The sequence below is a fragment of the Corvus hawaiiensis genome, chromosome 13 (assembly GCF_020740725.1).
Source record: "Corvus hawaiiensis isolate bCorHaw1 chromosome 13, bCorHaw1.pri.cur, whole genome shotgun sequence".
NCBI lineage: Eukaryota > Metazoa > Chordata > Aves > Passeriformes > Corvidae > Corvus > Corvus hawaiiensis.
The window spans coordinates 9,623,596-9,751,106 of record NC_063225.1 but is presented as its reverse complement, the minus strand read 5'-3'; the positions used below and the strand labels follow the sequence as shown (position 1 = coordinate 9,751,106).

At 41.7% G+C, this 127,511-nt stretch overlaps 2 protein-coding genes and 2 long non-coding RNA genes across 18 annotated transcripts; 3 read left to right on the top strand and 1 right to left on the bottom strand.

The window, feature by feature from the left end:
• The first annotated feature begins 6,113 nt into the window (after window positions 1-6,113).
• LOC125332807 lies at window positions 6,114-6,944 on the top strand. Its single transcript, XR_007206623.1, has 2 exons — window positions 6,114-6,369; window positions 6,882-6,944. It is a non-coding gene; the product is annotated as an uncharacterized LOC125332807 (long non-coding RNA).
• An 8,334-nt stretch (window positions 6,945-15,278) lies between these two features.
• On the top strand, window positions 15,279-24,607 carry LYSMD4 (LysM domain containing 4). 5 transcript variants are annotated; one of them, XM_048317169.1, is made up of 3 exons: window positions 15,279-15,320; window positions 16,654-16,944; window positions 20,404-24,607. In XM_048317169.1, the coding sequence occupies exons 2-3, from the start codon at window positions 16,672-16,674 to the stop codon at window positions 20,959-20,961; spliced, it is 831 nt and encodes a 276-aa protein (XP_048173126.1). In that variant the 5' UTR covers window positions 15,279-15,320; window positions 16,654-16,671; the 3' UTR covers window positions 20,962-24,607. The 5 variants fall into 5 exon arrangements, with proteins under 5 accessions (XP_048173126.1, XP_048173125.1, XP_048173127.1 ...); XM_048317168.1 differs by having other exon boundaries at window positions 15,313-15,345; XM_048317170.1 differs by lacking the exon at window positions 15,279-15,320 and adding an exon at window positions 15,477-15,924.
• MEF2A (myocyte enhancer factor 2A) lies at window positions 23,105-105,751 on the bottom strand. Of its 9 annotated transcripts, none has more exons than XM_048317166.1 (12): window positions 105,447-105,751; window positions 71,236-71,433; window positions 66,550-66,753; window positions 49,930-50,061; window positions 49,715-49,864; window positions 46,623-46,842; window positions 46,370-46,429; window positions 36,454-36,644; window positions 34,839-34,862; window positions 31,153-31,279; window positions 27,262-27,388; window positions 23,105-26,829 (listed from the first exon to the last, which is right to left on the bottom strand). In XM_048317166.1, the coding sequence occupies exons 2-12, from the start codon at window positions 71,287-71,289 to the stop codon at window positions 26,493-26,495; spliced, it is 1,626 nt and encodes a 541-aa protein (XP_048173123.1). In that variant the 5' UTR covers window positions 71,290-71,433; window positions 105,447-105,751; the 3' UTR covers window positions 23,105-26,492. The 9 variants fall into 9 exon arrangements, with proteins under 9 accessions (XP_048173123.1, XP_048173115.1, XP_048173114.1 ...); XM_048317158.1 differs by lacking the exon at window positions 49,930-50,061 and adding an exon at window positions 98,168-98,209 and having other exon boundaries at window positions 105,447-105,745; XM_048317157.1 differs by lacking the exon at window positions 49,930-50,061 and having other exon boundaries at window positions 105,447-105,744.
• A 295-nt stretch (window positions 105,752-106,046) lies between these two features.
• Window positions 106,047-112,031, top strand: LOC125332779. 3 transcript variants are annotated; one of them, XR_007206616.1, is made up of 4 exons: window positions 106,047-106,155; window positions 106,790-106,828; window positions 107,010-107,377; window positions 108,090-112,031. It is a non-coding gene; the product is annotated as an uncharacterized LOC125332779 (long non-coding RNA). The 3 variants fall into 3 exon arrangements; XR_007206614.1 differs by having other exon boundaries at window positions 106,790-107,377; XR_007206615.1 differs by lacking the exon at window positions 106,790-106,828 and having other exon boundaries at window positions 106,058-106,155.
• Window positions 112,032-127,511: the final 15,480 nt, after the last annotated feature.

Sequence of the window (127,511 nt, the reverse complement as noted above, 5' to 3'; positions counted from 1 at the left end):
TGGGTTGGACTTGATGATCTTAAAGGTCTTTTCCAACCCAAACGATTCTATGATTTTATAACAAACCAAAGTAGAGCTGGGAGTGAGAGCCCTCCTCCCAAAATGATCTCCAGAAATGGAGTTTATACTTTAATAACAGAGCTCATTTACTGATCTTACACCGGATTCGTGGCACAACACTGATGGGCTTCCTGGTTTTCAGAGGCAGCCTTGGGAGATACCAGCGCGGCTGCCACCCTTCACAGGACCATTCACAGCAGCAAAACTGCAGAAACTCCATCCAAGTGGTGCTGTACATTAACACATCATTGTGTTTGTGCCTTGCCTGGAGTCAACATCTGATTGCAATTGTTGACCTGTTTGAACAATAAAATGTAGCTCTAAGCCTGGGGAAGCCAAAGGGCTTTGCACTAAGCTGGGATATGGCAATGGGTGGGAGGGGTGTAAGGAATGCTGTCATACATTTGGCTTGAAATGTTCCTGGTATGTGCCAATATCTCTCCTATAAATCCAGTGGGATTATATACTTAGTTTGCCTATTTTGCATGTAACCGTTTGCTGGTTTCCTCTTATTCCTAATCCCCAGTTCTACCCAAGCCATTGCCCTTCCCTGTGAGCTCAGTTGGGTTTTTTTATTTAAGACACTTCAGCCAAGGTCACTAAAGGCAGGTGGCCATATGGCTCTGGTGCTCTGGCACAAAAGGATCAGGAGGAAAGTAGAATCTCTCCTCCCTTCCTTGGATGTCACTTCTGCCTCCACCAACTCCACCTGCTCCCTTCACTCTCCTGTGTCCATGGCAGCCTCAGCTGTCTCTTGCAGCAAGCTGGCAGCACCCTGCTTGCTCTGGAAGGAAATTTCGTTCCAAAATATGGAACACTTTATCCCCACATCAGCCCCATGCTCACCAAGTACCACTGCTGGAGGACTCTTTGGTAGAGTAAAAACCAAATGTTCCTTTGGGCTTTGCCCAACACCATGTGGAGCATTTCCATGGGGAAAGGAGTATTTTCTTCTTGCTGAAGAGTGTCAGTGCAGACACTAGTGTGCTGTGGAGTTCAGGCAGAGAAGATCTGTGCCAGATGTGCTCCTTTTCCATGCACTCACACTTCTGATGGTGTCAGGAAGAATGGAATGGGATGCTGCTCTCCATGTGCCCTGGAATGGAAGGAAATGCTCATTTTTCACCAGGAGAGCACTGGTAGCTCCCCAGTCTGCAGGGCTGGGTCCACCACCCCACAAACCATCACCTGCTGAAGGATCACTGACAGCTTTCTGTGAGGTCACTGCACACTACACCATCACTGGAGCCTTCCGGAGTGAAAGTACTCAGACTGCTGAGGGATTGATAAAAAAGGGGAATCCTCTAGAAGTCTTCCATGTTGCACCAAGATCAGTGCAGCCTGTCCGGCAAAATCAGATGAGCCATTCTTGGGTTGGACTTTTTAAATTTTCTTGGAAAAGACATTATTGGAACATTTTTCAGCTTCCATTTATTTCCCCAGCTCTGTACTTTTCCCCTTGATTTTGTCTCTGATGACAAAACGACCCAACCAGACTGCAGCTTTGTTTGGCACCAAACTTCCCTCCTGAGATGATCACACAAGAAGTCTTTTATCATTTTGGGAGCTCTGAGCCAGAGCTGCTTGTGGTGGAAGTGGCTGGGGCTGTAACCCCAGGCTGTGGTGGGATGAGAGTCAAGTTTGGGCTGTCAGCAAGGGGACCTGCAGCAATTCCCTGCCAGGACACAGCAGAACTCCTGAGCCTTCTTCCTCCAGTGCTACTCTCATTAAGAAAAAGGTATGAAATCCACATCTAGATTGAATTTAAAAATTAGGTGGTGTTTAAAATATAAATCCTGTCCAGAATTGTGGTCTGATTCCTTAGAAAAACACTATAAATTGAACCTCCCCTGCTCCCCATTAATCAATAACAACATTCGGTTTTCTCACAGAGCTGGTGCCACCTGTGCTGCTGCATTGGCTTCAGCACTGTCAGCTCTGTTTCATGCCCAGGTTTTGTCAAGGAAGGAGGGCCTTGCTGGAATACTGGAATTCTGCTCTCCTCAGGCATCATCACCCTGAAGCTGCCGGCTGCTCTCGCTCGTGGCTTCTTCCCCCTGTCATTTCACATCACTGGCCAGCAGTGCTTTGAGGAGGGGACAGTGACACTGAGCCCAAGAAATGCTGTCAGTCACATTTCCCAGAGGGTAAGGAAGATTCCATCTCTTTTTTTTTTTTTTTTTCCTAACCATGTTTTGCTGAAGAAACAATTTTAAAGGGGAAAAAGAAAAACCACATTATTGTGTAAGCAAAATGGAAAACAACTTTCTGTGGGTTCCCAGGTATTCATGTGCCATTCTCCCTGCAACAACAACTCTGCTTGTGGCTGCCTGAGTGTTCAGCATGGGTGGTTTTGCAGCAGCTGTGTGCACAGTACCTTCCATCACAACCCCTGTTCCCTGGCTGTCCCCATGGCTCCGTTTATTTGTGTGCAAGGCAACTGAAAGGTTATCGAGGCTTCCCATCAGCTGTACAAACTCACAGCAGCATCAGCTCTGTGTGTGTCCCTTTCTGAGAGTTACAGTTTGGGGGTAATGGGCTCTTGGGCAGCTCCTAGGAAAGATCTGGTCTTTCTGATGTGTCTCTCCAGAGGACTTGCTGCCTGTGCTTATGCCACAAACTATGGGGGATCTATAGCCATATGTGTAAGAAAGAAAAAGCTTATTTACTTGTTTTCAGCCTCCTTGTAGAAGGGTTCTAAAAGCAGAAGTATCCTTCACTATGGAAAAAAAAGATAAAATTGACAAAAACACCCTCATATTTGTCAAAATTTTTGTAGATGTTTTTCAGGGTATCACTAAGTCTTGCCAGGCACCTCCCTTTCCTCCCCTGCCTTCCCCAAATGCTTCCATTTTTGGCTAAAAAATCCCAAGTTTGGGATTTTTGGACCAACAATGTCAGCCAAAACCGATGCTCTCTTCTCTAATTTTTCCACTTAATTTTTCAACTATCTTCTGGCAAAGCAGAAACACTGTTTTGATGGAAAGTTTTTCAACCAGCTCTGCTCATTAATTTCTGCCAGCAGTCACAGAACAGTGCATCTTGCAGGAGAGGAGAGTGTCCGAAGGGCCCAGCGTGAGGCAGGAATAAGTACACTCCTCTCCCAGCTCTGTGCCCCAACCAGCTCCCTGCTCCTAATGAGAGACATCTTTCTAGAGAGGTTTCCAGCCTAAATCTCTCTTGGCAAGTCAGCTCAGTAATTCAGGTACTTTGCCAGGTTAGAGGAAGATGTGGGTGGGCATAGAAGGATCCCCTCTGAGCAAAGGACTGCAGGACTCAGAGGAGCCACGTTGTCCATCTCTTATCTGCTTGGACTAATTTTGTACTCCTCCAGGCAAGCACCAGTTGGCAGGGAAGGATGGGGAGGTGGGGTTGGTCCAGCTCCCTTTCAAGGCAGGTTTCAGTGTGCTTTAATGGTGATGTTCAGATACACCAGCAGCTGAGCCAGGCACAGCCATGAGGTGCCTCTGTGTAACCCCGAGATCTCCAGGGACAAGATCCTAAAGTGGCTGCTGGGCTGAAATGACACCAGTACATCCCTGCTGTGTGTCTGTTATCCATCTGTCCATGAAGGAAGGTTTTTTTTACACTGAGCTCAAGGGAAGCCCAGCTCCTCTCATTTTTGTGTTCCTGTGATGACAGAAACCTGGGAGGCAAGGAAGAAAGATGTTCTTACAGAGCAGCCAAATTTCAGTGTTTGGTCTCTGCACCCAAAGGCACATCTGCCCATTGGCTACATGGACAGTCCTCCTCAGGGAAAAGCTATCCCTCAGAAGTCCCTGACATTTGCAAAGCTCTCTGAGATCTTTCGGTGAAAGACCTTTTAGATGTGCAAAAGTTTATGGCCCTTCTTCGACTGTTGCTGATTTTAGAGGGTTAAGTTAGGAACAGGAAGTACAGTGACTAACGGAAAGCCATTAATATTAAATTCTACCCTTTGCCAGATTGTCTTGTGTTATCTTTGCTCTTTCGTGAAATATTTTCCAGTTTTCTTCGCAGGGCATTCTTTACAGGGGCAGCAGCTAAGGAGCTGTAACTTGGCACATCTCCACCTGCTTTTCTGTAGCAGTGTGCATTTGTGCTTTGGGATTTGAAGAATTTCCTTTGCCTCTAGAATTGATATGCAAACAGTCAGCTGTACAGACATCAATCTGTCCAGTAGACTTGCCATGTGACCTAAGGAATAATACAGGTGGTCAGCACCATGCTGGTGACTCCTGAATTTCTGGAGCAAGCAGAATCATTTTCCTGCGTCAAGAAGACGGGAGGTCCTGTATACACCCTCGAGTAATCTGCTGTGCTTGACTGATCACAAAACACCCACCAAGATTTCCCTAACAAAATCCTTCCTTTCTGCCAAGGAAAGCAAAGGTTTGCAGGAAATGAGAGACATGACCTTGCCACCTCACAAACAGCTTGGGGGTCTCTAGATGCTCATCTCAGCAGAGGGATGCTCGTGCCAGAGCAAACGTAGAGCCCTGTGTGGTCAGTGCACAGCTCTTCCAGCATCCCTTTCTTCACCTTCCTTTATCAACTCTGTTGTGATAAAAACAGAAATGGGCAAACTTTAGTTTTCTCCTGCCTGTTTGCTGTGTTGCTGTAAGTCCCACTGTGTCCAGGTGCTGCTGGGTGAGCAGGTGTGGAATGAGAGATGTTAAAACTGGGAGAAATGAGTGTTGATAGGTGCATAACCCAGCTCAAACCACTTCCCCCACTTGTGATTTCATCACAGCCAAAAGCTGTGCTTGAGCTGCTGGGCACCCTGTGGGAACCTAAAGCCTAAGGGAATTTTTAAAGGAGAAAGAAATGGCTCCAGAGAGCCCCATAACTCTAAGCAAGTTTTTCTCTAGGACAGTCACCATTTCTGTTAAAAATAAGTCTTTCATTTCCCATTGATACTTCTCAAGCTGCAAGGAGAGCCATTCTCCTGCTCCTGGAGGCTCTAGCTGCAGACACAGTCTTGGAAGGGAAGCTTGCTCTCATGGCTACAGCAAAGGAATGGGAAGCATGAGATCTGGCATGAAGTCCTGCTCCCATTGAAGCCAGTGGGATGTTTGCCATTGGCTTCAGGGGAAGCCAAGATTTCAGTCTGCAGCCAGATTTGCTGGTGTGCTGTGTGATCCTGAGAGCAGGACCAGAGAGGGTTCTTGGTTTCCTGGTAAAGCTCTTGCTGCCTCGGCTCCTCTGCTGGGTTCTCACTTCACACTGGCCACTGTTTGCTTTGGTGCTTTCAAATCTTAGACCTCTTTCAAATCCTTGATTAAGAGACTGGTGCATGGTTTGTGCCTGTTGTCCCATGGCTGGAGCTCTTGGATATCCTCACCAGCAAAACCATCCTCTCCATTGGGAATTATGGACAGTGCTAGAGAGGGGCATAAGGCAATTAAAGCAACAGGACAGGCTGGGATAAGAGACTTAGATGAAGTAACGCATATGGGATTTGCTGCAGGTAAATAACTGTGCCTTTTTCTCCAGGCAGCGACTTGAATCAGCTGTAGAATTAACTCTGAGTGGTTCAAGAGAGCCTGGAGAGGTTGTAAAGATAGTCCAAGATGGGCTTCCCTACTTCACACCTTCACACCAATATGGACTGTTGGGAAGCTTGATAGCCTCAGCAGCCTTTTTCCTCATCTCCCTCCTTCAATGTTAGGTGGGAGCCAAACTGTGTTAGTGATGAGCTGCAGTGCAGGTACTCATGAGCCTGTTAGTAAACCTTTCCCAAATTGCACTGTTCTCCAGTTCCCCAGCCAACCCAAAGGTGCTGTGCTGCTGTAGTGGCATAGGTGTTAACCAGTGCATTATATAGAGCTTCACAATGTTTGCACACCCAACCACATCTGGGCAGGGTTGGTGCTCTCCTCTCAAAAGCAGCTGAAGGAAGTGATCACACAGTTGATCAAGATTGTACCAAGCAGCCCCAGTTTGGCCTGTATAGGTCCAAGCTGTTTTTATTTGAGTGGACACATGGTGGAGCCTCTGTATGCCAAGGAAAAGAAACATTGCAAATAATTCTTGCTCTTTATTTCTATTTCTCCCTGATCAGGACGGCTCTTTCTGTTCATTGTGTGGGATTGGTCTCTGCTGCCCCTTTCAGGGAACATCTGTAAACGCATCACATCTGTAAAAAAAGGCAGGAAGGTTTATCTGCTGGACCAAGAAGTTGTCCTGAATTTCCTCACCTCTCCAGATGCCTCGTGTTTGACAGCTTCTGCTCCTGGCCAGCCACAGCTTGTGTTCTCTGGCCACCTGGGACCTGATCTCCTTCCTCTGACACTTCCACAGAGAGCAGCTGGTGGGAGAGACTTTCTGGTAAGTTGAAACCATGGTGATATATTTTATCACCACAAACAAGGAGCTGTAAATGTAGGTGTTTGAAGCTGAGGTAATGATCATACAGAGATCCATAGCTAAGAGTTTTACTATGATTTTATCCAGCAAGTTGAAGCAAAGCTACCCAGAAGTTCAGCTCTGGTGCAGGAGCACACCCCAGTGTTACCTCTTTAGGCACAAAGATTTTTACAGGAAAAAATATTCTTTGTTCTAATAATAAATGGGGAGGAATGGGGAGGAAAACAAAGAAAAACCCAAACAATGCCATATTCTCTGCTGACTGCTTGGCTTAGCTCTGCAGCACAATTTACCATCTCTCTTCCACATTGTTCTGAGTTTCTTCCCCAAGAGGATCTTACCAGTAGATAAATGTCTGCCTCTGAGCCAGCTCTTCTGGTTCAGTGACTGGCATGATGTTTGCATGAAGTCTAAACCATCAACTTGTTGCTCTCCTGTTTTCTTGCTGATATATCCCCTCTCTCGTTTCCTAGGACAAGCACAATCAAACAAAATGAATCAGAATAAACAGAACTAGTGTTCATTCTTAATCTTAACAACATGCCTATGGTGTTTTTTCTCCCTTAGCAAATTCAATCCAGCTCCTTTCTCTCATGTTAATTCACTGTAGCTGCTTCCACAGGCTCTGGGTTACACGTAACAATGAGAGGAGAGGATGCTACTTTGCTTTGAGCAAGAGCTCAGCATGTGTGTGTGTTTTGCATTTTAAGGAATGGGGCGAGGTGTTACTTGATCCACCTGCCACTGATTCTCTGTGGTATTCCTTCTGGTGCTGGTGGAGTCCCACCTGGGAACACAAAAGAAAGATGACACTTCAGACTTTTTGTCTCATATACAGGCTCTGATTTTAGCACTCCAAGCACAGGGTCCTGGAATGGCTTTCCCAGGATCCTGGCAGATTTAAAGGCCAAGCATCATGGCAAACCTGCTCCCATGCACCCACCTACCACATTGAGGGTGTCCTTGTGGGTGTGACTCTGGAGCAGCTTCTTACGGAGGAGACCATGGTGAAACTCCCTTCTGGCATCCAGGCCTTGCACCTGCAAAGTCTCCCCTGTGTGGTTGGTGTCTTTGACCATGTCCTGGGACTGTTTCCTGAAGAGAAAAAGCAGCATTTGGCCCTTGGCTTTTAGGAGGGTTTCCTAACACCAGCCTCAAAACAGATGGAAACACTTTCCTCCCCCTTCAGACCAGAACCCTGTGCCAGGACAAAGACTGAGGGTGAGGTTTTAATGCTAATGAAGCTTTTGGTGCGTCTTTTTTCCCTCCTGTCATCTGGGGAGGCGCCCCTGGCACTATGATAAAAGCACCCACTGCCCACTGGGGCTCCTCTCCTTGTGGTGAATGTGGTTCAGAGGGACACAAAGGTTTCCCCAGTAGCACATACCCATTCTGTGGCTCTAATTAGATTTTCTGTGTTTGTTGCTAACAGTGTTCTTCCTTGACTTTGGTTCAGCAGGAGCCCGATTAGTGACTTCCCAGGGTCCTTGAAACCCAAGGGAATTAATTTGTCTTTAATTTTGTCTAAGCTGATACTCAGGGGAACAGCTGGGAATATTGTAAAGCAGCTTCTGGCAGTGAGGAGTCCCAGCAAAGGATTTCATAGACCCCTGGTAGTGATGCTCAGCCTGTCCATCTGAAGCCAGTCCATGCAGGGAGGTGCAGCATTAACCAGTGAAAGACATGGCCCTGCTCCTCTTCCTTTTCCTTACAACAGCTGGATTTGGCCAGTTGTGCTTTGGCGATACCTGGTGATCACACTTTGCTGCTATTCACAGCTTTTTTCAGTGTTTATTGACAGCCAGGCACATCCTTCATTTCTTGATGGATGCTCATCCCAGCTTCCCAGGATCTGGGCTGTGCTGACATTCCAACGTGTTGTGCAGCCTTGGGTGAAGCAGCTCACTGTCCTGTAACTCAGGGAACCACTGTGCAATGGCACAGGAACCACGACAGCACTGCTTGGTGGGGGATTTTTAAAGCACTTTGAGCTCCCTGGAAGGACAAGGGTAAGTGCAAACCTGTTCTGTTACTCTGTGGTTAAAGGTTGTCTGAGATAATGTTTTGAAGTGAAAACAACAGCCAACAGAGAAGCTCATACATCCTTAGAAGTGGTCACTTTGTGGTTTGGGACATTTTCAGGGGCTACTTCACATCCCAGGTACTGGAGCGGCCGAGCCAGCTTGGGGCTGGGACCCCTCTGCCAGGCTTTGTGCAGGACACAGGAATTCCATCAGGGCCATGCTTAGCCTTAGCTTTTGCTGTAACAATTACAAGTGATAAAATATCCGTCTTCTCAGTTTGCCTCCCCACAAGTTGGTTTAAAGGGAATGAAAGCAGATCCTGCTATAGCTTAGTGCATTACAAGCCAACTCAAATGACTCCCCACTGTCTTTTCATCTCCATGAGACTTTTAATGCCCTAAGTCTTTGCATGTCCTGGCTCATAGCCCAATTGAAGCATGAGCTCCAACAGAAGTTTTACATTTAAAGCTGTTCTTTTGGCTTCAGAATTTTGCAGATTGAGGCTGAGAGAAGCAATTCAGCTGTTTACTTGCAGATCTGCACCAGCCCTGCTGTGCTCTTGCCCTCACCTCGGTCAGAGTTGTGTTAACAGCATTTTCCAATTAAAGTAGCAGCCTCAGTTACAGAAAATGCTTTTCCTATCTGGGAATTTATCTGATTTTACTCTTTTTAAATTACTCATGGAGCACAGGGCTGTTTTGTTTCCCACCCCTTATTATAATTAATCCATCATCATTTCTGGTGACAAGGCTGGCTTTTGCTGGATTTTCATTTCTTGCTATTTCTATCAGCTTGTGCCATGTTACTGATGATGGGGAGACTGATGTGAGCAATCAGGCAAATATCAAGTGGACAAGCAATTCCTGAAGTTCTGCTCACTCAGCAGGAAAAATGACACCTATTCTGGAGATAGCCCTGCCAGAAAATCTTAGAGCCATACTGTGTAAATTGCAGCCCTGTCTGAAATATTCCTACTCTGAAAACTTGGCTTTTAAGACCTTCACAGCCCAGATCAAGGCTTTTTCCTGTTACCTGAAAATTCCAAGTCTGCAAGAGAATAAATGGTAGCAGTTGAAGCCTTCGTCTTTCTTCACAGTGATGAGGTAAGGGCTTCTTTTTTTCACTTCACCTCACTGAAAGGGACGTGCTGGGCTCCATCCTGCCTGTGGTGCAACAAGCTCAGCAAGGCTTGTCCTGTGGGATGCAGTGGGATCTGACTCTGGGATTTTCACTCCAGCCAGTTTTCCATTGTGGACAACACTCTCACTGTCTTCTCATTGAAAGTGCTTTGAACATGAGCATGGAAGTGCTTGGGCTGGGCCTGCAGGAACTGGGGCAGGACCAGATGCAGTGACAAAATCCCAGGATTCAGTGTTGACATCCTGTCCCAGGAGGCCACAAAGGCCCTCTGTCCTACAACATCCTTATCCTAGAGTCTGAGCAGCAGCAGCAGCTTGTGCCCACCACAGTGGTCCTCAAAACTGGGAGCACCTCAGTTCTTCAGGACCCTTGCAAGGATGCTCCAACCACAGACTCCCAGACAGGGAAGCAAAGCCTTCTACTGCCCCCACGTGTTACTTGCTCATTATTGTTGCCACAGACTAGTAAAGACCTGGGAGCCCTGTCGGGAAGCATGAAGAGGAGCCAGCACAGCTACGCAGCTACGGAGGTCAAGGATCTTGCTTTGGAAGACTCTTCTGTTCCTTCTGTTCCTCCCTCAAGCTCAGGGTGTTCCTTATACTCAAAAAATTGCAAAATCCAATTGGACCTGTTTGGAAGTGAGACGAGCTGGAGGCAGCAAAGCACAGAGGTGTCCTGGTCCCACCCAGGACATGTGTGAGCCCTGGGAGCCTGCCAGTGATGCCGAGTGATATCAAATACGGCACAGAGCATTCAGGAGTCTTGGCTCAGGCCACGAGGAGCACAGAGCGAGAGACAGCTCTTGGCAGGCTCAGCTCACACAATAAGGTCATTGGAAAGACAAGTGATGCTTTTCCCCAGTATCAGCACCAGCTTGAGCAAGGGCTCACTCTATGCTCCTGTAATATCCCGTGCTCCATGTAGTGCCAAGGACAAAAGCTTCCTCACAAATACAATGAAGCTGCTTTTTCCAACCAGTGTCCCAGCCCCCAATTCGCATCCTTCCTGGCCCTGTCAGGCTCCAGTTTTGAACCACTGAACAGCACTCCTTGGAAGAGTAATTTTCTCTCTGGATCAGTGGCACCTCTCAAGCTGAAGGGAGAACAGGCTGTAGTTGCTGGCTCTCTACTGCTTCCCAGCAGTTACAATTAGGGATCTTGTGGTTTTGTCCTTTACTGGGGTAGCACATGCTAAGTATTCTGGAGGGCATCAATACCAAAAGCTGCCTGAAGCCTGGGCTGACAGGTTGGTAGTAGCAGCCAAGCTCTCTCATGGAACCAGTTTGTGGCTCGGGGAGGTCCCAGACCACCGTTTCTGACCATCCCTAGCACAGCTCCTTGGAATGATAGGGATGACTCTTTGCCATCCTTTCACTGAGAACCTTTTTGGCCTGGCACCATGAACAGATGGGCCATGGAGCAATTCCTCAGCTCAGATTGTCCCCAGGCTGCCCTGGACACTGCCTAGAGCTCTCTGAGCACATCTGAAGGGAACAGCACTCGCTGGCAGGGCTTATGTGCTCCGGCAATTGGGGATTGCAAACACATGCTTCAGCTATGCAAGAAATCTTTGACTTGTTCTGAACGCAATTCTGCCTGGGTTTCTTCCCAGGAACATTCCTGTTCTTCACAGTTTACCAGTTGCAGGAAGGGAGAAGTGGGGGGAGGGATTTTAAGAGTAAGGGAGAGGAAGGGGAACAAATCTCTCACAGTGCTTTGCCTCGCCAAATTCCTCCAGAAGGACAGGGTGTGGAGCATGGACTCCAGAGTCTGGGACAATCCCAAGAAAATATGAACTACAAAATTAAAACCACTTTTAATTAGTCATTTGTTTTTATAGAAAGAATAAGTCTCTGTTTTTCTGAAGTAATTTAGGGCCTGCTATCACACACGCCAGGCAGCCCCTGCCAAATGGAGCTGTGTGATAGAAGGCAAGCCCAGAACGAGGGCTCTGAGCAGAGACACGTTATCTCCTCCAGGAGACAGCAGTGTTGTTGAGATCTGCATTCTGCTTCTCAAGATAAAAGTCCCACTCCTGAGTCACAGCATACGTGAGGGAGTTGCAAATGTAGTCCCCGTAGGTGGGAGTAATTTGATGTCTGAGATGAATGATGAAGCTGGGCTTTTATTGTCACACGTGCTCTGTTGCAGGCAGGAGAGGAAGCGTACAAGGGTGGAGGCAGGAGCTGTGCTCCTGCCCTGGGAGACCCCAGAGGTACAGGGTACCCAGCTCCTCACACCCTGACTTCCGGGTGACAAATTCCTCTTCTCTTGGAGGGACACAGGCCACAGTGTCTATCACCTGGCAGGGTGGGCTGGGGTCACACTGCAGTGGGTGAAGGCTGTATTCAGCCTATGTCCCTGCAGGGAAGGTGTGCAGCTGGCTCTCAGCCTGCTCTCAGTGCTGCTATCACATGGGCTCTGTGCTCCTTTCCAGATGTGACCACCTGAACCATCAGCTCCCTCCTGAGAGTGCTGACCTGCAGCCCGAGTCCCTCCCAGGGCAGGTAACAATGGGACTTGTGCTCCATGGCAAAGTCTAGAACCTGCTGAGCTACACAAGCTCCAAGAGGAGAAACCCTTGAAAGAGACAAGGTGTAACCTGACGCTACCAAACATGCACTCTGAGTAACCTCCATAGCTCAATTAACTGTATTAAGTATATACACCTATAATTAATTTAATTTAGCTGAGGTTTTCTCCCCTGTGTTGGGTGCTTACTGTATCAACCTCTTAAAATTATGGCTGTATGTATAATTCAATCAAATGTATGTGCAGTACCCGCATAAGCTGAGTCACTCCAGGTACCAGGGAGAGGTTTATTTTGTTGTATTTGGCTCATGCTTCTGACTTAACACAGGGGTAACTCCACTGAAATTGGTTGGGCTGCATTAATCTAAAGCCAAAGCAAAGCCCAGCTTTTATTCATTATTTGCAATAGAGGCATCATAATTTCTATAATGCCATGTCCAGAGTATGGGTGGGGTTTGCTCCAGCTACCTTCCCAGTCTCCCACTAGGAAAGAATGATATGAAGGTAGAAAGGAATACTCATCTTTTTCTCTTTTTAGACGTTTAATTCAGAAATACCAGCAGATTCGTATTGCCTCCCAGTGCTGTGTAGGAGCCTTTCCCATATATCTGTTAAACTAAACAGGAACGATTGGTCGATATTAAGGAGATGCTCAAGAAGTTTTTCTTGAATCTGTGCTGTACATGGTGTCAGGATGGGAGTTCACAGCCTGTGAGAATCCCCTCCCTCATCTTTTATTGACTGCACATTCTACATTTGTATTGTTAATGTCCCATGTGGTGTAGGAAACAGGTGGCTGATTTCACTCCGCCTTGCTTTTATTAATCCCAAATTCTGGATCAGGTCACCAGTAATGATGGCCCTGGTGATCTATGAATGGTAATTGTTATTCCTGCTCCTCCTGAGCAGTTGGGGACTTTCAGATGGCAGCCTGAGCAGCTGCAGCCTGAGCAGCAGATGGCACTAGCGACAAAGTGTGCAGGGATGTGTGAAATGCCCCATCTCCGCTCAGGTGAGGTCGTTGAACACCCAGGCACGAGGGGTAGGAGCTGCTTTCTGCCACTCACATGTGAAGTTATTCGTTTCCCAAGGGTGGAGAGTAGCCTGTCACTGGGTGATCAGGAATCCAAACAAGAGATTTTATTGCACAGCTTAGAATGCAGCTGAAAGAGAAGCAAAGAATGACACAGGGAATATGTGTCTGACGCTTCTCACACTTCTGAAGTGAGCCTGAAAAAAGAGGGACAAATCCCAAGTGATGAGGAAAACTGCAATTCTGGGTCTGAACAAGAGCTCCCAGGAATCGCAGGGACACAAGAGAGGAGCCCTGTTCTAGATTATTTGGAAAGCCCCAGCCAAGACCTTCATGAAAGTTTTGATTGTTTATCACAGGGATTAACTCTGGGAAGCAGCTGGCATGGATGTGAATTCCAGCTGGTACCCAGCACCATGGACACACTGCTCTTTGAATTGAGTGAAAATGAGCAGACTCTCAACTCTGTTGCCCTCTGCATTGATCTGTCAGGGCAGGAAGATGTCTTCCTGAAATTCAGGGCACGAATGACCCTTGTGTTGGCTGAATGTAGGTAATGACTGAACCATTGAGCTCTCAAACAAGCTCTGATTGTTTGGGGCTTTGCAGCTCTCACAGTCTATCTGCTAACTACAAAAATATTCCAATTATTTGGAATGATGACATCATCCATGCAATTGACCCAGATCCAACATCAGCACTCCTACAAAACAGTTACTTCTTGTTAAACACTATCAAGTACAAGTAATCCAGCCCAGAGTGAGCCCTGTCAGCAAAGCCTGGTTGATTCCCCCACGTTTCCAGCATTTCCTCAGTAGTTTATTTTCCAGGTTTGAGCAGATTAACCTGGATCTGTTTTACAAAACGTGATTATTGCTTGTAACCTTTGAACCTCAGTAGTCACAGAGAGGCTGTAAGTGGCTCAGGAAAGGTATTTTGGCACCTTTTATTTACTGCCCATGCTTGTAGAGCCCTCTCCAGCTCACTAAATCTGTTGTCTGTTGGGTCAGAAAACTACCTAAGGTGCCTGAGCCCCAAAGTCATCTGCTCCTGGGATAACCTGGCCCAGGGATGGAGGGAAGGAAATCCTGTGACCTGCTGGGAAATGGGGTCCTGGCTCAGCCGCAGTCCTGCCTGGCCACTCTCCTACCACCCTTCCATCCCTGCTGAAATCCCTCAGTCCCACAAAGGTGTATGGGCAGGTAAGAGCTGTGAAGAACAGCTGTTGCTTAAAGAAATTGTTGATGCATGTGGAGCCTTCCTTCCTCTTAGTGGGTCACGTTTATCAGCTGATGTTGTATCTAATCCAGTGGTAGCCTGAGCTGGAGAGGAAATACCCTCCCCTCTTGCCTCCAGCACTGGGGTTGCACAGGGTGAGGCAAAGGGATGGCAGTGACTACACTCAGCTTTAATTTAACTTAACAGCAGGTTTGTCCATCACCTTTAGGGCGAAGAGCAGCCAGCAGCCGAACTCCAGGCTGTCCATCCAGAGTGTCTTCACCCCGTGGGCACCCAAAGGAGTGCCTGGCTGATTCTGACAGCTGGCAAGGAGGGCATTATTTCTCCTGTCCCTGCACCCCAGAAAAGCTTCGAATGTGGAACTTGCTAACAGTGTATCCTGAGCTTGTTTTTTAAACATAAGCCATGAGTCAGGATGGGCCAAGGCAAACATGGCAGTGTGGAGCACAGCTGGTCAGCTCTGCTGGCTGCTCCGCAGGCACCACTGAGTGGAGGCAATATTGACATAATGTAAAATTGACATATTGTAATATTGATATATATTACATATTGACAGTGTAGTACCTGAAATGTTACTGTAACACAGGGCTGTGCAGGTGTGTGACATGACCCCTTGTACCGGTGTGTGACGTGTCCCAGGGCAGTGACACCTCACCCGGGGCTATGCAAGTGCGTGGCGTGTCCCACTGTACAGGTGTGTGACATGACCTCTGTTCGGAGTGTGACATCACCCGCTGTTCAGGTGCGTCACCTGGTCCCCGCCCGGCCGGGACGGGGGCGCGGGCCCTTTAATCGAGGCCCCTCCCCCGCCGCCCGTCCCGCCCCCGCCGCTCAGCCCCTTCCGCCCTGCCGCCCTTCCCCGGCTCCCATTGGCCGGCTGGCGCTGAAGTCCCGCCCCCGGCGCCGCCAGCCAATGGGAGGGGCGCTGGGCGAGACCGTGGCCAGGTCGGTGCGGGGCCGATGGCGGCGGGTCCGTGAGGGGGGCGCGGGGAGAGGGGCGGGAACCGGGACCGGGACCGGAACCGGGACCGGGACCGGGACCGGGACGTCCTGGGGGGAGCGGGGTCTCATGAAGCGCTGAGGGGAGCGGAGCCCTAGCGGGGAGCGGGACACTCTGAGGGGATCGGGACCCTTCTCAAGTGCTGAGGGATTTGGGGTCACCTGAAGCGCTGAGGGCAGCGAGACCGTCTGAGGGGAGCGGGAACTGAGGGGATCGAGACCCCGAGGTGCCACGGGGAGCGGGGCGCCCTGAGGGGAGCGGGACCCTCCTGAAATGCTGAGGAGATTGGGGTCCCTTGAGGGTGTCGGGATCCTCCTGAAGTGCTGACGGGGTCGGGGTCCCCAGAGGAGCTTGGGGAAGAGTTCGGCACTCCCTAAGGAGGGAGCTGTGTCGGGGGCGGCCGGCGTGTCCCACAGCAGCGTCCACCCTGGTCCTGGATGTTGAACTCCCCCGGCACAGCTGAGCCCAGCCCGCAGCTGTGGGTGCCGTGCCCGGAGCCAAGGAAATGCCATTAAATCGTAGTGGTTTCACCTGAAGAATCCCTTAGAGGTAGATGGAGAACGTTAAGGTCAAGGTTCCATAACAGTGTGGGGTTTTCTTACCTATGCCTGACCGTGACAACAAATTGTTTGTGGAGCTGAGGATTGAAGAAAAAAAACCAACAACAACAACAACAAAAAAAACCCTTACAGCTGTAGGCTGAGCAATAATTAAAGTGCTCAGGCAAGTTGTAGTCTTCATGCAGCAAAATGAAGCCTTGTTATTCAGGTTGAACTTAAGTGAAGCTTGAGCTGTGCTTATTGAAAAAAAAGTTCACTTCCAAGAACTTAAAATGTGGATTCTTAAACTGTAGAGAACTAAGGACTTATGAAAAGGGTAACTTTGCTCAGTTTTTAATGTCTCTTGGTAGACCTGCTGTATGTTTTGACCATAATTAAAGACAGTTCGCTTAAGTGACTGTGTTGCTTTTTAATGAAATTATAGAATGTAGCATTTAAAATGTGTAGCAACATAGTCTTATAAGGTGGTTTGTCCACGGGTAGACAAAACAAAAAAAAAACCAACTTGGAAAAAGATTACTGATTGCTGAAGTTTGAGTACATAACTTTTCTAATACTGCTGTTAAGAGTGGCACTTCTGGATTTGCCCTGGGTACAAGAAACCTTTGTGTGTGTGAGTGTTCACACCTGCCAACTTTTTGTGCATTCTCTGAATCTTTCATGCTAAGAACTGAACCCTCGTATTGAGGAAACTAAAAATGTCTGGGTTTTGTTACAGGTGCTACTGGTGTAAAAGATGAGGCTGAATGAGAGCCGAACAAGATCCTTCCAGGCTCCTGTCACTGTCCACAACTTCCCGGACAGGCAGGTGTATGTGTTTCCCAATGGCCGATCTGACTCAGATGAGTCCTCAGAGGAGGAGCTCAACGTGATGGAATTGCGGCCCAGGGGCAAGGAGCAGCAGCGGGGCAGCGCTGCCCGGGACAGGCTGGGGGACGTGGTGCTTCTGGAGCGGGAGATCACCGAGGGGGATAACCTCAACAAGCTGGCCCTGCAGTACGGCTGTAAGGTAAGGGCTGCCTCTGCTTGGGGCTAATCACATCAGAGGGGTTTCATGTGCCGCGGTTTCCAGTCCTGTGGTCTGGTAGTTTTGACACTGGAAAGTGTTGGCCTTCTCTGTTTTATGAATGATCAGTGTCTGGGTAAAACTGGATAAAGGCAAAAAAATCCCCAAACAAACACAAAAAAGAGTTGTTCAGCCAACAGCCTAGGAAGATGTTGTCAGCCTCATACCCTGCCTGACCTACTTTCCTGTTTAATTTCAGTGACTAAGTGCAGGTTGTACTAAGTTATTTCAGTGAGGGCAAACATTAGGAAGCTGAGTGTAGAAATTAGGGTCAGGGCTCTGCTCTCAAGGAACATTGGAGTTTTTAAAGCAAATTTAGCAGTACAAAGAAACACCGCCGTTATGGGTGAGGTTTTTTGTTTATTTTTTGAAACGTATCAGCTTACATTTTGCAAGGAAGGTCTGAGTCTGACAGGGTTGGCTGTGGAAAGGTGCCAAAGTTCAGTCCCAGAATCCAGGTGGGGTGTGTGTGTGGGTTTTGGTTGTCTGCTGTCATCCCAAAGCGTGCACAGTTCAGGTGCCTGTGGGCAGGAGGAAGGGTGTGTGCACAGTGAGATTTCTCTGAGTTGGAACCCACTACACAACACATTTTCTTTGTTCTAAAGCAGAGCAAAACTGATGAAAAGTTTAATTACCTGGTCTGAACATTAGAAGCCGTCTGTTGTTTAGCAGTTTGAGCTGTATTTTTAGAGCCTCCTTTTTCTGCAAGCTGGACTGTGATTTCAGAGTTCCATGATGCAAACAATTGGCCAGTGACTGTAGTGGGGATAATGATATGGCTCTGGCTTCACTGCTGCAATGCAATTGCAGTCTGTCTTGCTTAACCACACAGCAGCTGTGCGGTGCAGCTGAGGCAAGAGGCCTTAGAGGGATTGCAGCAATTCCTCCCCTCCCATGCCCTTAGAAACAAAAACAAAACAAAAAAGGCACCCTTGCAGGTTCTGCTGATGAGCCTGATGCGTACGGAGAAGCGAGTCTGGTAGGACTTGAATAGGCCTTGATTGGCCCCAGGAGAGCCTGAGAAGGCAGAGCTGAGCTTTGGTTGGGTTTGGAGCTGTGGCTGTGTGGTGCTCTCAGCAGCAGTTGGGTGAATTCAGAGGATGGAGATTCTGGACAGTTCTTTGGACTGTGGTTTGAAAAGTCCTGCTGTGCCTCTGCACTGTCACTCAGAGGGCCCAGTCCTGTCCCTGCCATGGCTGCTTCTCTGCTGTCCCGCTCCTGGAACCTTTCAGCCCTTCTGAAGGCTGCTGGCCCTGCCCAAGGGAAGAGCAAGCTGATGGAAGGGACCACGTAGTGTTCTCCTCCCACAGGAAAAGAACTGTCCTGCTGCCTCCCTCTCTTCCAGAAAGGGCACTTCTGACTTGTTCCAGTTAAATTGAACAAGTACAGAAATCCTTATTGTAGGAGATTTGTGTATTTGTCTTTTTAAGGACTGGCATGACAGTTTTCATGTGTTTTGTTTTATTTGCACAATTAAACAGCTCCTGAAAGGTCACCAGGACAGCAGTAAGAGGAACTGTAACCACAGATATATAGGCAAATGTGTGTAAAAATCCAGGATGAACTTCTTGAAATCCATGAGAACTTGACATTGGTTTCAGAATCTGCTTGAGGAGGGGGTATTAAGACAGTGCAACAAATAGCTCTGTGCATGTGCCACAGATAACTTGGCAGGGATGCAAAGCACTTCAAAATTTTTATTTTTACTCTTGACCATTTATAGTCCTGGCTTGCTTTTGGCATTGTTCTTAGCTGGGACAAGAGGAGCTCACTGCAGCCAAAAAAAATGATTAGAGAAAATAAGCCTAAATGCTTGTGCAGCCCAATCTCTCGCATGCTTCGTTGTTCGTTGTTTCTGTCTGAGTGCTGCTCCACTTTCTGTTTGTAGAGCCTTAGCACCACACTGCAGTATTTGATTGCAGACACCACAGGGGATATTTACTGTCCCAGTAATTTGTTTTCATTGGAACAAATCCAGAAATTGAAGCAGCACCTCAGTTAGGAGGCTCTGGGTGAGATTGTTATTTCATAACTAAGAGATTTTGCAGGGTTTAAGTCCGGAGGTTACGCTGGGGCTGGCTGTGAGGAGCCTGAACTAGTGGCTGAGGATTCCTTTTGCCTCAGGGTCCTCAGATCAGGTCCTGGACTAAATGTGCCATTTTCAGAGTTCTCAAGCTTTGCAGAGTAAACATGAGATTCAGGCATCCATCTCATCTCTACCTTTGAGCAGAGTGCTTAGGAAGTAAAGTGGGTTTTTTGTTTTAGCTCTCCAGTTTCCTTGGCAGCCTCAAGTGTGTGAGTGTGTAGTGAATGCAGGTCCTGCTGTAATTTCTGAAAGAGCAAAGCACAGTCCCTTGTAGTGTGTCTCTTTGGTGTGATGTATGGGAGGTGGTTTACCTGTTTGTGTTGCCTTTCTCTTTGGTTTGGCTCTTGCTGTTTTGTGTCCTCCAGCCTTTTCCTCAAGGTTCTTTTCGTATCTCCTTGGCTGCTGTGGAGAGCTCCTGGCACGCACTGACATCCTGTTCCTTTTCTTTGACAGAGGGTTTAGTGCAACTGAGGAGTTGCTGTACTTACTGGGTGGCTGTGAGTGGCCACTGTATTAAGCATCTTCTCTTATTTAATGTTAAATAAAGGACACTGCCTTGCCTTTGTCTTTGCAGTGGTACTGCCTGTCTCTGTGTGTGATGCTGCACATGTGGCTTGTTCTTCTTTGCTCTTCCTGCTCTGGGTGGGGATACAGCTCACAGACAGGAACCCTACACAAGAACCAACAAAGGTGGTGACAGGAGCACAGAGGTGATTGTTGTTCAGCAGGAGCACTGAGCAGCTCAGGAGGAATGAGCTGCTGGTCCTGCAGAAGAGAGGTGCTGCTTGAGCAGAGGATGCTCTTGCCTGTGTGGCAGATGCTCCCCTGCTCTCCAGGCCCTTGTTTTCAGAACTGGTTTGCTCCCGAAGTGGAGCTCTGATCACTCCGAAATCATTTCCTGAGCAGGAGGGGAGTTTTGCCTGCTCACACTGGTGTTGTGCTCTCACCTTAAGCACTCATGTGTAAGGTATGAAAACTGTTTTAAAAAGGATCTGTTACAAAGATTCTTCTTGCCTTAACTAAGTGAGAGAAGGGAAAAGAAAGCAAAAGGAAGGAAAAGCAGTATGGAGCAAAACACAGCAGGTACAAGTGCACTAGAGGAGGTGGTAGACTGGTTTAGCAGGGGACTGACTCTATCCAGCAGGACCTAAAGCACCCTGGCACAGCTGGGGAATCTCTGCAGAACACCTAACCACTTGAATCCCGGGCCTGCTTTTATTCCATGACAGCTCCGTGCACACTGGTTTATAGCTGCTTCCTGCCTCACTCCGGGGTTGTGCTGCAGTCACTGTCTGTGTCCTTTCTGGATGCCGTAGGTTGCGGATATCAAACGTGTCAACAACTTCATCCGGGAGCAGGACCTGTACGCACTGAAGTCCATCAAGATCCCGGTGCGGCCATACGGGCTGCTCACGGAGAGCACCGGGGCGCTGCGGCTGCCCCCAGCGGAGCCCGCCCAGCCTGGCCTGACACGCGTGGAGCTGCCAGAGCCCGACCCAGGCGCGGGCGGCTCCGCTGGCGGCCGGCGCCTCAGCGAGTACTTCAGGGGCATTGACCAGAGCATCCAGGACGCCGTGCAGGTGGAGGTGCAGCTGAACGCGCAGCTGAACGCGGAGTACGGCGTGGAGGCGCTGGAAAGGCCCCTGCTCGAGGCAGGGAAGCGGGAGACTGGTAATGGTGCAGACTGTGGAATCCAGTGGTGGAACGCCGTTTTTATTATGCTCCTGATAGGAATTGTCCTGCCAGTATTTTATATCATCTATTTTAAAACGCAAGGCCTGGTGGCCCGCACCTTTAACATAACCTCAAATGTTTCAACAACTGGATTGGAAGGGAAATTACCACAAGGCTCAGTTGTAGGAAAAAAATCCTAAGGGGAAGGGGCAGCCCACTCCAGCCTCTCCAGCAGTGATGCCCATGTGCTTATGACTGACTCAAGTGCTTCCAAGGGGATACAACAATACAGATTATTTTTATAAGTAGCTGATGATGTAATCCTGAATTTGACTGAAAATGAGGTGATGTGATTTTTGATGGAAAAATAAGGATGTTTTGTTGCTTACAGAGATCATCATCGAGGTGGCTTAAGAGTTGGGAACTCTGTTTAGGGGAAAGTGGTTTGTAGCAATTTACTCATTGTGGTTGCTTCAGCTATTTCTTAATGATGTGTCTAGAAGCAACTCCTTTGCTGCTGAGCTAGAGTGCGCAGTATTAATGTGGTTGGAAAGTTGGGGGTTGTTCACATTTTAAGGAAACACTTTTTGCTGGAATGGAAGAGGGGGGGGGACACTTTTTCTCAGAAGTGTCATTTTTGTCTCTTGCAGACCATGGTGGTTTTGGCCTGCTTGAACTTAATGATGCCTTTTGGGGCTCTAAGCTGGGTGTGCCAGGGCACAAGGACACTGCCAGCACCCCACCTTGTCATCCCCCTGAGCAAACCTTTGAGCTGTGTTCCATTAGGATGTGTCAGGCCCACCCCTGGGAAGGGTGAGCCCAGACTTCTTCCCCACAGTGAAACCCTTCAGAGATGGCTCTTGCGATCTGGAGGTCCCAGTGCAGGATCTGCACTGTTCAGGGTTTTGCTCAGCCCTGCATGGCCCCGGGTGGGCAGAGGGTGTTGGAAGAGGACAGGAGAGCAGGAGAGAGGAGTCACATGCACTTCTCAAGGGTTCATTTGCTGGCAGAAGGTCTAGTCAGTATTATTTGCTAAAAAAACTAATAATAGTCTACAGTGGTGCTTCTCAGACACCCGGGCTTGGTCATGGAATTACTTCCTTGTGTGCAGTCTGGGCAGGAGTGAAGTGCTGAGCTGGGTGCAGGTTGCAAGGTCCAGGACTGAAGTCCAAGAAGAAGGAAGGATGAAGCCTTTATAGGAGAGGACTGTGCAGCTGCTGATTGTGACAGGTTTCTGTGAACTGACAGTGTGCATTAAAAAGCTTCGCAGGGCAGTGGAGACGTCGGTCAGTCCGAGGGCTGTGCTCTTCAGGGCCAGTCAGCAAACACTACCTGCTGCAAGGGAGCAGCAAGGCAGCCCTTGGGAGCTTCGCTAAAGTGAAGAATTTGCCTCAGAAGTTTGATTCAGCAAATTCCAGACCTGTGGGCAGAGGTGAAGGCTTTCCTATACCAGACACTAAGGGATTTTGCATGGGCAGCTGCCATTGTTGCTGAGGGTGAGGGCAGAGCTGGTGGGCAGGTGCAGGAAGCACTGTCCTCCCCACCTCAGCCCTGTCCCATTTGGAGCTTCCCAGCTGCCAGCAGGCCCCCAGGGCTTCTCCGGCAGCCCGAAGCCTGCTGGGGCAGAGCAGGGGCTGGAGAGGGGCTGTGGTACAAGCACCTGTTGTACAGGTGTAACCTCAGCCTGGCCTGAGGAAGAGCAGCCTGGCAGTGTCTGCCTGGATGGGGAGGACTGAAGCTTCTCCAGCAAGGTGAGGAGCCCCACACCACACAAGCAGAACCATGTGCTGTTACAATGAGAACCTATGTTTCCGGCAGTTCTCAAAAGTGGGAACCTAATTTTGTAAATGAGCACTCTAAAGTATCTTACAGTGAACAAAAACTTGTATTTTTCTTCTATGAAGAGCTGTATCTCTTGGTTCTGGGGAGGGGGGGATTCTTACATTTTTAAATAAAGCCACATGAAATAAAAGCGCAAGGGGCACAGCTTGTGCGTTTTTTGCTATCACCTGCCTTAGAAAGTGGGGTCCCTTGCAGCCTTACCTCAGCCCCTGCAGTGAGAAGCAGGAGTGGAAGCGGGGCTGGAGGGGTGGGACTGGCCTTGGGCTCTCCACTCTGAATGGACCCTGGTTTATCTGCCAGTTCCCTTAAGTGTTTTGTAAAAAAGGTTCTTAGCAAGCATCAGTCCTTGAGTGTAGTAACAAGCGTGTGTGAATTCCTGTTGATGAAAATGCTCATGGCTGCAGTTTCAAACCAACACCTCGCACCTGAATTGGACACCTGGAGGGGGCAAGGACGCGCCAGACAGGACCACGTGCTCTGCAAACACGAGAGAGGCTGGAGTACACAGTAAAAGCCAGTATCTTTACTTTAGTGAATGCAGGATACAAATATTTTACAACAACCTCTAGCATTTTCTTAACCATTTGATAAAAAGTTCACTAGAATATTTATTGTATATTGAAGAAAAAACAACACATTCAGGGAAAAAAATTGAGATTAACTTATTTTTTTTCTTAAAAGATTCGTCTCAAGGATGGCAACAAAGTCCAGCTTGTGCCGCCAAACGGCTTATCAGCATTAAACCGTGAACAGCTTCTTGTGAACTGTTGACTACAAACATTTACCAAATACATAAATCTCTTTTAAAAAAGCCATTTTAAATATAGCAAAGCAGTGTTCTCTTGCACAGCAAAGTGAAGAAAGGTTCTACTAAGATTTAAATGTTTACATTGGTTAAGTCTTTCGTTCACATTCGGATTTAACTTCTGCCCAGGATCAATTGTTAGGAGTTGTTTTGTTCCTTATTTACTATGTATTTCTTGTGCGCACAGTAACTCGCAAGTTTCTGATGCATTAGTGTCCTTGGAGGGAAGGCAAGGCTAAAGCAGTTCTCTCTGATGAGTCCCTGACACCGTGGCATTCTCAAAACTATTGTGAGAGCTCGAGGATGGAGGTGATTTGTCACAACAGAGATAAAAATCTTAAATCATTCAGACCTGACTGGGTTCAGCCCAGGATTGGATCCACTTGCACTTCAGTCAGCAGAGATAATTTTAAAAAGTTTTTTTTTTTTTAAACCTGTTGAAATATCTGTGCTATGTCATTTTTTTTTTATAAAACATTTTTACAATTTCTAAAAAAGTATGTTTCAAAGTGAGTTACTAGTTATTAAAAACCAGGATTCCCATGTCCTCGGTGGCAGGAGGTGCTCCCAAGAGCAGAGAGCTGTGGAAGGACGTTTCTGCTGGGGCTAGGGCAGCACAGGGCCGCTCCCTGGCCCAGCTCTTTAGAACTGATTCTATTATTTTTTTTTTAATTCATTGGTGCAATTTCAATACAAACTCTAACCCTTGTGTAGCTTTGTCTTTAAGAAAACAGTAGTTTAAGTACTGTTTAAAAACCTGCATAGAAATAAAGACTATTGAGATACAGTCAGCAAAGCCATCTGATAAGGCACACAAGAAAATAGACAGTAAATGTGAATGCAGAACTCCCACTCGGATGTACAGCAAAGTTCATACAGGTGCATAAATCATGGAACTCACATCACTAGTCAGAGCAGCAAAAGGTTCCAGGGAGCAGCAAGTGAATTCGGTCACTGGGGAACACAGCAGCCACTGGAACGTGTCCCGTCTGCCTCCATGCTCCTGCCAGCCAGGATGAACCCACGGCAATAGGAAGCAGTTCCACGGGAAGGGCTGGGACTGGAGCCCCTGTGGGTTTTGACGTTGTCAGGACAACAGGGGACAGGGCTGGAGGCCGCAGGTACCACACAGGGCAGCCGGCCACGCTGCACCGCCCTTCTCACCCCTCCCTTACAGCATCAAGGGATTTTCTTAACTGGGGGGGGAAAAAAAAAAAAAGAAAAAAAAAGGCCCAAGCAAAAACGTAATAAATATCAGGGCTAACTCTGAAGAGTTTGGGCAATCCCACAGGACTGCAGCTTCCACTCAGAACTAGCACTGCCAGCCTGGAGGTGACCGGGAGCACCTGCGGGATCACAGCCCCGCATCCAACACCAAACCTGCGCCCGGCCCTGTCTCACGGCACAAGGGGGCTCTGCATTCCTCCCTCTTTCTTGGAAGCAGCAAATTTTTCCCAAACCACTTGCCAACTCACAAAACCTTTTGCGCTCCTCTGATATGTGTCATTTCCCTATCATGAGAAATTAGGTCAAGTTTTTCCACTGGTTTTTTTTTCCTCCTTGGAAGAGGCAGCTTTAAAATGATGCCTTAAAATGTGTTGTAACAGATTTTTTATATTTATGCAGGATGAACTTAACACCGGATTTTTTTTTTTGCCACTTTGCTATTTATATACATATATATAAAATGTATAATGAAGCTTAACCATACAGCACAGAGATTACAATTGAACGGCACACATTCACCACCAGTGAGGGGGCCAACCCCTTTATACACCCTCTGAAAAATCTGGATAATAATATTAATAATAATTAAAATCCAAAGAAAGTACAGTATATTTAACAAAATAGTAAATATTAAACAGTGAATACTCTACTTAATAAGGACCTCGCCTTGTTTCAAGTTGGCGTCAATCCACAAAAATATACTTTTTAATCTGGTGACCGTACAATACATAGGTACTTACACCAAAGGTGATAATATATTTAGGATGCTATATACACAAAGAGTTTGGCTCAAATTTAAATTTACATATAAGTGTTCATGGCTTATTTTTCCCCCAAGGTTCCGCCTGCAAGTTTTTCCTTTTCATCTTTGAAAGCAAAAACTAGAAAGTCAAAATAAGATAAAACTATACTCTACAAAAAAGCTACAACATACAGCTTTGGCTTATATAAATAATTCATAGCAGAATGTGTTCAAAAGTACTGTATATAACTTTATATATAGTCTTCAATTCATTAGGGTATTGTTTTCTTTAATATAAAATATACATGAGCTAAAATCCGTTTCTATATTTTTCAAAGGTATGAACGTAAAAACAAATTTGTCAAACATATTCCAATTATAACTTAATATATTAATTTTATTTTGTTAATGTTCTATTTTCTAGGCTAATATTTTCTGAATATTTCATGCGAGTTCTCTATGTCTCTCTTTCACTCATTAAAAAAATCACTTCTTTGACCCAATACACTTTTTTTTTTTTTTTTGCACGTGCAAAACAGGGTTTTTGTTTTTTTTTTTTTATTTCTTATAGCATCAGCCCTTCTCCATGCACCCTCTGCAATAGAGACCCATGCCAGGTTGGGTAATAGAAAGGTCAGTTTATGTACAGTATTGCTTTCTTCTTCCTGCTTTTCTACTGCTCTGCTGCTACAAAGCAATTATTTCTTAACTACGAGTAACCATAGAGCTGACTACACACAGGGACGGTACTACAGGCGAGCCCTCGCTCGGGTGGGTGTGGAGGAGGAGGAGACACTGCGGGGACACCGCTCTGCCATGGGGCTGGGCTGGGGTTGCACACGAGTCCAGGTAAGTGCCAGACTAGAGATCAAACCTACTGGATTGTTCTGTTACGTTTTACCAAGGGACATCTGCAGCTATACAAGAGTTTGTCATAAGTGCCTGATGATTGGTGTATGCTACACACACTAGCACATATATATGCATGTGAAGATATATATATGCATGTATGTATATACATATAAATATACTTATTCATGTCCTTATTTATAAATTTAGATATGTCAGGACAGTTCATTTTGAGAACACAAAACTGAAAGGGCGACACTGTGGGTTTATGTCACCCACGTGTCCATCCTCATTCGTTTTACCGAGGGACTCTCCCGATCTTCTGTGTTGGGCGGCCGCCCCAGCACGACGGGGGAGTGGAAATCGCTGCGGGGATCCTCGCGGTCGCTGCCATCGTAGGAGCTGCTGGAGCTGCTCAGGCTGTCGACCGGGGAGCGCCCCAGCTCCTGGCGCGACGGCGGCGGTGGCGGCTGCGGCTGCTGCGGCGGGAACCCGGAGGGGGTGACGCGGTCCCGGGGAGGGGAGATCGGTTCGGATTTGATGTTGATGTTTTGGTTGGTGTTAATGGAGAGATTGGAACCCTGAGATAGCTGGCTGCCAGTGCTGGGGAAAGAAAACAGAAAGGCGCAAATAAGGAAACAAAAAGTGAAAACCAAGTGACAATTCATGTGTTTGTGACGGTGAGGCCTTGGGGCTCAGCACATTAATCAATGCACCTTACTGGGAAGAGCAAAGGAGAAAAAAGCATTAATTAAAGGTCCGAGCTGCATTTACAGAAGTTCAGAACAAACAAGGATTTCCTACTGCCAAACATTTCAGTCATCACACAGGTGCCTCCTTGGTGAGAAGCTGAGCCTGCAGGGACACGGCTCATTAGCTGGAGGTGACTGCAGGGACAAACACCCTGACACACAAATGCTTTGCAGCACAGACAAGAGGTTAAAATGTGCTCAGTATTCTCCTGGTGCAGCTGATCCAGCAGAAGAGGCAGAAGCTCCCCCAGTGCTGCCCTGCACCGGCACCCCGGGTACTTACACAAGAGAGCTGAGGGCCGCGGGACCGAGGTGGTGCTGCTGCCAGGCAGACACCTGCCCCAAGGACAGCATTCCTGGGGAGTTAAACCCCTGCAGGGCAGACAGGTCTGCGCTAGTCAAGGAGTAATCTAAGAGGGGAAAAACAAACAAACAACGAAGTAATGAATAGGGGGGGGTTTATATATATAACATACATATATAAATAAATGCAAATACAAAGGCTTTCTGCCCAGAACAAAGGCAGCTGATCCAAAGGAATCCAAACGTGAAAACTCTGGGAGCAATCCTGCCAGCCTCACAGGGAGCTTAACAGTACAGATGCCTCCAAATGAAATTCTTTTTTGCATTCTGCTTTCAGTTCCTCCACATTGCTGTCTTGGAGCTTCTTCCAAACCCACAGGTACAACACATTAATGCATTGTGTATATACAGAGGTGTGCACCTTGCAGCAAGACTTGGAATTTTTGAAGAGGTTTGCCTACATGGACATTTCAAAATGAAACAAAAAGGGAAGAATCCATATGAGTCAGGGTGGATCTTGGCCTGAATTCACTGCAGACACCTGGGCTGTGGTTCAGTCCCAGGTGGGAGGTGGCAGCTCCTCAGACAAGACAGAGGTACCATTTGGGTTGCTCACGATGCCACAGAGCTCCTGGTCCTACAACCTCCATCCAGACCCAAGCCATGAACAGCACTGGCTGCCCAGGCAGTCACAGGGACTCTGAAAAGGCAGGGCAGGGGCCGGGTACCCAAACCCCTCAGTGACCCGTCAGTGCAGTCCCACTGTACCACATCCCATCCCCCCCTTCCCCACAATATCGCTCCTCAATGTCTGATTAAACTGTCATCTCTGTATCACATAAACCAAAGAAACCCCTTTATGTGGAGCAAGAGAACACCATACTTTAGAAATACAACTTAAATGGAGCCCGGAGAACTCAATCTATTCTGACCCCAGAGCAGCAGCCGGCCGGTGGCTCTGGCTGCTGCAGGGCTCCCTCACTTCTCACTTCATTCACAGAACTGAAGGTGTTTTCACTCGATCATTATCACTCTTGTTTTCTTTCAGGTTTGAAGACAAACTCTTCTCTGCTTTTAATTATTTTGTAATAAAGCTCCCTTAAAATAATTTTTGTCTCTTGAGAATGGGACAAAATGTGAGCAGCCAAACTCACTCTGTACTGCCAGGAGAGGAACCAAACATTCCACTTAAGCTGGGTTTGGCTTTGATTTGTGTTTGGGGACATAGGAGTTTTTTTAATAGTATTGTCCTAAAATGCCACCACCATTACAATCTCTCTCTCTCTCTCCTGCGATGAGCCTTTCTTGAACGATCTCCCCCTCCCATCCCCTGACCTGTCTGCTGTGTATAAATTCTGGATCTCCCTAAAATAGCTCATCTTGGGAGGAGAATCCAGGGCCAGCAGGACCCTGTGCTGTCAGAGACTCACACACATCCCTGCCAGAACCTTCCTGAAGGCCTCAGGAGTCCCAGCCGCTTCCAGCAGATGAAGCTTCTTAGGCTGCCTTTTTGTTTCATTTCTTCTCAGTTGACACTTCTGCTGAAACTCTGAAACCCCTCACGCATATTTCTGCACAGCTTCAGAAAGGCTTGTCCCAAGATGACTGACCCAAAAAGCCCCTTTCGCAAGACTAAAACTGAATCTAAAAAATGAAGAAAAACTAAAAACTCTGCAGCCCCTCCAGTGACCCAGACATGCACTGAGCCTTCAAAGCAGCCAGGCCTCCAACAACTGCCAAGTGTGGCCCGTGCGAGCACTGGGGATGGAAGTGCTGGGCGGATGGGATTTGTCAGAGCAGACCTGAAGGAAACACTCATAGGAATTCAGTTCCCACATAATTTTTTTCCATTGCAATTACAGCTTTTATGACCATGGACAGTTAACTTCTGACACTTCAGACACATTCTGTGTGGTCACAGGGCTTTGAGGAGGTATTTCTCTGAGGAGTACGTATGTCACTACACAATTAGCTGCACTATTAATTCCCTAAATAATCACATACCTGCTGGCAGTGACAGGAGGCTACCCCTGCTGCACGAGTGACCTGATAGGAGATGAAGTCGTACACACAAGAGCATCTTCTGCACCACAGAAACCCTCACTGCAGTGACCCCCACAAGCAGCACTGGGAAGTTTGTGCCTCTGCAAAACAACTGACCTGAAGCCAGGAATTTTTTTATGGCTTGGTGTGCTCTGCTCAGGTGTCAATTACTGATTAACTGATTGCTGGGAGTTTTAGTATTTTTTTAAATGCCTGGACTGTTTTAGAACCAGTAACTCAGTTGATTCTGGCCCTTCCTCCAGCAATCTGCAGAATACCAAAACAGATTATATAAAATAGGATATTTGCGGAAAACTGATATCCAACATTTTAATTAAGGACCCAAGAGCTGCAGCTATCCCTTCCAGCTCTGAAGAAAACAACCCCTATCAATCCAGAAAAACAATTCAGGTATTTAAATTTTATCTTAGTCCTTGAACTGCAAAACTGAAATTGTGCTGTAAGTAGTGACTACCCTGAGAATCCCCAGGTGACAATTCAGTTTCAACATCAAATTTCTTTCTGCAAATCTCCTGAAAGGTTCAATCTAATAGAAACACTTCTTAAGTGTGCGAAAACCACTAAAGGCTAAAAGCTTTGCACAAATTATTTGCATTATCAAAGGAAATGGGCTGGAGTTTAAAATCACACCCCAGTGATACCAGCATTTGTCCATTGCGTAGGACACCAGTCCCCATTGCCTTTGCTGCTTCCTGAGATTCCCACTGCAGCCCCTCTCAGCTTTTGGATGTTTCAGCCACCAGCTTACAGGTTATTCTGGGTGAGGGATGCACCCAGCACTGCTTCTGAAACAGCATCCAACTGGACAGAAGGGATGTATCAGGTGAAACTCAGCATGGCTCTTCTGAGCAGGGACCAGAACAGTTTGCTTTGAACAGCCATTGAACACAAGAGCTGAACCATCTCTGGGGCAAGAGTCAAACCAAGGTCTGCATGTCCACCTAACACACTTCAGCTGATCACCCACAGCAAGTTACTGCTCTGCCCATGACACTGCTCCTGCAGCCCAACTTCTGCACTCCCTGCTTCAGAATTGAGCCCCTCAGGGCAGCTGTGTGCTGGTGCTGCTGCAGGGCAAATACAGCCCCTGGCTGATGGGTGTGAGGAGTGCAGGGTCCCAGTACAGCCCCCACAGCTCATGGGTGCACAGTTCCTCTCCCTGCACCTTCCTGGCTGTGGCACTGCCCGGGGCACAGAAAGGGGCTCAGGGCACTGCCAGCTAATGAGCTCATTAACATAAAAAGATACAAGAGAATGTGAGGTGCTTGGCTGGCTAAACTAAAAACTGCAGTGAAAACTTTCAAAGCTAAGAGTAGAGAAAATGTATAAAATACCATCTTTGGGGGGCTGGAATCCCACCACTGCCCTGGTGGATGTCAGACAACCCTTTGGGTGAAGAAATTTTCCTCAATATCCAACCTATACCTCCCCTTGTGCAATGTGAGGCTGCCATTGCCTCATGTTCCATCACTTATTACTCGACCTTCACGAACTACTTTCCCATCCAGCAAACCACTCATCACTCTTACATTACCAAATGCCTTCCATCACACCCAGCTTGGATAAAAAGTAGTTTTAAGGTCCTGCAGACAATCAAAGTATCTGAAGAACAGAACTACCAAAGGATCAGCTACTGCCTAAACGTGAGGCACTCACAAGAGCAAGTAGCTACAGGCTCAGTTTTGATGAGTAGGAACTCATTTGAACTGAAGAGGAAAATAAAGCCAGGTGTCACAGAAATGCAGATTTCCTGGACTTCTGACTCACGTGGGTCCAAGTCCCAGCCCCTGACCCCAGCAGGGCTTACCAGTGTTGTAGGCAGTGGGCATGGCCGAGTACACGAGTCCCTGCGGGGGCAGGCTCGGAGTCGTCACCGACACCACAGGGGTGGCCAGGGGCTGCGTGGACTGAGAACTGCTTATCCTTTGGGTATTCTGCAAGGGATGGAAATAACAAACCTTGTGAGACCACAGAGAACAATGAAAAATGCAGTGCTAGGATAACAGGGCATTGCATTCAAATGTGCTGCTTTGCTGTGTCTTTGAGTTAGGAACACATCCTTTTTGTCAGGATTGGTTTTCTAAACAAGCTAAAATATTTTAAGACAACCAAAACGATCTTGGCAAACTGAAATGAAAAATTAATTGAGGGCTCACTGGGCCACTTCCCAAGCATGCAGATTTCAACTGTGTTAGAGTTGTAGGACACACAAAAATAAATGCAGTTTCTTAGGGATACACACAACAATTCTCAGAAGTTCTTAAGTGATTTTAAGAGTTTTAGTCTTATTTTTAAAGAGGTTTTAATGCAGATGGTGAGGTGCAGTTCCACTAGAAGAGATTCTCCCACTTCACAGTTGTTTATCCAATTTTCCAAATTTCAGCTGCCAGTTTTGACACTGTGCTGACTACACCTGTCCTGAAAGGAACACAGAGATCTTCTAAATTTGTGTTGATAAGACTTCAGTGATAAAATAATCTTGCTGTTCCCATGGTTCTTGAGAAACTGAGAGAGTACTTGTTATAATGCAGATATGTTTCCAAGCAAATGACACTGGAGTTCACAAAGAGCACAACTGTGTTTTTCTGACAGGGAAAATAGCTAAACTAGATTGTCTCAGATAATCTGTGGGCACAAGTTGGCTTTTTAGTAACAGTCTTTCTTTCCCATATACTGGAATGAACATCTGCAGCAAACATATCACTCAAAATAAGCTCTAACCAAATTTGCTGGATAGAAAATTAATTAAACACTGTGGTGAACAGCACCAGACAGCAAAGCTCCTGCCACAGAACGTTCTGCTCTCCATGGTGGCAACTGCAAATCATCTTGAAAATATGAGGTTCGACACCATTTGGCCAGATACTGTCAAGAACAGAAAATTCTACGTGTTTTTATTTTTCAACAACAGATACTTACTTTTATCTGCAGGATTCTTAGAAATGGCAGCAGTCTCTACATCCTGTATTTCTACAAGGAGCTGGGTTTCAATCTGCTGGTTTTAAAGAGAACCTCTATCTCTGAAAAAGTATTTGCTACAAAAGGAGCAGTTTCTCATCTCTTTGGTAGGGATCCATTTCATAGCTTTACAACGCTGAAGTTTACTCAGTCTTGCAAGTTTCCCTTATTTCAGACACAGGTATTTCAGGATCTGCACCAGTTAACTTTTTTCTCCACTCTAATCTTGAGAGAATGAGCAGCATTAAAAATGCATCATTCCCTTAAAAATATCAGAATGAGCAGGTACAGAAATGGGGCTGTATTCAATTTTAAGCTTAAATTTATGAAGATGAATTGAGGGTTATCAATCTTGTATCTTTCCCATTTAAAGAAAGTAATACATATCACAGCATCCATATTAAAATTAGCCACAGCTTTCACTGGCTGCCAGCTTCTGATCTTTCTTGTGTCTGGCTGCTCTTGCAATTCCCACCTTCGAGCTTCCCAAGGATTATGGGGCTCTTTGGCATTTTTTGCCAAACACACACACTGGCAGATGTGCCCTCTCTGCTTCAGAGCTCCCAGGCTTCAAAGCTCCAAGTCCCAGAGAAAGTCCCTCTGATTTGCTGTAATTGATCCCTTTAAATCACTTACGTACTTCTGAAAATCTCCCCTAGACCAAGTTTATCTGGCATAAAGAGATGTTATTAGAGCAGATTTTTGTGTCTGTCAGGAATTGACCTTTCTCCAAAGCCTTCTTGGATGGCTGCCTATGAAGTCGGGATTACTGCATAATGGAAAAGTAAAGAGGAATATACTGGGAAACAATCCAGACCAAAGAATTTCCTCATGGGATTGCTTTTTGGGTTTTAAGTGGCTAATAAAGGTATAAAGGTGGTTTTCTGATGTAAATTCTTTCTGAATATAATTCCTGGAACACTCAGCCACACAAAGACACTAAGCAATATTTAGATGTGCCCAATATTTGTTGTCCTTGGAGATTAATGACAAATTTCAGGATTTCTTTTTTTAATCTTTTGAACTGGTGCAAATGTAGCAGGAAGAATTCAGTATCTTTATTTCATGCTACGCTACTGTTGGTAGCTGCTTTTCATATTCAGTGCTCAGCTCCAACCACACAGAGTGTTCACAGATGGGATTTGGAACTGCTTCCCCGCACTGGAATCAGCATCAGACAGAATCCTGCAGGTGTAGCTCGTATTTCTTTACCATGTTTGAGGCAGACACTGCACCTTTCCTTTGTGTGAGTGCTGCTCCTGTCAGGGCTGGTCCCAGTTTTTGGAGCCACTAGATGGCCCACGCCACACATGGGATCCACGTGCGGCTCCATCCGCTGATCCCACACAGCACAGGGCAGGGGGGAATCCCTCAGTCCAAAGGCTTTGGCTTTAATTTCAATTGCAATGATATTTGATTAAGTGCTTTTACACTGAGCTTTTCTTCTTGCACTGAAAACCAGACACTCCCCTGAAGGTGAGAAGAAAGTGGGAGAGCTCTAACTGCTCGACGAGCAAGACATCCCAGTAACACTTAAAAACTTCAATACTGACTTTTAAAAACCATTTTCCCTTACTTTTAAAATATATTTCTCATGTTTAAGGTAAAAATCAACCAGCAGCATGCATTCATCAAGAAATTTATCTAAATCACTACATTTTCCATGCTTTCATGCAATTAGAGCCTCATATTAGCAACAGGTCCATGTTCAACAACAAATCAAGGTCTGCAATAGGTTGATTTATTTCTCTGTGAATCTGACACAGCATCTTCTGCCTGGTTTGTGCCACAGCAGCCAAACAATTTGCAAATCGCTCTAAAAATAAGTTATGAATTATTTTAGCCTTACGTTAATTTTCCAGACAGAATGCCAAATGTTAAAAACTTTGGGGAAAGAAAAATTGAAAACACACAAATCCCAAGAGTTTCCTTTTAAAAGCAGAATATCCTTCCACTGGAAAAAAGGTAGAATTATTCACTTGCAATTCTCTCCTCCTTTTGGTAAACAGGGAACACCCCTGTGGTTTGATAATCTCACGCAGGATGAAATAATTCTAACCTCCAAAAAGGTGACCTCACCAGCAATGATGTCATCTCGTTGAAAGGAAGAGAAGTAACACAGGGCTGGTGTTACAATCTGAAGAACTTCACAAGTGAAGCCACTTTCTAAAAACATTCCAATAATTTAGGGGATGGAAAGTGATTATTTGTATTTCATACAGAAGGCAGTACAAATCCTATATACATGGACAGTTACTTTGTAAGGCTCTTTTCCAATGTTCCCTCCAAGAAAAACAGAAACATTTTCAGGAAAAAAAAAAAATAGAAGTTTACAAATGGCAAGTGCTGACTTTGGATGTGTTTTCAACTTGAATTGGTCTAGTTTTGAGTTTGATAAAACAAATGTATTTTTGTCTGCTACCAAGGGAACACTGGAATTATTTAAAATATGTAATGAAACTACAGTTAAAAAGCTGTAGTGAAAGACATTTCCAGCATCTTGCTGTCTCTCAGCAAACAGCAGCCCAAACTCACCAACTCCAATTCATCCTCCTCCGACTGTACTCAGCAAACAAGAGGGATAACATAGTTACTAAAAATAGCATTGCTTTCAAATGAAAGAAAAAGTCACGTTTGTGCTTCAGGATTTTGATTCATTTTAATTAATAATGTGTGTTTGCCACCTGATTCTGTAGATAATACTGCTAGAAATGTAATACTTCATGAAATTCGTGTCACATAAAACCTGCTGTACAGAACACTGGCTTTGGGGAAATTGGTGCAGCAAGAGCTTGGTGACCCCAAGGACACGGCTGCACATGTGGATGTGCAGCACAGCAGTCTCTGGCTGCACTGATCCAATAAGCCAGCTCACCAACAAAATACTTTTCACATACAACCATCATTCCATGCCAGCATCTACTCTGAAATCTCCTAACTCCCCCAAAAACATAGACAAGCCCAAAGCTGAATATGATGTTGTTCTTCAGAGCACAACAGTAAATAGGTGCTGTGCACCACTAACATCAGAACTGCATTACTGTTCCTATTTCTAATTAACAGTGCAATTTCCACTGTAATAATCAGCCAGTATACCTCCTATCTGTCCTACACTTCAGTATTCCTAGAAAAACCTTTTTTTTTTCAAGAATCATTACTCTGAGGCTAATTATAGCTTTTGTTACTTGGATTAATTTGCTATTATTCATAATGAGTACCAGTAACAAATGTAAGCACTTGTGGTAGCTTAAAAACAAATAGGAATTATTTACAGAGAGTACTTGTGTTGTTTATATCCTGCTCCTCCTGGTTATGGCCCATTCTTCCATACACAGAAAACATCCACAGAGACGCTGACAATTTCTACATGGCAGCAAAAGACTAAGACCAAAGGATTTGGCCAAGTAAATTAAAGGAAAAACAGAGTAATGCTTCCTGCAAGACCTGTTCTGGGCTTGAGGCCGTGGTTGCCTCATGGCTGACACGAAACTCATGTGCTATTCCCAGCCTGGGTGGACAAACATTGCTGCCCAGATGCCAAAGTGCAGAGCAGCACTGCAGAGCATCTCAGTGCTCTTTGATGGCCTCGCTGAAGACATGACAGCTCCGCAGGACAGCCAAGGTCACGTTCCCTGGTGCCACATCAGACCAGTGCTGCTCTCAGCCCTTCCTCACCACGGAAGCTGCACTTCACATCCCACAGCCGTTACGACCCGGGAAATGCAGGTACAAAATGTGCTTTAGGGCACGTTAATAGAGTTCACATCATCAATGAAGATCAGCTGTTCCTCCACAGAATAATGGATAACCCTTTTTAAAACCCACATCCTCCAAACCACTGGAGTTCTCAGTACCAAGTCAGAGGGATGTCAGATCAAGACACCAAAGACCCCGGCCCTGTCTCTAGGATTGTGCCACGTTTAGGTCAGGCTGCTATTTTACACCTGTGAAAATTCCTTACAAATTTAACTTCTCCCCAGGTCATAATTCGTACTTTTGAATTTCATCTTTTGAGTTGAGTGGCATTTCAGAATACAAACACCCCTCTATTCCTACACCCTATGATAAGCAGGTGAGACAGTTTCTCCCTATGCATGTGGGCAGAACACCCATTTTCACAGCCAGACTCAGAACAAATGTTTTAACTCACCAGTGGTGGCATCATGCCCTTGCTGGAGGGTGGGATGACGACACGGAGGTCGGGTTTGCGGTTGTTCATGCCAAGATTTCCTCCTCCTGGTGGAGGTGGGGACTTTGTAGGCATGACTTTGCCTAGGCCATTCCCACCACCACTGGTACCAAGTAGACTTGGTGAAGCTCGGGAATTCACAAACCCATTTCCTGAAAGAGGAAAAACAAATGGACCATAAGACGGAGGAGAAGGACAATACAAAATTTTGGTGCTCATGTACCAGTTATGAAATATTTATTTCATAAAACTTCCGATAACAAACTTCCCACAAGGGGCTGTGTATTGAACAATCGAATGAACACAAACCACTCTCACCAGAGGATCAATATGTAAAGGGAATATCACTCCAAGGGCACACTGTGGCTGCTTAAATGCTGAGAAGAGCAAATTGCCAAAGAACTATTTCTAATAACATCCGTTGTGTTTATTTTGCCCTTTGAAGCTCCTTCAGGCTGAGCCTGCAGAAGAGTTAGGGTTTTGCACAACCCCACTTGGTCCCCACCCCGACAGAGCATGGACTACACTGAATTGTTGCCTGTGAGAATAAAAGATCAGCTCCCAAAGTCTCTGTTTCTAAAATTTACATATTTTTCATATACATCCAAGATCTGTAGGACTCATTTCAGCATCAATATTTACTGTCTGATTATTGTATTTAGCAACAATGAGGGGAACAAATCCTTTCCCTTCAAATTAATTCCAGATATACACATTGCTTATGCCCATAGGTTTATTTACAAAGTCTTTCTCCTTACTCCTGGTACTCATTTTAAGTGGAATTAGACAAGCCAAAGCCTACAGGTCCAGGATTCAGCCCTGAAATCTCCAAAAGCTGAATATGCTCAAGGTAGAGGCCTCAGCTTACAATCAGAACTGATCAGAAAACAGTACCAAGGCAGCAAATCAGTGAAGTGCCCAGTATTCTATTTTCCCATCCTGACAGAAGCACCAATCATGTTAACCAAAATATATTTCTCAGAAAAAATGTTAAAGCCACATTCCAATCACAGAATCATATTTATAGCAACAATTCCCAAAATACACAAACCTTATTCAGCTGCAAACAGAAGAAAAGTTGTTAAGGAGAATTTTGCAACAGGCAACCCCATAGTTTACCCTACAGAACCTGTGTGTGTGTATAAATAAACATAAAAAATTCATAGTAAGATTCTGTTTGCATTAACACTGCAAGTCTGAAAGCAGCTTTTATAGGCACAATCAGGGAAAAGTCTATGAGACAAAGTTCACTGTGTGGGAAATTCTCTCCTAATCGCCCGTAGCGCCACGCTGGCATGAATTTTGCATTATTATTCTAATTTGAATAGGCCCCTATGCCCAATCCAATTTTATTGCATTAAATACATATTAATCTAAAAGCAATTAAAATAAGAAAGTTGTCAGTGTCACATTCTACCTTCTTTAGCAACATTTTTAATGCCTTTAATAGCACAGCAAGAAGGAAGAATAGCAACATGTATGAGCAAGGGCACAAAGCTTCATGAAGGTGCCTGGTCCTACCAAGATACTCAGCCAAGGCACACTAAGAACCTCGATGGGAATTCACCAGGATCCTAGTGAGGAAGCCTCCTCAGGATTTACTCACTATGTGGATTTCCCACTGTGCCAAAAGCCTGACCATACATGGATGATCTGATATATCCCTTGAGTTTTCCAGGGTTAACAGAGCAAGGAGGAGTTATTCTAATTTAGTACTTTCCTGAAGCATTTGTATAGGAGGTATGGGAATATGACTTTTAACTCTGAAGTTATGGGGAAAAGAAGGAACACAGCAGAAAATAAAGTTTTTAATGTCAGCATTCTTCTTTCTGTATTAAAAACCACAGCAAAAACTCATTTACTCATTTTGTGATTAAAGGATCTACATTCCTCAGCAGGTAACAGCAGAATTTATTCAGATGCTTCTAGGTTAGTGATAAAATTTAGGTGGAGTGGTTGAAAAGTTGGGCTGGAGATGAGAATACACACTAGGGCTAAATATACTCTTGACTCGTAGGAGAAAACTCTCCACAGCTGGGTCACATGGAAAAACCAACAAGCCAAAAGGAGAAATTAAGTTCTGTGCTACCCTTAAGGTTCCTGAAATGGAGACAGTTTTTGCAGAATCATGATTTTGTTAACACAGTAATGCATCAATTCCTATCCATTATAAATGAGTGCAGTGTGAGGTACAGCCAGCCTGCAGAGCATCAGATTGCCAGAGACATCCTACACAATGGACAGGGAAAAAGCTAAACGGATTTGGAAAGAGATGCTAGGGAGGAAAAATATTAGAAAATGGCATAATTTTCACCAAATTATATCTGAAACTTTGTTATGGTACCTCCCATTTTCAGCAAAAATGCCAGAACATTTAAAGAACTTACTGTTATACCAGAAGTAAAATCTGGGCTTTAACGTGATAATAAATAGCATTTTATTACCCACTGGGGCTGTCAGTGTTACCTTTCCATGGCAGGGCTGTGGAGTTCTGAGCAGAGTTTAAGCTGCACAACAATCCCACTCTGTACGAACAATGGGGTTCTGTGCTGCACTTTGGGCCATCCTATGATACCATTTCCTGTCCTCTGGTTCAAGTATTTCGGTAGCCCGTGTGTTAAATCTGGACAGTGTCTTTCTTCCACACCCAATCCAGTCATTTCCTGAGCCCTTATTCCAGGGCTCTGCCAAACCTTCAGAAACATTTCATGCTTTTAGTGGTGCTGTCAAAAACAACGAACTCCCTGCCACTGCCTGCTCTGCGCAGCATCAGGCGGCAGGAGGGCAGAGTCAAAGCATTTCTTCTGACAAAAGGCTGAGCACTTCTTAAAAGGAGTGTTTAAAATATATTAAAAATGGGAGAAACAACAACGAAAAATATCTTAAGTGTGCAATACTCTGGGTATTAATCCAATAGCAGCCCTTTGTGATAAAGAGCTGGCACTGAACATTGAGCAAACACTGGAGTGTCTGTATCGATCATCTGACGGATCATATGCTGGGACTGCAATAAGAGTGCAGAATATTCATTTTTAGTATGAAACTTCAAGCCTTTTTCCTTTTAATAATCTAATAAGAAAATCAAATTACCAGTTAAGAGTGAAAGGATAACTAAATGTGTGGTATTTCTTAGAGCAAGGTCAGGAGCCAGAAAAAGATAATGAGTACAGGATGATGCAACTACACGGCCCTTTGCCAAACCGAGGCCTTAATAACCCCATAAATTCTACTTACTATTTCATATAATACAGAAATTGTTTCTACCCTACCCACTATAGATCTTCCCCAAAGACAATACTTTATGTTTAAAAACGTTTTCAAACTGAAAATGGAAACAGACTATAAAATCCTACATATGTGTAAAAATACAACCGTTTTTACTCCCAAAGGAAGAGTTTTATTTAACTCTAATTCCTTAAAACAGACGTGAAACCATGTTCAAAACAGTCCTTCGGAAAACAGACACCAATGCAAATATAAGCTCTCAATTATATGAATCATAATTTAATTAGATTTGATGATAACAAACCCTGCCAACGTACATTAGACTACTTCTTGTTTAGTCAGAAAGTGTTTACTTTTGAGGCAACTTCTTTTCTGAAGTGAAATGTTACAACCCACCCATGATACCAACTGGATATTCTGCCTTCAGAGACATAATACAGCTTAATCTCATTTACTGTCCTGCAGCCCAAGACACAGCATTCAATTACATGAGCCAGACTCATATTTCACTATATAAATCACATCAGCTGAAACAATGAACACACGTGGCTGGAAAGTACTCCATGTACTTATTACTACTCAAGGAATAAATTATAGGCATTGATGCCATTAATCTTTTTTTTTTTTTTTTTTGGTGGTTCACTTTGGAAAACCGAACCACCAAAAGATAAATATCATTGAAATAACTGAACCGTTATACACAGTTTTGGAATAACTGTGGGCAAGCAGCTAAGCCATGTAAGATTAAGCAAAAATCAGGATTGTAGTAACTAAATATTTATGCCTCAAGTGACCTCATAAAACCCAACAGACATCACACAATTAGAAGTAAACTGAAAATTGTGTTTGCAACAAGCCATTGATTCACAGGGCATCAGAAGGCCAGATAAAATCTACTCAAGGAAAACATTTACATGATGAACCTTGGGCAAAGGGACATATTGCAAGTAAACCCAACAATAGCATTTCTGAGCATTAGTTGCTCAATTTGTTTACTTTGGGGTTTAGTATAACAGATTCAAGCAAACATAAATTAAAAATAAAATGCAAATGAAATTAAAAACAGCATATGCCATTCCTACCATTTTCAGCTTTGCACAGCAATCACTGCTGATTCTACCACCATTTCAAAAAGCTCAAGTTCTATATTAGCTTTGGAAAGAATTTACTGTAATATCTCAAGGAATCTGAAATACATGTATTTTTACTGATCTTTACAAATAAATATGTCAGATAATACTATAATTAGAATTAAAATATACCTTTGATAGTAATATATGGTCTTGAAACATGTCTAACATGTAAGATTTATGCTTCTAAGGCAGTACTTTAGATATTAAAGGCAGCAAAAAAGAAACACACATGACTAAATGTCAAGAGAATGCTTAGTCATGTTACAGAACTTAAAAAAAAGGTTATTTCCCAGGTTGTTGGAAATTTTCTTTTGCCTACAGCTACATAAAAGGAGAAAGAATTTTCAAGGATATTTAGAATTTAAAGGGGTGGTTATTATTCAGAATGCAACAGCAAACCTAAATAAAGGCATATTGCTCTTGTATCTGAGTGAAACATCAGCAACAGCAACTGGAAGTCTTTTAGGTCTTTTGTTGATTAACAGATTACAGTTTATTACATCGGTTTACTTCCTAAACTTGCCAATTTCTATGTCTCTATACAAAGCCAATGTAAAGAATGGCAAAGAAAGGAGGAGAGAAATGGTGTTTAGAACAACTGGAGATGTGGCAGTGTATCCTGGGCAAGGGGACATTATATAAATGTTGAGACTTACTTCAACCCAGCTGGGAGACTAATAATTTGTTCTCTGTATGGCAAATTCCAACCAGAATTGTCATGTACCTCTCAGTAAATCAGAAATTATGGTAAGATAACAAACACACATAGCAAGATACGAAATTTCAACTAAAACCTAATGGTAGTTCAGGGGCTGAACTGACCTCGTATCATGCAGACGGGTGGTTTCCAAGGAGAAAGAGCTACAGTTAAAAAAAAAAAAAAAAAACAAATACTTTCTTTCTTCAACCAGCATGTTTTCATGCTGATTTCAGCCAGTCATTTCTTGTGAGCTGATTTAATCAGAGAGTGATGGATGGATCAGCCTTTGTTATGTGCTGACAACGTCCAGCAAAGGAAAAGGGTTCAGCTCACACCCTGTGAAACAGCTGCTCTGCAGCCCACTCCCTGAACTCCTTTACCTTCAAGAGAGCCTGGAAGCTGTAGGAATGAATAGACTGGTCTTGTGTTCCTCAGGGATCCTTCAGACCCTTCCTTGGAGAAGGGTGAAACCCTGACTGTTGTATTGACCTGTGTCCTCTCAAAGATCAGAGCAAGGCAAGCCATGATGCCTGGACACTACTGACAGCACAGAGCAGGAACCTTCGTGTGCTACATTTAGCAGCAGGTGAGCAAACATTCTGAAGTCACACCCCTTTCCATACAGCTGGGAAGTGAGGGGCTCTGACTACTTAAAGACTACCTGGAACAGATCCTACCTGTCTCACTGAAGAGGAAGCACAGACCAGAAATACCATCAGGAAAGCACAGCCTTAAGCAGAAACATGTTCAGTGTTCATTTACAGCTGCTTTCCTAAGGTGGTCCTCTCCCACAGGGCCAAGCCTTGTAGCTGATGCAGGTGAAACAGGCTGGCAAGGGGACATTATATAAATGTCAGAGTGGGGTAGAGGCAGAAGAAATTTGCATTCTTAAGGAAGAGGCTGATAGCATCAATGCAGAACATTTGCCTGAAACTGCAAGAGGTGTTTTTCAGGAGTTATTTGAATACTCCTCACTGGAGTGTCTCTCATTTCACAAACCAAACACAACCAGAAAGGTGTGCACAGAGAGCGTTCCTGTTATTGAAGCCTCTGGTGCACTCTGGAATTGCAGCGTATTCAGACTTGTGCAAGACCAAGCTCAAAGATTCTTTTATCTTCAGACACACACAAAAAGCTTCCCCCACCAGCCAAGCCCTCAAGACACAGGGAACCATTTACAGGTGTGGCTTTTCACAGTCCTGTCTTGATCCCTTTCCGGCACCTCCAAGCAGTTTACAGCTGTGCGCAAGCTGTCAGTGGCACCTCTGCAAAATCCCTCCTCAGGCCAGGATAAAAGACCACACATGATCTAGACTGACTCTCAGTAGAAATCCTGCAGCTCACAAGACACAGCTTTTCAAGCAGGTATATCGTTCAGTTCTACTCCAAAGAAAGTACGTATTCCTGAGGTTACTTCACATTCTCAGAACCTGAAGATTAGTGAGGACATTAGGGAAGATACAGCTCTGGAACAAAGAGGAGAAGTTCAGTACCCAAGCAGACCAGGGTATCCATTTATCCATTGTCTTGATGGTAGAAATGTAAGAGGAAAGACAATTTCTTTTTCTTTTTTCTTCTTTTCCAAAAGATTAACTGTGTCCATAATCTGCATTACTGACCAGAAGGGCTACTTCAGTGACACAGGAATGTACAGATGGAAAATACTGTGACTTTGGGAAGCCATAAACAGCCTCCACTTCCAAAAGTTCCTTAAGAATCACCTGGAACTAGGAAGAACTTAGGGTTTATGGTTTTCATGCAGCCCTGGCAATGAAAACCAGCTAAGATTCTTGGCATGGTTCTGGCTCAATGCCACATGTGAAAGGTGTGGAAGAAAAAGTAAAGACTGAATAACTGTGGTGGTACTTCTGAGCTTTTCTGATTCTCAGAGTCCTCAAGGATGGGACAAGGTCACTGGAAGTGCATTTCACTGGCAACCTGTGGATGATTCATGGGATGATACCAATCTACTGGAACACAGCAAAGCGGAACTCATGGCAAACTGGAACATCATCCATGGATCCATCCGCCAAAGAAACCCTCCCTTGTATCTGGGCACCTGAGGCTGTACTCTGCCTAAAGTGTTCCCCACATCCTGGTGACACGAGACTCTGGGGCACATTTGATGGCCATCACAAACTGAACAGGGTTTAACAGTGACCGGGAGCAACAGGATCATCACAGTGTTCTAGCTCAGAAACATTTGATCTCACTAACAGAAAAAATAAATTAGCTCTAGAGCAAACTCTGTTATAATGCTGGACATTTTTCCCCTCTCAAAACTGGTATATTTGCCAAGTAAAAATTTTCAGCAAATGTTTTTTATGTGGTGGGTAGAATTTTAAAAATATTACAAAATGAAAATGCTTTTTCAGAGTTATGACAGCTGCATGTGAAGTAAGCTCTCAGTATTATAAAGTGATCACAAAATTTTCTGTTCTGGATATAAAAAACCACCTACCAATCTTTGCTACAACACGCAGATATTTTTACTCGAAGTTATTTTCCACAGAAAAACTGTTAAGTTGGCAGATTGACTGCTAAAGCAAATCATTTCCATTCCAATCAAGTTACACAGGACTTGAGAAAAAGACTCATGTGAACTCAATATGAGCCATTTTATGCAACATCTTTGTTTGAACTGGGTCCCAAATAAGCAAGATAACCTTTACTTGCTTGTTACTAAGAGATAAAGGCATATAAGTGTCTTTCAAGGAAATGAGAACAAAATCTCAGATGCTCAAGAACTTCATAATACTGAAGAAGATGGGTTTTTCCATTATTTATTTATAAGAGAATATCTGGGAATATGGATATGCCAGTACTCTATCTTTACCTCTGACATCACTTCTATAAATTGAAGCTGCAAATTTGGCACGTGACCTTTCACTACATCCATAGGAGAATTCTCCACTCCTGAGAAGTTTAAAAAAAAAAACCCTGGAAGCTAAAAGAAGAAAATAGATTTTTAAAAAGTGAACTCTACAATAAATGCAGCAAGAAACTAAAACCATTATTGTCTGCAGACATAATTAACACAAGATACATTTCAACAGCAGCTGTCAAGCTTAAGTTGACAGCAGATTTAGTCAATCTGGTTACGTATGACTTCTTGATTGTGGTTGTAACTGAGAAGGTTCCTGTGCACCTGTCAGTAGTTAAAGAGTTCTTATGCCATAACTTACAGCAAGTGGAGCTCTGACAACTCAGGGTACCCCTCAGATTTAGCATTCTGGTGTTAACCAGGTATTTGAATTTCACTAGAGGTACTTAGAGATGTTCCCCTGTTCTTGTACAGTCACAACTCTCACTTGTATGACAAACCTTTCTAGAAGTGAGTGGGTACATGTATAACATCTTGGGTGTGATGTTCTGCAAGTAAGAGATAAGTGATGCATTTTGACTTTTTACATAAACTATTAATAAATGCAAGGAGGAAAACATTTTACTGCATTAAATATGTTCCCCAAGCTGCCATAACTGGGCACTTCTAGAGTCTGATACCCTATAGCAAGCACTGTAACCACTGCTTTATTTGCTTATTGAAGGAAGGAGTCTTAAATCTGAAGCTGCTGCTACTAAAGCCTGATTTTGGAAAAGAGGCCTGAAACAGCCTGATAATAAACTTATTTAGTCTGACTCAAAAAATTCCATGGAAATCAACATCTGACCTCTACGGTTTCTAAAAATAGTCATCTTTTTTCAACTGAGGAAGTTTCCTCCATTTAAAATCTTGCTTACCTGATGGAAACCACTCTTTAATATTTCATATCTTTGCTGCACATAGCCAAGGAATGGATAAAGAGTGGAAAGTCAATCCTGTGCTTTCAGCCTTGGAGAGCTGCAGCATTTTTTACTCATCAATTCAATTGCCTGACTTGATGTTCAAAGAACTTTTTCCCAGCTGCCACACTAAGTAGCCAGTGGGCAAACACCGAAAGGTTAACAGTTGCTTCTCTAATTCCATGCTATGAACACTTCCCAAGGGGAGTTAGGTGTGTTTGCAAAACTGACCTTCAGCCAGCACGACTTCCAATGGCACAGAAGGAATGTGACCAAAGTGGCTGAACTATCATTTATTTTGCCTGTCTGTGACACGACACATTTCAGTGGGTGCCTGCCCCTCTATCAGAGCACTAAATTTTGTTTAGGGGAGACAAAACATTATTGAAATGAAAAAGTGCTATAATACATTTTTACTGAAGACCAAAAAATACTGTGGATTTGATTTTTGGCAAGATCTCTAATTTGTTTTCAAAAGAAATTCTGATCATCATCCAAAATTAAGACAGACCCTAGCTATCAGTTTCCAAGATTTATTGCTTTCTTCATGTAACTGCTAGAAAATGAGTATTAAGATACACATGGCAATACAAACAATACAGTCTGTATTTGCTTCATTCTGATTGGCACCACAACGAGCAGCAAATATCCAGGTCCTGCAAATACTAAAGTTGAGAACTGAGCTGAGTTGCCTTTAGTGCAATAGTTCAGATTTGGCAAACATAAAATGTTTTTAGAATGCTGTAATTACACCTGTAGAGAAACACAAAAGCAGGAGCAGCATGCTACTACTGAAAACCACTAAAATAAAAAAAGGCAAATATTACTGAAGTGGAAAGGGCACAGCAGTAAAAAGCTAAATGCCTGATAATAATTTATAAAACTTGACAATAACAGTGCAGCTAAAAAAATTACAACCTTTGTTCTTTCACAGCCACTTTTTCAGAAGAGTCAAAATTAAAAATTGCTTTTGAATAACTGAGAAACTAAAACCACAATACTATTTTTTATAACAAAGACACGATACTGCACTTACCCACTGGACTGGTACCAGCTCCATTTGGCACTGAGAGATCAGTTGTCCCCAGCATTCCACCTAATCAAAATAAGCCAGAGCATTAAACTCACTTGCCCCATTACAGTATTGTGTAATGCTGTATGTCAAAACTTAAGCTGTGAAAAGGCACTGAAACCACTGAGAACTCGTTACTTGGGAGGGTTTTTGTGGGCTCTGATACAAAACTGCCCAGGGGGTGTGGAAGGAAGGCGCAGCAGCAGCGAGAGCTCACCTGCGTTGCCGGTGCTGGGCGGTCTCTGTGGGGCCCCGGGGGACACGTTACGGTGCAGGGTGCTCTGGGGTGGGGACAGCATGGTCGTGTCCGTGAGCGAGGAGCTGGCAGCCAGGGATGGGGACACCAGGGAGCTCCCTGGGTTGCTGTAGGTTAAAGTGTTGGGATTGGACACTGGAACAGTCACCGACATGGAGAAGTTCTGGGCAGGCAAGCCAGGCTGCAGGAGAGAAGATGAGGAACAACAAGACAACACCATTAGCATTAACTGTGTTTGCAGAAACAGCACATTATAAAAATCCACAGTTACATCAGTTTGTTGGGTTTTATTAAAAGAAAGTTAATTCTGTTAGTTTTTAAACTCTATTAAACATACTATTTTAAAACATCCATTTGTGGTAAAGTACGGTGTTAAATTCTTTTACATCACATAATTACAGTTCCAAAGAATTATTCAAATTTCTCAAATATGTAACATTCAAACAGAAAAAACTGAAAATATTCATATGAATTCACAAGATCATAAATACAACAAATTTAACCGTTAATTTGGATTATTACAAAACAATGACAAGCTAAACATGTCTACAAATCAATGAATTGTTGCACCTTCAAAATGTAAGCATAAACATGCACATTACAAACAGTTATCACACAAAAAATAACAAGTTAGTAATAACATTTTCTAGTAATAACTTTGTCAAAATATTGCTACTAATCTCTAAGACTTTGTTTTTCAACAGACTAGAAAAATAAACAGAGCTTTAGAAAGTCACAAAGTTCAGTAATTTGAATTTAAACATTTCAGGTTCCACAAACCCCTGCTTGAATACCCACTCCATCTTTGCAAATCTCGTTTTTTAAATTCTAGTTTTTACAGCGCTATTTAAAATGCAACTGTTTTTCTGTAGTATGTATGTTTGTTATTCAACAGCTTTTGAACCAAAAGCTGAGCTGCCTGCCATCTATGGTACTCATTTGGTCGTGACTAACTTCTTTGGCCTTTGTCTCATTCCTATCCTTTGACAGTGATGGGTTTCTGAAACAAAAGGGACTATTTTCTTTCACAACTCTCATAATTACTGGAAACAAAACCATGACAAGTACAATTTAAGGGTAAAAACCCAGTAGTATTTATTGACAGAACAGAGAGATGATAGTTGTGATTAAGAGGTCAAAGGCAAATGACCAACACACATGACCTAGCAAGTATACTTTAAAAAATGCAATTTCATCGTGTGTAGCTTAAAAATCACTTAGAATGATACTTCTGCACGAAAAGTTAAATACAAGAAATGTAACAATAACTATACTAATTAGAAGAGCAGAATATACTCTCTACAAGAAACAAAATCTCTTACTAACAAGAGCCAACAACAATGCCCCTACTGACGCATTCTAAGAATAATCATCAATTTTTGGCACAGATGGGAAGGAAAAAGTAATGAAGTAGAACAAGGTAATGCTAGCAAATCATTCACAGTATCTAACCAATGACAAGCCCTACTGGCGCTTGTTTTCAGGGGAAACTACTTGAAACTTCTCAGTATCTACCAAAACCAGGGTGTTTTTACACAGCATGCTGTCAAGCAGCTCAAACTAAACTGGAAATACCTGAAGCATGCTGAACACACTGCTAGGAAGTAACAGCTGGAACATTTTTTCTGTAGGTTTCTCAATACAGAACGAGTAAGTGACAGCCTCCCCCCACACCTTACAATAAAGGCTGCCTGCCCATCTATGGTGCTCATTTGGTTACGACCAAATTCTTCACGCTTTGCCTCATTCCTATCCTTTGACAGCAATCAAAGAGAGAACAAGAGAAACTGTGTTCTTATAAAGCCCCAGAAGTACTGGAAACAGAAACATAATTGCTCAAATTTAAGTTACAAATACATAGCTGTACCGCTAAAAAATAATGTTGCCTTCTTTATTTACACTGATGTCCACACAAACATTTAGGCTCTTCACCAAAAACCCATTTAGCTGTAACATACTGAGAGATGAGACCTGAAGATGTCTCAACACAAAAGTGTTGGATACCAAAATCTTCAAAACAAAGCAAAACCCGAAAGATTTCGGCTTTATTCAAGCGTAAGGTGCTAACAGAAGTGATGCTGGGTGTCATGACTGTCAGTTTGCTGTTCAGTCCCCAGAGGAGGTATCTCTTATGCTCTGAATGATGAAATGATTTCCATTATCAGCAAGTCATTTGGACACACTACTCAAGTGCCCCAGGGTCTGTGCAGATTAACTCACCCAGTCCATCTCTTTTAATTGCTACAAGATTTGCCATCTTAAAGTATTCAAAGGCTGTGGCAAAGCTCTGTATTAGTTTTCTTAGAAAATACTTAGTAATACTCAACACTAACAGGGTTTTGTAGGTGGAAATTAAATGTCATCATGAACACCTCCACAAAAAACATGCAATATTTCCACTCCTTTTATCCCCAAACTGAAGTTCTGGAGCCAAGTGACTTATGGCTGCACACTGGATTGGCACTTGGGAGAAAATTTTCAAATATCCTTCAGTGTTCAAGGAAGTCTCTGTTAGAATTTCAGCAGGAGCAACAAGGAATCTTTTGAGGCCCTCATTGTGCAGCAGTCTTGGTTTTAAATATCTAAATAACTTTCTACATCCAGACTCCAGCAAAATAAATTCTACTGGTTAGATGACAAAATTAATCCAATTCTATTTGCCTGCTTGTCACATACTGTAAAGTCTTGATCAACAGACAGATGAAGACCTACAAGATGTAAATAAACGATCCTACATCCCACAACGAAAATCTATCTTGGCAAATATATTTTAGGTAGGATTAGGTAATGCAGTGGGCTCCCGAAATTTTTAAATGTTATCTTGTGTTCCAAAGGTAGGAAAAACTGTGAGTGCAAAACCAAATCTAGAGATAAATCTTCTGATTCTTTATGATAAAGTGTATTTTAACAAGACCAAATATCAGAATCTCATTTTTCCTCAGAAACGTTTTTCCCTTCTCAAGCCATTACATCCTCTTGTCTGTGAAGTGGTTTTCAGTGGTAAGCAAACACCATGAAAATTCTCATGCATGTAAGAGAAGCACAAACCATACTTTAGTACTCACTGCGATTTTATGATTCCGCATCATATTATCAAACTCTTCATTAATTTTTTTATATTTTTCTTCTGTATGTGGCGTGAGCACATATGAAGTGTCAGGGTCCGGGCTGTCGCACCCTCTGTGTTCCTTCTTGTTCAGAGCCTAAATAATGAAGTTAATAAAAAGGATCAACAAATAAAAAGTAGAGATAAAATAAAAGTACTTACAGGGCCTCGCTTGAAAATAAAATCACTATCTTCATTTAGTTTGCTGAATCTGTCCTCCGATAGTGGACTGTGCTCAAAGTAATCGTCAGCATCAGGGCTCTCACAACCATTAAGGCCTTTCTTTCTTAAGGTCTGAAATACAATTGGAAAATTCACATACAAATCATACTAACTTGCCAAGAAGTTTTGTACACTACTGAATCATTCAGAGCCCCTGAACCTACATCAAACTTTCACAGACAAAACTCACTGTGCAACAGACAGGATCAGTCTTTCAAGATAGTGGCAAAGTACACAAAGAGAAAAGGTTCATCCAGGTGCCATCTCACAGGTAACTTCCCCCTACAACCACTTCATCTCCCCAGCATTCCAAGTACAATCATTTTTAGACGTTGGCTGATGGAATGAAGTCGCCTGACAAGGAACACTCAAGCCTGTGGCAAAGGAGTTCATGTATTCACCAGTAATTAAAAGCCAGTTTACTGGATCTTCAATGAATTCATTTTAGCATCCCAATTTTAATATTCACATATTAAAAAGCATACAGTTAGACAAACACAGTGGCTAAAATGTTTGATCCAATTAAACAACTGCAGGATATTAATATATGCAACACTCGATCTCAGTAGTTGATAAAGGCAGGATCTTCCTGCACTTCTGTCATCCTGCATAATAACAAGAACTGCAAAAAAGAAATTACATAATCCCTCTCTAAAATTACTTAGTTTGCTAAATATAAGCTTTTTCAGAGTCCTTTGGACTAACTTTATGGAGCTACTTCCTGTTTTCTGATGGAAAGCTCACATCAACATCCCCTGGGGGAAAAAAAGCAAGCTTGTCTACAATTCAGGCATTAAAGAAAGGATGTGAAACTACAGGTCTCATGACCAAATTACAAGATAGATTTGTATTTCTTGATTTTCTTTTTCACCCTATTACACAATCAGAAATTTTTCTTTGCAAGTTCTAATTTAAAACAAAACAGTATTTAAAACATTACCTGTGGAAAAATCTTTAATGTTCTAAAAAAAAGTTTCAAAAGGAAAGCAGATTTTAAACAGATAAACGTTATCAGTACATAATGCAGCAGTAGGACTATATAGGCATGACAGAGTTGTGTACTTCCTTTTTGTCAGAAATTATCAATATTCCATGAATTTTACATTAAAACTCCTAAAGATCAGAAATCTGCAAGCTGACGTTTCCAGCACCACTAAAAAAAATCCCATGTTTTTCCGTAGAAGGAATTTCCATAATGCACTGAAATTCTGACTTATAAAACAAAGTATTTTAGCTTATAGTATTCACCAGCATTTTTTTTACTGTCAACTGATTTTTAGTACAATAAAAAGTACACACAACTTCCTCACTATTCATACATATGCAAAATCCTGCTTATTTCTATTGCAGTTTTAAAGCAGGACTTGAAAATCCAATTCACTGCCTGAAATTCTTTAATATCACAGTTCACCATAAGCTGCAATTCCTTCTCAAGTTTCCTGGCTTGCTCCGTGTATCCCACACAGTATCTGGAACTCCCACAAAAATGTAATCACTAGATCAGCAGATGGGGAAAACAGGTGTAGACTCCTCCAGCACCTGTCACAGCTCCGATCCCGCTCCTCCAACCAATCAGCTGGACACGTATATGGACTTGGCCATACAAGGGCCGGCTGCTCTGTCTCTCAAGGTCGGAGCCTGTTATCCCTCTCCCAGCCCTTCCTAACAAGTCAGCCTGCCAGCCTGCTACACTTTGGTATCAGCAGGGAAAATGTTAACACTGTATAAGCTGGATTACACTTAACCCCTGCAGCCCACGGCACTCTGGAAATAGAACCCAAATGTCTTTATGCAGCACTCGGCCTCAGCACGCAGTGCCCAGGACACGATTACAGAGCTGCACTGAGGCTCTGCAAAGAAAAGGCTTGCAAAACATGCACACACAGAGTCCGGCTCCTGTGATAAACATGCTGAAGGAACTGAAGTCTTGCAGCAAGGGAGTTTTGTTAGAGCTCTTTTCAATAGTCTAAAGCGATCCAGGGAAAGCTTTTAAGTGTAATGCTGCCAGTTCATCCCCCCAGAATGGTCTGAAAATTATCCTCCAAGTTAAACAAAAAGGAAGAGATTTAAATATAAAAATGCCTTCTTCCTCTCAGTGACTGCATGTCATTTTTGCTAACAATGGGGTTAACTCTGCTTTGACTCATGAGGAAGGAAAATGCCTCAGTATCTCCCATTTCAGGCTCTGGAAACCGTCACTCCAGATGGGGTTCCTGTCATTGTGGAGGGATTTAAGCCACAGTTCCCTGTCTCAGATAATAAAGCTGGGTCCGACAGGCAGAGCTCTGCCTCCTTATCACCAAAACACCAAGTGCCACTTTGAGGACCTGACCATAAAAAGCCTGCAAACTTTTATCAGTGCCCAGTAACACAATAGTAAAACATTCCTGCTCCATGGCCGGGGCTGCCCACGGAATGCTGCGAGCTGTTCACACGGGCAGGCGAAGCCGACGCGAGCCAGCCCCGCCAGACACCGACACAGGCCCCTGCTCCAGGGAAAACAAGGAGAGACACGGCTACCGGGAATCTGGGAATCGCTCCGTGGGGATGCAGGAAACCCAACCTCCACAAACGAGGGCTGACTCCGCCCTTCAGATTCTCCAGTGCTAGTATCTGTTATTTCTCCAAATAATGTAAATAACTCGGCTCCCTGAGCTATTTCCAAGACATTATCACAGAGATCAAAATTTTATTAACTCTGAGGTTGTTCAGAGGAAAAAGTGCCAGTCGGTGATACCAAGTAATTTGTGTAACATGAAGAGAGTTTTATTTCTCTCCTGCGATACACAAGCTTGTTTAGAACAAAATCATGGTTTTTGCAGTGGAAACTAGTAAATATATGGCATAATTTTTTCTTACTACAGCAAGAGGGGAAAAGAACATTAAACTTCAGGTTTTGTTATTGGATGCTCACTGCAATTACCTTCTAGTGTGAACTCTTGGTTTCCAGATCATGTAAGGGAGTGTGTAGCCCTCACAGTAAATCTGTGTTACTTTCCACTTCCTCTAAGACTCAGCCAAAATTACTGGAAATTGTTCCAACATGTTTGCCAATGCACTGTATTGTGCCCCAGTAACTAAGATTGTGCCCCACTAACTAAGCTGTAACTAACAGCTTTGATCTCAGACTGCACTAACTAACTGATGAGAGAAAAGTACTGGTTTTACTCAGAAAATAATGCTAAGCATATACAAGGAACCAATGCAGGTGTGCAATCTTTTTTTAGAAGAATGAACACAAAGTCACTACACAAGTATTCCAGACAGCTCTGGTCATCCTGATATTGCAGAATGACCCAGGAGCTTTAAACTGCTTCTGTTCCACTATTAGTTTAGTACTGATTTATTTTAACTTGAATGGCAGAGCTTAGAAAACATTGTATGAGAACAGCTGGACCAGCTATGATGGGTTTAAACATTGCAGTCAAGCACATGGTACAAGAGCCCCAATATTTTCCTGAACTTCCCCACACATATGCAAAGTAGTTTTTAATTGCACTGCATTTTGCTAATTTAAGAAAAGAATCATGCCTTGGCAAGAAGCATCTAAGGAACAGAAGAAGGGCTTCTTGCAAAACAACAACAGAAAGGAGTAATTGGCTTCTCTCTACAATTCAATATAAATTTTACTGAAACCGATGATACAGATACCAAAGAGTATAAAAACACAAAAAAGTCATTTATTGTTTGATCCTTGAGGAAGCAAAGATGATATTCAACCATCTCAGTGTAATTATCCTAGTACAAGCTTCCTTCCACAAAATCCAACAGAGACACATGAAATGCAGGAGCCTGAAGTCTGCTGAGCCCCCACAGCATGAGATCAAGTCACCTTCTCCAGGCTTGTTCCAGCCCTGCTGCAGAGCTGCTCCCACATGGCTCCCAGGGGCTCCAGACACTGCTCAAGGGCAGCTCTGGGAACGAGGAACTCTGAACCAATAAACACAGATGGGTCACTGCTTCCAGGGATGAAGTGACAACCCCCAACTGGCCTTCAGCCCATCAAGACCCTGGGCTTTATATCCCACTCCAAAAGGACATGTTGCTAATGATTAAAGAGCACAATCAGCGTGTTTTGTGCTCTGATCAGTGAATTTGGTTAAAAAGCCAAGACTTCTGATATTGTGATCCTGGGCTCCTTACCAGCCCTGGCAGAACTGTAAAGAACTTGATTATGTTCATTGTCACATCAGGAAATGGCATTTTTCTGCCTTAAAGCAAGAATGTAGGATGACCTCATGTGTAAAAAGTGTTATGAAGTGTAAAAAAGTGTCAGGTCACTCAGAACATTCAGTGTTGGGTTTCTTGTAATATTACACAAAAAGGAAATGGTTGTTGCTGTCAAAGCTACCATGTATCATGTTAACAGCTCTATTTTTGCACTTACTATTGGAGCTGGCCAGAGAGGATTTTTGTTGGTATTTCATCCCAAATCATTGGGAAAAGCATGTCCAAATTTGACTAAGACTGAAATGAAAAGTGATTTCCCTTGGAAAAGGCAAACCTTTCACTTAAATCCTGTGGTTAGTGCTGCTTCTGCTCTTGCAATTAGAGCACAGAAAAGCTGCGAAGCAGCACAAATTTGGAGGAAGTATGTTTTAAATATCAGAATTTTTTTAAAGTGTAAATATTCCTCAGGCTTGAAGTAATGGAAAAGCCCTACTAGTACTGCTAAGTATTACTGCTGCTCTGGTAGGCACCTACACCATGCACGTCAAAAGGATAAACAATTAAAGTTTCCAGATGCTCTACAGATACCATGCAATAGTGGAGAGTATTTTTTTCTTACTAAAATGAAAAAAAATTCTCCTTGTCCATTCTTTAACTTATTCTTGCTGGGATTATATTCAGTTGTAGCAGGAACAAGTGGGTTGCCAATGTAGGGGCTGAGCACCACAGATAGCAAGGAGGCAGAAGGGCTGGCCCGGCCTCGCTAGCAGCAGCAAACCTCAGCCTCAGCCACCACTGATAATCACATCCTACATGAAAAGCCACACCTTTTTTTTCTGACATAGTCACAGAATGAAGGACAAATAAAACAGCACCAGATTCCCACCCGGTTTTCATTCTTAATACATAAAAGATCAGTGAGACAAAACAGGGCATATTCCTTCACTGCAGCTCAGCTCCCTCCCCGCAACAGGCAAAGACCACATGTATCACCATGGGCTGTACATGCAGCAAAATGTCCTGCTGAAAGCAAGACAACTGTTTTATTATTTGCTTCCTGATACATATTACTGCCAAGAAGTTGAGCCTAAAACCAGGCTGGTTTTCTCTTCTTTTGTAACACAAAATATTCCACTTTCATCAGCCTGAAAAACAGTAAAGTGTCTCATCCTTTAGATACGTTATGTCTCCCTTATTATGTATAAAATATATTCAAGTACCCGAGGAGTATTCTTAGTCACCAAAAGCTAATTTTAGTTTTTAAACTTCCTTCGGGTCAGTTTGGCTACAGAAGCACCATCATTCCTGCTTCTTTTCTCTAAATTAACAACACAGCTCTGCAGAGTCAGAGCTTGACCCTACAGTGCCAGGTACACGAATTTACCACTGTCTAAAATCCAAGCAGGAGTGAATCCCAAGTGCAGCATAAACATCAAAAGAGAACAGCCAAAGAAAAAACAGATAATTCAACTCAGTAGCGGTGGTTTTATCTGTTTAAGCTCATCAACATTATTTCTGTAGGCTGAAATTTCTTTTTCCACAGACAGATGTAGTGTATTGTTCTTTGTGATGTTTACAAACTTGACATATTTTCATCAGGCTCTCTTAATATTCTCAACTTCAACCACTGAAGCATCTGCAAATTTCCGTATGAAGCTGTTTTCCTGTCCTTTGAGTTGGGAGGCTACTTACATTTAGCCCTAATACTACTCCTTTCAGTATCCCTGACACATTTTCAATTACATTTTGCCACGCTATCAGTTCAAATTTCACGTTCTAATTATAGCCACAAACACATCCATCCCCAACCAGCTCAGGGAAGGAGTGGTGCCCAGCTTTCAAAACTTCCCTGAAATGCACAGGAGGCCAAATTAGATTATGACAGACATTTCCATGAGCTAAGCAACTTGGAGAGCTTAACTTCTTAAAGAACAAGACCTTCCCAGTCTTTCTGGCAGGTTCCCCAACTACAATACTGCATGCTAAAGAAAATCTGAACTATTGACATACTCTACTTTCAGCTTACTTAAATAATATTTTCCATACTTGTGCTCAGTTAGTAGTGATATTTAAAAAGTAAATAACTGACATTATGCAAAAATATATGGACATGAAAAATTCTGAGTGCAGTACTCAAAGTTTGCTACAGTTATTATATTTCTTGGCCAAATATTATAGTTTCCTATGGAAAAAAAAATGAAAAGGAGGTTTAGGATTAATTACTTATTCCAGGGTTTTACAAATAAAAAACTTATAACCCTGCCTCCCACTATCTATAAATACAAAGAAAAAGAAGAGCCATTTAAGCAATGCTGTGTGTTCAGTTTTAGGCAAAGGTATTCAGCATTTACAGATGGAAATTGTTCATGATTTGAAATTTTATCAGTGTCCCTGCTATAAACCACTCTAAGAAAAGACACCGTCTTGTTTCAAATGTTGGAGCACTTCCAGTATCTGGCAAATTTTAACATGTATCCCTGGCTTGCCAAACATGAAAGCTAGCTGTCAAATTCCTCCCAGATATGATAAAGATGGCACTCAGGATTCAAACTCTCATTTATATAAAATAACACATACAAAAGGTTTTTAGACTTGATATGGCATGAAGCTTAAATTCTAGCCTGAAGCATCTTTGCTGTGAAACATTATTTTAAGTAGATAACCACAAGCAATTACTAAAGAATTAGAACTTTATGGGCTATAAAATCTACTCTTCACCCCCAGAATATTACCCAGCTCTGGACTAGAAGGTACGGCAAAGGCAGCTGCATGCTTGTATTTGTGATTTTAGAGAAACACTATCTGTGTACTGCGGACTTTGTAAAGCAGTTGCTGACCTACAAACAAGCTGGATTGCTTGGTCCTAAATGAACTCCTTGAGACTTAAAATGATTAGTAATCTCTTAGCAATGATAATGCTGTTTCCACAGTGACACCTTAGTCAAGCTTTCCAAGTCCGATATTTGATGCATTTGTCTTTGTTTCACTTTCTATCCAACTCAGTAGATTACTAAACTTTGTATCACTGAGTTTGCATATCACTGAGTTTTGTATCACAGGTTTGCATTTTACCTGTTTTATAGAAAAAACCATCAAATAGATTTTCCCATTAAAGACTACTAAAAGTGCCAGTTTAACTTGATCTTTCTCAATCTTTTTATTAAAAAACAAAGACAAAATAGACTGATATTCACCTTCAAGAAGCAAAAATTATTCCTTAGCACATAAATTAAATATATTTTATAGTCCTTTCTAAATTTGCAAACGAACAAAATTAATGGTAAAATGGAGCAAAACACACAGTTCTATGTTAGAACATTCAAAGAGATTTTTTATGGTACATAAATGCTTTTTTCAGTCCTTACCCAAACAACAACATATAGATGTACAAACACAGCCTCCCAAATATAGATAGATCTTCATGCACTTGCAATGGTTAAATCATAAATCAGCAGCAGCAGTAGCCAACTGAAGACCTCCTTTCAGCAACAGTGCACTGCAGATAAGCCATATGGAACATGAAAAGTTTCCAAGTGCAGCAATCCATCTGCATAATATCCTTCATAATCTTTTAGAAGTTCTTTAGGAAAAATATTATCTCCTACTCATAGTTTGCCAAGAAAAAAAATGGCTTAACTCCAGTTAGAATTCATTTAATAAAAGGAATGGGATTCTTTAGGTCTACCTGCCCATGTGCTGTTGCAATTATAAATATTTCTTGTCCTGAATAGTTCTTTACAGCTTTAAAATTGGAAAGGATAACAGAACTATTTCAGTGTCTTGGTACTCAAGATAACTTAGTGGTACCAAAACACTAATTATAACACAAATTGCAACCATTCCCAAAGAAAATGTTTAGTAGATTCCATGGATTTATGCTCTTGTTAAAATACTACTCATATGTAAGATTAAGGGAACTGGCTACATCTCCCAGAACAAGCTCTAATACCTTTAATATTTCTATGGGACTGCCATCTTGTCTCACCAAAAAACACCCCAAAAATAAGCAAGTTGAATAAGACAACAGAAAGCAGGTATCTGAAAACACCAGCTGAGATCAGTGTGTACAACAGGAGGCAGAGAGCCTCCCCAAAAATAAGGAAATAGGGTACAAGCAATTACATCTCTATTTTTACTGAACTGAAATAATGAGGATGTAGAACTTCAAGACAAAGCTCTAATGAAGTCACAATTCATGTTTCAAATACAGAACTTCTCAGCTGTGTGTCAATGGAATACACTTAATGTGTTTTTTTCCTGCACAGCCTCCCTTTAGTTCAAGTTATTCAAAAGCCAAAGCGCCTCTTTGAAGACTGTCCTGACTTAATGTGAAAAGGGGGTGGGAAATCAAAGGTAGGACTTGGAGAGGTAGAGAGAAAAGGCTGTACAGGAATAAGGGACAGTGAAATTGAGTAAGCTTTATTGTGTAATTCATGTCAACAATGGATGAAGACTGGCTCTGGAATGCTTGAGGTTTTTTTTTTTTTTTTTTTTAAAGTTACTGTAATAAGCAAGTACTGAATTTTAAGTTATTTGCAGGAAAGAGCAGGGCTTTAAATGGTATCAGTTTATATAGAAGAGTGCTCAGTGGGACAATGTGTAACAGCTTTGATCTAAAAAATCTTTACAACATTCCCAAAATATCTGAGAGATTTTAATAAAAATATATTATTCACTTCCTGCTGAAATTACCTAGTAAATATTTCCAGTAAAATATAAAATTTGAGTAAAAATTCACACTACTGCCAATTTAACTAACTTGCCTAGCATTCCATAGTCTACGCTGTGAATTACTGTGCTTCCATATGAAATGTCACATCAGTGATATGACAGGAGTAAGATGTACTATCCCTGGGAAGTCACAGAATGCACTGGATGTGTACTCCTTTACAACTATTGTGAAGAACCATATGTCACATGTAGCGTGTCACATGTCACAGAGCACATGAGAGTCACATGTTATGTGCTGCTAGGCTATTCAAAGGTCTGTACCACAAGAACTACCACCATCAATATTTTCTTTCTTCAGGTGCAGTTACTCCCCAAACCATTCCAGTAGCAATTACCACCTGAAGTGTTCAGGTCAGTGCTGAGTGTTACAGCCCCGATGGGCCACACCACCTGCAGTAAAACCCTGGCAATAAACAAACAACAGACTCCCTGAGCCTTCTGCTGCAGAAGCACCATCAGCTCAAGGCCCAAACATTAAGATTATTTAAAAGCCACGTATTAAAAACTGTAAACATGGTGAGGTCCAAAAGGCAGGAAGCAGTGAAGCACTGGAGATGACCCTCCCCTCCTTTGGCCAGTTCATGCTGGAACAGTGGCTGAGGAACAGCGATGATCAAGAAGCAGCACTGCTGCTGTCCCTCCTGCAAGGTGGTTAATCCCTGGCAGAAGACACAACCAAACGCACGAGCCTGAAGTCAAAAGCTAGGATTACATTAAGCCTCCACTCACATCAAGCCTATCACAGAAAGAACAGTCCTTTATCTTCCTGTAGTTGCAGGAGATGCTTTGTTCTGGGTCTATTCTTTCCATGCACAGCTTGTGTAAAGTCACTCTCTCTTGATTAACAGATGCCACGGTCCTCGCTTTGAAATTGCAAAGTAAAAATACACTTTTCTGTCACTACAGAATTTCAAAAGCACCGAATTCTGCAGCAACACAAGGGCTGCAGAATACACGAGACCAGCACAGCTTGAAGAACTTGTTCATACAATAATTATGTCTTTGTGTGATTGCCTGCATGAACTCCAGCACTAACAAGCAATGAGCTGTTACAGATTTTCTTGGAGTCAGTTTTCAATCCTACTTAACACAACATCCCCAGAACAGCTAAACCCAGAAATGAATCTTTGACAAGCGTTTCCCGAGCAGTGGGTGTGAGAACTGGACGTTGTGTGTCTGTCCTGGAAATATAAAAAAATAAAGACATTCTCCAAACACAGTGCAGAATCAGTTGGAAAAACACCACTTGCACAGCTGGGAAATAAAACCAAGTTTCAGACAGAGAAGTATCCAGTCCCTGCCTATTGTATGGCCGATTCTGTAGAGATTTTTGGTAGACAGAGCACACAGAATCTCTCTACTAGTATTTGACATGATTTTAGGATTCTGGCCCTCCCAGCAGCACAGCCTCCAGAGGAGCATCCGATCCAGTCTGAGATTGTAATGATGCACAGCCAAGTCAGCTGTCATTCATTGCTCAGTGATCAGCTTTTTCTGGTAGTTTATTAAAAAATGAGAACATCACAGCAAATTTCAGTTCACAGCTTTAGAGTCATATCACTGGTGTAACTGTGACAGGGCTGGCGTAGGACAGAGAGCACCCTGAACTGCAGCTACATAAAATCACTGCTGGCAATACAGCAGCCAAGTAGAGTCATTATTAGCAAACTTCAGAAACTTCTATAAAAAGATGCATTCTAGACAAACTTCAGATATCTACATGCTTTAAGTAGAGACTAAATCTGGAATTCATCAAAATTCAGAACACCAGCAGAGCATGGTAAATTTAAAGCGCTGTTCTAAGAGGCAGAAGAAATAACGTATTCTTAACCTTAAAACACTAAATTTATTCACTGCTTCAGATACAAGGGAAGTACAGCTTTAGATTATTTTAAGGCAAACCAAAACTGCTTCAAAAACAAAACCAAGAAAGTCTATCCTACTTCTGGAAATTCTTTATATATCAGCAACGAAGGAATGCAAAACAACATTAACTAGGAACAAAAACTTTTTGCCAGCATTGTCAGCTTGCTTAAAGTCACCAATAATCTGTCATTTTGAAATAAATAAATAAAGAGGCACATTAGTCATCAGTATGTCCAAAACTATTTCAGCACCGCCAAAGAATTAAAAGAATATTGTAAAGTAAAACAGTATTACCAAATGCAAAATATGGAAAAATTAATAACAGTAAAGAGCTCAAAAAAATACTGTGGGGATTAAGTGTTGAATTTAATCTCCCAAACTAAAAAGAAAAGAGGAGGGGAGAGAAGAAACAAAGACACCATCGTGAGTGGCAACTGTTCTGTTCAGCACAAAATACTGTTGTCTTCTGTCACTATATTGAAAATAAGTGTTTGCTACCTTGATCACATTTTAAATTTTTCAAGGTAGTTGTTTCTTCCTAAATCATGAGTGGGAACTGAAACTCCAAGGTATAACCTGTTTGTAAGTCAGGTTCACAGCAAACACTTCTACTAGAAAAAGAATAAGATTCAAACCACTATACACAGATACATAAAAATATGTGTGTGTATACATATATATATAAAAGCTTTTGATGACTCATTCCAGACCACTTCAGTTTTCAAGCACTTTCCCTCTTTTTAAGGTAAGCTAAAAGAAAATTTTAGTCCTTAACCATACATAAATCCCCCTCGATCACCTCGTTAAAATGTCTCAAAGGTATTTGTGTGCTATCTCAAATTATTTGAAATGTTATATGCAGTATAATTACATTTACATAATCATTTAGCAAATCAAGCCCAATAATGCCTACATTTTCTCAGCATCATGGGCAGATTACCAAGTCTTCTTGGTCTACTGAAATAATTTTTAAGCTTCTTCCTTCTTTTTAAATGTGTACCACTTATTCCCACAGTGTTTGGAGATCAAATCAAGCAGTTTGAAGTACAAAAATACATAATACTACAACCAATACATGCTGTTCTATCAGCCCAAAGATTTTTGCTTTGTCTTTCTTTAGTCCCCCAGGTCTTGCCCACTTCTGGCAGTTCTCCATCTATCAAATATGCAGGAATGCAAAACAATGTTAACACATCACAGTGTCAGCCTCCCTCCAGTCTCCAGTGTGCATTTAACCATCAGCATGTGCTGCCTCGCAGTTCTGTAAAGCTGTGCTGATATTTCACATAAATTTGGAGATTTTAGTCACCTACATTTAGCATCAATTTCCATTTTCTTGGTTGCAGGGCATTTTCCTCTTAAAAATAAATCTAAAAGCTTACGATGTACCTTGTCTTATAAAACATCTCAAAGAAATAAATATTTTTAAGAATTTGACCCAGTTTCCACCATCTTACTTTTTAGCTTTGAATAGCAAAATATGGAAGCCCAAATTGCTTTTCAAGTCCTTATCTAGATCAGATACACCAGGTATCCACCAAGGAAGGAAATAAGATCAATTAACCGAAGGTCATTCTCATCTAATTTGTATGTGTGCATCCAAGTATATATTTAGATACGATTCCCAGATCTTCATTTTCATATGAAGTCAACCCAAATTTAAAAAAAAGGAAGCAGTGAACCAATTCAAGTGCTACCAAAACAAACTACTACACACCAACAACAGTTCAAAATACACATTGGTTATTCCCAGCCTGGAAAAGAAGCAATGTTAGGAGGTGGAGAAAGCTGGATAAAAAACAAAACCAGAGAGCTTTTGGTTTATAAACACAGTGTTTCAACACCAACTTTTCTGTTTATGCTCCCCACACTGCTACACTTGTCTCTTGGCATATGCTCCATCTGGCTGGGGAGATGCATCTGCTTCTTCCTGCTGCAGGCTCTCCACGTGCAGCTGAGCTCTCCGTGCTCACTCGGAGCCAGGAGCCAACAATCCCATCTCTGATCCCAGAGATGTTCCTGATTAAGGAATGTGCACTGCTCCTGTAACAGCTCTTTATTAAAATTTTGTGAAAACGCAGAGATGAAATGTATTTTAGTGCAAGAAAGCAGCTGATTACAGCAGAAGATTAAACTGGCTTGTTGACCCTGCTGAAAGCAGCAGCAGGGTCATTTACCTGCTTTGTCTGAACTCTGACAAAACCACTCTCGCACCAAACCATCAGAAACGTTACTCCCCATTAGAGACAGCAAACCCCATGGTAAAATACTTAATATAAACATCCAAATCACTTGCTGGAATTTACACCAGAGCAGTCCTTCCACAAGAATGAGGATGATTGCAATAATTACGTGCCATAGTTTAAGAGAGATTTTTTTGTACTTTCTAGTTACAATTTTTATTACAGATCATTACCTGTTTCAAGGACAGCTGTCAATATCTGGGGTATAACCTAAGCCTTATTCAGCACATTACACTACACTGAAAACAGCATTAAACTACAGAGCACAGGAGAGGCTCATTAACTGACACCCACCCAGAATTCTCCTGGGCACAGATGCCAACTGGGAAAGTAGGTCACATTTTACACAGGCTCCTAAAAATCAAATCACCTCAGTCTGATGAGGTGAGATGAGGAACATGCAAAACCCACCATGGCCAAGTGTAGGTGAAATAAACACTGTTTTACCGTATCAGTCAAGGAAAATCGAAACATGGAAAAGAAATGAAAAGCTGAGCTAAACAGGCAAGAAAAGCCATCTTCAGCCCTTGACTCCCACGAGAAGTGAGGCCAGAAGAGAGGGAACAACTGTGCAACTGCTGCTTTCTGAGGCCTTCTTGAGGGGCAGAAGGACCCAAAATGGAAGCGATACCTTGTAAATAACCTGCAATAATCTTAACATCCTGCACTAAAGAAAATATACAAGTGCCTGTTCATCTCCTCCTTTTCCTTTGGATTTAAAAACAATGCTCAAGGTCTCAAATTGTCGTTTACATGTTAAAACATTTTGTTGACCATATGGATACAGAATTCTGATAAAACCTGAAATTCTTCCCATTTTACTCTGCAGAAGTACTTCTTTCTTCAGGAAAAATAATTACTTGTCAAGAATAATCTGTTACAGAAAAGAAGTCCATGAACACTAAAGCATCAAATGCTTTAACACCTACAGCAAGTCCTTCAAATCATAGACAGCACTTCAGTGTAACAATCTGCAACTGTGCCATTATGGGTTTGTAAAACTAAATACATGATCCCAGTATTTCAAGAATTTAAAGCACACACTGAATAAAAATGTCACTCTTTTCAATATCTCTACGTGGTCCACCTATGCTGTACAAGAGCACTACCTTACACTCCAGTAACCTCATAAAAGAATAGGTATAGGACAGCAACAGATCATTCCCATCTACAATAACATGTTCAGTGAAAGACCTAAGTGCATGCATCAAAAAAAAATTCTAATATTCATTTAAGATGCCAGTGCTCTTCCTCCCACTATGTTTTCACAAACATTCCAGCAGCAACAGAAGACACCAAGCTCTGGGCATATAAAAGCAATTCCTATGCCAAAACCGAGCAGGAGACAACTACAAGGGGAAGATGTCTCATCGATTTCACTTAATAATTTACAACATTGCCATCTACGCAGTACTGAAAATAAGTACCAGCAGATTTGCTCCCTCCCTTATCCAGCTTCTGAGCTGTGTGGAATTACCTTTCCTTCTAGCACAGGAAAACCCACCCTCCTGTCATGCACATCAGGACCACAGTGGGTCCAGAGTAGCTCCATGGTGAGCCTATGTCACAATAAATGTCATTTATCACATTCAAGGAGGTAAGTGAATTACTAAACTAAGATCTATACATTAGGTATAACTCCATAAAATGGAATTACTTATTATAATTCAGTTTAGTATGAATTTGACAGATTTTAGGCTTTCTTTTTAAGTAATTTTCATTTGTTAAAATAGAATTTCAGTGTATTTACAAGAAAGAGAAGCTATTTTACATTGTTGTTTCTGCATGTTTCCAAAACGCTGGTGATGTAACTAAACATCTATCACACTCCAAGCACCCATCAATCCAGAAAGAAAAAACCTGAAAATATTTCACAACCAGACTAAAGAGCACACAGGGCTAATCTGAAGAGATAGGAAGATGCATTCCTAAATTACACTGTATTTGAAAAAAGGGAATAAAGTCCCAAATCCCACACTAGTATAAAAGAGTAAACCCAGAGAGGAAAATTAGAAAGAATCTGCAGATGGGTCCTTGCGTGCTCCCTCAGAGCACATCTGCCCTTGGGTACTAAGTACACTTTTAATGTACTTGTCAGGGGTGAAACACTTGACCCTGGTCAAAAAACCCCACCAAAAAGAAGAACCCAAATAAAGCAGCCTTGCAGAGAATTATTCTGGAAGAGGTCCTTAGTCCTCGTGATGTGAAGAGGCACCATTACCATGAGTCACAACACAAAGAGGCCCTGCATGCAGAACAAAACCCAGCTGAACTTTCATCCCTGTCTCAAATTCACGTCTGTCACAATCAAAAGCTCATTCTGCAGGAATTAGGTTTTCCCTTCCTCTCCAGTGGCTATCCCTTATTTATGCTAATCCAGTGACTAAGCCTTCAACTCTTCATGGCTTGCATTATCCCTCCCTTTAGAACCCAATGCTGAAGACAGAAGTTGGGGAGGGTTTTTTTCTGATCATAAAAGACAGTTGACAAATTAGCAGAGAATCTTCTCAGAAAGAAATATAAAGCATTTGTCCGTATCTCAGTTTTGTCAATCTGATTTTTTGCTTGCAGACTCATGTACAAGATCAGCTAGTACCATCCCTGTACTCTGATCCCTTTGGCAATAGGCTCTTCAGCTATTCAAGGCTAATCATTATTCTGAAATCATTCCTAAAAAGCAAGGCATTTGTTCAGAAGACAACTTCAGAATTTAAATTAAACCCTTAAGTCAGCCACCTGTTTTGGTCTATTTACAGGACTACTGGAGACATGCTCTGAACTGCAGTTACAGTACATCAAGGCTCCAATTGCCAAGAAAATCCTTGAATTCTACTGCACCTAATTTAGAAATTATGTACTGAAAAGAGTTTCTATTTAAAGCTCAAGCATTATAAAAGTAGATGAAACCAATACCTTGGAGTAAATATATTCATGTTATTCTATTACTGCAGAAACTGCAGTCATTCTGCTACTATTTTAATTGACAGTCACTGGACAACAAATTTAATTAAGTTTGTTTATTCCACAGATTCTCTTTTTTTGGCTTTTTTTTTTTTTTTTTTTTGGATGAACAAGGGGCAGCAGAGGCAGCGGCTGATTTGATCCATGTTCAAGATATGACTGGTAGAGTGGCTACTACCTCAGAGAAGAAAAAGGGCCAACTGTAATTGTCTGTTCGGCTGAGGGCACTCTTTTGACCTTCCTCTCCCACTCAGTCGATTTTTTCTCCCCATTAAAACCCTGAACATTTCTCCCCCTCCTTCCCTAGAAAAACAACAATTTTTCACACCTCTATTTCCATTGCCAAATGTGATTTAAATCAAACATGCTTCCCAGAAACTGGCAGGGGGTGGAGGGCAGATGGGAAAACAACATGGCTGTAAAGTTATTGCCTTAGAGAAACCAGACTAAAAGCAGTAGTTTACATTTTGTAACACGGTATTAAATAACTTTAAAACATTTGGTTAAAATGTCTTAAAATACTCTACGTTGCTCTATATTTTAAATATTAAGGAGATAAGAAGACTGACGTGTCTTTTCAAATTGTTACCTCAACGATATCTGAGTTGGTTCTGCTTTCATGGGGCTCGTTGTATTCTGTGTATTTTAGTAGAACTTTGTCCATGTCAGTGCTGGCATACTGAAAGAGTTTGTTAGAGCTGTTAAAAATGATGAGTGCTATTTCACAGTCACAGAGCACACTCAACTCATAGGCCTTCTTCATTAATCCAAACTTCCTCTTTGTAAAGGTGACCTAGAGAAGAAAGAATAATGATTTGTTTTTTTAAAACACATGACATGGATTTGAAGGAAAGTAATCAAGGAATACACCAATTGAGCCTACACTATTTATTCCTACTCTAATATGCAGATTAAACACAAGAACTACCTATACTTTCTGGTCCCAGTGCTCTCTCTCTCTATTAGACTAAGTTAAACAGTTACACACCCCCAACTCTTCCACTGGTAAATAACCACCAAGAAGAGTTAAATTTTAGTTAAGAGTTTTAGTTAGAATAAGATAATTTAGCTTTATTTCCACTGTTCAACAGATTTTGACTTTCCAGGTATCACAGTATTTTCTTCTGTGGTACTTACAACTGTAATTCTAATAAAATCAAAGAAAACAGAACAATCAATGGAAGTAACACTGTTACTATGCACTATGATTTCTAATTATGCAAAGTTATGAGATATTGCTATTTCGTTGCTATTAAGTCATCTAATCAGATTCACTTATAATTCGACTTGTTTTCTGCCACTTGGAAACATCACAAACAATTGTTCTGTCAAGTTAGAACTGCTGTGGGGAAACAAACCCATTACAGACCATCACACAGGAGCACTTGCTCATTGGGGAAGGAGGAAACAGTTGAAAAAGTTACCATCACTTATGACCCAAAAAAAAAAATTTAAAAAAATTATTCCTTTCACAAGACAGCAGCTAAGGATATGGAAGTGTCAATGTATTTGACAACCCCCTATTACAATTCCAAGCATAAGCCTCTGTGACAGGTGAGTGATCCACATGCCCCATGTTCCACAGACAAGAGTCAAGAAGTTTTTGCAAGACAGGAATAAAGTAAGACACAAGAAACAGCCAAACCTGTTTTCTGGATTTCTATAGTTTAATTAACAAGCTGCACATCAAGTTTTGGAAAACAGATGGGAAACTTCTTCCTTGTACACACACCTGAAGGCTTTTTTCTACAGAGATGATTATCTCGAACATGTTACCTTTTTAATACTATCAATAACACAAAATATATCCTATTCTTCCCACCACATAAGCAGTCTCAGAGGATGCACAGATACAGCTGTTGTTCTTCTGACACTTAAAAGGTTATTTCCTGAGTATGAGCAGGGATAGAGAGGTACCACTGGTTAGTGTTTGTCAGGAAAAAGAGATCATAAACAAGATGTGTGTGTGCTGTGTCACCTGGAGAAGTCCTCCAAAAAAAGAATGGCTTACTGCCACTGAGGACCAATAGGATCCTGGACAAGGGCTCTTAATTTCTTTACTGAAACTTGATCTTTCTCACCTCTTGTAAGGCTGCTTCACTTGTGAGATTCTCAGCTGGCATCAACTTCTCACTTGGTGCTTGAACAGTGCTTAGCACAAACCCCTCTACCACAGCACTCCAAGCTCATTAATGCACACAGATTATTTTAAACTTGGTTTTCATTTCAGAACTTCAAAAGCAGGCTTAGTTCTGTAAATGTCTCCTTTTTTTTCCTTCCATTTAGGACCACACCAAACCCAGAAATATGTCTCTTTATTGCAGGTAAATGATTTCCCCAGCACTATTTTAATATTGCTTAGCAAAAAAAAAATGGGTGAGGAGGAGACGGCAAAGGCAGCAAGACTGAGCTCCTTTGATATCTAATTTACTGCACTGGATTCTCATCAGCTTAATGAAGATAAATGTCCTACAGCTCATTCAAGCAGATAAGGCTGCTTAATTAATAATACAATGACAGTCTCATGACAATCGTAATCCCCCCGAGGAATGGTCTATATATTCTGTTTTGAGCTCACATACAATCCCATCAGGAATGAGATGCTTCTGACAAAACAGTAGTTTTTCTTCCCACACAAGTTACATGAACTTGCTTTGCAGGCAGAGCTCTGTCCCATTCTACTCATATTTTCAAAGAAAAACACCTAAACCTCAAAGTAAACATGCAACCAGGACATCATAGGCATGTCCGTGAGTGTCCTACTCAGCAGCTATACAGGCCACAGAAAAAATGACAGGACACAACCAAACTACACTTTCTGTTCAGCACAACAAACCCTAAATGCCCTCCTTATCTGGGTCAATGAAAAAAAATCTCGAAGTAAATATCTTATAAATTCCCAGTGCATCAGGGCATTCTAATGTGATAAAATTCTATATACTGGCTACCAAAACCACAGGACACCAGTGGGGATAAAGGCCATCGATACCACTACATATAAAAAATAAGATTCCACTAACAAAAACTATTTAATCTCTCTAAAACATCTTAAAAACAAGATGAAGTGTGTTTTCATCTGAGTTTCCAGAGAAAAAGGACAAGGCAAACCTAATCCTGCTTTTAAGTTAGAGCTTAAATCCTCTTCCTTGTCATTAAACAGCCCAAAAAGATGCTAGCCAAAAACCTGCCAGAAAAAAACCCTAGAATTTCATCTCCCTATTTTGCTTCAGTCACAGCACTGGTGTAAGGGGTCTAAAATTTGATACAAATGCACTGATTCTCTTCCTCTCCATTGTTTCAAGCTGAACAATGGGATGGAGATTCAAAAGAAAAAAACAATTCCTCCTGAAAGAAAAAAAGCACCTCACCAAAGTCAGGATAGAAGTATAATGCTATTTGTATCTCAAGCAGAAAAAAACCAAGGTTGCCCAACTTAATCCAGATTCATTAAAAAAAAGGCATAAGGGGGATCAATTTCCACCTCTTACATGTGCATTAAGTTGTAGAGCAAGATCTGGAAAGAACTGAAGTTATTAATTCATCTACTTTTACTACATGTACTTACAACATTTATCTACATCAAACATAAAGTCACTGGGTGATTAAAGCCGTTCAAACACAATACTTGGCTTTCTCCCAAACTCCAATAATACTTTTCTTGCTATATATAGACTTCTCAGAGTTTACATTGCTTTAAAGTGATACAGGGAGAAAAACAATCTTGATTTCACCAGCAAAACAATGGGCTCTGAGCTGATGTGTCAGCAGCAAGAGAGTCCCATAGAATTCTGACACTATCCCAACGTCAAGCTGGTGCTCAGAAGTTGAAAAAGGAAATCAAACATCAGGAAGGGAACAGAACAAAGCAGCAGGACACCACTATATAAGTCCATGTTTTGCCTACATCCTGAAGTCCTTTGGCCACCCAAAGTAATGTAGCAGTACTTCAGAAGGTTCAGGGAGAAGTAGCAAGAAGTGTGGAACAAACTTTGCATTAAAACAACTAAGTAAGCAAGGCAGCTACAGCCTGAAAAAACTTATCTTAGGAGACAATAAGCAAATGTGGACAGACTCTAGATAGGGAATCACTGTTGCCTCTTCCATACAAGAGCTAAATAATCAGCAGAACCATGACAAAGGGTAAATAAAATGGTGTTTCTTGAAACAACAGGCAACAGACTTAGAGGAAATTCTACACAAAAGATGTTGTAAATGCTGCAACGTTATAAGGGCTCAAAGGATAACTGAACAACTTCACTGGTGGGGGTGGGGAAAACAAACAAAAAAAATCCATTAATGGTTACTAAATATACGGAAACCACATCCAGCTCAGGAAATCCCTGAGCTAAGAATAGTTAAAAGCTGGAAGAGGATTACAGGGTCGTGTAACATGTGCATCTCCAGCCCACACGTATTTGCTCATGACCATCACTGGACAAAAGACGCCGGCCCACCAGCATCTTCAGCCTCAGTCACCAGCACTGTTCTTAAAGATCTTAAGTCATTCCTGTAATAACTTGCCTTAAAAATGATAGTTTCCAGTTATCCCACTATATATTTCAGTATCCAATTAAAATTTTTTTTTTTATCTCATGTAGCAATTTAGAAATTAATAGGAAACATTACTGCTAGAGTCATCAACTTCTGGTACTTTTCACATTCACAGGGCACAAGCAGCCAAGTGAGCAGCTTTCCCCAAAACATTCATTTTGAGCACTCTTCCCTTCTAATTGACAATTTTCAATGATAGTTGTAGCAAACAGCTCTTAAAGGAAATATAAATTGATGGTTTTAAATAGAATGTTAAAAAAAATTGTTACTGTATCCAAAGCACTGTAGATATTGCCCACAGCTACCTCAAACTCCTCTGTCAAAGTGTTGCAGAAAATACTTTTACTAGATCCTTTCTGAATTTCTCATCCTTTCTCTGTCTTCAGTAGAAAGTGTTCCTAGCAGTTATCAGATCAAGTGACGTGCATGTTTAAAAACACCCCTCCAATCTACTGGTAGTACAGGCTAGAGTACCATTTAAATAGGAACAACAATTTTAAATTTGATTTAAAGTAGTAATAGTTATTACTTATAAATAATATTTTTTCCTCAAACAGTCATAAAATCACTGAGGTTTCTTATTCATATTCTGGCAAGGGCATCTGTAGATATATGAAGACAAAGCTCAGCTTTAGAACAATGAATTAGGATGAATGTATTCAAACTTTCCATTAATTTTTAAGATTACTGATGGACCTGTTCACGCGGACTCCTTGTTTCTCACCTGCCTATTCCGTTCATCCATTATTCTCGTGATCTGTATTTTCTTTCTCCCCATTTTCGCGTCTTCTTTCTTTTGCTTAGCAATCCAGAAACAAACTAATCCAAGAAAAGTCCCTCTTCAGTGTTCTAACACATGATACAGTTTTCTTTTACTTTGTCTTCAGCTTGCGAAACGGTTCCTACTTCTTCTTATAATCACCTAAAAAAACCGGATAAAAATTAATGTATAAATTACTAAAATGGAAGAATCATTAAAAACCTGTAGAGACAAAAAAACACATCCACCATGAAATTTCAGTGACAAATCAAGTATTTTCATTAGTGAAGTATTATACTACACCCTCTCTTCCAGTTGAACTCCAACTGGTTTGCTGCATTCTACCTATAAACTACAGACTTAAAATGACCAATAATTTCACACACTTTCAATTGAACGCCTTAAAAACGTAATTGTCAAAGGGGTGGTGCTCATCCCCCTAAGCTTTATGCTTTTAGTTATCTGAGGTTTCACATATTTATTAAATTTTGGTAAACTCCAATATTTTAGGGAACCTTATAAAGAAACATTTTGTGTTTCCTGTTTCTCCAGTAAAATTATCACAAAAATAACAAGAAAAGCCATGAGAATATCAAGTTTCTGTTCCTAAGCCAAATTACCTCTCATTTTGTGAGACAATACTTGGGGTTCCACTGGGAAACAAGAGGGAAAAGGAAAGAGGGAATCTCTCTACTTAAAAGAGACCACAGAAAACAGTTTTGCAACAAAACTATTTCATGGTTACCAAGACACCAACGAAGACCTGAGACCTGACACAGTTCCTCTCTCTCCAATAACCCCTAAGTGCCACATCTGCCAATACCCAGTTGCAGCCCAGCACCTGTTTCATTGTTATATTGTTCACCAAGATAAACCTGCCGGAAACTTGAAAAGCTAGTGTGCCACCACATGTAACCCTGCACTGAACTGCCTGATATTTAACAAACTTCAAAAGTATTTTCAGTAAAAAAAAATTGCTAAGCTATATTCCAGACATACTGCTTGAATTGTAGGATGATACTAGTTGAAGAAAACTGGAGAACAATTTAAACTAAATGGCTTCTAGAACATCAAGTGTATACTAGAATGTATAAACATTAAATAAGTACACCTTATTTATCTTATTACCACCTAATACTCATTCAAAGGGGCAGAACCAGCCCCAGTACTATCTGATAACCTCTCTAACTTTCCAACCCAAAACATCTTCTGAAGTTAAGCCGTGCATATTTTAATCTGGGTGTCACCATGCCATATCCTTGAGGCCATGTGTAGAAAGTGGTGCAACCACATCACAATCAGACAGCTAATGAGCAGAGACAGCAAGAGGCGATTAGTCACAGGCTACACTTCACAATACATTCAATTTACGCTGAGGAAACAGCCAGGATGTTCTTGGGAGAAAAAAAAACGGAGGTGGAGGAACATCACAAAATGAAGGGATGTCATTTTCTATTTACCTGTCATTTTCTATTTACTGCTTTAAAAAAAACAAAATGCCCAAGAGTATTTAGAAATACTATTTCATGAAATTTAAAATCAAATCAACACTTACACAGTATGATGTCCACTGGTCTAAAGGATATGCACTAAACATTGTCTATAAAGCAAAACACTTGAAAACATGCATCAACATTGCACTACTTTTGTTTTCTTCATGAAAAATAATTTCTTCCAAGGTGCTGCTAAGAAGGTAATTAACAGCCAGTGAAGACCAGATGAACTAGCCTCTATACAACCAACAGCACACAGCAAATATCTTCCACGGAAGCAACAGCTGAGTTACAGATTTATCCCATTGTTGCTCAAAAAAAAAAAATCTCAGCTCATGTGATGATCACACATTAAATTTAGTTCTGGAAAAATCTGGTCGCATCCCTTGAACATACCTAATCAAAGGATCTCTAACCAGCTCTTAAAATTTGTTTTCTCCTTCATGCGTGGCTTCATTTTTTTAAACCTACCATGTAGTACTGAAACTGTTCTCTGCATATGGAATTACCAGAGTCCTTCCTCTGCTTTTAAAAGCGCACCCCGCCCCCATCAACACTAGTACACAGAGGTGACCACCACACAAGACCAGAGATCCATCTGGGCCAGTATTTTATCTGTGGCTACTAGCAGATATCACTAGGATGGTCAAGGAAGAACCTAGGAATAGAATAATAAAAATGTAAACCACATATTAAGTGATTTTGGGATCAGGAACTTCTGGAGTCATTCTGCCTCCTGCAAGACATATTGAAAAGCAAGTCTATGCAGTGAATAAAATAAGGAACTCGAGGGAGAAGAGGGAGAGAGGAAGATAAATACAATGTGAGATTATGCAATATATATACTTAAGGATACAAAATAAGAGAGGCACAAATGTTTTGTATGAGCTAATGGAAGGCACAGTAGCAGGAAAACACTCTTATCTGCTCTATGTACCATCACACAAAGGGAAATGGGAAACAGTAATTTTCACCATCATTTTGTTACAGCTTTGGGGTGTTGTTTCAGGTCTTTTACAGTGTGTATGATCTATTAAGCATACATGCTTCAAGCTATTTCCCATTTATGACAATTCACTGTTTCCGCTCATCTCAGGTCTGACTTTCTTCAGCCTTAAACACTTGTATCACTTAGAAACTCCCCAATTCCTATTTGCATGCTTGTCCAGCCCGGGTCCAGGCTGTCCTCCCTCTCCCACAGGTTGCTATGGACACCAGAACATGGCTTGGAATCGCATTTGCCAAAGGTGGCCCTGCTCCGAGATGCGGCATCTCTGTCATTCTGAAGTCACACACAAGGTGATTTTCAAGGCTAAGAATTGAAACAGAAGTTTGGCTTGAGCTCAGGGCAGAAAGGACCCTTACACAGCTGCAAATCAGAGAAAACTGCTCAGTAAAAAGGGACTTCTCATGCATGCTCAGAACATCCCAATGGGAAGTTATTGCCAGTGACAAAGGCATGATACATTTCTCATGGGAAGAACGACTTTTCCTTTTACTCATCCTTGATCACATTACAGTTGTGGTTTTATTTTCTATCCTGACTAGCAACAAAGTTATGCAAGATAAGATATAAGACTGGGTCCACTACAGGGTTATATCAGAAATGTAACTAGCAAAGTTTTCATTTTGCTAAATCATAGTTGCACTGCAAACACACATCAGGCAAAACTCTTAATTCACAAAGCCATTTCATCTAGATTATCAACACACTTTTGCCCAAATAAAGGAAAACTTGCAGATATACATATGAAGATCAACCCACATTTATATCTGAGAGTAAATATGAAACTAACATGAAGTAACCTTGATGAAGGTAAAGTTCTACTTCCTTAAGTTACAGAATCCAATCACAGCCACCAAAGCTGCTTTGCACTAGTTGCATGGGCACACAGAAGCAAAAGCTAGTTTGTCTTAAAGAAGGATTTCAGGCATCTATTAAACAAAATAATTAGAGAAAGAAGAGAAAAAGAAGGAATAAATCCCACATGCTTCATGGTGAACTTCAAACAGAAAATAATGTCAGCTTGCAATAAAAGCAAGAAAAATTACATTTGTAGTTGTCCAAGTAATAGCCTCTCTTACTGTTTAAAAGTAAACAATTCCAAATTTTCTGGATTTATTCCCTTCCCCAAAACATGTGAAAACAGCACACTAATTACTGACAGACAACAGAACCACATGCAGAAACATACCCTCACAACTGCACATCTTCAGGAGCTCATCTGAGTTTGTTGTCAAGAATGCTTTCAGTTTCACAGATTGTTGGGAGAGATGTAACTTTAAAGCAAGGAAACTGTATTTGACCTATTTAAAAAGATTCTTTCAAGGGTTCAGTGGAAACACATTATATCTGTGCAAAACTGCACAAGGTCTGGAAGCCTCCTGGCAGAACAGGTTAGGAAAAACTGTGTCAGAATCATACTCCTTCCATTTAATTTCCTTTTATTTCCCTCTGACTGTTTTCTTGAAACTTCCATTTCACCACCATGGTTACAGGTTACATCTGACAGTCCCCGTCTCCTCACGGCTCATTTACTGCAATGCACACAAAGGAATGAGCTTCCTGACGTCAGATAATTTGCATGAAAACACAGATCTGCAGAGATGCATCTTACACAAGCCTTGGCTACGGCTTACCAAATAGCAGAGAGTAATTTTTACTAAACCAAGATTAATAGGTCTTCTTCTAGTCTTGAAGGAGCCTGTGCAGATATTTTTGTAGATTTGGCCCCTAAGCATGAGCTGATGGGCACAGACTGATCACGGCTGAACTGCACAGTTGCTGGTTATTCTGCCACTTTGCACTCTCAAGAGCAGAATATAAAAATTCCCATTCACAGCAACATGGAGATGAGCCCCACCACATGTCAGCTGTTGTACACCAACAAGGCAGATACCACAGAGTATCTCATTTTTTCACAGCACTAATAATGGACATATATGTCAGTGTCCTCTCTCCCTGCCCCACAACGCTAAGTAGAAGTAGCTACAAAAAAAAAAAAAAAAAAAAAAAAAGGAGTCAAAAAATGTCTTCACCAAAATAATTCATCTAAAGGTTAAAGGGCTGTGTGGAGCAAGGTCAAACATGATTCTCAGACTCCATTTTACTGTCCAAGAGAGAGAGATGATTTTCTTCTTCAGAACCTCAAAGAGATGCAAACCCATATAAAGTATACAACTGCAAACACCTTTTTTTCTAAGTCTCAAACTAATTATACAAAAAATACATTCACTCAGATATGATTGCACTGACACATGCTGAGATCCATGAGATGTCATCACTGTGCTCTAAGACATTCCACCAGCCCTGCTCCAGAACTCGTTGCTACCACTTGTAACCTAAATTAGAAAATTAAAATTTCCAGCAAAGGGATTTTACATATCTTTATGTCTGCACTTAACAGAAACCACACTCAGATCCTTGCTGGGGTTTTTGCAGAGGTGCACAAAACCAGTAACAAAGCAGTTTCCTCCGGCCACATTTCTATAGCCCTGTCACCATACATTGCTGTAAGTAATGTCAGATATAATTGTTAAACGATCACACGGCTCTCCTTCCAAAACAAGGGTACATGCTGTCATTTCTCTCTCCCTACTTGCTGCACCATAATCTTAGGAAATAAATCTTTTTTCCATCCTCAGTTTAGAAGCTATTCTTCTGTATCCAAGCAGAGCCTCACAGTAAATGAGAGTGCCCTCACAGCTTCAAGGTCCTCAGCCACCAACTGATACACAAGCATTGTTATAAAACAATAATACAACTCTTAGCCAAAATTTTTTTTTTTTTTTTTTTTTTTTTAAAGTGGGACAACATAGAAAACAGGAAGCCATAAACAATTCTTTATTGATATTCTGGTTTTATGCATCATAAAACACTTGTTTCTTTCAGCTGGGAAGAACAACGCACATCTTTGGTACAAGACAATTTGAATAAACTGTACTTTTAAGATTTGTGGAGTTTTGCAACCAAACATGGTCCTCAGTTTCCACACTAACATCAAACCTATTTTTGAGCTTCTAGCTTGTAAGTAACAGAGCTTTTCAAATTATGTTTTAAAGGCATATTAGAAAAGATCACAAAGTGTATTTGAAAAATATCCTTACTGAAGAACTACACCTTCCAAGTGCTACTTAAATCTACTGTTGCACAAAAAGGCCTTTTCTGCCATTCTCCTCCATGTACTCAGTCCTGCCTAAGATGAAGTGAAAGAACTCCATTTTCTTTCACAAAGAACTACAGAAATCTTAGTTCGTTTTTCATACAGTTCAGATTCAAATGCCTGTTTTAAAACCAAGTTTTATTACTCCTAGACTGCACTTTTCTAAGTTACATTTTCCTGAGCTGACAAACCAGTTTTCCAGAACTATCAGCATCAACTATGACAGCGCATGCACTCCTACATAACGTGGCAAATGTGGCCTTGCCCAGGATCAGGGACAGCCAGGGATTCTGCTCTGGTTAGTTACTTTCAATTAAATGGGTTAAATTTTTAATAATACTCAATACTCTAACTATAAATTTTTCTTTCAGTCCAAAAAAATCTGTATCATCCTATTCTGAGCATTTATAATTTATACTCCCTAGAACTGAAACAGCCATTATCAAGCTGTTTAAGCATACATATTTACTACATATTTTCAAGTAACATAAAGTTCTATTTTATTATTCCCATCCATAAATTTGATGCTTTCTAAAATAGTTTTCCTTGCATTCTCAAACCATGTAAGAACACAGAAAGCAACATCTGGAAACTGCTGAGCTAACAGTGGAGAAAGGCCACAGAAAGAGAACTTAACTTTCAATATTGGATTAAAATTCAATTTTAGATACAAGCAGAATATAAAATACTAAGTAATCACAAGAATCCTGCTGCCAGACTTCTACAAACAGATTAAGAAAATAACTGCATGACTGAATAGCTGTCTGGAAAACACGCTCCAGAGAGTTTCTCAAGAAACTTGTTCCTAATTTATCATGTAATTTGTTGAAAGAAGTGACTTCTCCATGGTATACAAAAATAGCCACAAACAAAGATGATTCGGGACACTTTGTTAACAAAATAAAACCCAGTATTTAAAAGCTGAGGCCAACAGGACTGATTTCCTAGTGAATGAACCAGAGCTTTTAAAACAACGTCAGTTTGATCACAATTTTAAAACTTTTGATCAGATAAATTCTCCCTTTTTTTTTTCATTTACATCTGTTGAAAAATTAATGAATAAATGCAGAAATCTAAACTGAAGTTTGGATATTGCTCCACAACCAAATAAAAGAGCATTTGCAGGTATTTAATTAGTGTAAAACTGATGTTTCACAACTTTCACAATGACAAGCTCAAAGTGCAACTAAAAGCATTTAAACCCAGGTTTTAACACCATAGACATCTGTGCATTATAAGCTACAGAAGGAAGGTTTCTTTCCTGAAGCAAAATATACATATAAAACACATTAAATGTTTTTCAACATTAAAAGCATTTGCCTCATTCTTATCAGGAATTTGTAATGGCTGGGGAACTTAACTACCACACGGCCAAGAAACGGCACAGAGCCACGCTTGTTTTACTACACCTCCTCTCAGGCTCAAATGAAGGGAGCCACCAGACGAACCTTCCAAAATGCTGATAAGAACACGTCTGCCAGAGATGGCTTTAAATTATACACCATTGGACCTACAACAAAAAGCTGCCACAAAACAGCCCTCCTTTGTTACCGGAGACAAAACCCTGTGAAATGTATTTTTTATATTCACCTTGGGATGGGGATCACCAAAACCTTACTGCTGTTCTCAGCAGGGAAAATAAATTCCTTTCTTTAAAGGCAGCCTAATAACAACTGGGTAAGAGTCAGCTGAACAGACATCTTCATATGCACTGGTGATAAACTAAACAACAAACAACTAATAGTGTGATCAATTAAAAGGTTCATTTTCATATTTTTCTTCATCTTACAATAAGAGAGCATAAAATACATATACAGGACTGTTCAGTTTCCTATTAATATATTTACCAATCAGGATGGAACTTTCTGGTTTTGCAACATCTTAATACTTCATTCATCTTCTTCAGGCTCACTGATGCATCTTTAGGTAACACTTAACATACCGTTAAAGTCATGGCTTTAAGAAAAAATATTATCATTGCAAAATCTTTTTCCAGAAATCTTCGTATTTCATCAGTTACAACAGTGACACTCAAGCTTTAATTACTGCTACCTTGGCTCATTACTTCTCCCATCTCAACTTAACTTTATCAATAGATCAGAGAATACAGATAATCTTATTTTGCACAGCAACATGCAATTGGCAAAGGTGTAGCTCATTATCGCAGAGTTCTCACAATAGCTCTGCCTAACTTGTCACATCTCTGTTTATCTCTATGGAAATCAGCAGAGCACATGGAGCATTTGCCATCCCCAGACCACAGACAGAAGATATTTCACAGTTACCAGAACAGAATTCAGCTGGAAAGTCCTAAATTCACCTGGTGAGATTTCTGTGAAATTCTAGACAAGAAATTCTGATGCCAAGCAGCATCACTTTTTTTTTTGTATATGTGGTCACTCATAGTTTTCATCCCTTTATAGATAATTAAGTTTAAAGGCTTTCTCAGTTCCTTTTTTTTTAACATGGTGATGCCAGGCTGAGTTCAGGGGGAGAAGCATTTTAAACACAAACAACAATATGTCAAAGTAAACTTAAATTCAGGTTCCTGGCATTTCTATATGGACATCCTTATCCATACAGAGCACTGTTCTTCTTTTTGTCTCTGAGAACATAATTTAAGTAGATTATCCTTTCTGAGGAGTACTGAAGCTTTTTGTGTGCATGTTTTGGAGAGGGAACACTATTTTACAATCACTTAGAATCTCAATCAGTAACCTACATGTAAAGAACAGAACATTCATAAACCAAAACTAGACAAAAATATCCATCTGTATAAGTTTTGACTTACCATAACTATATCTTACAGCTAGATTATTTTGCAGAAACTATAAACACCCAAAAGCAACATCAGAAAAGCACAAATACAACGTACTACTTTTACACACAGTTCAAAATTAAACAAGGTGCCAACTGAGCTAAATCAAGGAGCATCCTGACATTAGATTTAAAATGCATAGAAATGAAGAGACAGGTAGAAAAAAATACTCAGAACACAGCACATACTGTAGGGTGCTGTTCTGGGATCTATTAATCTTATCCTTCAAATAGCCTCTTTAGAACTACGTTCAAATTCTGCAGGCCGCACTTCGCTTTCCTTGTAGCAAATGCCAAAGCAGCAATTCTACAGTCAGGTAAAGCAGTGCCTGTGCTCAGTATATTCAAACTGACTGGTGTATAACTGGTACAGTTTCCCAAGCTGAGAGCAGAAAACCACAGCAGATTTCTCCCTAGGAGAGACGTAGATAAAAGGCATTTGCATCTGTCTTTTACTTTCTCCTACGGAAAAAAAAACCGAGAACATAAATTATGAGGTAATCTTACTTAACACAGTTTACCTAACGTAGAAAATTGTACCACTATGGTACTTCAGCAAACTGATTTTTTGGATTTGCAGCAAGAGTTCTAAAACTCCATGAAGTTCTGCACACTTACTAGTGAGTAAACTTCTAGTAATTCTTTACTTTTTACAAAGAGGGACGCTGTCCCCTGTGCCTTTGAAGCGCAAACTGTTGAGGTAATACAACAAACAGCCGCAGGACAGCAACTTCAACGCATGTTCCTGAACAAACATTACAGCAATCAAAAACATTTACAGCTGACTTCAGGAATGTAATGGGATACAAAGGCAGCCACAGTGTTCTACGGTTTTGCTTATACCTTATCCTACAGAGAGCTTCCTCAAGTCAGGCTTCAAACCTAACAATGCCAGATTTTAATGAAGTTCTCAGCAAGGGACAAATGTGAGGGGATGAGAGAATGGAAAATAGAAGGATTATAAACAAGATTCTTCCTTGCACATTGTGCCCTTGCAAGATGGGTTCTGGCTTCCAAGTTTGGCTTCAGTCAACAGTCGCTTTGTGACGCAGAGCACTGTATGCTCCCGTTTTGTACTTGGGAAACATCTTCCCAAGGTTTGGCTCATCCTCAGTTATCTGCCTCTTCCTGATGTCATAGATCAGCTTTTTTCTTCATGCTCTGCACAAGCCACAGGCTCCAAGCTTCTTGCACAACTCACATATGTGTTGGGTTTTTGTTAGGGTTTTTTTTACCTACTGTGACAGGCAGTCCCTACACCATTTCTCAACAACTACACACTTCCAGTCTTCCAGAGGATTCCATGTGACACCACCACCCCCCCCCCCCCCCCACCTTAAAGGGAATAGGACAGGAAACCCAAGAACAAATACAAGAGAGAACACACATCAGTGATCTATAAGAAGCTTTAAATCACTGAACAATTATCCAGAAAGCTTTCTTGATAATTTATTCGATGTCTGATTAAATGACAGCATGCAGTCATATTGTTGAAGTGCAACAATTATAAACCAGACAGACACGACAACATAATGCTTCAAGCAGCCTGCATGCCTCAGAAAGACACTCAGCAAACCATAAAGACGCCTACGTGTTTCTAACAAAGATTAGTGGCAAGTTTCTTACTCTGTGGCTGCCACAGCCTTTGTTCAAACTCAAATCTCTGCTTTTAAAATTCAGATACACCACCAGTTCAAACTCCTAAATAAAAATTTTAAAAGCTATACCAAGTATACACTATATACTTAGTATTTCTAAGCTATTAAAACCACATTTCAAAGGATTATTCCCATCTCTGCATTGTTTTAAGCAAAGTCCTATCATATTTAAATAAAATAAACCACAATTGCTGTTGGTGGGGGAGCTACAGCAGATCACAGAGCAGGTCCTCTCCAGACATGCATGGAGACAGTTTCTTTGTAATCTAAACATTTCAGAATCCAAGGCAGACAGGTAGCAAATAATAAAATAACATGTAAGTGAGATGAATCCACTCAGCTATGCCTCAGCTGTGACAATCTGCAGAAGGAGTACATGCAGGCAGAACTTAGGCAACATCAAAGAACTGAGGAAAATGGTGCTGGGCACCACAGTCAAGAAACTGTCTGACTCCCACGACCTCTCCAATGTCAGCAGCCACTTTTAAAAGCAACCTAGAATGAAATTCCTTACAGTCCAAAATATTTTATCGATCCAGGTACAAGTACTTCATCTTAACGGTGTTACTGCCCTCCATCTGGATGTCCATATTTTTAAAATCAATCACAAGCTAAGACTGTCCAAATCAAGTACAGGGCAAGCCATTAAAACTAGAAGTTTAGTACATTAGGATCCATACCCCAATACCTAAACTTACTGTGGTAAATTCTGTTTTTATCAAGAAAAGCAGCAAGAATATTATTCAAAATTATTCTGCTTCTGCATATAAATATTTTTCTTTTTCGGCAGGTAATGCCCGAGAGTCTGGGCGCTCATATGTCATTAACATTAACCCAGCCACCCGGATTCTCTTGTAAAAATGTCACCTAAACTACACCGATAATAGAACATTGACTCTTCAGGTAAAACCTAGTCTCTAAATATAAGCTGTTCTCTGAATAGAAATGTAATTCTAAAACTAACTTTGAAACTATCATTGCCTTAGCAAGAAACTAGCACACACAGTTAATATGGTTTAGTTGATAAGCTGAAATTCAGGATGCTACAGTAACCCTATTACTTGTTATACCTGCAAGACAGGTGAAATAATTAAGTTTTACCATTTGCTCTTTCTTGCAGATTGCTGCAAATGGAAAAATTAAGTTGTTTGACCCTAAGTAACATTACTGCTTCACAGCAAAGCTATGTGATTCAAGTGGTAGATAGCAACATGTATTCAAATATCTGATTCAACAGCTCCTGGAGTGAAATATTCCACGACTAGAAACAGAAGAGAAAATTCTCATCCATTTCTTCCCATTATTCTATTAAAAATAGAAATCGTCAAAACTTCAAAAATATCTCAATTTCTCTCTGTCAACAAACCCTTGACAAACATCTTACATGAAGAGAGCCACTAAAAAGGTGAATTAGAAGATTCAGCAGACAAAAGTTTAAGTGAATGGCCAGAAAAACTTTAATCAAGGTCCCAAGCAAGAACCGGTTAAGTGATCCACACAAATACACAAAGTCCTTCTGACAAACTACTACACAAGTAATGTATTACATCACTGAGGAGCTCAACAAGAGCAAGGAATATTGATAAAAGAAAGGTATCAAAGAAATTGGATCTTTATGTATTTGAAAGGCAGCTGGGCTATTTTCACAACTGCATTAAGTAGCCACAAATCTGAAGCAGAAGCTCAGGCAGTTTCAGATTATTGTAGACTCCCCTTACTGAAAACCTCTTACATTTAAACAATTATATTCATTTACCTTTGACATGAAACATCAGATGCAAACATGAGCTGTTTGAAACTGTAAGAGAGACATCTTCATCTTCACCACTTAGTTGGCCAATGACCTGATGCAATGACTGCCTAGACCTGACAGTAACCAGGGTCCATCAGGAATCAGACTATAAATATAGCTGGCCATTCAGACCTGCAATTATGCATTAAAAATGAGAAACCAGAAACTGCCAGAAACACCAAGAAGCAGCCCTGAAACCATGTCAGAAGAGAAGACTGCATGATCTCTTGCACTATTAGATGGTCAGAGTGGACATCTCAGCATTTAATTAGTGCATCAATGATTTAAACCTGCTTGGAAAATACACAAAACAGTGCGTATTTCACACACACTGCTGGATCCTTTCCATCCATGCTGTCTTCTTCATCTCCAACAAAATCCTAGCTAAGAGCCCTGAGGAGCCATATTTGAGTTGTAAAGCAAATACAAAGCAGTTAGTTGTGAATGACTTCTTGAAGGTGTATTGTGGTAAGAGCAGTTGTGTTCCACCATAAAACTTGGATACTGCCTGTAGCCCTGGTAGCTGAAAGTGTGCAATGTATAAGTTCAGACACCTCAGTCAACCAATGAGCTGGGAGAGATGAGTTAAAGTTGGTGTTGAACTCCTTGTGTGAAGTGATAGACTTATTTAGACACAGAAACCATTTTTATTTATCTACCAGTATCACTAGAGTACACATGAAAGAATCTGCAATCTTTTCTTTTCCTTTCTCGTATGATAAGGAGTTTTGTCTTTCTGAAAATACACTTCTTTATCTAGGAAAAAAACCACTCAGGTATTAGACATTAAATGTATTTATTGAAGTGGATTCTATACGCTAGAATCAGATGCTAACTTAATTATTTTACATTATCTCGTTTTACTCATTCTACATCAATAACCTGTGAACATGATTATATGGAGTTATATGAACAAAAAGTGAACCACAATAAATTGGCACACAGTTTATACACTGCTTTCAAGAACCTGCTGAGAAGCATTCTTGCACCTGCAAGAAATCTTAACTCCTCTTAAAAAAAACGTCATTGTTGAGTACTCTGTGCCTTCAGGACATTAAAGCATTTCTCTCTCACATGCTGACTGGAAGCCTTGCAGCAGCTGAAGCAATAAATATTGACAGCAAGCTGGCAAACAGCAGATAGCAGTGCTCTGCTCTCCAATTTCACCTGCCTCAGCGAAGACAGCCTAGAAGGGACAGCACACCCAGGGCCTCTTCAGCTCTATTATTGCTGCTCTGGCCTGTACTGAAAATATGTTGTCCCCTCCAATACTGGTGTACCTTTGAACATACCTGCTTTTCTATACCACCCTGACAACCTGAATTGCCTCATTGCAACACAGATACACAGCAACAAAGCTCTAATTCTGGCTACAAATCATGCTGCAAGAAACCTTCAGCATTCAGTTCCATCCTGTCATGCTCTTTCGTGATGCTTTGCAAATCTTGCACATGAGGCCACACATTGCTTAATAAGACCTAAACAGCCAACTCAGAGCAAACACTGGAACAGCTGTATGCCAAAATACAAGATACTCCTGACAGCCCATGAGAATTGGAATTAGTGAAGTGGATTTTATTTAGGAAACTGTATTGATGACTGAGTTCTACTTTTCCCTCAATTCTCACCTCATATCCTCTACTTTGAGGTAGGATTACAGAAGTTGTAAGGAAATGCATTCAGACTTGCTTCAAGAAAATTGAAAACAAAACACTGTGACTACAAAAATTCTGTCTTCCCACTGGGAGAAAGGGATCTTTCCAGCAATTCACTCCCTGCATTCAGATGAACTACAGATTGCTAGTTGGTTTTTTAGCAGACTGCATCCTGCTGCCAAGTTAACAGATTTTTAAACTGAGATTTGAAACAAAGACTTCTTAGTATAACCCAGAATGTTGAGCACTAAGTTGGATCTAGTTCTTAAAACTTGATCTTATGATTTCATCTCGAGCTCATGCACTTTTACCCCTGCACAGACACACCTATGATTATGGGCTATGTTTAGATTTGTAAGAATTCACCAACATCCAGTATCATCATGTTCTCCAGCTAACAGCTTCACTGAGGATGGGGTGGAGACATCCTCCACACTACAAACATCTGCCTGCTTTCAAAGGAAGATAGGAATCAAAACAAGCTTACCCTGTACTTCTAGCAGACACCACTCTTAACATGTTACATCAACACACTTGTGGAGATTCTTCTAGCTTCGGGTAGGTTTCCTTCCTCTTTGTCTACCACTAAATGTACTTCATTTTGATGGTAATATCTGATTAACAACCTCAGCAAGCCTTTAGAGGTGGCAGGCACTCCCCTTTGTAAGCTTCACTTACCCAAAATAACACAAACCCTTTAGTATTCCACAACAGGAACAGCACCACATAAAATCTTAAGGCCACCATCACTGCACAGTTCAGGAAGAGATCTGCATGCATGAACCAGATCCCTTGCACAGGAATAACAACATTTAAAGCAGCACTGAGCTTTAGTTTAAACAGGGTAAACCAAAACTTCTGCTCTCACACCCTACTGCTGCCAAATCTTTCCATCTGTATTAGCTGCAAGATGTCAGCTTGCGCATGGAAAGGAAGACCTATTTAGCCTATTTAGTGAATCCTCTGATTCAAAAATCTCATTTCAGTCAAATGGGTGCCGTTGTCTAGGTGGAACAGAAGCCAAAATATCCTGAACGGGATAGTAACAGCCCCTTAAAATTCCCATATAGAGGTGTGATGCTCTCAAGTCCCAGTGCTTTGTTCTTTCTTGAATGGGTGCAGTTCCTTCAGAGAAAATGCTCACCATGCACAGCTGAAGAAAGAAGAGCAAGTCCTCAAAATCAGAAGTGTGGCAGAGTACAGCAGCAGAAAGAGTTAACAGTAAGTTTATCAGTAGGAAGTTTTATCTGTGACACTTTATCCAATTTGATGCCAGAACAAAGACACAGACCCGGCTTTTTAAATTTAGTAAATTCAAACAAGCATTAAAAAGAAACTGATTTTCATTCACTTTTGAGGATTTCACCTTAAGGGAAGGTCTTTCAAGGATGCAAATGATATTCTTTGGCCTTCTCAAAATTAAATCAATTAAGCACAAGACTCAGTTCTTGCAAAAAAATTATTTAGAACAGCCACGAAGAAAGAAAATAAATCATGAAACTGAAGTTAAGAAACATTTTTCAATAGCACTGACTAACCCACTACAAACAGGCTGCAGCTTTTGCTAGAGGTCTGAGTTTCCACTGGTGGTTCTGCAGTGTCTCAGCTCCAGGCTGCTATGGAAAAACAAAATGGGAACTCTAAAGGGAACTTGTTGTTTTCAAAAGTCATTAACTCAGGAGCTTGTGCAAGAAGATTATTGATATTTTGAAACACTTAAAAAGACCAACCATAGCTTCCAACACAACTACACCCTGTAGGGCTAGAAACAGGACCAGTACATATGCTAAGGTACATAACTGATGCTTTATGGAATAAACTTCAGTTCTCACTTTTGTTTAAGACATTTTAATGCTACTTTACTATGTGCATCCTTAAAGTACACAAAATCTACTGTGCTTCCTCACAATTTTTCTGCAAACGCAGTATCTACCAAAACTACAGAAATCAACAGAAAGTATCTTCAATCTTTAAAAGAGTTCACTGGTCCATAATGACAATGCATCTAGAATACAAAAAAAACCCGAAATCCAACCACCCATTATTCAGAAGAAAGTGCCTACACAGACTTCTCAACAGGAATAGATGGAAAAAGCTGATAGCTGGAAGAGGTACATGTTAAAATCACAGCTGGGGAAAGGTGGAAGCCTTCATTCCTCTCCTTTCACTCAAGTCTCACTGGCAGGACATGGGGCCACCCGACCTGGAAGAGCAAGGAACTCCCAAAGCATTCAGAACCCACTTGAATCTTCCAGCTTAAGGAATGCAATCATGCAAGCTTGAGACTAAGGAAATGCTTTAGCAATGTCTCGTTAGAAACATCATGTCCCACATTCAGTATTAAAGCTGCACTTTGCTGTGTAGATACAGCCCAGGACATTTCTACTCACCTGGGCCCACAGCTGCCATGCAAGAACCACACTGCTACCACACGGAAAATGGGATTGTGCAACAAAAAAGGAGACAATGAGCAAATCACCTGCCTCTGCTCAGTACAAGACATCAACGCCCCCTAAATTGTAAACCAACATCAACATCACACTTTCTGCAACAAATCAGCAGGGAAAATACTAAATTTTATTAGGATTTTGCAAAAGCGAGATTATATTCCATTAAAGAGATTATCCACTTTTTAACATTGTCTTGATAGAGGACTTACGTGTGCCACTCTTCCCTGCTTATCATCTCCCAAATGGTGTCCTGTTAAATCTGCAGAAGGCACGTAAGTGACGCTTTAGCTTTTAAGCACAGATGATACCAAGACATTCTGACAATATCACAGAACTGCCAAAATTTACATTTGTGGCTTTTCTTAAAGATTAAGTACCTGAGGATCAGATTGCTATTTTCAGATTTCATTTAAAATTTAATCTTTAGTCATCGCAGCAGCAGGAAACTGAACCGTAACAGCTAAAAAAACCAAAATGGAACACTCCCAAAATTATGGCGGATTAAAAAATCCAACCACTTTTGAATTCTCTCTCTTAAACTGATATGCAGAGACATTGCTACAGCATTCCAAATTCTGAGTTGGTTACATCCCAATTACAAACTGAGTTTCTTTAAATAGTTTGGTAACATTTTATTAAACTAACAGAACTCTCAAAACATTCAGAGAAATGTTAACTTTTGAGAGCTTCCCTGTTTTATTCACTTGTGTAAGATCACATGGTTACTAGATACATGCATGCTAAATATACTACATGCTACCATGGCAGCAGGTCAGTTCTGCACAAGCTGCTTGTATTAAATTTCTCCTGTAAGTGACATTAGAGTTTAGCTCTGCTCCAGCACATATAGGAAGAGGCTTTACATTCCAAACTACCATCTGAAGGGGAAAACTATGCCAACACAGTACTAAGTATGCCTGTGCTACTTTAACCCATTTACTATTTTAACACACACATGCAAGCCTTGCGTTTATGTTATCTATATTATGAATTTTTCAGATTCAAAACTCCAAAGCTAATAGCTTTGTCATAGTCTTTTGCTATGAAAATTTAATGAAAAGGTCACATAATTATAATCTATAAAATGTGACATGTTATGATTGATGAAATTCCAAACAGTAAGTGTCATTAACTGGGTAGGGTATTCAACTACATTTGAAATCTTTTACTGATTTATTAAACTGCCTGGGTACACAGTAACTACTAGAACACATTTTAAATAAGCATCATTGCATATTGTTCTAACAATTTCAGAGCAGATGTTCTCCATAAAAGACAGTGACATATTAAAAAATCCCACACATTGTCTCTACATATATATTGACATATCTAGAAATACACACACGGGCATAAAAAAAGCACAAACAAATCCGGGTTGTCAAAATTAATGGAATACACACTAAAAATATTTCATCATCCTCTGTCACAATGCCTTCCTATGTCATACTACAAGAGGACACCCCTGCAGAGAATGCCAGCCTAACAGGGAAAGGAAGGCATGCTCTCCTAAAAGCTGCCTCTAGACCAGTACACGGGGACATTTCAGATCATGTGTTTCACGGCTTCAGATTGGTGCCTTGGAGAATGCTAAGATAAAAGGGGAATAGACTTGATCACCAGGGTCAAGAGGGGTTATCTGTGTTCTGCTGGAAGAATAGGCATTAATCCTTTTCTTTTCCTAAGCACAGAGGAAAGCCTAACTCAAACACTTACCAGTAAGGGTGTAATCACAATAAGCTTCACCACTGATGTTGCAGGCAGAGGAAATCATACAGACCTTTGGTAAATATTTAGGCAGCTAGCCCATATAAAAATCTCAGACTGTTGCTACTCTAGTGCAACCATATCCACAGGCAGTAGGTGAAAGTTCTCTTATACCTACTTTAGCTGGAATTGTATGTTTGCTGCAACCCAGAAGTACCTCCTGACACTGTTCCTCTTAAATAGAAATTTTGTGAGATGGTTTATATATCACTGGTCTTCCCTTTCACTGGCTGGGGACACCTGGAAACCAGACAGAACTACCAACAGGTAACCAGCTTATCCACAATAAGGATCTGCTATGGGCATACCAAGAAAATAAGCAGAGGCAAAGCTAGAGATACGCTTGGATTTTGAGCAGATGATACTCTAAACTAGCTCATTATTCAGTCATCCCTTAATTACTCTGCAGAGCACACCAGCATTTATCAAATAATATCCTGACAGAAAGATACAGAATACCACATTTTTACACAAGAAAAGTATTGTAACACTTTTAATTTTAGTCACCCAAAGGTTAAGCACCAAACTATAAAATGTCTGCAGTATGGTCCTGATATATTGACCAGGTTTCATTTTGGCATTAAAACTTCTGCAGTAAGGGACCATGTTAGAGGCACACAATCATCTCTAATACAGGAGAGACATTTTTTTAATAGGAGAAACACTTCTATTAGCTACACAAAGAATATGTATTCATTTAGTGTCACACATTAGCACATGACTGAGATCCCTTATGTGGTCAAACAGCATCACATGGACCAAGTGCTAACATACAGCAGAGCTCTGCCTGAAGCTCCAGCATCGAATCTGGGCCATCCTTACACTTGCAGGTTTCTGTGCAGCTGCTGGGAAGAGCTCCCCACCCCCCGACCCAGGGGAGCACAGCAGCTGTCGCTGCGAAGAAGAAACAAAAAAATCCTCCTCAAGAACCATTTCTTCACCTCTGCAGAGCTGTCACAAACGTGAGCCTGGCTGAATTATCATGTTCCAAAATTGGCATTTGACTTGTTACTGCGATTATTTAAGCCATCGCTTTCTTATCAGAGCTGAACCCATTTTTTTCATTACATCTTATTTGATATTTTTTCCATATTGACGACTTAAGAGGTGGAAACCATTCTGACCTGTTATTAGCAAAGTCCCAGCATATCAGGATTATTCAATAACTCACACATACATCGGATTCCTTTTGCAAAAAGAACTCACACAGAACTACAACCAAGAGCTGCACTGATAAAAAAATCCCACAGAAAAGTCATTAAATAACTGAACCAGTAAACTTCCATATGAAGACAAAACTAGGAAGTGGAATCTACAAATGCAACTTGTCTATAGAAAACATGTTTTTCATCTTTTTAAAGAACGTGTTTCTGACTTCACAATTAAAAAGCAGCTTCCAAGTTTTATCAATACAGTAAAAACTAAATAAACAGTGCTTCTTCTGTAAGCAAACCATATTAAGGTGCCACAGAGAAGAGTTACAGTCTTATGTATCACATGAAACAAGTTTTGACTAACAAATGCTCAATATTATACAAAGCACAAAAAAATCCCACTGACCTTGAAGGACTTGGAATAAAATTATCTGCAGCTGTGATGTGCTACAGGTTACTCTTACTTCAGATGCAAACAAAAACCATCAACAACAGGCAGAAATCAAAACCTACCCAACATAATTATCAATTAAAGTAGAGCTTGCATAATGTAAAACTATGCAAATGCTCTGACTTTTAGATCAGAGAATAATTGTTCTGTTTCTCCAAAAGTGTTGGTACCTAATCAGTCAGCTTTGGAGCATCTACTTTTCAAGACCCCAGGTGAAAAGAAGAAACAAAAATCTGTTAATGCAACATACCCAGCTGACAGGAACTGTATTCATGAAAACACTAGAAGACAAACCAAAGATGGAAGGGAAGATATTAAGGTAAGTAAAAGAAGATATACTTGCCAAGAGTAGAATCCACAATACTTGCTTCCTCAGGAGAAAATGCACGAGCACTTTAATTGATAAATCTGACCAAAAACTCACCATCTACCTACCAGGAAGTGAAACGAAAGAAAGCTCAAAAAAAAAGCAGAGAAAGACAGAAGGGGGTTGGTGGAAATACTTCTTGTTTACTTGCAACTATCTAAAAAAATATAGAGACAGCTGAAATCTGATATATTCACTCATCCACATCATCACACCAAAAATCACAGGCAACACAACTTCAGCTGCTTACAGCACTTGCTTTTAGGCAAGTCACACATCACACCACACCTCCTCTACACAACACTGTCCTGCCCTGTCACACTGACAGAGGACAGCACACGAGATTGTTAAACTGCACCAGGCAGGGAGATTAAGATTAAGGCATTTGCACAGGGTCAGCAAGGAATCGACTATTTCAAAGGCAAAGCTCCAATCTTGAATTTCCAACGGCAAAAATACTCAAAATGAGGCAAGGTCTACCAATAAAATAATGTGCTGCTAATCTAACAGACTAGCAGCCAAGTTTGAGGCACAATTTGCACTTCTAATTTAACCTACAGATATCAACTAGAGAACTGAAAACAAATGCAAAAACACAGCATCTGCACTAGAAAATTATTCCTAATTTTTTATCTTCCATATTTATAAATAACAAGAGCTGATGGAAATAATACTTGGCAGAATACACTCCTTAGTTAAAGCTGAGGTTTCTCAGAGTCAGGCATCCATTTGGTCAGGTCAAATTACAACAGGTAGAAATTACCACCATCATCATCCAACCTTTATCACACCCCAATACCCATATGCTGGGCACTTCAGAAGCATCTGTCACACACACACAGACCAAAATTAAGTAAAATTATTACCTCCCCTAGTTTTCCCAATTTGTTAAAAGCCATTGGAGCCAAGTCTTTCTTAGAACAGAGACATCAATCTAGACCACAGACAAGTTTTGGAATTGCAAGTTTTACTGAAAGCCACAAACTTCATTGTAGTTTAATCACCTAAATTAAATACATAAACAAGATTTCGATTTTTTAAAGGATGACTGATTTAAATTTGCCACATTAGTCTACTTTTGAAGGCATTTCATGCAGCAACACTTGCTAAATCAAAAAACATTAGTATGTTCTCACAACACAGAAAAAATGACCAAAACACATCTAATAAAGAGACAAATGGAAAAAGAATAAAAGTTGGTGGGGGCTGTCATTTGCTTTACTGGAACACATCAAATAATTTCAGCACTGTTCCGCTAAAGATGCAAAGAGGAGCTGAGACAGGAATTCACAGCTACAAACCACACGAGACCATGTGAGAAGATGTATCCACCTCAAAATGCAGGTGCTCATCTTGCTAGTGTATAATCACAACTGAACATATGAACCCAATTTCCCAAAGCCTTAATGATGACAAATACGACACTGAAAACATGTTCTTCATTAAGAAACAGGTTTGCCCCATTTAGGTGCTACAACTAAAGAGCATTTTGTGAAATGATGGATTTTCAAGCAGTAGGGATAATAAACTAAATGCTTTCTGTGTGCTATCTTAACATGCCACTGACTGGCACAGCTACATTAAATGAGTTTAAAGGTGCCTGTATACATCTACCTACATACATTTATCAAAACAGAGTTTTACTGTCAATCTAAGAGGGGATCTGAGGAATTCTAGCTAAACAGACAGACTATTTTCCCAAATTTGCATTAATCCAGAAAACAGATCTAATGAACAATATTTTTCCTATTGTATTGCTCTTCAGTATAGTGCCCTAACAAGTCTTTCAAATGACAGTGCTATTAAGATAAGCCCAGGAAGGTACCGTACAGGAAAAATAGGCAAGGCCTACCTATGGGATACACAGACCTAAGATCTGGGTGAAAGATCTTCTGGTTTAGGAGATTTCATACATAAATTGCTTGAGACTAGCAAAAGAGCACTAGAACTCAGAAATACCTTTTTAAAAAAATGATTAAAACAATACGGATATTATCATTCTTCATTATCCAAATGACTCTGAGCATCTCCAGATCCAGTGCATCTCCCCACAGGCAGAGTATGAACTCCCGGCAGCAGGAAGGCTGAAACCAGGAATTGCAGAACAGCATCTCAACCCACTGGAGCACTCTGGAAGTTGAGAGTGGCAATCAAAGCACAGATCTAAAGCTATGTTCATTAGATTGAACAGTGAGACTTCAATATTTATTGTAGCTCTAAAAGAGAAATGTACAGATTCCCAAAGAATGACTGCAGATATGTTATCTAAACAATGAAAATCCAATTAGGTATCACTCATTTAGACAGCTACATTGCTTTAATTATGCTCAAATTGTCTCCTATTGCTAAAATAAAAGTTAAATAATTTAATTTTGTATGGGAATACAGCAGAGGAGAAGGAGACAAAGACTTGGATTCGAAAGTTCATGTGATTGCCAAAAGGGGAAAAAGACTGTTCCCTACACACTCAGGAACCATTAAACCCTTCAGCATTTTTTGCCAAACATGGTTTCACGTATTTTTTTACAGTGCTTCAAAAGGTTTTGCTAAGGCAACTTGTGTATTGACAATAATACAGCCATCACGCTCTATTATAAAGAAGACAATAGCAAGATCTGAGTAATGTGTACTAAAGAAAACACATTCACTACCATGGGAACCCTCTCAGAATTCACCACTACTGCAAGTCATCCACAGGAAGCTTTTCTGTGCTAGACTTCCCCTCCTAATAATCTCTCTACTAATACCTCAAAGACATAAACATTAATAGAGCAGGGAACAAGCACACAGGCATTGCCTTTGGCCTACAGCATTTTCATCTAAATAGGTCTAACACAGACACAAGGAGACAGTAGAAAGAATTCCCGAATAAGATCTCCACCACTTACATCATCAGTACAGCCAAGGATTTCACTGGAACATTGACACTAATTCACTGAAAACTCATTGTAAGCATAGTTAATGAATGTGGGAGAAACCAGGAAAAAAAGAAAAGAAAAAAACCCCACAACTCCACACACACAACACAAAGAACCAAGCACTACAAGGAATGTCCTAAATCCCACTGAAAGCTGACTTTAGATAAAGTAGCCTAGGAAGTTTCACCAGAATAAATTTTTAGTAACAAACTGCACCATACTAAAATCAAGCCTTGATCAAGCTTTTGGGATCTACAGCTTTAGAAGGAAGACAGGCAAGTTCCCCCTCCGAGCCTCAGTTACAGTGCAACTCTATCTGCATGCACCATGTAACAGCACCAACAATACCAGCAGAATAAAACCAAAGTTAAACATTAAACTACACATAGGACTTGCCTGGCCACAGCCATTTCCCGGAAAAGCTCAAGGAATCTTGCAGCATATGCAAGACATTAATGTATAGTTAAAATTCCTTTTCTCGCTTTCTGCATGGAGGTAGTACATAAAATCCGCCTGGAAGCAGAGCTCAAACATTACCAGGAGAATTTAGTTTTAACTACATCTTGCAGAGTACAAATTAGTTTTGCAATGAAGGTCTGCACACCCAAATGCTCTGAAACAAAAGCATCTAAGATTTTTTTGCAGGGTTTGAGAGATGAAAATACAGAACCTAAAGGAATAAATGTAGAAGTTTCACTGGACTCCAGAATGAAAAGTTATCAATTCAAAAAGAGAACAAACTTTCCCTAAAAAGCATTTTACACACTGAAATAACAGAACTACATTTTCTCCTCAAAGTCAAGAGCAGCCAGTATTGGAGTGCCCCAGCATGAGCCACTATTTCAGCAGTGAGTTGTAAACTAAATGCTGAAATCCATTTTTAATCAACAAAAAAAGCATGGTAACAGCATGTAACTTTAGGGTTTATGAATTTCAGAAAAAGTACTCTTCTACAAAAATCCAAACAACAGGACATCTTTCAGAAAATACAGAATAAATCGCATCACAAGCAACATCCCGAATGTAATGTATATGAAGCTCCTTTCCCTGCATAGTAAGAAACAAAAAGTATTCTAATCCTTTGTTCAAGATTGTAGCAACTACAATAGCAACTGCAGCAGCAGCTTTTCCAAGAAAGGCATTTTAAATGCAGTTTACCTCTCAGAACTGGTATACCTACAACAACCTTCATTAATACATGCAACTGTGCCCCTGTCCAAATTTGTATTTGTGTAAAGAGATGGAAATGGACAAAGAAGACAAGACAATTATAGAAATTATGAAATCCAGATATATAGTTTCAAGGAAGTATAAACAATAATGGTCAGACACTTCAAGGTTTAAAGGTCTCAGACCTGAAAACACTGGTAAGTTTGAAACAAGGTGTTTGAGGTAAGATGAGGCTGACTCTCTCTCTGAAGCATAAGGGTTGATTAACAGAGCCAGACACTAAAGCTACAAATATAAAAAACAACCCAAGGAAAGGAACACCCTTGGAACTGAATTTTTTGTGTCCATTCCACTTCTATCTTGGTTGAAACCAAGGAGAAGCTGCTTTCTAGTTACTTTATCTGGCTGTTGTCAAATTCCTGAAGGAAAACATCTGTAAATCCTAGTACAGGTGAGCTGAATCATTCATGTTCAAGGTCCGCTCATATCTTCAAAATATTTTCATGTACTCCTCCCTTCCTGCTCAGTGGCCCAAACACTGACACATCTCTGTGGTTCACTGCATGAAACCCAGGGACTGGGCTGGCTGTCCCATGACTGTCCCAATACTACCACCAGATCAGACTATTTTAAGATAAGCTAATTATGCCACTGAAAAATCTTATAAGCCACTAAGACTAAGCAGAAGAGACCATGAAGAATTAAAAGCAGAGAAGCATAGGTAAGACAGAAGCAAGAATTATGATCTCAACTCTTCCAGATAAGAAGCCTGGAGGATTCCTTGTCAGATAGCAACTCTGAATTTTAGTCTGTGCTTACTTTCTCCTGCTTCTAACAATTGTAACAAGCACAAAAGGAACTTCACATGAAAGGCTGTTGTCTCTTAAACCTTCAGAAAATTAGTCATTCAAGCCTTAGAAAAACAACACACCAAAATCTTTGTGGCTTGCTTGCAGGCATTATCTACGTGCATGCAAGACAGCTACAGAAACCAACTTAGGTGCCTTAAAAAAAAGGGATCTGAAGGAAAATCCTCAACTATGAGTTTGTTGCACAGAAAGTTTTCAAGAAGTTTATCAGATTGTCTTCTCATTAACATTTCATTAAAGCACTGAATGATTGAAAAACAGGTAAAAACTTCTGAGAACTACTCAGCCAGTGCCCAGCATTATTGTCGTAGGTTTTATTACAGAACAATTCAGCCCTTAAAAAAACATGATTAAAAACACTGGATCCAGAAAATACTGCATAACGCACCAATATGAGCGTCACAAGGGGGAGGAGGTGAGGAGGGGGCTTTAAATAAATTTATTAATATATCTTAAAAACAACACAAGGAAGAAATTCCAACTATCTTCCCATACACTTACAAACAGGCCTCATCAAAATGAAGATATATTTATTTTGGTGAATGAATGAATTCCAGCCTAACATGACATTTAGATCAAATCAAATACATTAAAAGCAAAGCAAATTAGGAAACAATGCAGAGTTTTAAATCACCCTAACTTTAAGTTTTATTTTAATAAAATTAAATAAAAACACTTAAGAAAATAAGAATTTGCTGCTATTAGATTAGAGCATTATCAATGATGGCATTAAAATCCTGAAGACAGAACTGTCTATTCCCACAGGTTTCTAAACTTACTTTTTTAATAAAATGAGGTTTACTTGACCACAGTCTATTCTCCCTCATTAACACCTTCTGATTATATTGGCCAGTTTCAACCACGTGCCATAGCAAATATATCAATTTTTTTTGAGATTTTCTAGACGTGCTGCAGAAATTTTGACCTGGCAGTTGCAGAGAACCCCTGGGCAGAGCAGTGCCCTGCAGTGACCAGAGGCAGCAGGTCCTGTGGGATGCTCAGATAGTCAGCAGGCACCTGTGCTCAGCCTGGCCATAGCTGGAAGAGCATTTAAGATACTTGGAGAACTGAAGAGAAATACACTGTAAAGAGGAGATACTCTAGAAGATCAGGGAATAACAGAAGAGTCAAAAAATAAGGGAAATGGAAATTCTCCAGGTTTTATTACTTGCAAAACCACTTCTTTACTATTACTGTTCAGACTATTTTTAAATTTACTTCCACCATTTCTCCAACCCATACTTTAATATCATAAATAAAATGGGCTACAGAATAAAAATTTTCACATACACACTGTCTTTGTTCTTCCCTCTTGCCCATACCATGTTTCACTTGCTCCTCAGCAACCCAGGCATTGAACTGGAATCCTTTTATCTCATGCAATCACCCTGGTTATGCTTGCCTAGAGCCAGTGTTAACAGGACAGTCTACAGATCCTTTAATGACTTCCATCTCCTCCAAGACAAAAATTAGATGGTGAAAAGAATAAAAGAAAAAGGCAGCAAACCCCAGTAGCACCCAAGAGTAACACCAGGCTGACTGCAGCCTCGGCTTGTTCTGCAGTGTTTCTTCAGTCCTGCGGCCAGACCTGGAAATGGTTTCGCTCATTCGAGGCTCAGCCAAGCCCCCAGTGCTGCACGGGCAGGCCGGGATCACCAGAGGGAGCTGCGGGGGCTCCGAACGGGGCTGCACGGGGGATCTGGGCTCGGATCACAACCTCCTCGCTCGGGGCAAGTCCCTTCCTCAGCTTTTAAAAAAAAAGCAGTTTTCACTTGAGTCTCTTCGTAGTCGGAACCTTTCGATCCCCTCTCCCATCACAGCCTCTCAAGGGAATGACTCTGTCACTTCCTGGTAGAGTCTGGTGCAAGTTTTATATAAGCACCTTCTGCTAACACACTAGTTGTAAATAGGTGTGTACAACAACAGGGTGCACGGACTAATTCCAGGGCACCGTCAGGAGAGAGCTATAAAAACAAGGATGTCACCACTAGGCTTAACTTGACAGGACAGGAGTCCAACTTCTCAGCAAAAACACAAGGGGACTCTACAAATAGAGGCACAAGAGACTGCAACCCAGGGAACAAGAGCCGCCTCCCAGCGAGGGCAGGCTGAGGGTATCTGCAGGAAGATTTACTGCAAAGCAGCTTGGTAACTGTGGGATATCAGGTTACATACATTTCATCCCACTGGGAATCCAAGTCTCCTCTGTAGATAAGCCTAGGAAAAAATTGAACCAGGAGTCACTAGGAGCATCAAAATGCCATGACAGTAACAGCAGTTGAAATTTTCAACTCTCCCATAACCCTGTTTCACCTCCTGAACAAACCATTAGACTTTTAACGTACTTTCCTCCTATTTTGCATATGGCACCTAAATGACTCCAATATTCACGAAAATTACGTTTTCAAATCCAGAACTTCCAATCATTTGAACACCACATTTTACTAGTTTCTTTTATATACGGAATTAGCAGTAATAAATAGAAACACTGACCATTAGCTTTTTTCCTTTTTTTACGGAAAAAATAATTTAACCATTATCTTGTGATAACTCCTGCTGTTTCTGCCCTTCTCTCGAATTTCATCTCATATTAAACCCTGACAAAGCCTGGGGGGGTCTTCCTAAATTTCCCTGTCCTTCGATGAGAACAAGTGCTTTCTGCACGATTCTGTAATACAGGTTTGCTAAAATAAAATACTTGTTAAATTTCAGTTGATTTGATTGATCGTTTCCCATTACTTTTTTGACAGCTATTCAGGTTAGCAGTTTTCATAACTGTGACAAAGAAAACAACAAGCACCTAGTTAAAACTCAGTATTGTTCTATGACATCCAAATCCCTACATACTCCTCAGGAATTTTCAGGGCATTTGTGTTAATAATTACAACTTCTGCAAATACACCCATATTATGTATCTAAAATAATCAGTAAATTCTTGCTTCCATCTGCTGACCAAATCTCTCTTCAGCTGTCCACGATTTTGTCTCCTTCCCCTGAAGGAAGAGTTCTAATTTAGTGCTTCCTAATGGAAACCATTAGTACTTTTACTGTTGGCACTTTTTTCATAGCCCAACATCTCTCAAAGCAAAGATCTTCACATGCGTTTCAGTGACAAAAAGTTAAGACACCACCATTTGGAATGTTATGACCAAAGATAAGAACAACAAGAAGACAAAACATAAAAAACCCCAACACTCAAAAGAAACACAGGAGGATATTAAGGAAGTCTCTCGGAGGAAATCCTTCTTCTGCACTCAAAAGCTTCAAATCCCTGAAGCCAACTATACAAGTAAATATGTGTATTATTAAACTAACAAACATCATTTGACAGCCTATAGGCTCAGAAATTTTAACAGAAAGTACTTTTCCTTTTTATAGGCATCAAGTGAAACAAATTATCTTGTGCTGTACCTTTGACCTTCCCCTCTTTTATCCTGAAACCAAGGGAATTCTGAATATGAATTTAAAACACCTGACTTAATTAAAACCTCATACTATTACACAACAATTTTAACAGCTTCAAGGAAAAATAAAAATTCTGAAAAATTCAGTGTATTACCCTCAGTGCCTGACAAGATAGTAAAAGAACAATGATGATGGAACACCCCCTTTTCTCAAACACTCTCAGAAGACTCATTGCTTTGAAAGCTCACACTGAAGAAGCAACAGTTATTAATTGCTCTATACACCGAATTATTAGCAGTCATTCTTGTCAGCTTACAGCTTTTAAAACAGGATGCATGCAGTCATATCAGGAAGAGACAGTTGCTGTGAAAGAATGATACCAAAACCAAGATGTCCCCGATGCTGATAAAGTCACACCATGCTTCTGAGTTATACCATACAAGTTTTCCACATGATGGTCAATTAAATACAAATCAAAACATCTGGAGAAAGATGCCCGCTTAAAAACACTGTCGCTTTTTTTGGTATCTGAGGGGAAAAAAAACATTTCAACTTTTTTCTCAGCTCTTGGATTCAATTATTGCAGATTTTGTGTAATACAGGGGGTAAAGTCACATTATCCTGACACCTTTCAAAGTTTCTTTAATGAACACTGCCAAGGCAAGTCTGTTGTGCCCTTTATGACCCCTCATCTTTAGGACGTGTATATCTGAGGCTTTGAAGGTTCAACCTCTTTCTTACTCTCTTCTCTTACAATGATTTGTAATTCTTCCATATCATAAGGGACAGTAAAATAATCTCCTCTGAATTCAATTTCTCAACCCTGTATGCCACAATCTTCAAGAAACAAACGTGTAACAGCACAGCCACAGCACAGCTCATTTACAGACATGCTTACACAACTATATAGCTAAAAGTTTAATAATTTAACCCCCTTGACCTTCCAAACACTAAGTGATCACAGACAATGAAAAGATCAGGTTTGTGTATATTGCTACAAAACTTAACACTGATCCTGACCACAGCCTGAAAGTGTTACTACAGGTAACAGATGACACATCTGCCTTATATTCTCACAGGTCTATGGTCAGCTTTCAAACAATAAAAATAACACCAGTCCAGTCCATGAAATCCTAAATTACAGGGTCAGAAGCAATCTGGTTTTTAAATGAAACTGAGTTACACAAACACTCAAAGGGATTTGAAATAAATGCCAAAGAAATCCTTCTCCTCTGCTACCATCATAAAAGCATCAGGAGCACAAGCCTATCCATTCTACACTCCCACTCTTAGGTGATCTCTGACCATGACACATTTTTCTCCGAGTCAATTAGCTCTTGATTAGAAAAAAAGTAAAAGATGCTTTGTCATCAGTGCCTGGTACACAGACACTTACAGCAAGCACCTTTCCACAACTCTGCTTGGCTGGTAATTCCTAGCACCTACTTTTTATCTTACTATACTTAAAATAGGCATGCAACAATTCTCAGCAACTCCTAGTGAAATCACAAAGCAATACAAAATCTGTTTTCAAGTTTCCAGGTTGGCCCATAAGGACTTTGCCAGAATTCAAAAGCTCTCCAGGGACAGAGACAAATATAACTGGAAGACCTAGCTAATTAAGCATCACTAACATTTTGAATATAAAGTAGTTAATTCCCTGAAAAATAATTCAATTAATCACACTCTTATTAAGAGCAATGTATTTTCTTCTGATCATAGAGGCACACTTGTACTGCTACAACACACAGGGAACAAAAAGCAGAGTGCTCTCCATAGAAAAGGTTCTGTATTCCCCTGCACTGAAATTTTGAAAAAGACTGGTCACAAAATTTAGCCTGCCTTATTCTAATAAAATTACTTCCTAATTCTTCACTGTAGACTTGGATTAAGAATAAAAGAGAATGAGAAAGATATATATATATCACACACATAATTTAAAATATACCAACTAGGTGACTGTCGTGGAGACACAGGGGTGAAATCAGGAACAGAGTGGTCTTGCAAGATACTAGTTCCTCTTTGGTGTCAAATGGAAATGAGAGTATACAGCACAGGAGTTTATGTTCCTAAAGAAAGTTATACATTAAATATAAAGAAATCTAGAAAAACTCTTGCAGAACCATTAAACAGAAACCAAACCAATACAGTTGATTAAAAGAAAAAAATTAGTCCCTTAATATGGAGGAAAAATGTCTTCTTTTCTACTCCCTAAGCAGTAACTTGAAAGATCAAGTGTTAAGGTAAGAATGCACCATATGAGGGGAGTGGTCAGAGGTAGCAATCTAGATCAGATGCTGACTTTCAAATAAATAAGGCAACAGATATTACTGCAGACTACAAGCTCATTATTTATTAGCTGGTGCTCTACCACAGAACACATGCTGGGGGGGAGGGTAGCTGTCATACTACACAGCTGAAGGCTGGTTTGAACTCTCAGTAATACTATTTTGTTCTGTTACACTGGATATTGCATCAATGACCTAAAATGTATTTTGATCAGCTGTTCAAAAAAATTCCTCTAATTTTTTTACTGGAAGGTCAACAAAGCTAATTTGGGGGAGGGGGGAAGTGAAAGAATGTCTTGTGTCATCTCACAAACTTCCTAAGACACCCAAATCACCTTGCAAACATCCAGGGGAAAAACCAGCTACCTTTACTTATTTCAGACCTGACAGCACCTTAAACCACGGGGATTGATTCTAAGTGTACATTTCAGACACCTAAATTAAAACTACAAAGCATTACACACCTTCAAAGTCTTTATTTATTTCACTGACAGGAGCAAGAGTTAAACTAACTGCACGTTGGCACCACCTCAGTAACAGTGACAAGTCCATTCAGGTAATCCCTGCATGGGCCTTTCAGGGCACAGGAAGGCACACAAGAAAAAAGGGAGGGCTGTATTTATTTTCCCTGGTTACTTCACCAGAGCTGAAGGAATCAAATCTGAACACAAAGCACCAAATTCAGCCATATTATCACAGACAGAGATTTTGACTTTTGTTCCATTTGATCCATTGAAGAACACATTATTACACATGTGAAATAATGTCTTTCCAATATAATAAATGTGAAACCTTAAAGTGATTTGTGCATTAAGAAGCACATATGTTGCCACATGATGTTCCAATTAATTCAAAGGAAGATTTGTTGCAATGAGAAGGAAAAGCAGATCCCAGTGCTTTGCACACATTACCAGGCTGCTGTCAGGACTGAGGAGGTCCAAAGCACAAGTTTTACACAGAATATTCAATCCTTTAAAAATAAAAAATTAAGAATTTGGTGAGGCAAGTAAAATGTGCTAATGGTAATTTTTAGAAAACATATACTTTTAAAAATTCAACTAAACCCCACAGACCTCTATCAAGCAAGGCATAACAAACCACAGTTATTACTAATTCAAGATATTCTTTATTTAGGAAAAAAAGCTGCCAAACTAATACAGGTTTGCTCATTACACAGCATTAGACTACACTACTTTCAGTACTGTTGGAGAATTCATCAGCTGTGTTTTGTTAGGAGGGCATGGCTGAGGCAGGCAAGGTAGCACGGCATTGTTCACAAAGCAGAGTGGTGCCTCCAGGCCCTCTGAAGCAGCACTTGGGCCCAGAATACACAGAATGACATCAACAAGTTATCTGAGAAACTTGGCCAACATTCTAAAATAAACCCATAAAATCTCTGCTGCCCACATTAACCAGTTTAAGGTGAACCACACACACTTCAGCTCAAAGGTTTCTAAATAAGATGAGTCTTCTACCATAATAAGCCATTTTACTCTCCAGAATTATTTCCAGTTTGAATTCAGCCATGTCCTCCTCATCGTGCTAGTCCAACATGACTCAACTTCTCTAACTTCATAAAATTCAATGTTCACTTTCTTCTCCGTCTGTGGTTTCACAGAGAAAGAAACTCATGTTGTATTATAGGGATCTAAATCCAGGGGTCTGCACATATGCAAAGCATTCCATGGGCCCACTCACTCAGAGGGGAGCAGTGACCACATCATTTTAAACACACACTGAAAAAATGGAGCCAGACAAGCAAACAGCAAGCTAAAGCTGATGTATTTCCACCATTTCCACCATCATCTGTAAATGTCTGCTCACAAATAAATCAGAAATGCTGGAATGTTAAAACTGATTTAGATGAACTCCAGGGGCAGAGAGAAAGAGTTTCATGTACACTAAAGCTGTCCCGAGGTAGAGCCTGTCCCTGACATTGAGGGATTCTTCCCACTTACCGATGATCCTCCTCTGCTACTACTGGTGGACCACGTCAACTACAGATGTAGGAAAGAATTATGAAGGAGAAAAATAACTGACCAGGGCACTGGGTTATTTTCTTTATGAAATTCCAAACTGAATGCCCTCAGTCAAAAAAGGCTCATCTGCAGCTGCCCAGCACCATTATAATCCCTAAATATTATGACAGTTTGTTCCATTCTCTTATTTTTGATCTGCTGGCTTAACAAGTATAGAATTTTAAAATATCATTTAATAATGATACCCTTTAGTGAACAAAAGCACCGACATTATATTCTTTACTGGAATTTATTATAATCCTTCTAAATTATGTAATTGAATAATACGTCATTTTGCACATATTCTAGCACCTCAATGAAAAAAAAAAATAGTTTAAATGAGGAACTTCACACTTCTCCCCCAAATGCAAATCACTTGTGAGATAGGAGGAAAAAACCCTAAATATTACAGTCTTACATGCAAAAGGCATTTTAAATTATTTTAAATATGGACAGAATAGACGACAGGAATGTTGCCCTGACATCTTTTGCACGGGTTATTTAAATACTAGATAGCAATAAGAAGACACCAGAATTATCTAACAAAATATAGCTGGCTAGTTCCTAAAAGAAAAAAAAAAAAAAACCAAACTTGCATAAGGAACAATTGTGTATAGACAGTTCACATAATTAAGCTTGAAAGCTCATAGCCTTCCTCACGCTATATAAAAATTTCCCAGACTGTGAAAAAGGTTTAAAATAAATACATCTACATTACCAATTCCATACCAAACCACTTTTTTTCCTTACTACTGTTTACAAATTATTCCTTTTCCTTCCTCCTTTGTACTTCCCAGAACCCCTTTCCCCCACTGCTCATAATAAATTTAGTCGTTGTATGTATGTATGTGTATGGGACACAATGTTTTTACACTAAACAATAAAAAAACCCCTCTTCCTAAATTATCCTTTTTTTCCTCCACGAAACTCCAGTTTCTCAACTCTGAAATTAATCACCTGTCAAACAAGGCACTATGGTCAGTTTTTCTGAACAATTCCACTCTCCTTGCCGCTTAGCATCTCAAAAGCAGGTAAAAGATTTATTGCAAAATACAGCTCCATAAACTTAAAAAAATTAAGTCTTTCCAGCCACAAACGAAGCAGTCTTTTTTCCTCATGACTTCTGCCGCTTAACACAAAATCCTGCTGGCAGCACAACCCCGCTGTACCTTCAGCCTTCTCCCTCTGGACAAAACACCCTCCGGTTCACACATCAGGAGCAGTTCTCCCGTGCCATTCCCAGCACACCTTCCTGCGGCGCACAACTCCTTGAGCCATTCCCACCTCCCCCTGCCCGACCCCCGGCCGCTCCCGCCGGCGCATTCCACGGACAGGCTCCTGGGGAGGCTTTTCCTGTTGGTTCGTTGTTCGCTGCGATGTCGCCTTCCCCAACGACACCCAGCACAAAGGGTCCTTTCCCCGCACCCCGGGCGCTCCAGGGCCGCGTACCCCACCCTCCTTCGCCCCCTCCCGCCCGGTCCCCGGGGCAGATCTGCCGGCCTGGCCCATAAATGTCCATCCCCTCCCGCAGGAAGTTTGGGAAAGGCCCCGGGAACTCGCCCAGCCCGGGACCCCACCGGCTCCCCCCGCTCCGCTCTCTCAGAGCGGGATGGGGCCGGCGGGGGGGGACCCTCCTTCCTTCCCCCCTTCCTCCTCCCGCCACCCCTTCGGCCGCTGCCCCCGACCCTCGGGCTGAGGGAACAACCCCCTCACGGCCGCGCGGAGCCAGGACCCCTCGCTCACCGCCGCTCCCCCGCTCGCTCCGCTCCCGCCGCGGCTCCTCAGGAGACACTGACACCGGCGCACGGATACCGCGCCGCGCTATTTTTGGGAAACAAGGCCCGACCGCGGCCGGAACTACAGTCGTGTCACACTCTCCCCTCGGTATCCTTCCGCAGTTTTCTCCGCGCAGCTCCGGCGGGGCCGAAGGCGCTCAGCGGGGCCGGGCAGGGGCGGAACGGGGTGGGGATGGCGGGGAGGGGCGCGGTGCTCCCGCGGCGGGCGGTGGGGCGGGCACGGCTGCGCTCCGCACTCGAGGCATCGCCGGATTACTTTGTTGGGCCGGGGAGCGGCTGGGCCTACATTCCTGCCCGCCGACCCGCTGCAGAGTGACGGCATGCACAGCCAATTGCAGCTCCCGCACGGACAGCTCGCCAATCAGGGCGCAGTTGGTGGGCGGGGCGTAGAGAAACGTGGAGGCCTTGAGTGACAGCGGAGCACTCAATCAGAAAGCAGGGAATGGAAGCGACAGCCAATCAGAACCGAGAGAGGGCGGGGTCGTTGCGAAGGGAACGCCCCGCCGCCCCGAGCACGGCGGGCGCGCACGCGCAGAGCGCTGAGCCGGGTGCGCCGGCGGTGACGCAGCGGGCATGGCCCGCCCCGAGCGGCGCCTGCGCCAACGCGGGGCCTTTGGGGCCAAAGCAGGGCTTTGGGTTGATTAAAACAACTCCCGGTAAGTGGTCCCGCGTCCGCTTGTAAACCCCCCATCCTGAGCGTGCAGCAGGGGACTACAGCAGTTACCCCCACAAACAGCTCAGCTGCCCGTGTGTGTCACCCTCAGAAACCACCACCGCCTCCCCAACACACACACACACACACACACACATATATGTGTAGTATGTGTAAATATATAAATATACACGCTATACTATGTAGATACCTTTTTATATATAGTGTATATACAAACACAATGTATGTCTAGTATATACAATATATATACTATATAAAATACATGTACTATGTATATATACACTATATTGTATAATTGTGAGAAATAATGATAAAATTGAATGAGGACAAAGTCATCGAAGCAAAACTATTTATTAATATAAACCAGTTATACTATTAAATATATGTACAAAATATATAATGTTTTCCATAGTATATATACTATATACTATATGCTGTATAGTATAAACATTATAAATACATGTATATAGTACGCTATATCAATTATATTATTGAAATTATAGATACAGACATAGATATATATATATAGTATATATATTTAATCGTATGTATAGGGAATATGTATATACTATATAGATATATAAAATGACTATTTTTCTGACTGGCTTTCTCTCCAGCTCTGAGGACATGAGCTCTGTCTCCACGTTCAGACAAAGGTGACAGTCCACCTCAGTTCCACCTCCATCCATCCATCCATCCATCCATCCATCCATCCATCCATCCATCCCTACCTCACATTATCTCTGCCAGAGCTCCCATTAATTTTGCTCTAAGTAGAAAAGACTACTCGGGAATACATAATAAAAGACATAAAATGGGCGTCTTTCTCCTTCACAGAAGGCGGCAGCTGAAGAGCGACCCAAAAATAAAATTTTGATGATAAAATGATACTTGCCAAAAATCATCTGCGCTCTACAGCTCTTCCAGATTTATCCTGTGAGATACCCGCAGCCTCAGAGCAGAGTGACAGGAGCCGTTTCACAACACTACATCACTGAAAGGGCACATCTCTAATCAGGACACCAGAACCAAGGGTGCTGTCTCCGAAAAACAGAGATCAGAGGGTGTTCTTTGTATTTGAAAATGGTATGATTAACTGAGCACAAAAGAAGTAGCTCCACAAAAGATTAGGAAATAGGATGCAAGAAATGATGACAGAAACTCCCATCTGACAGTGTGATGACCATGCCATAGGATGAAAAAAGGTAGATGCTCCATGATCATTCCCAAAATGTTAATGTAAATTTCTGTTGTCTGTTTCCAGAAGTTTAGCTCAAATGGAAGCAGTAATTCACAGCTCTCAGAAGTGCTAAAGTTCAGGGTTTATAATGTACAGATTAGTTTAGATTAAAAAGTGCAGCCAGTAAAGAAGTTTCTGAAACATCCACATTTTGATCAGAACAAGTGCAAGAGTAGACACTTCTTGTGGATCTAGGAAAAAGCTTCTAAGTGAGAAAGACAACAAAATATAAATATTTGCCATCTACAATCATATTTCCAAACTGATTGTTGCTGATCTATAATAATCAGGAAGATATTTAAATACATACAGTTTTCTTACAAGTCTCAACATGAACAGTCCAAATGTCATTGATTTTTATATGAATATGATTTATTCTCTTTGTCCTCACTGTACCTATCATCCATAATATCTGTAAGATCTATTACTAGAGTCTAATGATTAATACCATGAAATCCTCTCATGGCAGCAATATGCTGAGAAGATGTTAAGATAAAATACTGAATATTTAAGTTATAAAAGTCAGTGGGAATCTGAGTAAGACACTGAAGCAAGGCCTGAGCAAGGACTTCTTGATATACTCATTAATTATTTTCAGTACATATTATTCCAAGCTGGCAAAAAATAGAGCAGGAAGCCAAAGAGATAAATAATTGGTTCTTATCTGTCCTTTTCAGTGGCACTACAACAATAAGCAGAGCATGTGTTGCTCAAGGGATTTCTCTGTGAGCCTTGCAAACAATACTTCAGGGGTACAGAGCAGCCTCCTTCGCACTGAAATGCATTCCTCCCCTGATGGAAACACCGCCCTGTGCAACAATCGAGAAAAGGAAGTGCAAAATTCAGGTTCCAGTTGAAATTCCAGATGTTGTTTTCCACGTGTGACAATGTGCTGCCACATCTGCTCCTGCAGGCCCCTCATGGGAGTGGTGGGGAACAAGGCTGGGTGGTGGAGAGGTCACAGATGTTCTCATGTGTCACAATGGCATGAGTGAAAAATATCACCCCTCAGGCTAACACAAATAAAGTCACAGAAGACTTGGTGCATCAAAATCACTGAAATCACTACCTGACCTGATGGTTCTGCATTTGGTTTAATTTCCAGGACAACTGCAAAGGCTAAATTCACCTGGATAATACAAAGGGTGCAAAGCTGTAGGTGATAGAGAAAAATCTGCAGAGAAAAAATTGCAGTCTTTCTAAGATGCAGCAAGATAACAAAGCCCCAGAGAACATCATACTGGAGTGTCAATATGACAAGGGAAAAATTACCACAAGCATCTGCCAGGATCACTCCTGAGAGAAAAGGAAACAACCACTGAATGCATTTCTGCCCATCTTACGTACAACCCAGAGACTAAAAAGAGCCCCCTGAAATCTCTTCCCTTGGCCAAATAGCAGGCACTGCAATTTCCATGATATCCAAAGAAAAATAAACTCAGAGCAATAGCAAATATAAAGAAAGATATGGAAAAAATATACCAGTGTACCAGTGAAAAAAGATACTAAATAGCCTCAGAGTTGAATAGAGTCATCATCTAGCAGTTGTTATGGCAATAAAGCTTTCCCTTGCATCTCTATTCCAGTGCATTTCCACCCACCCATTCAAGGTATTTTGGAGGCACTACCACCAAAATCGTATCTCTACTAACTTTCAACTTACATTTTAGGACCTTCTTACAAACCACTCCAGAGATGTACCATGGCTTTTCCTCTTTTCAAATGCTCCTGATATTCCAGAAATCAGCTTTTTCATCTCATGTCCTGGAGAAGAGAATCTGAGCCTCATGCTTCTAGAGGTGAATGTTGTATAAAACCAAAATGCAGGACTTTTAAAATCATAGCTAAAAAGAATAGGGGATATTATGTAGCTTTTGCATGTTTGCCAAACAATTAAGTTACCCTTCAAAGGGAAGGGGGAGGGGGGCGTCTAAGAACAAGGTTTACAGAACAAGGTTCCTACAAATTGCAGGCCAGATTAATTCTTAACATTGTTCCACTTACAATGGGGGAAATACTCTGTGAATTAAGATTTTGTAAAAGACTACTGATTGCAACAAAATCGAATTGTACTCACAGCATTTCAGGATGGGAACTCACATTAGAAACAAAGGGTAGGGGCAGGGGGGACTCCCACCTAGGGAGCAGGAAATCAGAGAGGAGCAGATAATGGTTCCTGGCCATTAACGCTTTGGGTAACCCTGTTAACCCCGTGGTCACCTCAGCACAGACACTGCCTGTCCTCTCAGGGAGCTGGCTGGGAACAAACTCCCTGGGCTCCCTGTCTGTGCTCAGGAGTGCTGCTGTTACACTCTTTGGCTCTGGTGTTCCACTGCACACAGATAAAAACAAGATTTCCTTATTTTACTGAAGTCCAAGTTGCCTGACAATGCGTGAATTAAATTCACTCAATCCATTCCATAAACTGCCTTCTGTAAACCACTAGTATTTCCACATCATTATATGGTATATTCAGTAATCTGATTGCCCTGGGAATATTTGTTTTTCCAAAACTTGTGGCCAAGGTACATAAGATTAGATCAGACACAGCTTGTATAAGAATGCTGTTATGGGGGTGTACAGTATATTTGCTAGTTTTGAGTTACAGGTAAAAGTTCTCCTTCAAACTCTTCCAGCCAGGGGTGCAAGCTCAGTTCCCTGAAGTTTTCTGCTGCAGCACTTGGAACCTTTAGTTTTGCTTTGCTCTTGGTGTTCTAATACTGGAGGATCAACAGGGAAAATGCTGGTATTGCCTCACTGAGGCTACGCCCAGCCCGTACCTCAGCAAAACTTGTGATATTTTATAGGTCCCCACAAGTCTCTCTGGGATTCACGCTCTTCTGCCGGGATTTTCTCACCATTCTGCGTGTTAACATGAACCAACAGCTGGGTTTAGGAGATCTGATATAAATAGCAACATCATGCTGCGAGCAAGCTTCTTGGAAAGTAAAGAAAATATGTTATTTAATGCACTCTGGCATTTGCCTTTCCTCCCCTCATTCCTAAGATGCACTTCTGTAAACACCCATAATGACAAATGCAAAGAAGTTGACTTGTTCACATCGACGTAACAAGTGCTGCCTTGAGCGCAGGAGATGATATCCAGAGCATTTTACCTCTCCCCTCAGCTGGCAAACCCTGCACAGCGGCGAAAAGAGGCAGAGTGTGGATGGAAATTCCTGCTTCCAACAGCATTCAAGATTACAACCTTTGGTATTTTATTTTCATGGTTGCTCCATGTTGCTTCAGAAACTTCCTGCTTTTGCCATATCTTTCCATTCATTAAAGTTGCAGCTTGCAATTAAACATTCTGACATAACATAGCTGAGATTTTTTGGCAGCAGCCTTAACCAGAGGTTTTCAGAGTTTCCTGCAGACGGCTTTAAATTTTCATATCCTCATGAACGCTTGCCACCTTCTTTTAATAACTTGAAAAAATAAGCCTCTCTTAGGAACTTCATTGTTGCTGTATTTCCCCAGCACTCGGTTGCTGCTGTTAGCAATGTGTCGTGCACATGTATATTTATAGAGGGAGCAAAGTGTTCATATGCACTCTATAGTTTGACATCTCATAGGGAACACACAGATTGCTTAGCAGATCTAAAGAAAAATAGTTATGTTCAATATTTTCATTATTAAAATGTAATTTTCTCTTCTGACAGCATTGTGTTATTTCACCCCTCAAAAATAATCATATTTACTGCATTATTCAAAACTTACAGGCCCTCATCTGTTAATAATTTTGTAGCTTTATACATATTATGACTGTTATATATTGCAACACTAAACTATTTGTATTATTTTTATGCAACAAAATATTTCTTAGGATAAATCTTGACCTTTTTCCAAGGAGCTGGAAATCACTTAAAAGGACTTTAAAGCTATTTGTATTTTTAAGGTGTAGAATATCTTTTATAATTTGGAGAGCTGTTCAAATACTGCTTGCCATTATCTCCAATATAGATTTGGAATTTCTTTTAAAGGGGGTCTTTTTAAGGTTCAGACTGACCTTAAAGTCTTTTTTCTTCTAACATTACCTGGCAAATAAATTCTTAAAGGGATATTATCAACTTAAGACCTATGCTTTAGTCTGGAAAAATTTCCAAGAGATTAAAGAGAAAATGGCTCCTTTTTTCTATACGTTTAATTTCTATATTGGAGAGCAGTATGTGTGGTCAGTATCTCATGCTGTTAGGAAACAAAAGGGACAGAAATAGATATAGGAGACCATAATACCTGAAACGTTTTTGAACTACTTTTTTAAAGCAGATTTGAAGTTGATGGGGCCTCTTCAAGTGACAAAAGACTTGTGGAACTCTTGAAAGCCAGATAAGTTGCGCCTGACTTGTGCAGAGCACCCTCAGCTCCCTCTGCAATCAGCTAAAGCTGCTCTTAAAATGCAAGTTTAAGTGTTATTTTTCCTGCATTTTGTCTGCTTCACTGTCAACTCACTGACCAAACTGCAATACAAAAAGGCACCATTTTTACCCTGATCTGGTAGCCTTCATATCCAGAGCCTACAGTGGTTCTGCAGGATCTGTTAGCGTGTACAAGGCACAACAAAGAAACTTTTAAAGGAGTTAACTTATGGAATAAAGTTTAATTTTTAAACTTGGGCAGTTTACAAGGTGAATTTTGGGTTTTTGTAATGGTGAACAGACTCCTCAGTACAAGTATGTCCTTGGTGCATATCCCATTGATTTATCTGGGGGCACATGTAGGATGGTTGGTCCGTGTTCCACAAGATAAAGAGCACCCAGCAGCTTCCCTGCTCCCCCTGGCCCTTCCAGGTAAAGGCAAAAAAGCCATGGATCCTCTGCTGGAGTTTGGAAAACAAGCTCAAAAATTTCCCTGGAGCGTTAACGTGGATCAACTGGTGTGCGTTTCCGAGTTCTGAATCCGAACAGGCATTTGTTACGGGGTTTGTGGTTTTCTTGGCTGTGATTTAGGATTATTGCATACTTTCTCAACCCTTTACTAAAAATATGCTCGGTTCTTACCATGAAATGCGGCAGCACATTTGTTGCAATCTCTGAGGATGGTTTCTTATCTGTCAAACAGTTTAGAAGACAAACTGGCACAGAGACAGCTCACCTGTTTTCTGTGGGTACTCGATGATAAACTGCATCTCAGACCCCATTGTGGCACCGAGGACAAGTGTTCTGAGACAAAGCTCATGTAAACAGGTCACCTCTCACTAAAATGCCATTTCATTCTCAAGCCAAGCCAGCTGGCTTTGGACATAAAGTTCTTTTCTCCTTGCGTGGGCAAACTTTATCGCCTTCCCATCCTTTTTCTCTTGCTGTCACATTACTGCAGAGGTGGCGGTGGCTGATAGCAGAGTGAGAAGCAGTGTTCAAAATGTGTCCAAGATAATAGTGCCTGGTCCTGCAGCCATGTGTTGAATCCATCCACATGATCTCATATAACCTAATCAAATGTCTCCCCTTTCATTATATGAAAGTAAAGATGAACTGAGATTGAGTTCAAGTTTTTGAGTTAAAAGGAAAAGTGCCCAAAGTTCTGGTGTTTGATCCTGCGTTTCATTGGTCTCAGTCACAGTTTCAAAGGGTCCAAGCACATCCTGTGTTTGCAGCTTTGGAAACTTTAATTTCAATTTTGCAAATCCTGTTGTGTTCCTTGCTGGAACGAAGCAAATTTCTTCGTAGAAAGCATGACCCTCTCCCACAGGGCAGAGTAAGAAAAATAGTGTTATTTGGGAGGAAAGCTGAAACTTTGGGATTGTGGGGTTTCTCTTTGTTGTCTTGTGGTTTGTTTGTTTCTTAAGATGCAGGTCCATCTTTAGATTCTAAAATGAAAGGCCTTCAAACTTCTCCATAAAACACTGCTCTAGAAAGTCAATGGAAAGTCTCTTAATTGATTCAAAGATCTGACCTGCACAGCTGCACCATTTGAGCACAATAGGTACAGTTTAACTGGTGTAGAAGCGGCTTAAATCTGTTTTACTACAGTTTAGCCAAGCTGAACTGTTCTAAACTAGGTTAAACCCATCACTGGCGAGGAAGCCAGGCTCTGAATTTGCCATGCCTTAGCTATATCTTCCCCTTGGGTAAAGAGGATGAGGCTACCTCAGATCACCCGGCGTTTCAGGCAGGTATGCATATGGGAACAGCTGACACATAAAGACTCCTTATCCCCGCACTAATTTGTCCGCTTGTCCACAGCCATAGTTACACTTGTTTATATAACAGCAGTTTAAAAGGATACTTTCAGGGGCTGAATCCATGAATGAGTGATCTCATTCAGGTCCTGACGTGCCTGACAACTCACCGCGCATCAGCTGAACCTCGCTAATTGACCGTGTGTGTTTGCTCTTAGCCCATGGCGATCGGCGATGGAAGAAACCCGTTTAGACTTCTCTTTTTCTTGGCCTGAGGTCACGCTGACACATCGAGGCTCACGTTTGCTGCAGGCTAAGGACAGGAATGCTGCCCTTCCCGGGCCACCACTGATATGCGGTGACTCCTTACGGTGCTGACACCAACAGCATCCCCGAGCTCTTGGTTAAATGGGATAACTGAGAGCATAAATCAGGTGTTAGCTCAGGTCAGTGGAAGTCAGCTAGGGATGGATTTAAAGCAAATTGACCCAAATCACTCCTAGTCCAGAATAAGAGTTGCTACCCAGCACTACTTTAACTAAATCAAGTACAGTTGAACCGAACATATACGGGAAGACTTTCAACTAACCATAAAAACCCAAAAATCTTATGTTCCTTGCCCTAAGGCATGTGCATTCACTTCAAACAAGAAATACAACTGGATGCATAAAGCAAGTGAATCAAATTCACAGCTATCCCTGCAGACAACGATCAGAGGGAGCTGTGGAAGCAGCAGAACCTTCTCTGGCTCTCCTGGCAGGTTTGGGACACTCATTTTGCGTTGTAACCTGCAGAAGGTGAGGGTGAACATTCTGTCTTGTCTCAGAAGTGTGTGCTCTGCCATCACTCAATCACAAGTATGTAACGACCCTAACTCAGCCCTGGTAAAAGTCAATTGTGAACAAACATGAAACAGCTGAGTTTGTTTTCATTTCTTGAGCTTGCTGAAAAGTATTAAGGATCAGAAGATGATACAGAGGCTGAAAAGTAAATCTAGGTTTCATAAATTTTAATAACCAAAGTGTTATTAGTAATTCGATCTAGCAGAAAATTCTCTAATTAATAAAAAGCAAATAAAGCTTGGTTTCCTCAATGGCTTTACCCTTCATCTCCAGAAACTGTTGCTTTCCTAGAAATTAGGGAAGCATAGCTGCGATTAGTCATATAGGGACAATTTTTTAAATCCTTTACACCAAAGGGAGATGGACTTGGATGAAGGAATTTGGCCCCCTAGTTCCCATTTCCTGGCTGAGTTATCTCTTCTAAGAAATTCTTTCATGGAGAGTGTCCGTGGGAAACTAGTCTGGATTCTTTTTGTTGTGTGAGATTTTAGAAGACTCTGTTATGGATCAGCATCCCACTAGGGAGGATACAAGATGCATGTGCACTATAAAATGATAGTCTTGCCCCTACAACACGCTACGTAGTCCTGGCAGCAGGCTGTGCTCCAGATTTATTCCTCTGTGGCTGTTGAGAACCAAGGAGTTGTCCTGCAGCCTGTGGGAAAGAAAGCAGTCCTTTCTCATGGTGGTTGCTCAGCCCATTCAAGGTAAAAATACATTGTCCTCCACACTATGGTACTGTGTTGTCAGTGCCCTTTGCCGTGGCACCAGTTTTGTTCCCTGATTTTTCCCCCTCCATACAGCACTGTACTCACACTGCACAGTTGCAGCAGACCACACATTTTGAACACAGGGAAAAAATAAGCATATTATTATCAGGATAATTGAGTGTTGGAAAGAAAGTTGCCTCCAGCACTCTGTCCAGATTAAAATCTCAATCAGCACCATTATCTGGGAAGTATCTGCAGTGACACGTGCATGCTCTGCATCTCAGTCAGCAATCTGGCCCAAGCATTTGCAGAAGCTTTAGCAATTTCTTTAATGACCCTTACAAGTCCTCCATCTATTCAAAAGCTGAAATGCCAGTCTATGTAAGACAAAAACTCCTAAAACAGCAGATTGAAGTACTCCATGTAAATTGAGCAATTTCTGTTAACACATGTCGACTAAACCAGAGCTGCCAATCAGCCAAGCTGCTCCTCTGTGACAACAAACATCTGAGGTACTGGAGCTTGAAGTTAATCGAAGTTATTTATTTTATCATGCAGAACTAAGCCATCAGCCATTGCTCTCACAGACATGGTTTTCATCTTCCCCCTCAACTGAGGTACACATGCTTTCTTCAGAAGATAAATGTTATATACTTAGCCTCAATTTTAACCTTAAAAATTCAGCTATTAGAGTTGATGTTTATTCTGCCTCTAGTACCAAACTATGCAGGCAGGCATAATTTGGGGATCACTGAAAGAAGCAAACCTAAACCACAGCTATTGTTAATTCAAGACCAAGCACTTTTGTGTGTATCAACATGAAGCAACCACAAATACGACGACTGTAGCTAATACTGGTTTTCTCTCACCATGTCAGTGATCTGAAAGGTTCCTTCAGAGGATTATTGTTTGAGAACTGGTCCAATGGAAGAATAAATACCTACAGCAAGCAAAGCCAAGCCATTTTCATAGCACCATTTCTATACCCTACCATCACTTTCTTTCTTTTCTTCTGGTGCACAGTTTTGCTCCTTCATCATCAAGAGTGAAATTATCATTCAGTAACATTTCTCTGACTTTGGACTGATTCCACTGACTGTTGATAGTGGTTGCCTCCAAAGGCCCTGGGGATGCATGTTATCCTGCATGCTCTGTGAGGCTCCTTCTGAACAATGCAGAGCTGATCCCTCTCTCCGTGCCAGCTCCCTCATGAGCCATGCGCTGGGGTAACAGTTCCAACTTCCTTCTGTGTCCTGGAGGTTTTGGCTCCAGCCTTGCTTGTTTGCCATAAGAAGGTTCCAAAATAAGAAGCGCATTCATTCCTGCTCCCTTCTCTTCATATGGTTACATTTAGCCTTTCTTTTAGTGCTTTCCTCCCATCACAAGGCTGGGAGTATGCGCTGTCTTACTGTTTATGGAAATCATAATTTATGTACTGTCCCAATGATTTACTCGTATTTGAGCTGCTCTCAACCAATCTGACTTTATAGCCTATAGCTTTAGGTGCATCTGATTATTTCCCTTTTTCCCCTCATTGTTTTGGTTCGTTAGTTTTAGCACTGCTGACACAAACAGTGCATTTCAAAAGGCATCTTTCCTGTGGGCTCTGTTTACTCGTTAATGTGGCTAAGTGTCATCTGAAGTCCCGGGTGACAGCTTGCTTTGCTTTACATTGCGGCATTCCCATATAAGATTTATTGTCTCTGAAGGAAAACAAAGCTACATCTGTAGGAAAGGGAAGAAGAGTCATGGGAAAAGGGGAGTTACTAGAGTTCTGGCTGTGAGGGGGACTGGGGAACTTGACATTTAGGTTCCTGCACAAGATGTAATTTCCAGCTGAACAGCTCAGGCACTTACACAGCTTCACTTTGGCCCCAGCTGTGCACTAAGTGCAGCCGACATCTCTCTTAAGAGCCCACTCACTGCAACCTGACTTGATGTGACTATTTTGTTTTCAGTAAAAGGCAGGGGGAAAGTTGCTTTAGCAAAGTAGCTGATAGCCCACATGAACTGGATTGGAGCATTTTGTCTGGGCCACTCAGAAGGGAACCAAAGTCATTGGGAAAATAGCAGATGAATCTGACAGCTTGCAAATAAAGTTTTCCTGGAAACGTTGCACACTGAGTTGATGGCTGTGTAGCTTCTGGTACTGAATTATTGGTACAATCCCAGTTCTTTCCAACGAATCGCATTTTCCTCACTTCAGGATTAATCAACATGTCATTTAGATGTACGCTCAGACAATAAGCACTATGATATGGATGTCAAACTATTTTAGGTCAGGCAGTTTTCCATTTTTAGCTTATATATTCTGTTTGAGGACTAATGCCTCAAATTCAGAAAAGGCAAATGTCACAAGATCCAAGCAAAATCCTGATTCCATGAAGGATCAGTCGGAGTTGTGCCATTGACCATGACAGGGCCAGGATTTCACCTGATGGGTCTGTTTTAATTAAAGCTTCTTCCTGTTCAAATTACAGTTCTATCCTCAGTAACTGAGAGTTCCTCAAGTTCCTGCTTTTAAAATGCTTTACTGCATCATGACACTGCCTAGCACACAGTTCTTTGCTGTGGATCCTCAATACCTTTATGCATCATTCTAAGATAACCAAGACTGAATTTCAACTATGTACTTACAAAGAAACATCCCTGTTGTCTTGTACACTGCATCTGTACATATGCACATATATAGGTACACACACACACAGTGCTTCCTGCATTAACATTAAACAGTAATACATGGTGAAATTTCTCATGCAGAGCAGGCTCCAAAACTGAGACAGTAAAAAATTTTAGGAATAAAAAAAAAAATCTGCTAATCCATCTAGATAATATATGCATTTAAAATGGAGAGAGCGTTTCATCTTAGTTCAAATTGGACACATGTAGGTGCCCGTCCACCTTCAGAGCTCAGAATTCAACAGGGACCATCAGGTGTCACATTGTACAGACATTTTCCTGCAGAAACTCACAGAGCCAGTGAGGACAGAATTCAAACCCTCCCTGTCCACAGCGAGTCCCTGCCATCCAAAACAGAAGAGAAACGCTGGGTATGCCTACAACAGGGAGAGCCAACTGGAGGCCCACAGAATTTGGATCCAGCTCCCAAAGCAGTTTTCCTTGGCCAGGAGGAGCTGGCTGGCTCCAAGACCAACCATGTGGTGCTGCTCTTTGTGCTTGGGGCAGGGTGCACAGGGAGTTGTGTCTGCCTGATCTTCCTGGGCTCAGCTAACCTGCCCTACCCGGTAATAAAAATGGATTTCTGAATCTTATACAAGTTGTCTATCCTTGTCCCCATGCTTTTCAGCACACAGAGGAAAACTTATTTCGCTCTTGGTCTGAGCTGGCCAAAGCCCTGAGCTCAAGCTAATATCCTGCCTCTCAGCAGGCCACAGTAATTTGGGCATGTAGCACATTAGCTGCAGCTCCACGGCTTCTGGTTCTCTTGGCCAGCAGCCAGAGTAAGCTCGTATTTGCCTTCAAAAGCCCATGTAGACATTGCTTATGAGCCTGGTAGTCAGAAGACCTGTGACAGGAGTGGAAAAATACTGCTCCTGCACAGTGGGAAGCAGGAGTGTAGCTTGTGCTTTACAATCTCTCAGTGTCTTTTCCAAGTCCTGGGGACCTTCACGTCTGAGCACGATAGCCCAGTCTGACCAGTCAGGCCTAAAACTCAGCGAGTTGTGCCTTTGCCAGTGTGTGTTGAACATGCAAATGCCCACGCAGCAGTTCATGAAGTACCTGCCTACTTGAGATTCGATCACTCTCAAAGCCCTGCCTAATTTCTCGCATAAAGTCTCCCTAATCTCTAGGCTATCACTCCATTTTAAACTGCCCCATTGATTTAGTAGCCTCTTTAAAAGGAGCATTAAAATTATTCCCCCTCTGCAGCACTGATCTGGTTCATTAATTACTTCACATTACCAGCATAAAACTTGTAAAGCAAGAGAAAATTGCAGCTGTGACTTGCAACTGCTCTCCCAGTTTCTGATCCCAGGTCTGGGCACTGGCTGTACTGGGCAGTTCCAGCCCCTGCCCTCGATGCTGGCTGCACAAACACACTCAGAGCCTTTCACTGCTCCAAAAATCCTGACAGCACCACTTTGTGGATCAGGGCTCTCTGCACTTCACTCAGGAAACAATGTGAGTGAGAATCAGCTTTTGGGGTCATTTTGGATTCTTCTAACACATCTTCTTTCCTCTTTTCTCAGAGAGGAAGAAACCATGTGGCCCTCTGTCCCCTCTCCTCAGCCATTCAGAATCACTCTCCTCTGTACACAAGGAGTAAAAAGATGTATTTTCTTTTAGAAACCTGCAGATAATGCAGATTCAGTGATGGCTCTCCTCATCTGTCAAGCATAATGAGCTGGGCAGGAGATAAACATCAGAACTGCATCCCCCTGGATTGTACTTAACTGTCCACAGGGGAGTGGGGTGACAACTCTCCCAGGTGACATCTCTGCCAGGTGACACCTGTCCCAGCTGGCACACTCCAAGTCTGGCCCCAAGGAGCTTCTGTGCTTTGTTGGGAGCAGCAGTGCTGACAGCACCTGAGCCTTAGCCCTGCAGCAAAGAGAACACAGGTATTGAAAACTCCAGTGCCCAGCCTGGCTGCAGGAGCTGAGCCACAGTTCCACATCCAGCCCATGCATGGGGAATTCTCTCCTCCAGTTGCTGCAGGGAGTCTCAGCAGCAATACCAGCTGTAGGCTGTGCTCCAGGGCTCACCCCTGCCTCCCACTTCAGTGCTCCACGGTCTCCAGCTTCCTCCCTTCTACACCTCACTCTCCAACTCGGGAGTTTGCAGAATAAAGTTGTGTCGACTGACTATTCCTCAGCCTTAGCAGAAAGGGAACAGCAGAGTGATCATCTTCCCAGTGAGTCAGTACTTGCTGGAGGATGCATGAGTCACTAGTCCCCACACGGGCTGCCTCCCTCCTCCCCCATCCCTGTGCCTCACCTCCAGCCTCTCCCGTTCCAATCCCACCTTTACAAAAAATCATCTTTATTCATTAGTCCTTCCTGCTGTTACCTTCTTTGCTATGAGAAGCCTGGGGACAGGGAAAATTTAGCAGTACTCCTTCGAAAAAGGTGCTACTCGTTTTCAGCACTGAGGTTGAGGTCTGCTGGCCCCTCTGGACACGCACACAAGCTGTGCAGCCACAAACCTGGCTGCAAAGGGACTTTCCAGGGAAGCCTATTAGAAACAGCAATTCCCTGCTCCAATGCATCGTTCTGGCATGCAAGCAAGACCCTAGTGTTCTTCAGCTTCCCCTCCTGTCTGCTGTTATGATTTCTCAGGAGTATTTCTCTTAAGAACCCGTTCCACTAAGAAGTTATGAACCCAGATTAAGGAGAAGCAGTAACTGCTGATTGAACCAAGAGGAGAATCAATGAGCCAGTGTTAGAAATCAAGGAACAGAGTGCTTTTCCCCCATCAGTTCCAGTGCAATGCTGTTCACTTCTTGCTTCCTGACTTTTACAGAGGCCTAGTTATTCTCATCCTACCCCACTGAGCTAATTTTCCGCCCAGAAACAAAGTTCTGGCTGCTCAGGATCACAGCAGGAAGGAGTCAGGATTTTATACCACAGAAAGGACATTGGTTGTAATACAGAAATGGGGATGGGAGAAGCTCATGACCTTTAAAAAGGAAAGAAAGCAGAGTTTTCTTTTACCTTTTGGGACCTGTAGAAAATAAAAGCATGGAACTTCTGTAAATACAAGCTCATGGAGTAGTGCTGGGTGCCAGATTTGCAGCACAAACATGCCAAGCATGGACTCCAACCCAAGAAGGGCTGCAGTAGCAGCAGTGAAATCTTTTGCAGCAAATGTCGTGTACATCTGCTGGGTGGAGTGGGCAGAAGAGCCTTTATCCCCTTTGTGGTGGGGTCCTTAATGGATATGCTGAGCTGCAAAAAGGTCCAGCAAGAGTTCAAGCTCCTGCTCCTGCCTCCAGGTGTGACTGCCATGCAGACAGTGATGAAGGTGATAATTTGCTCAGCTATGAAGGTGATCTCTCCACAGGGAGGGACTTGCCCTGCCTCAGCCCACGCTGTGTTTTCCTAGGAAAAAAAGGCAGCTCAGCATCCCGTACTCTTTGGAACATAATATCTTTTGCTGATAATAATCACACGTTGTCATCATGAAGGGCAAAACTTCATTAGCCAGCCAGGCCTGGTTTCTTTAGAAAATAATCAGAAAACAGCTAAAACCCAAAAGCCCCAGCACATTAATGTGACTTTACAGTGAGATGTTATGACAGCCTGAGCTGGATGGCTCATGCCAGTTCCAGCTCCTACCTTAACACCCGACAGGGCAGACCCTGCTTGTGGGGGACCCATAAAAGGACAAAAGCCACAAAATCCGCTCATCCAACCCCAAAACTGGGCAGTGGTTGCAAAGGGAGGGCATGGAGTGGATAGAGTGATTCAGAGAAAATTCTTCAGCTTTTTAAAACCATCCCTGCCCAATGGAAATGCCAAATGAGTAGCAATTCTGCTTGCTTCTGTCTTGCAGTGAAATCTTTTGCCTGGAGCAGATTGGGATTAGCTCGTTACAGGGCAGCATGTATGGCACATCCTGGCCACAGCCTGAGTGAGCAGAGGCTGCTCTCCTCGGGGCAATCCCTGCCTCTCCCTCAATCTTGTACAACTCCACATAAACGGAATAAGGCTTGGTATAAATAACAGTTCTGTCTCCCCTCCTGCTCTCAAATGCAAGCAATTTAAATCAGAAGCCTTTCTTACAGGGAAGAGCAGAAAGCCAGTGTTTTGAAGCCACTTTCTTCTCACTTGTTAACATTAAGCCCAGCCTTCTGCTCTCATAAATAATGCATGTAGCTCTTTTTCCTCAATTACACAGTCGTGTCAGATTCCACACTCTGCCTTCCCAGAGTTACTTTCTGTCTCTTCTGGAGACAGCAAGGCCCACTTTGATGTCTGCAAGAGCCACAGACTCATTAGACTTGAAGAGGATCCTTTCCATCCACCAGTAAAAAGATACACAACACCTTTGTCTTGGAGTTTCGGTAATTATCCCTTGCTGGACTGAAGTGCTGAGGAGAATGTGTTTACAGTAAACAGGTTTTGCCTTCTCCCAGCATTCGTGGTGCAGAGTCTAAGTGCACTCCAGGATGCCAAGATGAGCTGAGCAAAAGGGTCACTGCACAGCTCATGGGCCAGAGTACACGAAGAGGAGAAAGAGGAATTAATGCTCCTGTGGGCCGAGCAGGGAGGCAGAAAAATCATGGGGAATTCAGTTTGTCAGGTGTGTCAAAAATGTGAAAACAAAAGAAAACAACCCCTCTTCTTCTCCTGCCCACCATCTTTTTTGATTAATTTAAACTTGCTGAGATGAGAAGCCAAGATTTCTGCTTTGCTATCAACAGCTTGCTCTCTATAGATACTGACTCATTACTGAGAGGCTGCCTGTCTTTATGCCTTAAACTAGGCAGCCAGAAAATGTTACACTGAAGTATTGCATGTTATAGATTGACAACATTTAAAACCTAGATGGCCAAGCTACTGATATAATTTCCATACTCATTAACCATGACATCTCCAGCTCTCCCCCACAGCATTCTGTCAGATTTAGCCAGACCCAAAACCTGTCTTAGCTGCCAGAAATCATTTCTTTACTCCTCCACGGATTGGCATCGCCTGAATGTGCTCTTCCCCCTCGGAGCAGAAGTTTACAGAAATCCCTTTCCCATTTTCCAGCTGTGCTTCCTGCCTGCCCTGTGCACACACACGCTCTGTGAGCTGTCCACAGCCATGCCCTCACTGGCAAGCTGCCTGCTCACAAGCTGCTCCAACAATTGCCCTTGAGCACGAGCCAGTGCCAAGTCCCCTCTCAGGAGTTCATGCTCCGTGCAAGCTCTAACACAATCCTGCTGGATGGCTTCACCCGCACGCTGACATCGACCTCTTAGGGACCTCTTAGGTTTGCTGATGGCAACGAGCTGCTGAGTATTTTCCTGGCTAATATTTGCCAGGTTGTATTGTCAGAGCCGTCTCACAGACCAGCAATCTGTCAATAGCAGGGTCGGGCTTACAAATGCAGTGTGACACAGGAATGTAGAGCTCTCGGAGTTCTTGGTAGGAAAGACCGTTTCACACATGATGTGACACTAGAGAGCAAGCACAGCCACAGGGACACAAGGTGGGTGCTGGGCTAGGCCAGGAAACCTTATGTGGGCATTTTGAAAGGGAAGAAGTTTAACTGGTGGGTGTTAAAAGGGTGAGAGGCCGTGTTTCCAAATAACTTATCTTACAAGGAGAGTAACTTTAGCCAGTAACAAATCCTGCCTGTGAGCGGGAAGAGCTTCCCAGGCTCCTGCTGCACACAACCAGGGCAAATGCCAGAGTGTCCGAAGGCAGGTCACCCTCAGTGCTTCACAGCTGAAGCACCATTTGTGTAAAAATTCCATAAAGACTGAGAAAGAAAAGAGAGGAAGAAAAACACCTCTGTGCCACCAGGCTGGGGCATTCACCTGCAAAAGGGCACAACTAAACTCTGGCCCTGGCACCACAAGCATTTGATTAATGCCACCAAGTGCCACAGCATCAACAAGAAAAAAATGTTCTCACCCACCTTGTATCTGTGGGGAGAACAAATCACGTCAGCGCAGAGCACAGAGCTCACACGTGCCAGGGGTGAAGCCCTGGCTGTGCTGCCTCACAAGGCATGTTCCCTGCCCCAGGGGAGCAATGTGCTCCTGGCACCTCTCACGTACACTGATAACTGCTGGCTGTCCCCTCACGGGCTCATCCTAGGTCAAATTACTGTTGCCAGTGTCACTGTGCTCTGCTCATGTCCAGCAGGAAACAAGGGAAAGATGCCTTGCTCTAATTCTAAAGCTGGAAGAATGAAAATATGTGTTCATCTTAAAAATCTCGCTTAAAATATGGAATTGGTCCAAATGCTTCACATTGGAGCAGCTCAGAGGAACAAAGAGAAGTCTTTCCAACAGACTCGGAACCCAGTCAGGAACAATGGGGCTCAGATTTAAAACACAACCCAGAACTGAGTTCTTGCAGTTCCTGGAAAATATGAGTGCTGGACTGATGCATTTTTTCATTCATTATTATTATCTCCCATAGACATTCATCCTGATCTTAACATCTTTATTGTCCACATAGAGCAAGTTTCCTCTCAAACAGAAATGAATGGTCCAGTAAATTTCCTTAGACAAAAATATAGAAATTAAACAAAAAAAAAAGACCCCTTTATAACTTTTTAAAAACCATACACTTCATGTTGTGATTCAAAGTGCTCTTTGTTTCAGTAAGTATAAATACTGAATTTTACAAAGAAAAAAAAGCAAAAGTGAGAGGAACAAAACCCTTGTGTCATAGACAGGTTAGGTAACAATTGCAGTGTTAGTTCCAGACTGATTACACCAAGAGGCAAATACTAGGTAAAGTCAGGGTTGTTATTTTGCCTCAAGGACAACAGATCTTTGTCCTGAACCCTGCAGTCAATACCTATAAATATTCTAAGTGTTGTCATAAAATTTTGAAAAACCTCTCTATTGGGGACACAAATATAAGACCTTCTGCTTTAGAATTATAGCAGAGTTCAGTTAGAGGCTACAATTCACTCCTGAGCAGTGTAAGACAATCATTTTGCATGCAATTCAGCTGATGTAAAAGATCTTTTTGTCTGCATCAGTCTTAAATCCTTTTAGCTGAACTCATTAGCACTGGGGACAGAGAGGACCAGTATTATCTTAAAGCCCTCTGCAAGGGAAGTTAAACCTTCTCCCAGAGAGGGAGCCACGGCCACAGAAGTGTCAGGGCAAGGGCTCTGGACACCTTAGAGCCCTCCCTGCCTCATCTTCAAATGAGCCTCAATAAATTAGACCTCCTGCAAAAATGCTGTGTGACCTCTGGAGAGAGAAGCAGTATAAAGCCACATGAACATTTCCTTTTATTATCAGTAAATACTCTTGAATTGGTTGGAATTGTTCCTGCCACTGATATCGCTGATCTCTGAATAGATAAACAAGAGCTGATTGATGACTTGTCTGCAAGATCTATTTCAACCACCCCCAGGCAGGATACTTTCCATGCGGGTAATAATAAATCTTACTACTGAATGTCATCAAATGAAAGAAAATTACTGTAAAAATAGGCACAGTTATGTATTTCTTATTATATAATATTAAGGAAGATTTTTCAAAGATTCAAGGAGCTTTCATTTACATGTCTGATTTTTTTGGAATGTAATCCTTTTGCCTACATTTAATATATATTTTTTAGAAGCCTTGTAGAGTCAAGCAATGTAAAGAGACTCCTCAAAATAGCCTGTTGTATAGTCAGGTCTGGAAGGTGAGATTCTCATCATGGCTGAGACTGAATAAGAACAATGATGTCCTTTCTCAACAGATACCAGGGCTGCCTTTTATTAGCACTTTTTATGTGGTATTTTCAGGTATCACTCACAGTATTTTGTTCATTTTATTTGCAAAGGAAGCAAATGGCATCCTTTCTGTCAGTTAACAGAAAAGGTTTGAGGGGAGAACTGTCACTCACTCTTATTGCTCCAAATTATTTTCTAAAAATGATTGTAGAGTTCCAGTGAAAAATTCTCCCTTCGTTATGAGGGCAGCATTGAAAATGCTCCTGCCACATTATTTGTGCCAAGAAATAAAGATCTAAGCAACTTTCTAGGACCTGTTACACACAATAAAGCCAATGCTTTGTACCAGGGTGGCTGTGCTGCAGAGGAAGGAAAATGTGCAAATCCAAACCTCACATTCAAGATGTAAGCATAAGAAAAAGAGCTGTGAAAACAAGATAACAGGTGGTTCACTTACCAAGTGTTGCATTCCACCATCATATTATCTGCACAGTATCAAAAAAAACTCTTTGTCCCCAAAGGCAATAATCCAGACAGAGAAAATGTGGAGATATGAGAAAGGGGCTGGAGAATAGAATTAAATCTGAGGCAACATTTTCCTGCTCTCTCTGTCCTCAGTCTATGGAGGCCAGGGAGAGTTTGGGCTACAGAGCCTGGGGAGATAAGTGACAGTGAAAGAAGCAACCTGAGGGAGAAGCAGCAGCTTGGTAAATTTGTCCTACGTGATCTCTCCTCTATGCAAAATCGACTGCTCCATTCTGGGAGCAATTTGTGCAGAGCAAAGACGGTGAGAAGGAAAAGAGAAGGAAAATGAAGAGAGATGGGAGAGCAATTTGAAGGGAATGTATCAGCTCCTTAGGGATCAGAGAAGTTGTTGGCCAGAAGGATAAGTGGATGGTTCTGTAAAGACTGGGGAAAGCCAGGCAGGAGTTCAAAGGCAGTGGAAGAAGAGTCTGGTACTGCCAAAATTCAACACAACCATGGATCTCATGAATGGAACAGCAACACATTGCACAGTCATTAATTTGGGGGTGTAGAGCCCAATTAATGAGACCGGAGAGCCTTGGTGGAGTGGTCAGAAGCATCCTGGTCTAGACAGTCCTATTCTAGACAAGAAAAGCTATGGAAAACTTTGGACCTGCTCAATTGAGAATCAAAACCTACCCTGGGTCTGAGCGTCCAGGCAAACCCAGCAATATTTCTCCTTCATCAGCCCTGACTAAAGCAAGCTGTGAGGGGATCTCTGCTTTGAGCTCAGGACTGGGAAACAGAGGCACTTCTCAGAAGCCTTCAGCACGTAAGAAGGAAAGAAATAAGAAAGCCAATAAGAAGGAAAGAAATAAAAGACTTTGATTTATTAGTTTGTTATTCTCCAATCCCAACCATTACAGGACAGGCACTATGTTTATGATGGATTTATTTAGAGAACATTTTCTCCCTGCCCACATAACTGTGCTTCAGACTGAAGCCAAAGCTGTATGGGGAGGGGGATAAAAGACGCAGACACTTTTCAGGACCGTATACAACCCAGTACTTCAAAAGTGCACACAAGGAGATGAGCCAGCAATGAGGAGCTGGCTTGACCTGTAGGAAACTACGTCCAATTTTTCATTGTACCACAAAGTTCCCCTGCAGCTTTGACAGGCCCCCCATTGCAAGGTACAACTGTGAGAAGAGGACAGGAAATTCATAAAGATTCACACAATCTGCCATTTACTCTTCCAACAAGCAATTTCTATGCTCTTGGAAAGGTTTATTTTAAACTCAGCCTGAACAGAATTATTCCCTGACCATCTCCGAGCAGCTCTCCAGCACCTCTGACAAAAACCAGGTTTCCAGGTACCACTGTTACCATTTCACCTGCAGTTCATAGCACATTGACCTCATCTCTAATACACATGTACAGACAAAATCACTGTGCCCACAGGGACCAATTTATTTTTCTATCACCTGTAGCTCCCTTCGGTTTATGCAGGAAGAAGCTGGCAGCCTCTAACAAGGAGTGTTATGAATAGCGTGGTAACGCCTTTCTTCATCCCTGTTAAATTTCTCATTTCATCTTGT

Excerpts from the sequence above, each read along its gene's own strand:
- LYSMD4 (XM_048317169.1), top strand. The coding sequence starts at position 16,672 with ATGAGGCTGAATGAGAGCCGAACAAGATCCTTCCAGGCTCCTGTCACT. Across the intron at positions 16,945-20,403 it reads CCCTGCAGTACGGCTGTAAG|GTTGCGGATATCAAACGTGT; the intron begins GTAAGGGCTGCC and ends TGGATGCCGTAG.
- MEF2A (XM_048317166.1), bottom strand. The coding sequence starts at position 71,289 with ATGGGGAGAAAGAAAATACAGATCACGAGAATAATGGATGAACGGAAT. Across the intron at positions 36,645-46,369 it reads AGCTGGTACCAGTCCAGTGG|GAAATGGGTTTGTGAATTCC; the intron begins GTAAGTGCAGTA and ends TTCCTCTTTCAG. Across the intron at positions 34,863-36,453 it reads AGGGCATGATGCCACCACTG|TCGGAGGAGGATGAATTGGA; the intron begins GTGAGTTAAAAC and ends TGCTGAGTACAG.